Source organism: Megascapheus bottae, chromosome 3 (genome assembly GCF_031878675.1).
Source record: "Megascapheus bottae isolate mThoBot1 chromosome 3, mThoBot2.hap1, whole genome shotgun sequence".
NCBI classification, from domain to species: Eukaryota; Metazoa; Chordata; class Mammalia; order Rodentia; family Geomyidae; genus Megascapheus; species Megascapheus bottae.
Genome location: NC_143511.1, coordinates 1,946,105 through 2,075,000, shown reverse-complemented (window position 1 = coordinate 2,075,000; position 128,896 = coordinate 1,946,105). Strand labels below are relative to the sequence as shown.

The 128,896-nt window shown below is 42.2% G+C and overlaps 1 protein-coding gene across 1 annotated transcript; it reads right to left on the bottom strand.

Moving 5' to 3' along the window:
* Positions 1-7,548: 7,548 nt before the first annotated feature.
* Positions 7,549-67,899, bottom strand: Slc28a3 (solute carrier family 28 member 3). Its single transcript, XM_090329455.1, has 18 exons — positions 67,824-67,899; positions 44,467-44,559; positions 41,808-41,893; positions 39,309-39,400; positions 36,936-37,125; positions 34,110-34,254; positions 32,537-32,650; positions 31,641-31,718; positions 29,436-29,516; positions 28,151-28,231; positions 24,824-24,949; positions 23,890-24,020; positions 21,117-21,285; positions 19,754-19,951; positions 12,920-13,001; positions 12,340-12,438; positions 12,002-12,122; positions 7,549-10,247 (listed from the first exon to the last, which is right to left on the bottom strand). Exons 1-18 carry the CDS (start codon positions 67,890-67,892, stop codon positions 10,121-10,123), a joined length of 2,082 nt encoding a protein of 693 aa, XP_090185581.1. The 5' UTR covers positions 67,893-67,899; the 3' UTR covers positions 7,549-10,120.
* Positions 67,900-128,896: the final 60,997 nt, after the last annotated feature.

The following is a 128,896-nucleotide window of genomic DNA, read 5'->3' as shown; positions in this document are numbered from 1 at the left end:
ACACAGCAGAAGAGTTGCTCATCTAAGAATAAGCACTAATATTTTAAAAAATATCGAGTTATATTAAGGATTAGGAGTTTTTTAGTGATGCCATTTATAGTTAATGTAATCAACATTGCTAAATTGCTGACTTACGTTGCAGATGATCAAGAAGGCTCCTGATCTTTGTTTCCTAATTATTACGAGACAGGAAAATGGGAGGAGAAAAAGGAAGAAGAGGAAGAATAATCCAGTTATTAGGTTTGAAGATTCATTCAGCTCCCTGTGATAATTTACAGTTCACTGTATTGTCATTTATAGACAAGAATTAACAGGGGTATCGAAGTATTAACATTTTTGTGTGTGCTGGTACTGGGGCTTGTAGTCCTAAGATACAGCAGTACCTTAGCTTTTTCACTCAAGGTTGGTGCTCTAGTACTTGTGCCATAGCTTCACTTCTGGCTTTTTGCTGGTTAAATGAAGCAAAGAGTTGCATGGACTTTTCTTGCCCAGATGAACACTGATCCTCAGATCTTATGCAAATGTGCATAGCGACGATGATCAGCTGGAGCCACCATTTCCTGGCAGGAATTATTTTTATAAGCTTGGCCTTTAAAGTCAGAAAAGAAATGGGCAAGCATATACTTTCCTTATTTAAAAAATTATATTTTGGGGCCGGGAGTTTGGCCTAGTGGTAGAGTGCTTGCTTAGCATGCACAAAGACCTGCGTTCAATTTCTTGGTACCACATACATAGAAAAAGCCGGAAGTGGTGTTGTGACTCAAGTGGTGGAGCACTAGCCTTGAGGAAAAGCTCAAAGACAGTGCTCAGGCCCTGAGTTCAAGCCAGGTCTGGCAAAATTTTCTTTAAATTGTAATTTGGCCAGGCATCAGTAGCTTATGCCTGTACTCCCTAGCTACTCAAGAGGCTGAGATCTGAGGATTGCAATTTGAAGCCAGTTGGGTCAGGAAAACCCATGAGACCCTTACCTTCAATTAACCACCAAGAAACCTGGAAGTAGAGCTGTGTCTCAAGGAGTAATAGAACACTGGCTTCAAGCAAAAAAAAAAAAGCTTAGGAACAATGTCTAAGCTCTGAGTTCAAGCCCTACACCTGCACAAAAATTTTATTTTTATTACCTTTAAGTAGTTATACAAAGGGCTTTCAATTCTACATGCTAGTGTATGAATATACTACATCATCACCTCTTTCATTGTTCTCACTATAAGTGTATTGTTTTCTTGCTGGATTAGCTTAAAATGAAATCACCAGACTATAGGATACCTTTTCAGAACGATGAGGCTCATCAGCCAAAACTGTAAGGTGCACCTGAGCTAGGTTGCTCTGTGTCCTCTGTTCCTGCCCATTGAGAACCTGAGTGATTGCCTGCCTTCCCACCTCTCCAGTGCACTCGCAATGCTTTCAGTCTTTCTGGCATGCAGTCTCCTCACCAGCTCTCAATCTCTTTTAAAAAATAAAATGAAAAAGCATGCCCAGTTTTTTGAATTGTTCTGTAATGGAAACCAGCCTCACTGGGCAAGTGCTCATCATCAGCGATTCCCAATGACCTAGCAGCCTAATTAACTTTCAGAAACCCAAGAGCTATCAGGCAGGAGCATTCACAAAATGAGCATGTCTTAGAAATCAGTGCAGCCAGAGATCTAGTTCCTTACACATGATGGCTTGGCTCCATTGATTTCACAAATTGGAAAAAAAGAGACAATTCTCCATGTCTCAGGATGCCAATCTATTCTTTTTTTCACACATTTTATATTGTAACTAATAGAAGGATAACATTATATTCACCAGATGGAAGGTGCATTACTTCACAAACATTGATACCCTTTCTCATGTCTTAGTCCCCATTTACCTCTCCCCACCTCCGCCCCTCATCTTCTTTTCCCCCCTTCCCTATTTCAAATAACCAAATAAACATATATACAATATATCAGATAACAAGTTAAAATACTGTAACCATATGAGATACCCAAGGGACAGCAAAAGAGATGAGAGATAACATAGTACATTAAAGACAACAGTCACTCATTATGATGCCAATCTATTCTTGGCCTAAGGCATCATGGTGGGGAGGGGGATGGCGGGAGGAGGTGGTCAGAGAATTTGTTTGCAAATTCCTATTTGTGAAGCATAGTTTCTTGATTGGGCAGAAGAATGCCATTTCTGCCCACCTCTATGTCTCTGCAAATTAATGCAAAATCTGGAAAAGTGACACCAGTGAAGTGGTTACTCATCTTCAGTAGAATGAGTGAACTCATGTCTTGAACTATAATACTGTGTGCAAAAAAGAGCTTTGTACTGGTGAAAACAGTACCAAAGTGCAGACAGACAGAGGAACCTGAGGACCTTGAGTCTCAGGGTTGCAGAATTCTCCAAAGTAAACAGCCTGAAATAAGGTCAAGGTGTAGTAACTGAGAACAGTGTGCTGCAGCAAGCCATTAGAACCCAGGATGGGTGGGTGGTTGGAGGATGAGCTGTGAGGACAGGCAGCCTTCTGGCTTCTGTGTCTGTTGCAGACGGTGTGAAGAAATCAATTGGATACCAAAACAAAAATTCAATAGGAGGCAAAGATGTGTGTGGCTCAAGTAGTACCTGGCCTAGCAAATTCACAGGCCCTGACTTCAAACTTCAATGCCGCCATCTCCTCCTCAAAGCCCCTCGCCCTAAACTCCACCATGTTGTTTCACTGGGAGGTAGAAACAGCCAACCAGCACTTAGCCTACAAAGGTTCTGCCAGCTCACTTACCTCATCCCTAGCCTTGCTATTCTTTCTCAGTGTCTCAAGAATATTTTTCTTCTCTTAGTTCAAGGATGAACAGTAGCAACAGAGCAAAAAGTTCAAGAGACCCCCCCCAGCTTAACCAATAAAAGTGGATATAGTAGTACATACCTGCCATGCCAGCTAATGGAGAACACAAATAGAGGAAGAAGTGTCCAGGACATCCCAGGAATAAATGTGAGACCTTATCTGAAAGGAAGTCAAAAGGGCTAGGTGTGGCTCAAATGGTGGAGTACCTACCTACAAAGCTGGAGGGCTTGACTTCAAGCTTTGGCACTATGAGAAACAAAAGGTAAAAATTTAGAAAAAGCGAGGTGCTGGTAGCTCATGCCTGTAATCCTCTTTACTGAGGAGGTTGAGATTTGAGGATTGAGATTTGAAGCCAGCTTTTGCAGAAAGCCATTGAGATTTCTATCTCCAACTAACCACCAAGAAGCCAGAAGTACAGCTGTGGCTCAAGTGGTAGAGCACTTTTCTTGAACACAAAAGCTCAGGAAATTTCCGAGGTCTTGATTTCAAATCCCAGGACCGGCACAACACAAACAAGTAAATAAGCCAGTTCTCATGCCCATCATCCTAGCTATTCAGAAGGCTGTGATGTGGATATTCTGAGTTCAAGATCAGCCTGTGCAGAAAAGTTCATGAGACTCCAAAACCAAAATAACCAGCAAAAAGCTGGGCTTTTTGAGCCCAGTGGTCCATACCACCAGGAAGTAGAGGCAGATCATGAATTTGAAGCCAGTCTGGACTACACAGTGAAACACTTTTTAAAATTTTTTTTTCACTCAGCAGTATGTTTATGTTTATTTTTTTGCTTTGAGAGTAATTTTTTATTAATTTATTAACATTGATTTTTATATATTTCAAAGGACATATTTAACAAGTATTCAAGAAGGGAATTTGTATATACAATCACTGGCACTTAGATTTTAGAACATAATTAAAATTAGGCTGAGGGTTTATATGTCATAGATACATATTAATCTATGTAATAAAATATCATGTCTATAGAGTCATAGATTTTTATGTCTATGTAGTTGTGTTTATATTTCCAGTACCATGTTCATAGGAAACACTTTTTTAAAAAAGACATCTTATGCAGATATAGAGGCAGATGAATATAGTGAATTATAAATCTTACCAAAACAAGTAAAACCAGCCTGGTATCACATATTAATCCCCCCAAACAGTCTGGTATCACTTATTAATACCAAAAAATATATCCACATTTCACTGGGAATGTGAACTCTATTCAATATGGAAGTTGCTAATACTTGATAGATGGAGAAACTGAGTAACTAAAATCTTAACTTTCATTTCAAAAATTCCTTGTTTTAAAATTATTGGTCAAGTTAAACATGTTTACAATGACATGGATATGTGAACTTGCCTTGAGAGTGTTGTGAGTAAAAATGTCATGCCTTGGGCTGGGAGTTTAGCCTAGTGGTAGAGTGCTTGCCTAGCATGCACGAAGACCCGTGTTCAATTTCTCGGTACCACATATGTAGAAAAAAGCCGGAAGTGGTGCTGAGGCTCAAGTGGTAGAGCTCTAGCCTTGAGAAAGTCCAAGGACAGTGCTCAGGCCCTGAGCTCAAGCCCAGGACTGGCAAAAAAAAAAATGTCATGCCTTGGTTGAAATACGCATACCAGACTTTGAAGAGGGTAAAATATCTCCTTTGAAGTGATACTTCAGTATACTGGGTTAAATGTATTATGAAACTAATCTCATCCTTTCCTTTTGCTTTTGCTTTTTCAATGGGGTTACTAGGACATTTTAAATTCAATGTGATTTGCACCCTACTTCTTTTCAGACAGCATTGCCAGAGAAAATACACGAACACTTGATGGTTCATAAACTGTGGCTCATGCTTGTGGTTCACGCTTGTAATCCTAGCTACTCAGGAGACAGGGATCTGAGGATTGCAATTCAAAGACAGTCCAGGCACAAAAGTTCGTGAGACTCTTATCTCAATTAACCACCAGAAAATCGGAAGTGCCACTGTGGCTCAAGTGGTAGAACACTAGCCTTGAGCTAAAGAGCTCAGGGACAGTGTAAAGGCCCAGAGTTCAAGTCCCATGACAGACCAAAATAAAAATAATGGCACACAAAGAAAATGCGCACACGTTGTACAAGTGAATAAAATACCACGCCTCCCAAATTAATCAGCCTCAGATTTAAAACCTGGAAGCAAAGTGAATATATATATATTCATATATATATATTGATAGAGAAATAGCTAGAAAGACACTTCACAGGCTAGAACAAAGTTTTCTCAGTGAGACTGAAGAAATCCACATAAAGATTATTATAGAAGAAACATGAGCTTGCCTAGAAAGGTAAGTAATATCACTTCTGTATAATTTCCATCTCAGTTCTCAATAGAACACATTTGTAAAACATTCTGAAATTGAAGGACTGTATACCAGGCTATTTTACCTGGTGTTAGGTCAGTGACAATGAAGAAGAGGAAAGAAAGTTGGAAGACAAAATAATTTGCCAATCTGCTTTTTGGTAAAAAAAAAAATCTAGCAAAATAAACTTTTAAGTCAGGTAATTCACATCTGTAATTCGAGCTACTCAGGAGGCTAGATCTGAGAATGGCAGATCTAAGCCAGGTCTGGCACAAAAATCTCTGAGACACTTATCTCCAATTAACCACCAAAAAGTTCGAAGTAGAGCTGTCAGTTAAGTAGTAGAGCCCCAGCCGGGAATGACAAAGCTAAGGGACAGGGCTGAGGTCCCAAGTTTAAGTCCCAGTACTGACACAGAAACTTTTAAGGAAGGCCTGTTTTGCTTTGTTTTTATTTTTCTTACCATTTTAGCGAGTTTTGTCTGTGATCTCTGACTGCCGTTGGTCTGCGTCTGTGGTGGCACAGTGTATCATGGAGGCATGTGTGGTGGAGAAGGAACCACTACATGGAGGCTGGGAAGTGGAGAGGAAGAGGAGGGGCTGGGGTTCCAGCATCCCCTAAGAAGCCACACCCTCAATGAATTTAACTCTTAACTCCTTTTTTTCTTTTTTTCCTTCCCTCCAGTCTTGGAGCTTAAACTCAGAGCCTGAGCACTGTCCCTGAGCTGCTTTTGCTCAAGGCTAACACTTTATCAACTGAGCGACAGTGCCACTTCCCATTGTTTCTGTTTATGTGGTACTGAGGGATGGAACCCCAGGGCTTCATGCATGCTAGGCAAGCACTCTACCACTAAGCCACATTCCCAGCCCTTACCTTCTTTTGGTAGACTCTACCTTCTAAAGGTTCCACCCCTTCCAGCAGTGTCACAGGCTGGGGGCTGAGCCTTTAACAGGTCCACCTTTGGGGAACACTCAAGATCCATGCTATAGCAAATACCCAATTCCCTCTCTTCCCAGTGTGCATACGATCTCCTTTATGTAGGATTACTGCACACACGTGTGCATTTACATGGGGTTAGTGTGGAAGGGAGAAGAGAAAGCTAGAGCTACCACTAAAATAATGACTTAGAAGAATGTCCAAGGCATAATCTAGCCAAAAAGAAGGAAGTTGAAAGTAATATGTAAATGAACATTTTCCCTCTGTGTTCCAATAGCGAAGTCCCCACATTCTTATATGTTTTGCATGAGCAGGGAGGAATGGGTGTGTGAGAGCCATGAGGAAGACAATCTGGGGATGTGGTACAGCAAGCAAGCACAGTGGGAGAAAGATGTTTAGTCATTTTTGCACACGTATTCTTGCATTTTTCGATTTCACTTTAAAACAATCTCCAATTAAAATAATTTACAAATAGCTATTCCCGTTTCATTGTCTGAGTAGCAACTGTTTTCCTTGGAACAAGCAAACAAGCTGAGAGAAGACTGACAAGGATTCAAGGCAAATAAGTGATTTAAAAAAAACCCAGAAGTTAAGAATTTCTGATTTGTCAGACACAGTGTAATCCTAGCTATTCAGCAGGCTGGGTTTTTGAGAATCGTGGTTTGAAGTTAGACTAGGTAGAAAAGTATGTTAGACTTTTATCTCCAGGTAACCACCAAAAAACCAGAAGTAGAGCTGTGGTTCAAATAGAATACTAGCCTTCACCAAAAAGAAAAACTCCTCAGGGACAGTTCTCAGGCCTTGAGTTCAAGCCCAAGGGTAGTAGGCAAGCATGCAGGCACGCACACACACAGGAATAGAAACAATCAAAGATTTGAAAAGGATCACAGAGAAAAAATAGCCAGTGAGAACAAAGGAGAACCAACATATAAATAGTGGTACTCTTGACTGCTACCATAATCTGTAATAAAGTCTGAAAGAAAAAGACAGGCAAATATACTTAATGTCTAAAGACTGAAAAGGCATGCTGAAGGAATACTGGACATAAATAATAAAATCTCAGATGAGCCAGGCGATGGAAACAATGCAGATGCCCTACTGCAGATGAATGGATACAGAAAATGTGGTATATATACACAATGGAATTCTACATAGCCAACAGACAAGATAAAATAATGGCATTCACAGGGAAGTGGATGAATCTAGAGCGAATCATGTTGAGTGAGACAAGTCAAGACCTAAGGAACAAAAGGCACATGGTATCCTTAATATGCGGCTATTAAATCCAAAGAGTACAAGAGCGCGGACTCAATAACTGCATACCCAAAGCTATGGACATGGTAATGGAAATATAAACATAACTATATAGACATAAAAACCTATGACTCTATAGACATAATGTTTTATTTCTTAAATTAATATGTTTCTATGACATACAAACCCTTAGCCTAATTTTGATTAAGTTCTAAATACTAAGTCCCAGTGATTGTAAATAGAGATTCCCTCCTTGAACACTTGTTTGTTAAACTTGTCATTTAAAATATGATGTAAAAATCAACATTAATAAATTCTTAAAAAAATCTCAGATGATTGGGATGGAGAGTAGGGAGGAAAACAGGGACAAAAACATGAGAAGGGGTATCAGTGTGTGAGAAGTAATGCACCTACTACCTGACGAATGTAACTGTAATCCCTCTATACATTATCCTACAACAACAACAAAAAATACTCAGAATTTTGTTTTTCTTTATGTGATACTGGGGATTGAACCCAGGGCCTGTGTCTGCTAGAGGCATGTGTTACTGAGTCACACCTATAGTCCTTTTGTTTTGCATTTTGTTTTAGGGACAGGATCTCATAACTTTTCCTGAGCTGGTCTCGAACTTGTAAACCCCCCATCCTCTGTCATCTGAATAGCTGGGATTAAGAGAAATGTGCCACAATGTCAAGTCTGAAAATGAAACATATTTTACTTATTTCAGAGATAAATAGTTCTTTGGGTTTTAACCCCTTCCTTCACCACCAAACTTCAACCAATTAACTGAACAGCCAACAGAAAAAAACAAAGACAACTTTTTGCATATAGTTTCTTTTTCCTTGGAAAAGTAATTTGTGTATGAACAGAAGGGCAAATATAAACAAAATAAATTATTTACGATATGGAAGAACCACTTTCACATCAAGTCTCTTCTTGAATTGTGGCTTAGTTGGTAGAATGCTAGCCAATGAGTAAAAACCAGGTTCCTGGTGAATGTAACTGTAACCCCTCTATACATTACCCTGAAAATAAAAAATAATATTACGAAAAACTTCAGGTGCCAAGTTTGAGTACTAAGTTTGAATCCTGGTCTTGACAAAGAAAGAAAGAAAGAAAGAAAGAAAGAAAGAAAGAAAGAAAGAAAGAAAGAAAGAAAGAAAGAAAGAAGAAAAAAAAGAAAAAGAACCACTTTTTGATTCAGAAACATTGAGTTTTTCTTCATACAATGGCAATGAAGATTTCATTAAAGAATGAGTTCTCCACCAGGCATTCAATCTCTGGCATTTTCTTCAGAAATACTGACACCCAGAAAACAAGCTTGATACGAATGTCTTCCTGGTCAACAGAAGAATCAGTGGGCTTGGTGAGGACTTATTTTTCTTCCTCATTTGGCTCTTCCATGTGTGAGTGTGAGCGTGTGTGTGTGTGTGTGTGTGTGTGTGTGCGTGAGTGCGCCACTCCTGAGGTTTGAACTCAGGACCTGGGGGTGCTGTCCTTGGGCTGTGTAGACCGAGGATAGCACTCTACCACTTGGGTCACAGTTCCACTTCTGGCTTTTTGGTGGGTAATTGGAGACAAACAGTCTCATGGACTTTCTTGCCTGGGCTGGCTTTGAACTGTGATCCTCAGATCTCAGCCTCCTGAGTTGCTAGGATTGTGAGCCACTGTGCCTGGCTTTCAAATAATTTTTTTTTTTAAGATATTCACTACTCCTTCCTAGGAAGGGGAATTCATCTGTGGTTTTTTGTCTGACAGTTTTGTCATGGGATTGCTTTAGTTAATAGGATGTAATAGAAGTAAAAGTGTCAATATCTAAAACAATGTTTAAGAACCATTATCTTATCCCCACCTTTCCTCTCTCCCTCCCCCCACCCTTCTCTCTCCCTCTGTCCTGGAAAATCAAGACAACATTGGTCATAGCCAAAATTGACTACGCAAACATGTCATATGAGTGAAGGAGAAATTTGTAGACTGCTAAGGTTTGGGGGTTGTTACTGTAGCATAACAGCCCAAGCCGACTGATAGACCTCTCAAAGCTTAAGGGACTTGAAACTGGATTTGAATCTACAGGCTTATTCTGAAGGACTCAATTTATGCAGGACTTCTGAAGGGTAATCAGTAATTTCTGGTTAGCTTTCCGTTATGTAAGATTCAAGTACAAGTACCTTGGGTAAGCTAGGACATCCAAGTTTATCACCCTATCAGTGACCCCATGTGAGGTATGTTACAAACAAGTTATTCTGGCTGGGTATGGTGGTATATATCTCTAATTCCAGCCAAGCTGGAGACTGAGGCAGGATGAACCCAAGTTCAAGGTCAGTCTGGGCTACACAGTGAGACTCTGTTTCAAAATAAAAACAGGCCAAAAAGTAAACAAAAATAAAAGTCACTGGAATGACTTAGAGTCATTCAGCACCCTAAGAGTCTGTGGTTGGGTCACAGTCCAGTTGTTGGGACCTACAGCTGGAGGGAGCTACCTGCATTCTAGGTAGATGCCTGGAAAAATCTAAAGTCAGAAAACATGGTTTGGCCTGGAGTTGACACTTCAGTATGGGCTTCCTTCTGAGTTTTCAGAGGAGAAACAGTGGGCTGTCACTGAAGAGGAGGAAGCTGCCATAGTCATGGCAGTTTTGAAAGGTTCATTCTTGTTTTTCTTTTTTCCTTATGACTCAAGCTGATTCAACAAGGGAGATTATTCGTCTATGTACAATTGCTTCTTCTTTTTTTTTTTTTCTGGTGGTGGTGGTTCTTCCTAAGCCGAAAATGCACCTAGAATTCCACTGGAGAAATAGTTGATCTCAAAATGTGTTGGGAATCCAACTGCAGTTAAGTGTTGATGGATTCACCAATGTGCAGCAGCCCTTCAAAGACGACAGGCTGTGGTTTCCTCCCAGGGTGATCTCCGCAGGCCCTTTGGCAGTAGTGCTGGTGGGGATAGAATGGAGTCGTTAGTTGAGCCTTGCATGGAAGTAGGTGAGTAAAAGTTCCATTAAAAATAGCCCAGGCTTGGGAATGTGGCTTAGTGGCAGAGTGCTTGCCTAGCACACATGATGCCCTGAGTTTGATTCCTCAGTACCACATACACAGAAAAAGCTAAAAGTAGTACTATGACTCAAGTGGTAGAGTGCAAGCTTTAGGCAAAAAGAAGCTCAGGGACAGTGCCCAGGCCCCGAGTTCAAGCCCCAGAACTGGCAAAAACAGAACAAACAAAAAAACAGACTGGGCATCTGTGCTCACACCTGTAATCCTAGCCACTCAGGAGGCTGAGATCTGAAGATCATGGTTCCATACCAGCCTAGGCAGGAAGGTCTCTGTACACACACACACACACACACACACACACACACACACACACACACACACACACACAGGTCAAGGCTAGAAACTAATTTCCTCCTTTAAATTCTGGCTATTATATTATAGCTGGAGTAGGTTAAAAGCAGAAGCCCCACAGAAGTGATTCTGGTTCTTAAATTTGGGTGGCCTAGGAGCTCTCCTTATTTATTCCAGGATAAACCAAGAAGGGTTAGATAGACTCAACCCCTATAAAATTCTTGAATATTCAAGAGAACCTCTGGGGTGAGGACATTGTTTTCATGACTAGAAGCTGTAGAGGGTGGTGGTGGCTGACATGGGTCATTAGTGGTCTCACATTGGTGGGACAGCGTTGACCCCTTGAAAGGGAGGCAGTGGAAGGTAGTAATTAAAAGTATTGGTTTTGAGGGCAGAATTTCCTATCTTGACTGTGCTGGGACTAACTTTGCTTGAGTGGACATAGCCTTTCCAGGTTCCATTATGTATAATGCAAAAACATAAACAAAAACAGGCCCAAACCAAACCAAAACAAAAAGCCCAACTTACACAGTAACTGCATTTTTTTCTTTGGCAGTCCTGGGGCTTGAACTCTGGGCCTGGTGCTTGTTTTGCTCAAGGCTAATGCTCTACCACTTGAGCCACAGCATCACTTCTAGATTTTTTTTTCTGTGATTAATTGGAGATAAGAATATCATAGACTTTCCTCCCCAGACTGCCGTTGAACTATAGTCCTCAGATCTCAGGCTCCTGAATAGCTAGAGTTACAGCCATGAGCCACCAGCACCCAGCATGACTGCGGACTTGAAGTGAAATAATTCATGTGACTAATTCACAGCCAAATAAATACTTGAGCACATGAAATACTTGAGCAGTACTACTGAATATTTTAGTTCCCGGTTTCATTTGGAAAAGTCCAAATGAAAGGTTGTTAGAATTGCTGCGTAAGGAAGCTTGGGTGTGATGACTTGTGCCTATAATTCAAGCTACTTGAGAAGCAAAAGTTGTGGAGGATCTTGATTCCAGGCCAGCCTGGGCATTAAAGTATTGAGACTCCATTTTACTCAATGAGTTGAGTGTGGTGGTGGTGACTGTGATCCCAGCTGTGTAGAAGGTACGAGGATCTTGGTCTAAGGCTGGTCGTTGAGCAAAAATATGAGAGCCTCTCTGGAAAATAGCCTTAAAGCAATAAGGTTGGAAGTATGGCTCAAGTAGAAAAGTACCTGCCTAGAAAATGAGGCCCTAGTACTTAAACTTGAGGATGCTTAAACCACCACACACATACAAACAATAAAGTTACAAAAACATGAGTAGATGGAATCTTTAGGTCAGATTTGATAATTACTAAGAGGGTCATGGAGAAATACCTGTGCAATAAACTTTGGCAACACGATACTACATTGGTCATGTTGCTGGGGAAACTGGAGTTGAAGGCACTTTCTAGAATGTGGTAGCAGTTGATGTTCACAGGAGTGCCAGAGAGGATGCCTGGAGATGAACAGAATATCATTGATTTTCATGACTGACCAGATTTCTGAACTCTCTTATTCTTAGCTTCTCTACCCACTTGCTCTGCACCTTGCACTCTACACCACACTTAACAGGTGCTCCAGCACTCAGTTATATGAGCAGCTGTGGTGCCATGTGGGCAGGCCCTCCTGCCTCCCCAGAAGCTACCCAGAAGACCCAGGGCAGCACACAGCACCTGCGATACAAGCTGTCATGAAGCAGGCGATGGTCCCTGCGATCAGGGCTCTGACTGCTCCGGAGGCAATGTCACGCTTCCTGCAAGGAGCCATGGATGCTGGGAAATATGGAAAGAGTAGGTGAATTAGTGCTGAGGCTATTGATTGGAAATTAAATTTGTAGCCTCTGCGGATAGCTTTAGCACCAAAGACTCATGTCAGTGGACAAGAAAAAAAGCCACGTCTCTGGACGTATTGTCTAGAATAATCATTTTAAAATATAAATACATAAACTGACAAAGCAAATGCCTTGTAAGATGATGCCTGGTACAGTTGTCACCATGGCAGACATGGAGATAAATCAGAGCATTTTCCCACTGAACTTCCATTGGTCCTCAATATAAATCTATTGACACTGGTGCACAAACCAAATGCATGCATCATCTTGGGTTAGGAGAAGCACTGGTATGTCCAATATATTCTTCCTGAGGTAAGTTAAGGTGTACACTGGATCTAGATTGGAGGACTGTGTTCCCCTTGACACAAATAACACTGCAGACCAAGAGGGCGATCCCCCCAAAAGGTATGCTTTTCACTTACTGAGTCCACCGATCACTATTCCTAGGGAACCCATATTGGCAAAACCACACAGGGCATATGTGGCGATGGTCTCAGATCGAACCTGTAAGGAAGAACAGGATACTGATGGATATGTGACCTAATCCAGCCAAAGGTATTTTGCCTTCAGAATTAACAATGACAAATAAATTCATGGTAGGTAGTATCAAGTCATTGCCTGACTGTTTAGTGTCTCTCTTTGAGATGGAAAGGGGATGCATGGATCCAGGAAACACTCTACAATGAATTTGGAATGATTATTTTGGGCATCTAGAAATCCTAATTCACACTTATTGAAACTATTTATTATTCTCTATGACCTGGCCACCTACTATATGTAACATTCCAGGCACAGTAATAGTTGCAGGTGATATAAAATTGGTCCTAAAAATACATTTTTATTTTTATTTATTTATTTATTTATTTATTTATTTTTTTTTTGCCACTCCTGGGCTTGAGCTCAGGGTCTGAGCCCTGTCCTTGGGCTTTCTCAAGGCTAGAGCTCTACCATTTGAGCCTCAGCACTACTTCCGGCTTTTTTCTATGTATGTGGTTCCAAGGAATCGATCCCGGGTCTTCATGCATGCTAGGCAAGCACTTTAACCACTAGGCCAAACTCCCGGCCCCAACCTAAAAATACATTTATTGGAGACAACTGATCCAGAATATATAAGGAACTGCTGTTACTCCATAAGAAAAACAAACTCTAGAGAGAATGGATAAAAAACTTTTGAATATTTTATAAAAGATATGCAAATGGACAATCAGCACATGAAAAGATGCTCAAGATCATTAATCGCCATGGTAATGTAAGTTAAAACACACCAAGCTACCACGATTTGCTTACTAAAATGGCTAGACTTGAAAAAGGCTGACAAGACTATGTGTGGCAAGGCTGTAAAACAACAGGGACTCTTACATGTTGTTGGTAGGGACATAACACGACACAAGCTGTTTATAAAACATAATGGCAGATTAGCCCATACTGCTGTTCTAGGAGAAATAAAAACACATGCCCACGAAAAGACTGTTCATAAATATTTATGGCAGCTTTTACTTATAATAGCTTGATGCTTAAAACAACTCAAGTGTCCTTCAATAGGAAAACAGACTGGATATATACATTAAATTCTGCTCTGTAAGAAAATGGAAAGTAATTATTTACAACAATGAGGCTAAGCTGGGCGCCAGCAATTCTCACCTGGTAATCCTACTTAGTAGGTTGATGTGTGATTATGATGGTTTGAAATCAGCCTGGGAAGACAAATCTGAGAAATTCTTAACTCCAACTAATGAGCAAAAAGCTAGAAGAGGGGGCATGGTTCAAATGGTAGAATGCCCACTTTGGGTGGAAAAAGCTAAGCAAGAATCATCATCATCATCATCATCATCATCATCATCATCATCATCACACAGAGCAGACACACAGAGTGAGTCTGCTCTTGGAAAATAAGCAGAGTAACTGTATTTTGGATCTTAAATGTTCTCCAGTATCTTACATGTAAAAAGTGTAGTCCCAGGTGCAGTGGTGTGCAGAGGAGGTGATTAAATTCTGAGGCTTCTAGTCTCATGATTACATTAATCCCCACATGGATCCATAGTTTATTGGATTATATGATAGGGGCTTTGGCACAGAAGTGGGCCTTCTCTTTCACTCCCTAGCTACCTCAAATAAGCAGCTTTCCTCCACCATGTGCTACTGCCATGATGCTGAACCTTATAGAGTAAGCTATCACCTCTTTTTGTGTGTGTGCATGGGGGGGGGCATGGAGCTTGAATTTGGGCACTGGGCACTGTCCCTAAGCTCTTCAGCTCAAGGCTACCACCCTACCCTTGAGCTAAACCCCATTTCTCATTTTCTAGTGATTGATTGGAGATAAGAATCTCAGGCCCTTTTGTGCTGGGGCTGGCTTTGAACCTTGATCCTCAGATCTCAGCCTCCAGAGTAGCTAGGATTATAGGTGTGAGCCACCACCCGGGCAGCTATCACCTCTTTTAAGTATCTTAGTTCTTTTTTTTTCCTTTTTGGTCAGTTGTGGGGCTTGAACTTAGAATATGGGTGTTATCCTTGAGTTCTTGTTGCCTCTACTACTTTGGGCTACAACTCTACTTCTGGTTTTCTGGTGGTTAATTGGAGATAAGTGTTTCCTGGGGACTTCTCTGTCCAGATTGTCTTCAAACCATGATCCTCAGCTTCCTAAGTAGTTAGGATTATAGGTGTGAGTCACTGGCACTTGGCTTGATTTTTTAAATATCTGATTTCTTCAAATATCTGATTTACTTCATTATTTTGTCCCAGAGGGAAAAAGCTGACTAACAGTAATCTATAGTGGGGAAAAAATAGTTACCTGAGACTAGGTCTTTCAAAAGGCTGATGACTATGTATGTAGTGCCATACGGAAAAGTGAGAATTATTTGAATACAAAGGGAATCCCCAGATATCACAGGTGGTTCCTTACAATGTGGTCCTAGTGTGTACTTGCCTCTGTTCCTCAGCTCTGACCACTCTGGGAGTGTCCAGAGGCCTACTTGGAAGTGAGGGGATGTCCTTTCCATGGGACAGATGGGAGGTGTTTATAATCGCATGCATGTGGCCCTCTGGCTCATCCCAACAGTCAAGGGTCCTGCGGAGAACCAATCTCGATCCTAAGGCTCTCAGGTCCTGCTCAGGACTATATTTTATCAGGTTGAAGGCCTGACCAGAGGATGCTCTGAGGATTCAGCAAGCTATATTATATATTAGAGGCAGATGTAATCTGGCAAAGGCATACACTCAACTGGGACAATAATTTCTAATATCCTGAAAAGGCCTGATGTGGTTAAAAATATAACCAAATTCTATTTTCACAATTAGTGATTTTTTTTCCTCCCCTTGTGCTATCTGGAGTTTTGAAGGCCTACATTTAAAAAACAGAGTGTTTGTGGCAAGGTTTTTGTTGATGACAAGGCTCCTCTTCTCCCTTGTGGTTTCTGAGAACTCTCATGTTGAGTTCAAACTGTGTGCACACAAGCAGGAAAACATATTGAGTGTTTGTGCAGTCCACAGTTCCTGGAAAAGTTCATCTTCATCCTCTCCCCCTTTCTAGTGCTTTTCATTTAGTTCAATTGGCTTCAAAAGCAGGCATGCTTATTAAGAGACTGCAGGGAGAGAGATGAGACAAAGGGCTTTCATTTCCTCTATCTGGGCTGGGGATGCACAGATGTGGCACATGTGGTATAGGAAGAGGAAAAGGAGGCCACGGTGAATCTACTTAGCTTTTGCTCACAAACATGAAACATTATGCAATGGAAGGAGATACACTGCATTAGGAAGATAACATACCCTACGTTCTCATTGTGGATGAGCGGTGATGGTATACAAGAAAAGAACGGTGGTTACTGAGGTCCTGTTTCTAATAGAAAAAAAAATACTAGCAGTGTTTATAAGGTATGAGTTAAATAGATTTGCGATGTGCTATGCAATAGAATCTATCACAGACAAAGATATGGAAGGATATCTGAGATACTATTGAGTGAGCCGTGTGTTCTAGGAGGGAGAGCTGGGTGGCAGAGAAATGGGGAGAATGGCTTTCTTTAGCCTCTACACCTTTTTGTATTATTATTATTATTATTATTTTATTTTGCCAATCCTGGGGCTTGAAGTCAGGGCCTGAGCACTGTCCTTGGGCTTTCTCAAGGCAAGAGCTCTACCATTTGAGCCACAGCACCACTTCTGGCTTTTTTGATGTATGTGGTACCAAGGAATCGAACCGAGGTCTTCAGGCATGCTAGGCAAGAACTCTACCACTAGGCCAAACTCCTGGCCCCCTTTTTGTATTCTTTTTGAATTCAAGACCATAATACATATTATGTGTAAATTAAAAATGAGAAAGATATAGTCATTATAGTCCATGAACATTATATAAAAATTGAACTATGTAGATTTAGGGTAGGGATGGGAGGGGGAAAACGAGGGAGAATGATTAAGGGGGTAACATTAATTAAGATGCATTATACTCATAAACTGACTTATGGAAACTGTAATATCTTTGTAAACCTACATAACAACACAACAATTATAATAGATGCACTGTATTCATAACCTGACTTACAGAATTGAAACTGTACAACTAAATAATAATAATAAACACTCTAATATTATCATTTGTGTGTATGTGTGCTGTTAGAGGGACTTGAACTCAGGGCCTGGTCCTGTCCCTTAGCTTTTTTACTCAAGGCTTATGCTCTGCCATTTGAGCCGCAGCTCCATTTCTGCTTTTTTGGTGATTAAATGGACATGAGTCTCATGGACTTTCTTCCCAGATTGGCTTTAAATTGTGATCTTTGGATCTCAGCCTCTTGTGTAGCTAAGATTACAGGTATGTTAATAAAGAGTCAGTCAGGACTGGTGGCTCACACCTGTAATCCGAGCTACTTAGGAGGCAAAGATCTGAGGCTCACAGTTCAAAGCCATCCTGGGCATGAAAGTCTGTGAGACACTTATCTCTAATTAACCACCAGAAAATTAGAAGTGGCACTGTGGCTCAAAGTGGTAGAGCACTAGTCTTGAGCTGAAGAACTCAGGGCCAACATGCAGGCCCAGAGATCAAGCCTCAGGACTTACACAAAAAGAAAGAGCCAGTGGTGACATACACAGGGATTCAATGATGCAAAAAGGATGAAGCAGAAAGATGGTAAGTTCGAGACCAGCTTGAACTAGCAAGGGCACACTCTTGAGTTCAAACTTCAGTCTAGAGAGGACTGAGGAAGGGAGAAGTGGAAGGAGGGAGGGAGGGGGGAGTAATAAATTCCCTATATGCGGTACTGTGCATACATTGTGATGCAGGTCCGCAATGGAACACAGCAGCAGGGGAGTTTTGCCTCAAGGACCCACAGGGTATGTTTCAGTCTTGTGGATATTCTAGGGCAATGTTGGGACACATTCCAATACGCACTGGTAAGCAGAAATGGCTGGGACTCACTCCCATTGAGTTGAGTGGAGATCAGAAACATGAAGTCCTGAGATGCCATTCCATTTTGGCTCCACACAGCATTGGGTTTTGTGTTTCCAGGGGTGCCTGCCATTGCTGGGCTCACCCCCACACCAAATCAGATCCTCACTTCTGTGTCATCACCCTTCCCAAGGCTAATCTTTCCACAGAACTACTTGGTATGGCTAGAACTGGCAGCTTGCTTTACTCATTAGCAAAACTATTTTCTTCTGGCAACTGGCAGTTGGAGATAGAACACATTTCACTTCATTTGGCCTATTGTTTACTTTTGGCAGGGAAAGCAACTGGTTTAAGTGGCATCCACATAATAAGGATAATTGGTTATGTCTCACCATAAGCTCACTTGAAGAATAAATGTGTGACCAATGAGACCCGCTGACACTTTGTTCCTGGGAGATGGGCTGGCCAAAATATCCCACGGCCACAACATAAAAGCCAGTTCTGTTCTGCTTGTGTGATATGTAGGGGAGGACTGTATTTGCATGCTTGGTCTTTAGAACTCTGGGGTGGTGGTGAGGCTTGGGGTGAGTGGTCACGTGTCTGGGCAGCATGATTTTCCTCTCCTTCCCTTGTAAAACCCAGTACAAGCCCGCGGACATTAACATCCAGTGGATGCTTTCGGTGAGCAGTGGTGAGGGTGATTCCCTTAGAATCCATATGGGATTGTTCTGTTCCTCAGGGAGAAGAAGTTTCAGTGGCAAATATAGCCTCACCCAATGTCCTCATCCACCAGACACAGGCACATGTTGAGTATCTCTATCCAGGCTGTTGACCTGAGCCTTCCCTTGCCTCTCAGCCTCTTGGACAGTAAGTGATGGTGTTTTGCTTGCTATCTTTGTTGATTTAGGCAGTTTCTCAGAAACCCCATTGACCTGGAAGCTCCAGGCTTTTACAGTCAGTTGACTAACAGCTCCCTGATGATAGGGTCCGCTATGATTTGGAACCTGAATATTTCCCAAAGGCCTTGATCCTCAGCCTCTAGTGTTATGGGAGGTCATGGAAGGAAGTTAGGTTCTTGAGGATGGACATTGAAGGGACTATTAGGATCACCATCCCCTTATCTTCCTCTCCCTTCGCTTCCCAGATGCTATGTGCTGAAGAGGCCTCCGGCGCTCTGGGCTCCCACCTTCATATTCTGCCCTGCCACAGACCCAAGAGAATTGGCACCAATGGCCCATGGAAACCTCTGAAACAGTGAGCCAAGGCAAACATTTCTTCACTTTAAGTTGACTAGCTCCGGTACTTTGTCTCTGTAATAGAAAGCTGACTAACAGAGAGCATTATGATGTGTCCAGACCTATAGCCTCAAGACATTGTGCGTAGAAGGGATCTGATAGATATCTGTTGATTGGTTCTAGTCCTGGTTCCTGTTGGCATTATACCATGCTAGGTTATGGAGGCTTATGCCCTATAATCCTAGCTACTTAAGAGGCGGAGATCTGAGGATCATGATTAAAAGCCAGTCCAGACAGAAAAGTGCATGAGATTTACATACAATTAATAGCAAAAAGCCAGACAACTGAGTCCAGCCCCCCATACCAGCGTATACACACAAACATATCACTTAGTATGGTCTCCTCTGTCTGTCTGTATCTCTTTGTTTTCTCTCAGTGAATGTATCTGGTCACACCCCAACACACCATTAAATCAAAGTAAGAGAAAATTATCAGGTGCTATGTACATTGTAAGCTTCCAAAAGTGGGGATTTGGTGATGGTTTGGCAGTGATATACATTACTGCCTGGTTCTTAGAGGCTGCAATAACTAGATGATGAATGTGCTTCTGTGATGAGGAAGCACACTGGAAAATCAGACTGTGTACTCACCGACATGTATTGCTGTACACCATTGACAAATTGGGGTCCAGCTGCTTTCCTCAAATTGATCAATTTTGAGAGGTGCTCATAAGCCACAAATTCATTGAAAAATGTCTTATAGCCAAGCAGCTTGGCAAGCATAAAGCTGTCTTGCCAATCAACTCCCATCATGAAAGAAAAGGGCATGAAGATGTAGGAACAGATGAGCTGTGAAAACCATGAGAGTGGATACTTGGTTAGAAGAATGACTTGCTTCTAGTTCTCCTCCCTCTTCCTCAGGGACAAGATGGTTTCTGTTACCTCTTGCTCCTTTAGGAGACAGAAATGCCTTCACACACAAGCTGTCCATGTTTGTCTATCAGGAGTTGCTAAAACTCTTTCTTCACCCAAACTCAAACTGAACTTTGGTTCCCCATTGTAATGATGTGGTGAGGTCCTTGAGGTGGATAAATGACTTCCTCATGAGACCGAATGCATTTGTTGTCTCTGGACTGTATCAGTACTCAAGGGGACAGGTGGTTATAAAGTGGGCTAAGTGCTTTGTCTCCCGATATCCCCTCCTTACGTGTGCCCTCTTGCCTTTTCTGCCTTTCTCCCATGCTTCTGGCTCTCACCAGAAGTCAGGTAGATGCAGCCACCTGAGCTTGGATTTTTAAATTTAGATCTATCAGTGGAATAAACTTCTTTTTTTCCCTTTCTTTTCTTTCCCTCCCTCCCTCCCTCCCTCCCTCCCTCCCTCCCTCCCTTCCTCCCTCCCTCCCTCCCTCCCTCCCTCCCTCCCACCTTCCCTCCCTCCCTCCTTTCCTTCCTTCCTTCCTTCCTTCCTTCCTTCCTTCCTTCCTTCCTTCCTTCCTTCCTTCCCCCTCTCTCTTTCTCTCTCATGTCTTCTTTTAAAATGTAAGTTACCCAGTCAGGTATTCTATTCCAGAAGTTAAGTCTGGATTCCTTTGGAATCTGGATTCTTGGGGAAGGGGTCAGGAGAATGGCTGGGGGAAGGAAGAATTGAGAGAAGCTTCTGTACCATAGGTAGTTAGGGAAGGAGGTCTCTGAACTTTATCTATCTACCTACCTATCTATTTATTCTGTGGCCTTGAACCTCCAGGGCCTGCGTGTGGGCCCTCAGCGTTTCTGCTCAAGTCTAGCATTCTACCACTTGAGCCACAGCATCACTCCAGGCTTCGGTGCTTCATTGGAGATAAAAGAGTCTAAAGGGCTTTCCTGCAGGCACTGGTTTTGAACTGTGATCCCCAGATTTCAAGCTCCTGAATAGCTAGAATTATAGGCACCAACTCCCAGCGCCCAGCTCATAAGCATCCTTTTAAGCAAAGAAAGGCAGGAACAAAACAAAGGGCAGAAGTATGGTAGAATATACCTCGAAACTCAGCTGTGGGTAGTCAAACATGTTTCCAAACCAGGACAGGGCTGAATTCATGAAAGACAAGAGAGCCAGGAAGGCAATCAGATTGACAGCGATGTTTGCCACCAGAGAGATGGATGAGGATGCTCCTTGCGTTGCAGCTTCTAGAAGGTTCCTGGAGTCGCTTTATCAAAAAATAGCAAATCCGAAATTACTAAAAATGTTGTAGGTAGGTAGGTGGAGGCCACAGGGGTAGAAATAGCAGAAACAGAGGTCATTGGAAAAGAGGCCAACCTCAGGTCTGTACTGTGGTTCTAAGTACTCATGTGATTCATGAAAATCAGGATAGCGCTTTTTAATTGTTGAATTCATATAATGGGAATATGGGACTCAAACTGTTGGGTTTCTTTCTTTTATTGGGGAGAGGGTGGGACTGGAGGGAGATACTGGAGATTGAACCTAGAGCCTCACACACACTAAGTACTCATTCAATCACAATGCATCACCCTATCCTAAGAGCATTTTATTTTTAATTTGGGACATAGATAATCAACTTGAATACATGATTAAAAAAAACTAGTATAGAGCTGGGCATCAGTGGCTCATGCCTATATTCCTAAGTACTCAGGAGGCTGAGCTCTGATGATCATGTTTCAAAGCCATCCCAGGTGTGAAAAGTCTGTGAGACTCTTATGTCCAATTAACCACCAGAAAAAGCGAAAGTGCTATGGCAGGGTGGCTCAAGTGGTTGAATGCTAGCCTTGAGCTGAAGAGCTTAGGGACAGCACCAAGGCCCAGAGTTCAAGCCTCACAACATGTGTGTGTGTGTGTGTGTGTGTGTGTTTACATTTTTATCTATTAAAAGTAGGTTTCATGGGGCCAGGTGGATCACACCTATAATCCTAGCTACTCAGGAGGCTGAGATCTGAGGATCAAGGTTCAAAGCCAGCCCGGGTACAAAAAGACCTGAGACTCTTATCTCCAAGAAGTGGGGCTTGGCTCAAGGGTAGGGTGGTATCCTTGAGCTGAAGAGCTCAGGGACAGTGCCCAGGCTGAGTTAAAGCCCCATGACCCCCACCCCCAAAAGTAGGTTTCAAGGAGTGACATTGATCAATATACATTTGTCTTTATAAACTGATTTGTTGAATGATCACTCCTTTGTACAACCACTTAAAAATAACAATATATCATTTTTCTTTTAAAAAGTAGCTTTTAGACTTAGAAAAAAAATCATATTAAGTGAAGTAAGCCAGACCCAAAGGAATGGTTTCCCTCATTTGTCATAATCAGTAGAAACCTTGGGCTCTCCTAGCAAAGATTTACAAAAGAACAAAACCTAGCTACATAAGGCCAGATAGGATGACACTAAATGAAAGGACCTCCAGGATATAGAAACAAAAGCCATACAATGAGTGATTGTTGTCCTTAATGTACTATGTTATCTCTCATCACTTTTGCTATCCTTTCATTATCCCATATTGTTACAGTATTTCACCTTGTCATCTGATATATTGTATATATGCTTGATTGGTTATTTGAAATCGGATAGGGAAGGGGGGAAAACAAGATGAGGGGAGGGGGTGGGGGGAGGGAAATAGGGACCAAGACATGAGAAAGGGTATCAACGTATGTGAAGTAATACACCTTCTATCTGGTGAATATAATGTAACCCTTCTATTAATTACAAGAAAAATATATGAAAAAAATGGAACATCAGCTTGGAGCTGGTGGTGACACTCCTGCAATTGTAGGTACTCAGGAGGCTGAGATCCAGCTGATCATGGTTTGAAGCCAGTTGGGGCAGAAAATGTCTATGAGCTTCCATCTCCAAGATAACAAGCAAAAAGCTGATCATATCTGAGGTGTGGCTCAAGTGAAGAGCACCAGCTGAGCAAGATTATCTAGCAAGTGGGAGGCCTTGAGTTTAAACACCAGTGCCAGGAAAAAAAAAACAAACAAAGAAGAAAAAGAAAGGGAGTGCTACATCATCTTTGATCCCTACATGCTACCCCTTTTACTCTAATTTCAGAGGCGCCTGTCTCTTAAATTCTGCTTATCATTCCCATTCTTTATAGTTTTCCTGTATGGTAGTATCCCTAAATAATACACTGTATAAATCAGAATGGTCACTATTTTTATAAGTGGATCTCCCTGTTGAAGATCTCTTATCTGAAATGCTTGCGATATGTTTTCAGATTTCGGATTTTAGAGTCCTCGTACATGTTATAAAATAGGAGTTAAATTAGCTTATGTTTCATATAGACTTATATTTATTTTTTTGAAGCACTTTGGATTTTGTGAGTTCAGGATGCTCAACCTTTACTTGTATCCATGGCAACTTGCTATTTTCGTTCATGACTAATGATTCTATTTCCGTAAGAAAATAAGAGGTAACTCTCATACACATGTTGGTTGATGAATTGTTATTTAACGAATACTTCCTTTTTTCTTTCACAGGGCAAAAGAAGATAAGCAGCTTCCTTATGCTAAGAAGAACTTGCACAAAGGGTCATTCTATGACTTTCTAGCAGTCTTAATCAACCAAGTGTGGATAAACACGATGCTGTGTTTACAATGACATCTCTTCATCATCAACATGTAAGGAGTTGTGCTCATACTCATGTATTTAGACAGGCTTTCCCTCCAGCTTTGACAGAAGATTGTTTTGGTAATGTCTAATGAGTTACTGGGGAATTCAATTTACTCAAATTTCCTAATTCTCTCTGGTTATTGGTTATCCATACCTGTGATGTCACTTTTCATTAGATAACAAGTGTGTCCCGCTTACCCACTTTCCATTTTCATGGCATTCTTGAGAGTTATTTTGGGTTTCTCTGTCTCAGGCCAAAAGAGTTTGGCCACAGCTAGTGATGCGGGTGCTGACATAACTGAGGCCGTCAACAAGTGGGTGGATGACACCTGCAGTTGCAGAAGAAAAACAAGGAGTAGGCTTAGCTTCCCCCCTTCACTTAGGTCCAAAAACCTCACAGAAAACGAAGCGATAAGGAAGAAGAGTCAGGGGATATGCAGGAATATCAGACAACTGACCCCAGTCTTAGCAAACGCACCAAGCCCAAGTCTGATCCCTTCAAAAGAGAATTGACTCTATACTGAAAGACCTTTCAAATAAGAGTTTTCAGGCTCTTTTTTATTATCTTTTATTTTATTTTTATTTTTAATGATTTGTGTGTGTGTGTGTGTGTGTGTGTGTGTGTGTGTGTGTGCCTGTATTGGAGCTTGCACTGAGGGAAGTGCTCTCTCAAGGCTTTTTCACTCAAGGCTGGTGCTCTACTACTTGAGCCACACCTCTGCTTCTAACATTTTGCTAGCTAATTACGGATAAAAAGTATCTCAGACAGGGCTGGCTTTTGAACCTCAATCCTCATATATCAGTCACCTGAGTAGCTAGAATTAGAAGCATGAACCACCAGTTCCTGGCAAGGTAACTTCATTTTATGATGTGATTGAATACAATTCACATTTCAGTGACAAGAACAGGAAAGTGAACCCCCAAACTCTTTGGCCTCATTACATTCCAATGTCAGAGCAACTGTGAGCAAAATCTGTGAGCTATACTGCAAAAGAGCTATCTTATGACTTTCTTTTCTACAAGCAACGGAAAAGAAAAAAGTAACAAAAAAAGAAGACAAAAGTAAAGAATGAATAATAGTTTTAAAAAGAAAGGATGAATTTTGCATAGGGTAATTAGAAAAAAGACTTACCCCAAAAGAAATATATGCACCCAAGACACTTCCTGCAATTGTGGCAAAGCCAGCTGTCATAATGGCATGAAGTTCTGACTTGGTCACGTGTGGCAGATATGGTCGGACCAGCAGTGGAGATTCTGTCTGGGGAGCAAGAAGGTGATTAATGTGAACAGATTAATGCCATCTTTATTTACTAATTTTTGTGCTGGTCCTGTGTCTTGAACTCAAGGCCTGGGCATTGCCCTTAAGCTTTTGTGCTGAAGGCGAGGGCTCTCTTACTTGAGCTACAGCTCCACTTCTGATTTTTTGGTGGGTAACTGGAGATAAAAGTCTCAAAGACTTTCCTGCCTAAGCTGGATTTGAATTTTGAGCCTCAAATCCTTAGCTTCCTAAGTAGCTACCAGTGGCTGGGAGGATTCAATTTCAGGAGGTTATGCCAATCTACTCAACATTTCATTTTCCAAAGCAATATTTTAGAGGCAATCTCAGAATAGCTCAGAACAGATATGAGTCACTGGTATTTGGCTTACTATTATTTATATTTTGTGTGCTGGTACTGGGCTTGTAGGCAAAGCCTTACAATCTTTCTTGTTTTGATTTCCAGTTTTTTTCTTTTAAATTTTTATTGTTGGGGTAATGTATAGAGGGGTTACAGTTACATTCGCCAGATAGTAGGTGCATTACTTCTCACACATTGAAACCCCTTCTCATGTTTTTGTTCCCATTTCTCTCCCCTCACCCCTCCCAATCATCTTGTTTCCCCCCTTCCCTTTCCTATTTCAAATAAACATATATTCAATACACCATGTAATAAAGTCAGATACAATAACAATATGAGATTAACCAAAGGGAAACAAAAGAGAAGAGAAATATCATAGTACATTAAGAACAACAGTCACCCAAGATAAAGCTCTTGTTTCCATATGCTGGAGGTCCTTTCATTTAGCCTCATCCTATATGACCTTATGTATCTAGGTTTTGCTCTATTGTAAATCTCTGCTAGGAGAGCCCAAGGCTTCTACTGATTATGACAAATGAGGGAAACCATTGAGCCTATGTTCCTTTGGGTCTGGCTTACTTCACTTAATATGATTTTTTCCAAGTCTTTCCACTTCCTTACAAATGGGGCAATGTTGTTCTTTCTGACAGCAGCATAGAATTCCATTGTGTACAAATACCACATCTTGTTGATGCACTCATCAATGGAGGGGCATTTGGGTTGATTCCATATCTTTGCTATGGTAAATAGTGCTGCAATGAACATCATTGTGCTAGTGGATTTAGTATGTCCTTGTTTCTGGATGATTGGGTAAATGCCAAGTAGTGGAATTGCTGGGTCATAGGGGAGCTCTGTGTTTAGTCTTTTGAGGCACTGCCATACTGCTTTCCATAGTGGTTGAATGAGTTTGCACTCCCGCCAACAGTGTAGTAGTGATCCCTCCTGGCAACAACACTGCCAGGTTGATTTCCAGGATTTTTTTTTGCTCCACGCTAGCACTCTACCCGTGGTGTCATACTTTTACTTCCACCAGTGGGGTCATTTTAGCTTAGGTCCACATGTCTATGGTCACAGTAAATCTTCCACCTTGTGAAGCTAGCTCTATGGTGCCTCCACTCAGTCTAGCACTGGACAGCAGGAGGACATGGTGCATGTTTCTAGCACTTGTTCAGTAGATGGGCGCGGTGGCTCATGCCTGTAATGTAGCTACTCAGGAGGCTGAGATATGAAGAGCACAGTTTGAAGCCAGTTGGGGCAGTGACATCCCTGAGACTCTTTTGTCCAATTAACTACCCCCAAATGAGAAGTAGAGCTGTGGCTCAGAGTGGTAGAGTGTCAGTTAAAATAAAACGCTTTTTTTCTTCAAAGAAAAAGTTGGCCAAGTACTGTCCAGCAACTCGGCCTTGTGGAATCTCTCTGTCTTCCAACTTCATTTCGACAATCTGTTTCCTGAGGCCTTGGTGAAGTAGGGACTTGTGTGCAAGCGTGTGTGCATGTACACACCTACACAGACATACACACACAAAATATTCCAGCAATAACAAAGAGCAGGAGCCACAGGTTCATTTATAATTGAGAGTCAGAGGCCTGAGAGATCCCTCCCTCTTCAGTACTCGGGAGGGAACTCCAGTACAGAGTCGGAAGGTTGTGAATCTTATCAACCTACAGTGCAGGAATCTCCATCGATAAGAGTAGTCCTTTTACCATATTAAGTATCAAATAGAGCAAAATTGTAAAATTTACATTTTTATTCTCATTACTTTGAATTGTTCTGTAAGATTGAATAGCCATGCTTCAATTTATAGACTCAACTGGAACCTGCTATGTGAACCTCCCTACTCTATAGATAGCAGCAATCAACTCTAGAGGGCTTCCTAATTAGTCCTGAGAGGTTTCATGATTATAAGCATTATGATTTCATCTCCAAGAAAAGGAAGATCTGGGCCAGTGAGCCAGGCTCACAAGGAAGACCCAGCCTGCCTTGAATGATGGTAAGCCTGAGATCTAAGAGTCATGTGTATTTCTGGGTGGTCTGAGTTTTACCTCAAGTCCAGTTCCTTTGAGTGGTGGTACTAGCTACTCTTTCATGGGTGATCGTTGTGACCCCTTTTCCTCTGGGGCTGTGTGTCCTGAGTGATGGGTAGCTCATTATCTTTTCCCATGTATCCATCTATTAATTTGAATTGTATTTTATTGTTGGGATAATGTATAGAGAGGTTACAGTTATATTTGTCAGGTAATGGGTGCGTCCACCTTTTTAAAGATTATTTTTAGAAATGCTGCTGTTTTGAGGAACAACTCTTGGCTTGGTAGATCCTTGCTTATAGGTACAAAAATATTCATCCATGTGGTGGGTCCAAGAAATGAAAAGGTGTAGTTTCAAAGTTTATTTTTTGATGAGAAGAAAAACCTGAAGGCGTTTTTCTTCCAGGTCTGCAAAGGCAGATGGCCGATTCAGCCAGCTGAGAACGGGATGTATTTCTGCAGCCTATGACTAGTGGCGGGAAGGTTTTCTGGGTTTCTGCATTGCCATAGGCTTTACAGTAAAGAAAGGGAGACTGCAGCTCTGAGGTGAGAAAGTGGAAGTTACTAGCTGCCTTTGAGGAGCTGACCAGAGACCTCAGTCATTCAACCAACTCCAAAAAGTTCTGGCAAAAATTTGTACCTGGGAAGCCCTGTGCTTTGGTGAAATACCTCAACTCTACTTCTCCTTAGAAACCCCTCCTTCTCCCTCTCCCTGTCCCTTTTCTCCTTCCCATCCTCCTCCTCTCCCCTCTTGCATTTTAGGAGACTATCCCATTTTTAATTGATTTTGTTTGATTTTTTTTGATAGTAGAACTTACTTGTCCAACAAATATATTACCAGCAGCTACTACAGATTCGATAGGAGATGAACCCATAGTAATGAGCATTACCCATCCGACCTAAAATAAAGAAATTGATAATAACAGTGAGGAATATACTTATATATTTGTACAAAAGAAAATATCAAAGTAGGGATAAAACTCTTTAAATGGCAGGAACATATTTAGGTCTACAATACAGGTTGTTGATAATGCTAAATGTATATATAACTTATTTAGCCTATAGAGCAGGTCGATCAAATCCTATGTATGTGGTAAGTTTGAGTGACGGTGTGTGTGTGTGTGTGTGTGTGTGTGTGTGTGTGTGTGTGTGTACATGTCTGTCTGTCTGTCTGTCTGCTTCTCCTCTATTTTTTCTTCTTTTTGTTTACATATTTTGATTTACAAGGACCAAAAGAGAACTCTGATCACCAAAGCCTGTACCACTTTTCTCTTCTAATGTGCATCCATACTAGCTTAAAATCTTCCTAGTTTTCTGATCTAGCTGGGACAGCAAGATAGCAAGAATGAGATTCTGAGACTCCTCTCTCTCTCTCTCTCTCTCTCTCTCTCTCTCTCTCTCTCTCTCTCTCTCTCTCTCTCTTTCTCTCTCTCTCTCTCTCCTATCTGTAAGTCAAGGACTCACATTGCTAGGTAAGCATTCTACTATTAGAACTATCTCCTCCCTTCTCTTTAACTGTTGTTTAGTTTTTGAGATAGGACCTCATTCACTTTGCCCAAACTGGCTTTGAACTCACAATCCTTCTGCTTCCCCCTCCTGAGAAGCTAGGGTTAGAAAGGTGTGCCACAATGTCTGGCTAACTCTTCCTGTTTAAACTAGTTGTGTACTTACAAAACTCCCACCAGGATAAAAAAATATCCTCTTGCTTTGATTTCTCTAGTAATTCCAAGATCAGGAGTGTGTACTGAAGATAAACAGTGCCCATGTGCAAGGCAAGATTGGATAATCATGAGGAAGACTGACATGGCTTTCCAGTGGCAGCCAATGGACCTCAACTCCTTGGCTAACGTTGTGATGGCTATGGTTTCATGGAGCTCTCCAGTGGGTTTCAGCAAATCAAAGCTCCGTGAGAAGTCCCTGAGTTCCAATTCCTTTTATGGACACATGGAGGAAATTTTTGAGTTTGAATCTAACAACTTGAGGGATGGATCTTTGCAGGAAGAGAAAGGCAATTTCGAGATGTTTGGATAAGAGGCATTGGAGACATTGTCCCTTGGAAAAAATGGCCTCGCCTATGTCCTCAGCACTTCCCAATCCCAGTACCTTTCTGATGATCCACTGCATGAATCCCAGGTAATAGAGCATGGACATCACTGTGCTGAAGAAAACCACGATGGGGAGGATCTGCACAGAAGTGACTGAGGGTCAGAGGTGAGCCCAGTGGTATTGCAGGTACCTAGCAGAGATCCTGGTAGAGAGAGGTCTCTGCTTCCCTTTTTCTACCATGACAATACTAGAGAACCATGAATTAAATAAAACTCTATTATTTATAAATTATACAGTCTCAAATATTTTGTCATAGTAACAAAAGAGAACAGACTAAGACAAGTTTAGCTCTTAGGAACTATGAGCTTCTCTTAGAGAAAGTATGTACACAATTGCTTTTTTACTCATGGCTGGTGTTCTATCACTTGAGCCATAGATGCACTTATGGCTTTTTGGTAGTAAATTGGAGAGAAGAGCCTCAGATTTATCTGCCCAGGTTGGCTTTGAACTGGGATTCTCACATCTCAACCTCTTGAGTAGCTAGGATTCTATGCATGGGCCACCAGTGCCCCAGTTGTGCTATGGATTTTTGAATCACTAAAATGGTTTACATTTTGGAGAATAGCTTAATTTTGTCTTAATTTATATAGTACTTTCCTCAGTCCTATTTTCCTGAAGCTGTTTAGAAGCCTTTGGTACAGCCTGGGTGTCTGCAGGGAGCAATTTCCACCTGGCAGAGACCACTGAGAGCTGGGAGCTGGGTCCCTGCTCATCCTTCCCCACCATTCCCCAATGAAATGGCTAGAGACAAAAGTACAGAATGACCAAGGACAATTTGTGCAGAATCTAATTTAGAAAAGAAAATCTATTAATAATAGATATTTAAAGATATTTAAAGATACTTTGTGCTACTATTCAGAGCTCAGTTACCATGAACCTTTTATTAATGGGTAGGCAGAAGTTTCCTGAATGCAAGAAGTTCTAAGTGCTCATTCAGGAATTCTTTAGTAGAAAAGAAAAAGAAAGCCCACTGACCCAAGAGAAAGTAGGGATGGTGAATTCTGAGGTTGCTGCTGTAGTCTGGGTAGCAAGTGTCTCCTCTGCCACTTTTTTTTCCCATTTCTGAATTCAGTTCACAGTGGGAGGATGTTTCTATTTCAGTCTATAAACACTTGACCTTTTTGCTATGGCTTAGTTATCTTGGCATTGAAGCATCAAATCAGCACTTTTAGTAAAGGTTCAGATCCCAGTATGATCATTGCATGCTGAGACACGCACTAAAATGTCACACTGTACTCCAAAACCATGGAAAATTACTGTGTGTCATTAAAATAAGAAAAAAATATGTATAAGATCCATCATAAATGCCGAAGTGAAGCCAGGGTAATTTAGAGACAGATTTGGAGTCCATGAAAAAGGAAACAGCTTAGAAATGTAGGAATCATAACATCATGCATATACGTGCATGCACGCACGCACGCACGCACACACACACACACACACACACATACACACACAGAAAAAAACTCCAAATATATATTTCAGACTCTCAGACTCAGATTTGTAAGGGCTTCTTAGAGGAGAGTGAGCTTTCTCTGGGGAGTGCTGAGAGGGAACTGATTATGTCCAGACAGGAGTGAAGTGATTTCTTATCTGTAATCCCTCCTTTGATTAAGCGTATCTATGCTTCCCTAGCAAAGGCTGTCCTGAAGAAATGATGAGAAAAGTTTAGCCTAGGATGGTGCTGGAGAGCAGAGATTGGTGTGGTTGACCAGATGTCCCAGTTAGCTAGGAACTGAGTGGTATTTTGAGTTCAGAGCTCTACTGGTCCTGGGTTGTAAATCTCATGCCTCTGCATTTCCAGATACATAATGTGCTTTTCCTTGGAGTTCCAAACACTATTTCCCTATAGGGAGTTTAGATAAGTGTCTTATATGTTGCTACCTTACTCAAATATTTGGCTATTCCTGACCTCCCCTGGATGTTTCCCTTCACACTCTGCAGAAGTAACACAGTGAGATGTGTGCATCCCATTGACTCTGAATGAACAGTGAGGAAGGGTGATGATGTGTTACATATCTATAACACAGACAGCAGTAGATACATAGCTTGGGGTCAGTTGGGTTCTATCTAAATATCTACTAAGAAGAAGCTGCTCAAGAAACAGAGACTGGAATAGAAAACTCTTTGTACAGCATCATCATCATCACCATCATCATCATCATCATGCAGAGAATGAAATTCAAAAGGGTCTGGATTTACCTTGAATGCAAAGAAGTGGTCTGTGTATTTCTTGCCAAAGACAAACATAGCACCAGCATCTGTGTAGCCCAGAAAAGTCTGAGTAGAAGAAAGGAAGAGATTATTCAACCAGTGGAATAGTATCACAAGTCACAGAAACACTAGGCTTCACAGAGAATGAGGATCAGCAGCCTGCTGGATAGGCTGGGAAAGTTGAACATCTTAGCTTTGCTTCTCCAGTGAATGGCATGGTGGTGAAGCATAGCTTTGAATCATCCCTGCATACCAAATTCCTTCCATTTCTGGCATTCAGTCTGCTTCAGGATGCTAAAGAACTAAGTGTGAGTTTCCTGCAGCAAGTGATTCGTGAGTGGCACTAGTTTTCACCATACGCAAAGAAAGCCCATTTTCTATGTGTGTAATTATCTAGAAATGTGACTCCTTGAGGGGCAATGTAGAGAGGAATGATAAAGTGGAGCATACGAGGCAGCAGTAATCTTAATAAAGAAGACAAATCAACGTTTATCATAGACAGGATTTTGTTTAAATTGTATTATGGACTTAAAATTAGGGTCAGATATTACAGTATTTTAAATAACCTATTTCTTTCATGACTTATATCACCATAAGAACAAATTACTATTATCATTATGGTTATTACTATGAGTTCTGGTCCTGGGACTTGAACTTAAGGTCAGGTGTAATCTCTGAGCATTTCTGCTCAAGACTAGCTCTCTACCTCCTGAACCACAGCCCCACTTGTACATTTTTGGTGGTGAATTGGAGATGAGTCTCATGGACTTTCCTTCCCTGGTTGGCTTTGAATTGTGATCCTCGTATCTCAGCCTCCTGAGTAGCTAGGATTGTAGACATGAGTCACTAGTGTCAGGCTAAGAATAAGTTAGTTTTTGACTCACCTGAACTTGTCGGCCCAACCAATCAAAAGCAACAAATCCAGGTTTCGTTCTTAGAATTAAGAGCCCAAGAAGAAACTGTAATCCAATTCCCCAAAAAACAGGTCTCCAGTGAACCTATGCAGAGAAATAGAGATGATCATTTATTGTGCTAAGTTGAACACTAGAATGAAGTTCAAGTTATTTATTAGAAAATTAATGCTGACCACAGCATAAATATTCCAGGGGTCACTGTTTCCTAGAAGATGTTCTCAAATATAGCTGGTGATCCACCTTTTTTCTGACAGTCCTGGGGCTTGAACTCAGGGCCTGGGCACTATCCTTGAGCTTTCTCAAGGCTATCACTCTACCCCTGAGCCATAGCACCACTTCCAGCTTTTTCTGTGTATGTGATACTAAGAATCAAACCCAGGGCTCTGTGCATGCTAGGCAAGCACTCTACCACTAGGCCATACTCCTGGCCCCTGGCCTATCTTCTTTGAAGGACCCAAGCATCTATGAGCAGAAAAATTGTCTTGGGAACCATATCTTCAAAGAAGACAAGGTTATATTCTTTTATGCTAAATCTGAATGTGAGCTTTCACTCTTGGGAAAGTATGTGAACTACTAAGTCTTGATGAATAAATTAAAAACCAAGCATAATGTAAGAAGCATCATTAGAGGAAGGACTGGCTATCCAGTCACATTGTAAATATTATACATATAATTATTCCTTTCACTTGGATAATGGGAAAGGCAGAACATCTGCTGAACGCTCTTTGTCTGACAGTTTTTATGGAAATTCTGTGAAATTCTGTCTGAGTGAAGGACTCTTTTTTCTTTATAAAAGGAGTCAATAACCTTGAATGTGGACCCAGATTGGACCCCGTGAATGGACAATCATCTAACATCATTCAGCACAGACATGAATGTCCTGCAAAGAATTCTGGGATTGAAGGCACAGAGGATGGCGACAGTCACCTGAATAAGACAAATGATTTGGATCACATTAGATGAACTTAGTCTCTTTCTGATTAATGCTTTCTCCTTGGATCAATCTTTTAGCCAGTGCTAAAGTGCTTGACATTGTGATTTACAAGTAAGAGCCTTTAGGTTTCTGAGGTCTCACCTATTCTGTGGGTTATCGTATCACAGACCAATGAGAAGGGAAAAAAATCACAGCTGGAACTTTGACAAGGGCCGGATGTAGTTTACAATAAGTGGTACTGTATAGCCTGAGAAGATGGCTGACTGGGTTTCCCTCTGCAGATCAGAGGTATAGGAGCAGAAGCTGGACCTGACAGGGAAAATGATGTCCTCTGCTTGTGGAACTGGAGCTTACTGGGAACTTGAGATACAAACAGGCAGTCCTTCGGAAGTTCTAAAAGAAGGATACCCTGGATCCCTTAAATCAGCCCAGCACTGTAAGCAGTACCTGGAAAAGGTAAATTCTTTCATTATTATTATTTTGAACTGCCTTCACCGGGGTAGACAAGAAAAGCAAATAAAAACAAACACAAAACAAATAGAAAACCCATGAAAACAACAAACAACAATAACAACAGCACTCTCCCCAAATGGTTAGTTTCATACTTACTCTGGTTGGGTGCTTGGAAAACAGAAATAGCAGGATAATGTACATGATGAGACCACCGAAGGACACCAGCTGCTGTTTACCCAACTTGGCGGTGTCCAGGATGAGCCAGAAAATAACCCCTAGGACCAGTAAGCTCCAGACCACCCTGGAGAACAGAAGGGAGGCCATGGCATCACGGATTGTGCTAACTTGAACTTCTAATGAGCTTACGCTAACAGTCACAAAGATGCTAATGAAATCAACACACACGGGGTGATTCCTTCTGCCTGGAAAATATAATAATAACAGATAGATCAAAAAATAAATCGATGCATCCCTCACATTCTGCTACTCAGGCCTGTCACAAGTACTAAGTTCTATAAAAGGATTAGAGAAGAGAAAGGGTGTTTGGAATGGAAGGTCTGGTGATTTCTTTGAGTGACGTACCTTCCTCTCTCCCTTCCTCCTTCTTTCTCTCACTCTCTCCTTCCCTCCCTCTCTCATTCTAGAGAGAGGGACCCGAAATCTGAATTGAACTTGGGATTTTCCTGTCTTAGCCTTCTGAGCACTGGGATTATAAGAGAGCATCACCAGCCCAATCTATTATTTAGATTCCTTTGCTTTGTTGTTGTTCTGGGGTTTGAATTCGGGGCCTTGAGCTTTCACTTGACTTTTTTTTTTTTTGGCTAAGGCTGGCACTCTACCACTTGAGCCACAGCTCTACTTCCAGTTTTTTGCTAATTGGAGATGAGTCTCATGGACTTTTCTACTTAGAATGGCAATTCTCAGATGTCAGCTGAGCAGCTAGGCCTACAGGTATGAGCCATCAGCAGCTGGCTATGCTTCATGCTTGGTTTGGGGATGAGTGAACTATTGCCTTCTTCCCTCTATGAGAGAACTTATAAGATACTCTCAACAGTTGAGGGGCCCCAACAGATGTCAGTCTGAATTTGAGCTCTACCATGCCTGAGGAGTCAGGTAGGTCAGCAAGGCTGTGATGGCAAAACCAGAAAGCCCCTTGTGCTGGGGGAGCAGGAGCAGGGATTGTGTGTTCTGAGTAGGACCACAGAGACAGACCAAGGGACACCCATTTGGCAGACACTGAGACATGAGGATCTACAGGGGACAACCTGCTTACAACAGTTCGGCTGGAGGGTCCAGCCTCAGGCCCACAGCACACAGCCATTCCCCTGAATCAATACTGTCCTGGCCCTGATCACTCTGCTGACTTTGAGGTAGGAAGAAAAGGAGATAAGAAGGAAGAAGGGGAAGGGCAATCCGAATCTGGCAGGAAAGATGGGATGTGTAGTCCAGCTTATAGCTTTCATTCTTGTAAGGAATGGGACATTTTGCTATTAAAAATATGTCCAGATGAATGGATACAAGAAAATGTAGTACATAAATATATATATAATGGAATTCTGCATAGTCATCAGGCAAGATAAAATAATGGCATTCACTGGGAAGTGGATGAAACTAGAGAGAATCATGTTGAGTGAGATAAGTCAAGATCAAAGGAAGAAAAGGTGCCTGATCTCCTTGATATGTGGATATGAGATCCAAACAGTACAAGAGCAATGACTAAATACTCTGGTATTCCAGGTTATTGACATTTATGTCTATCTAGATATAAATATATCTAGATATAAATATATCTAGATAGAACATACAGGCCTATGATAGGATATATATTCTATAGACATATTGATATGTTATATTATATAGATTGATATGTATCTATGACATACAAAGACTCAGCTTACTTTTAGTTATGTTCTTAAATTTTTTGTAGAACATGACATTTGAAATACGATGTAAAAACTCAGTGTTAATAAAAAAAAAACTTTTAATAAAAAAAAGTCTGTAGCAGGGTGTTGGCAGTCAAGCTTCTAATCCAAGCTACTGAGGAAGCTGAGAACTGAGGCTCACAGTTCAAAGCCAGCTCAAACAGGAAATTCTGTGAAAGCATCTTATCTCCAATTAACTACTAAAAAGCCGGAAGTGGAGCTGTGGCTCAAGTGGCAGAATGCTAGCCTTGAGTACAAAGGCTCAGAGAGAGTGCCTAAGCCCTGAGTTCAAGCCCTATATAGACACTCCCCCATAAAACAACGCATAAAAACAAAAAATAACCCCAAGATTTAATATACTCTATCATCCCTAATTTGTAAAATGAAATCCCCTCTTGCAGGCATGTGAGCAAGTTTGTATTGTACTTGCAAACCAATCCTTTAACTACACACTGAGATTGGATGTTATTTGTGCTTCCCATTCCCTATCCTGTGCCAAACCACACAATACTGATTGATCGTGAGATCATTCCACTGACACTATTTTTTGGAAGAGAGAGAGGGATGCCAGTCCAAAGTCTTCACCCCAGGGCATGGGTGCTGCCCCTCTTTTTTCACTCAACACTAGCACACAATCACTTGAGTCACAGCTTCACTTTCACCTTTTTGGAGGTTCACTGATGATAAGAATCTCACAAACTTGCCTGCCCTGTCTGGCTTCAAATTGTGATCCTCAGATCTCAGCATCTTCAAAAGCTAGGATTCTTTTATAACCGTAACTGCTTCAGGACATTAAGGATACAGATATCTCTCGGATATAACACGTAGATGTTTATTAGTGGGGTTTTTGCACACCATTAGCATTTGAATTAAGGCACTTAGAACATACATCCAGTGAGTCATCATCTCATCTAGGTCTTGATTTCTTATTTGTAAAATGAAAATATGACAATGGATTGCTCCCCACATTGTTCCTAGCTTCAAAATCTCACAAAGCAACAATTTTAGAACAGTGTAAACAAAGACCTTCAATTGCAAGAAGCCAGTCAAAAGCCCTTACCACTTTATCCAGAACCAGTGGCTGTTCAGCAGCCTTCTGCCTGGAGACAGGATCTCATCAATTCGATGCTCATATCTGGCCATCAGGTGATCCCAGACAACAAAGAAGATGACAGCCACAGTGATGACAAAAAGAGGAAGGGCTCTGTGAAAGTTTAGCACACAGGCTGTGATCACCAGGGCCAGGAAACCTGTCCAGGAAATAAAGCAAACTTGTGATATGATGGAAGCCAGCTCAGCTCAATCTGGCTCAGTCATGGAAGATATGACCACGAATCCATCGGAATGCTTTGATATGGGTAATGACTGCTCTGGGTAAGGTTTGGCTTATTTTCCCTCTCTTCCTCCACTTCAATCAGGTCTCCACATTCTCAATGTAAATGCGAAAAGCTGTTGGTTTTTCCTGCAGCTCAGATTTGGCCTAAGCACCAATAGTAAACTAGACCCACAACATTCTCTATGCACTGCAGAATGGCTATGATGAATGGTGCTGCTTTTGAAGAGAGATTCTAGGCAAAGACTAAGATTTCCTGTTCTGAAAGGTCAGCACACAGGGTCTGCAACTTAAGTCGGCCTCTTCTTTGCATAGGTGGTATATGTGATAGCACCGGCCAATGTGGATTTGTACCCTATCAATAAAGTTATGTTGGAACTTAGCCATGTCTGTTGGCTTCCATGTTTCACTGTATGTGTGTGGGGGTGGGGTGTGTGTGTGTGTTGGTACTAGGCCTTAAATTTAAGGTCTGGGGCACTCTCTCTTAGCTTTTTCATTCAAGGCTGGCACTCTACCATGTGAGTCAGAGCTTTATGCTGGCTTTTGGTGGTTAAATGGAGATAAGTGTCTTACAGACTTTCCTGCTGAAGCTAACTTTGAATCTTGATCCTAACATCCCAACCTCTTTAGCAATTAGGATTACAGGTATGAGCTCCTGGAATTTGGCTTTAAAATTTTTTTTAAGTTACAATACTGCACAGTAGGCTACCCTACTTGCATGATTTTGACAGTATGCACAATATAAAAATGAGGCAAAAATACTATCTAGCCTGATACAGCTGTCTGAGAAGGAGAGAACACGAACTTGACCTTTGTGATTTAGAAGTGGGCTTAGGTGAGAGTTTCCATTTCATAGCATTTTTGTTTTTCCCACTGGGGATTCAATCCAGGGTCTTGTCCTTGCTAGGCAAGTACTTTACCATTTGGGCCACCTCTGGGTTTTTTGTTTTATTTTTGAGATAGGATCTTGCCATTTTTACCAGGGCTTGATTTGAACTCTAGATCCTTCTGTCTTTGCCTTCTAAGTAGCTGGGATTATAGGCATGCAAAACCACTCCTGGTTAAAGACAGAATGTTCTTTATAGCAGGGTGTGGAGATCATTGCTTTAGAGAGGGGAAATATCAAAGTCATTTTTGCCTCGTCTATAGTCAAGAGGAGTTAGCCAAATGGCCTACAGTGATGATCAAATATTTACTCCTTACAATTAGGGTTTTGTCTCTGTTGTCACCATGTCTTGTCAGTTACTCAAGTTTTCTGGGCTTGCATTAACCAAGATGTGCTGACAAATCCAATCAAAAGAGTATGATAGGTGCTGTGATTTGAATGTGTCTCTCAAAAATTCATGTGCTGGGACTTAATATCCAGATGATATGTTAATAGTGTTTGGTGAAGTGAGGGGCCTTAGAAATAACTGGGGTTAGATGAGGCCATGAGGGCAGAAGGGCAATAGAAAAAGAAATCCAATCTAGGCTGTGCCCAGCTCATGCTGTGATAGCTATTGCATATGTGTTGATATTAAGATAGCCCTCCTCAATGCTAGCATCTTGACCTGGACCCTCAGACTCAGAAATCATTACTATTATTAGTATCATTGCTGTTATTGTTGTTTCCTAATCATGCTAGACTCATGTTTGGCTTTTTAATTCAAAGCTGGTGTTCCACCACTGGAGCCACATTTCTACCTCTACTTTTTCCTGGGTATTTGGATATAAGAAGCTCATGAACTTATCTGTCACCAGTTGGCTTTGAACTGTGATCCTCAGATCTCTGCTTTCTGTGTAGCAAGAATTACAGGCATGTACCACCTAGTTGGAAGTTATTCTTCATAAATGATCTCTTTTGTGGCATTTAGTTCCAGCAGCAGAAATGGACTAAGGCAACGGGTGCCTCAAAAAAAGTTTTACCTGCCTGGCATCTTAAATGAGGCAGGGAAGCACTTATGTAGAGTTTCCCCTACAGAGATCACTTCATTTATTTCTTTGAAAGACTCACTGAAGTCCAGAAAGAAATGGAAGGTTTATTTTCTTTCCCCCAAGCCTAATACTTGAAAGAGTTCCCCCAAAAGATAATAGTTATTCCCACTGTCCATTGGTATTTACCAGTTAATAAAATGCCACAGATGATGTAACGAAGAATGGCTTTGTGTTTCCTACAAAAATCACAAACTGCATCGTACTTCCTTTCCAAATACCTGCAACGTAGAAGCAAAAAGGCAGAAGTAAACACTGGAAACATGACATAAACTTCCATGCCAAGCCTAGGTTAGGTCAGGGTAAAACAATGAAGCACGTGACAGACACATTCACAAAGCTATATGTTACAAAATTCATTTCATTGGGTAATAGCAGTCTTGGACTGGTTAATCATGACTAAGCCAAGAGATTAGAGAGAAGCTGGAAGTGTGCTTCTAGGAGCAGAGCTGAGGAGATGGAGAGCTGAGCAGAAGCTCCTATACATACATACATACATACATACATACATACATACATACATATATACATACATATATATACATACATACATACATACATACATACATATATACATATAAAAGCATCAGGGTGTCTCTCGTGCACACAGTGGCAGACATTACTGGCATTGTGTGGTAATGTGTTCATAACTCAAAATGCTGCTCTAGAATACTGGGTGAATACATACTTGAGTCTGTTCCAAGTCCATATGTAAACATGGACATATCACAGTGAGCCTGTTTGTGCAATTAATATATGCCAATACAAATAAAGCCAGCTTATTAGGGGGATGGAAGAAAAAAAAAAGAAAAGCAAGAGAAACTATTTATACTAGGAAAGGAGGCATAATTATCAAGAGCTTTCAAAGAATGGAAGCTAATACCACATGTTTAGCTTGTCACTAAACTGCTCACAGAACTAATTTACAGGAAGACCAAGTTTCCTGGTCTCATTTAGGAAATGTGAAGAATTCATTAGCCTTAGTTGTTACAGATATAGTGTTTTTAAAATGTAGTGCAAGCACGGTACCCATGGTTCACGCTTGTAATCCTGACTTCTTAGGAGGCTGAGATCTGAAGGTTTTGGTTTAAAGTCATTTGGGGCAGAAAAGTCCGTGAGACCCTTATCTTTAGTTAACTGCCAAAAAGCTGCAATTGGAGCTGTGGTTCAAGTGGTAGAGCACTAGTCTTGGTAGAAAAAGCTAAGGGACAGTGCCTAGGCCCTGAGTTAGAGAAAGAGAGAGAGAGAGAGAAAGAGAGAGAGAGAGAGAGAGAGAGAGAGAGAGAGAGAGAGAGAGAGAGAGAGAGAGAGAGAGAAGAAGAGAAGAGAAGAGAAGAGAAGAGAAGAGAAGAGAAGAGAAGAGAAGAGAGAGAGGAAGAAGAAAAAGAAGAAGGAGGAGGAGGAGGAAGAAAAAGAAGGAGGAGGAGGAGGAAGGAAGGAAGGAAGGAAGGAAAGAAAGAAAAGGAATTTATTAAATGGACAACTCTTTAGTGTTATGATAAAAGTACAAAGAAGGAATAAAAAGGCTGAAATTCCAAACTGGCTCAGTTTCTATCTAGCTGTCACTCCACTTCCTGGTCCAAAAATAAGGTGAATAAAAATTTTTAAAAAATCTTGCCTTTCCTTTCTTACCTTATGGAGTTGTAAGGTCTTAGATAACTTCAAGAAGCAACAAGGAGCTGGATGTGGTGGCTCACACCTGTAATCCTAGCTATTCAAAAGGCTGAATCTGAGGATTGGGGTTCAAAGCCAGCCCAGGCACAAAAGGACCTGAGACTCTTATCTCCAAGTAACCTCTAGAAAATGGGAAATGGGTTTGACTCAAGGGTAGGACAGTAGTCTTGAGGTGAAGAGCTCAGGGACAGCACCCAGGCCAAGTTCAAGCCCCATGACCCACAAAAAGAAGAAGAAGGAGGAGGAGGAGGAGGAGGAGGAGGAGGAGGAGGAGGAGGGGGAGGGGAGGGGGAGGAAGAGGAGGAGGAGGGGGAGGGGGAGGAGGAGGAGAAAGAGAAGGAGGAGAAGGAGGAGGAAGAGGAGGAGGAGAAAGAGGAGGAGAAGGAGGAGGAGGAGAAGGAGGAGAAAGAGGAGGAAGAGGAGGAGGAGGAAGAGGAGGAGAAGGAGGAGGAGGAGGAGGAGAAGGAGGAGAAAGAGGAGGAAAAGGAGAAAAAGGAGAAGAAGAGGAAGAAAGAGAAGAAGAAGAGGAAGAAGAAGAAGAAGAAGAAGAAGAAGAAGAAGAGGAAGCAGAAGCAGCAGCAGCAGCAGCAGCAGCATGTAAAAATAGCAACAGTTCAATAAAATTTAAAGTGGATTGAGTTTGAAGAAATCAATGGCTATTGATTGACATTGAGAGGATGAATTAACTACTCTTGTATAGACAGGAGCAATTAGTTGGTAATTTACACTTTTAATGAGGAGACTGTCCTGGGTAGATTTAAATCTAGACACTGAGTTCCTAGGACATCAAGCATTGACTACATTGCTTATTCTAGAACTCCATTAATTTGTCTGCCAGTGGCATTGGGAGGTGGTAATCTCTGATGAATCATAAGAAACAGTAAAAATAGATGATAGGACAAAGGGGTAACTAGATGGAAGGCAAGTGTTATTTCACTGGTAGAAAAGTTGTACCCTTTTGGAATCGAATCTTCATCCTCCTCCATGTCTTCTTTATTTCTTAGGGCGTCCTGTTCTATGGTGACCTGTTCGTCTTCACCCTGGAGACCAGACATTGGAGCAGAGACAGAATAATCAGAACACTGGATATTAGAGACTTTGCTCTTCTTTGTTCAGAATGCTTGCCCAGAAATTTCAATAGGACGTTTCATGTTATTATGCAAGAAGATGGCTCCTATTATCTATCACATATTTTCCCCCTCTCCTCACAGGAAACTCAAGATCACTCTTCTTTTTCCCCTGTCTCCCAGAGGAACTATTGGCATTTTTAAAAAAAGAGAACAGGCTATTTCTGCTTTTCTGCTCCTGTCTCTAATGTAATTATTCAACACCAGCTTTGTGTTTAGACAAATACTACACAAAGTTAATTCCAATATTGAAAGTTTAGTAAAGATTTCATAATTACTGCATAGTTTACTATTTAATAATTAAATATTACTATGTATAAATGAATATTTACTAATTTGTCTTATTTTTGTCTGTTGTAGGGCTTGAACTCTGAGCCTAGGTGCTGTCCCTGAGCGCTTCTACCACTTAAGCCACAGCACCACTTCCAGTTTTCGGTGGGTTAATTGGAGATAAGAGTTTCATGACTTTTGTGCCTGGGCTGGCTTTGAACTGTGACCCTCAGATTTCAGCCTATTGAGTAGTTAGGATTACAGGCAAGAGCCACCAGCACCCAGCACTAATATGTCTTTCACATGTCTGTAGCAGTTCTGGGGCTTAAAACTTAGGGCCTGGATGCTGTTCCTCAGCTCTCTGCTCAAGGCTAGTGCTCTACTACTTGAGTCATGGCTTTGCTTCTAGCTTTTTAGAGATAAGAGTCTCATGGACTTTCCTATCCAGGCTGGTTTTGAACTGCTATTCTCAGATCTTGGCCTCTGAGTAGCTAGCATTACAGATATGAGCCACCAGTATCTAGCCCATATCACTGATGGTTTTACTGCCTTAGGTTTGACTTTTCTAGAATGTTATATATGAGGAAGGGCACAGTATATTTCTAGTTTGGACAGGCTTCTTTTTGTTCAAGAGTATTTTTGGAAGATTTCTCTTATGATTTTCCTGGCTTGATTGTTTGCTTTTTTAGAAATTGCTCAAAAATATTGCATTGTCTGTCTATATCATCATTTATTTATTCATTGACCAACTGAAGACCACTTGGGTTGTTTCTAAGTTTTGGCCATTATACAACAAGTTAAACTGCAATCAACATCTGTGTGCCAGTTTTTAATGTGGACATAAATAGATTTTATTGATTCTTTTCTATAAATAGTACTAGGGTTTGAACATGGGGCCTGCTTGCCAGGCAGGCACAGTATTTTGAGTGATGCCTCCAGCCCTCTGTGTGTGTGTGTGTGTGTGTGTGTGTGTGTGTGTGTGTGTGTTGTGTACTGGTTCTGGAGCTTAAACTCAGGGTCTGGGTGCTGCCCTTGAGCTTCTTCTCTGGATCAAGACTAGTACTCTATACTTGAGCCACAGCACCAGGTCTGGCTTTTTCTGAATAGATTATGGAGATCAAAGTCTCACCAACTATCTTGCCTGGCTGACTGAACTGTCATCCTCAGATCACAGAGTAGCTAGGATTATATGTATCAGCCACTAAAACCTGGCACAAAAGTTCTACTTTTAAAGAGTTATTCTTTTATCACAAGAAAATACACAAAACAATAAAATGGTTAAAAGAATCAGAATTAGGTTTCTTTTTTTGTCAGTCCTGGGCTTGGGCTCAGGGCCTGAGCACTGTCCTTGAGCTTTCTCAAGGTTAGAGCTCTACCACTTGAGCCTCAGCACCACTTCTGGCTTTTTTCTGTGAATGTGGTACCAAACAATCAAATCTGGGTCTTCGTGCATGCTAAGCAAGGACTCTACCACTAGACCAAACTCTACCACTTGAGCCACAGCACCACTTCCAGCTTCTTTTTTTCCTATATATGTGGTACCAAGGAATCAAACCCAGCTCTTCATGGATGCTAGGCAAACACTCTTACCACTATGCCAGACTCCTGGCCCAAGAATAATTACTTTTGATGCAGCAGAAAGAATTCCTTAAAAGAAATCCTACCTAGACAGAATTTACTATACAAATGAAATAAAGCAGAACTCCCCAGACTAGCACCTAAGGTGCCCATAAAAGACTTTAGGGTGTGATGGCTGTATGTTTAGAACCAAGACACAGTCTATTTCTTTTTTGAATCTTTCACTAGAAAATTCAGATACTTTCTGTTCAGCCAATTGCTCCTTCCCTCCCTCTGTTTTTCCTTCCTCCCTCTCTCCCTCCCTCCTCTTGAGATAAGGGTCTCAATACATTATCTAGCCAGTTAGGCTCTCCTAAGTTCACATGGTTCTCCTGTGTAACTGGACTTATAGGTGCGAGCTTTTGTGCACGCTCTAAGCCAATGCATGTTTCCTTGAGATGGAGTTTCCCATCTGGGAATACAAAAACAAAGTCTATTTAGTTGGGCAGTATGATTTCTTCCTGATTGTTTAACACACTCGAAGCTCCATTTAACTCATCCTCTGCTTGCTGAGGTAACATCACACTTTGCTTCCACAGACAGGTGCAGTTGTCTGCCACATAGTATTACCATGGTAACCATCCACCCGTCACCCTTACCTGTTTGGTGTTTCCTTGTTTGTTGCTTGGCACGGCTCTACTTCTTATCGAATTGTTTCCTGATACATTCTGGTTTTCAAGAATGCTTTCATCCTAAGGAGAAAAAATAGGGCAGAATACACAAATGTCAAAGCCCAATCACAGATGTTCTTCAGTGAGTGATACTTAGAGGAATCTTAAAGGATGAGACAAGTCACAGAGAGGTGTTTAGATGGAGCCTTGGAGTCACAAAACTGTAGGTTCATTCTGGGCTTTTGAAAAGCACTGATGATCTTTGCTTTTGTGCCTTTATTATTTTGTTTGTGATATTTACTTTGCTTTCATAGGAAAGATAATTGTGTTCTACCTTGAAGAAAGGAAGACTAGGCCCTGTTCAAGGCCTACTAACATTCTTAAAAGCAGGGAGCAGTGATCAGGTTTCATTCACTCTCCTTTCTGTCCCATCGTGTAAGTTTGTTATTGTTTATTTTTGTGCTGGTACTAGGGCTTGAACTCAGCGTCTGGGTCCTGTCCCTTAGCTTTTGCACTCAAGGCTAGTGCTATACAACTTGAGCCATACCTCTACTTCCAACTTTTTGTTGATTAGTTGGAGACAACAAAATGGCGAGACAAAGGACAAAGGGTGAACCAATGAAACAGCAACACTCACAAGACAGCATGATGGAGATGAACTTTACAACTTGGAGGGTGGTGGTTGGGGGAGGGAACGTGGGAGAAAAACCTGGGAGTGGGTAACAGTGTATGACAAGAAATACATTCACGACCTTATGGATGTAAGTGTAACCCCTCTGTACTTCCTCTTGACAGTAAAATTAAAAAAAGATTCTGACTGGATGTTCAACAAAATTCTTTAATTCCCAATACTTATAAGCAAGTGGCTCACACCATTATTTTATTCAGCAGGTGGAGAGCTAACCTAAAAAATAATTGAATGAGGGCCGGGAGTTTGGCTTAGTGTTAGAGTGCTTGCCTAGCATGCATGAAGACCCGGGTCCAATTCCTTGGTGCCACATACATAGAAAAAAGCTGGAAATGGTGCTGTAGCTCAAGTGGTAGAGTGCTAGCCCTGAGAAAGCCCGAGGACAGTGCTCAGGCCCCAGGAATGAGTTCAAGCCCCAGGACTGGCAAAAAAAAAAAAATTATTGTATGAGTATAGGGCTAGGGATGTAGCTTTAGTGATAGAGTGCTTGCCCTGATCCCTCAGTACCACATAAACCGAAAAAAGCCAGAAGTGGTGCTGTGGCCCAAGTTGTAGCGTGCTAGCCTTGAGCAGAAAAGAAGCTAAAAGGCCCTGGGAGATGACAAAATGTTGTTAATTTTTGAAATAGACGGATGGGTACTTAGAGACTCATTTTTACAGAATGCTTAAATTCTCCTTAATATAAAATTAGAAATGAAAACAGATTGTTGAGCACTGGTGGCTCATGCCTGTAATCCTAGCTGCTCAGAAGGTTGAGATCTGAGAAGCACTTTGAGGTCAGCCTAGCCAGGGAACCCTGTTAGCCAATATCTCCAACTAACCATCAAAAACTAGGAGTGGAGCTGTGGCTCAAATGGTAGAATACCAGCCTTGAACAAGAACATGAAGGGACAGCAGCCAACCTCGAGTTCAAACCCCAGTACTGGCACACCGCCCCCTGACATGCATACACACACAAATAGTAACTAATTAACTAACTAACTAAATAAATAAATAAATAGTAAAATAACAGACAGGAACAATAATGGCTGGAAATAAGGGACACGAGTCACTGAAGAGCCAGTTCTTGGGTCCCCAGTTCCACAGGTGACAGCAGGTGATATATTTCTAAGCTTCAATCCTGGGGCACTTTCTTAGCCCTGTGTGCTTACAGACCCCGCCTCCTGGTCCCCCCTCCCCCCTCCAGCCCCCCAATCCTGTCATTTTTCTAGCTTGGTTAGAGGCTTCTGCTATTTGCTGCTGGTTGACACTGCCACCAGGTGGCAGGACTGAGATTTGCTAGTGGAACTCGGATGGGTCCTTTTTATTTATTTATTTTTTTCCCTGTTTCTTTTAAAATGAAGTCATGGGGCTATCATGAGGGTTGCTAATTCTTTCAGAGCCCACTTTTTCTTTCCACCGATTTAGTACTTGAGATGACTGAGTGCTGTCAAGCAGACATTGACACGCGGTACGTGTGGAGAAGTCGAGGAAGTGGGGTGCCCAGCTCTGTGTCATCTCTCTACTTAGCTTGTGCCACCGGGTGGTGGATGTAGACTGAGCCCCCTTTCTGTGACAAGCCGTCCTTGCTCAGTGTTCCTGGGGTTGGTTGGATCTTGCTCTTGCTGGGTTTCTAGGTGACTACAGAAGGACCTTAGACCGTATGTGTTTCCTCTCATTTGCTTTCTAAATCATGCTGTAACTTCCTGATTGCTGGGGATTACTAACCTCAATGCCCCTTCCAGTGGCAGCACCCCCTTAGCCAATACAGAGTCTAGGATCATGGGAGGCCACCCCAGTGAGACAGCTCAGGAAGTTCTGCTCTCTGTGGAATGGCTGGCAGCCTCTCCCGGTCCCTCCTGTCCACTCCCTGGGTTTTTCTGGTGAGTGGATGGTTCTGTCCAAGCTGTAAGTATCAAGGCCATCACCCTAGTGGCACCAGAATGGTAAGAGGATGGGGCTCAAAACGTTGAACCGCGTGCTAAGTCAGCTCTGAAATACCCACCTCCTGATTTGAGAAGAGATGAAACTACTTCTCCCTGCTCATATGGTATTTTATTTGCCCTTTTTTTTTTTGCCTGGATGATATAGTGTTTAATAGACATAAGACCTTATATTAAATCCTTTATAAGGCTTGGTATTAGATCCCTGGAAGAGGACTATGATATAGGTTACATCTTCATTTTACAGATAAATTAACTGAAACTTAATAATACATGATACACACCCTTTCTCTGTTTTTTTTTCCTTTTCCCTCATTCCCTTCTCTCCTTCTCTCCCTTCCTCCCTCTTTCTTTTCTTTTCCTTTCTTCCTTTCTTTCTTTCTTTCTTTCCTTCCTTCCTTTCTTTCTTTCTTTCTTTCTTTCTTTCTTTCTTTCTCTCTTTCTTTCTTTCTTTCTTTCTTTCTTTCTTTCTTTCTTTCCTCTCTATCCCTTTTCTTTTCTTTTGATACTGGGGATTGGACTCGGGGCCTGGCACAGTCCTTGAGCTTTTCAGTTCAAGGCTAATGATCTACCACTTGAGCCACAGCACCACTTCCTGTTTTTGAGTGGTTGATTGGAGATAAGAATCTCATAGACTTTCTACCTCAGGCTGGCTTTGACAGTAATCCTCAGATCTCAGCCTCCTGAGTAGCCACCAGTGCCTGGCTCTAGCTTCTGTCTTTCCTCTTATTCTTTCCATCCTCTCCTTCCTTTCCTCCCTCCTGCCTTCTTTCCTTACTTGCCTGCCTGCCTCCCTCTCTCAGTTTCTTTTTCTTTTCCTTCTTTTTATCCTATTTACAGAGTTCTGTACATTTCTGTTGAAGAAATTCTTAGATGCACTCAATGAAGCACATTCTGAGAAATAGCAGTACTTTAAATATTTCTGAGGATATAGGCCCCTGATGGCCTTATGAGAGGCCCACACAAGACAAATGGATCAAAAATATACATACACATGCACAGTGTCCATGAGCTTTCTTGAAGAAACAACTAGAGGAAGAAGTCAAATAAGAGAAACAGAGAAATGAAGGCAGAAACGAGTAATAGTAATTCAGATCTATTTAATGAGGTTTGACTTTGAACTCCAGTGATTGTGGACCTAGAATCAATTACAGATATTATGCCCTATGACAATGGAAGAAAGATGATCAGATTTCCACTTGAAGGGAAGGAAAAGAAAGAAAAAGAGAAAGGTAGCCAATCTTCCTTATCTTTTTGTTTCTTGGAGTGCAGATATATTATCAAATAGCAATGTAAGTTGAGACAGACTTAGAGGGCTGAGAAAGCTGAAAAACACAGTGGTTATGAATTTAATCCACCTAGGCTGAACTGTGGTCCAGAAGACCTATCCTGTTCCAAAGAAGCAACTATCAGATTGGGCTCTGGTATGTCATGCTTGTAATCCTAGCTACTCAGGAAACTGAGATCTGAGGACTATAGTTCAAAGCCAGCTAAGGCAGAAAAGTCTGTGAGATTCTTATTCTTTTTGTTGTTGGTGGTGGTGGTCATGGGACTTGAACTCTGGGCCTGGGCATTGTCCCTGAGCTCTTCAGCTCAAGGCTACCACCCTACCTCTTGAGTCACAGCGCCACTTCTGGTTAATTGGAGATAAGAGTCTCACAGACTTTAGTGCCTAGGGTGGCTTTGAACCACGATCCTCAGATCTCAGCCTCCTGAATAGCTGGGGTTACAGGTCTGAGCCACTGCACCCAGCTATGTGAGATTCTTATGCTTAATCACTAAAAAGCTGGAGTGGAACTGTGACTCAAGTGATAGAGCACCCAGGGACAGCACCCAGATCCTAAATCCAAGCCCCAGTGAGGGCACAGACACATGAAGAAAGGAGGAGGAGGAGGAGGAGGAGCAGGAGCAAGAGGAGGAGGAAGAAGAAGAAGAGGAGGAAAAGGAGGAAGGCATAGCTTTCTACATCATTCTGGAGGTCTCCATTATGGTTGCTGCTAACAGTGTCCACTAGGTGGCACCATGACACCAGCCTGCCAACAACTCCAAACCCCAGGCTATTTCCTGGCTCTGGAAGTGGAACATGCAAATACAACTGGTAATAACAATGGTAATAACAATGGAAGCAAGTATTAGGGCACTAAATCATAACCTCAACTTTATATATTTTAATGATTTGTATCATATATTCTCTGGGGTGATCATATCTAATAAATAAATGTAATCCTAGTCTGAAAGTTCTCAAATGCCAAGGAAAAGTAGCTGACATCTGTAATCCCAGTTACTAGGCCGTGATCAGGAGGATGCTGTTTCCAGTTCCATCCTGGCAACGGAGTTCTCAGAATTCATCTCAGTGGAAGAGCTGGCTGTAGTGTCATGTCATCTTAGCTACAGCACGAATGAACAGACAGAAAAATTGAGATGTAGGTATGGGCCTGTGCTTTAAGGAGACCCTATCTCAAAATACCCTGTACAGAAGCTGGATGTGCGTGGCTCATGCCTGTAACGCCAGCTATTCAGGAGGCTGAGATCTGAGGATCGTGTTTCATAGCCTGCCAGACAGGAAAAGTCCTTGAGACTTTTATCTCCAATTAAACTCCAGTACAAAACAAAATGGAAATGGAACTGTGGCTCCAGGAGTAAAGGACGAGCCTTGAGCAAACAAACAACAACAAAAAAAATCCAACTCAGGAACAGTACCTAAACTCTGAGTTCAAACCTGAGGGACCCTCCCCCCACCATACACACTCAAAAGCACTGTGCCATCATTGGCTAAATTTGAGACAAATTGAGATCCAAAATAAACAAATGCGTAAAGCATGACTAATGTCTGCAACTTGGCCTGAGTAAAACAACAACAAACCTATAACAACAACAGATGCTGGGTTGATAGTTGATTCGAGTGCAGCATAAATGAGAAAATAGGTGATAAATTTAGTCTAGTAAAATATTAATTACAGAATGCAGGGGATGGGTGTATGGGTGTTTATCAGGAAATCAATTTTTCTGTATTCTGAGAATTCCTATAATAAAACACTAGAAGAAACAAATGATGCTAGTAATTGATTATCAAAATATTAATTAAAAGAGAATGCTAGTCCACATTATAAACTAAAAATTACATCCCCCTAAAGTTAATGTTTTGTTGAAACTTCAGGCCCCAAAATGATTGTCTTTAGAGAAAAGGCTTTATAGGGATAAATGAAATTTAACAGGTCAAACAAATAAAAATCAATTTAAATGAGGTTAAATGAGGCCATAAGATGAATCTTTATCTATGTGATTCAGTGGTCCCATAAAAATGAATTTCTATGTTTGTCCATCTGTCTCTCTGTCTGTCAGGCCTCAGAATGAAACCTCCTTTGTTGGCACCTTGAACTTGGACTTCTTGAACACAGAAATAAATGTCTATATTTTAGGCCACTCCACCTTTAGCATTTTGTTTTAGCAAAGAAGGAATGGGAAAGTCTATAAATCTATTCCTTTCAAAAGAATCCAAGTTAGTATTGAAGAAAGAAAACCATTCTTATGTAATCCCAAACTAATAGCTAATTCAGGACAGGGTCATGGAAGGGTGCTAACACGAGAGAGAAAATTGTGCTGAGGGCCTGCATCATATAGACTGCAGTCACTGCTCAGATTCCTCATTAATCAAAGGAGAAAGCAGCACCCTTTTCCTGGAGAGATTTCCCAGTAGTGAGAGTAAACTAGCATTAGATGCTTCCTGTGATGGGGCCGTCATTAAACACACACCATCATCTATCTGCAAGATGTCTTGCCACAAATGTTGTATCTAATTCAAATCCAAAGAAAGTGAGATTTCTCAATGAGCCATCTGATGCAAGAGACCAAAGAGACACATGACACAAGGCCTTAGAAAGTGACTAAGGATCCTTTACAGCGCTAAAAGTACATTAAATGTTGTTTAGTTGTTACTTTTGTTTGGTGCTGGTATTAGAGCTCTCAGGGTCTGAGTGCGATCCTTCAGCTTTTTCTCTCAAGGCTGGCACTCTACCATTTGAGCCACAGCTTCACTTCCAGCTTTGTGATGGACTCGTGGACTTTCTGCTTGCTGGCTCTGAATCATCCTCATATCTCAGCCTTCTGAGTAGCTAAAATTACAGGTGAAAGCCATCGACAACAGCTTACATATTTTTGAATTGATGTTAATTTTCTCCATTCTGAGGGGGACATAAGCTATTTTTTTTTTGGTTGGTCATGGGGCTTGAACTCTGCCTGGGTGCTGTCCCTTTAGCTCTTCAGCTCAAGGCTACCACCCTACCCTTGAGCCAAGCCCCACTTCCCATTTTCTAGAGGTTAATTGGACATAAGAGTCGGTCCTTTTGTGCCAGGCTGGCTTTGAATCTTGATCCTCAGATCTCAGCCTCCTGAGTAGCTAGGATTACAAGTGTCAGTCACCACACCTGGCTTCTTTTTTTTTTAAGCCAAATATTTTTTTGGTCAGTCCTGGGGCTTGAACTCAGGGGCTAAACACTGTCCTTGGGCTTTCTCAAGGCTAGAACTCTATTACTTGAGCAACAGCACCATTTCCAGCTTTTTTTTCTAGGTATGTGGTACCAAGAAATTGAACCCAGATCTTCGTGCATGCTAGGCAAGCACCCTACCACTAGGCCAAACGCCCAGCCCCACCAAAATGTTCTATTCATTTTGTGTTGTCAAAAGGGTATGGCCCCCCACATTGAAATGAAACCAAGAATAACAAGAATATTTCCCGCTGAAGAAAATGGGAATAAATAGTTCTTATGTCTCTTTCATGATGCAAAGATTAAAAAGAACCTGCACAGGTAACCTATAAGAAAAGGCTGACCATCAGCTATTCTTGTGAAAGGAAACCTAAAAGAAACTCCATAGAGCTGAATTGAATTGACTAGGGTAATGTCACATAAGTTATGTGTGTGCATGCACATCAGTATGCATGTGTGCGTGTATGTGTGTGCACACGTGTGCAGTAGGATGGCCTGTACATATGTGAAAGTGGTCAATGACAATAACTTTCCTTGACCAGACTCTAGTTAGACACTTCTAAGACCTCATCTCACATTGGGCCTTTGTCTGGCCTATAAAAATGGGATTTAGTACAAGTGTCTTTCCATTTCCCTTCAAGGATAAGAAAGTTGAATGAACACTAGCATAGTTTCTAAAATCAAGTCTTTCCTGCTAGAATGACTCCAGATCTCTGTCAAATACTTGACTGAGAAAACTCAGTATGGCCTGGAGAATTTACTAAATCTTGTTCCAACTTAAGCCTTGAGAAAGGCAGACAGACAGCTGAACCCTAAGAGCTATGACTTGAGAAAGCTTACCGTTGGAAGTTGTTTCTCTGTCTGTCCCCACCCCTTTTCTTTTCTGGTCATGGGGCTTACACTCAGGGCCTGGGTGCTATCTATGAGCTCTTTCTACTAAAGGCTGCCACTCCTCTCCTTTGCGCCACACCTCCACTTCCAGTTTTCTGGTGGTTAATTGGAGGCAAGAGTCTCACAGACTTTTGTGCCCGGGCTGGCATTGAACCCAATGTGATCCTCAGATCTCAGCTTCCTGAGTAGCTAGGACAACAGAAGTGAGCCACCAGCTCCTCTGTTCCTTTGAGATGAAAGACTACTGCCACTTCTCACTATCTCAAAGACTCTTTGAAATGAAAACCTTCAAGAAGTTAACTGTTTCTTTCCCCAGTCTTCCAGAAAGGGTAGAAGCCTAACTCTCATAAGAGCCAGTTAGCAAATGCAGTGGGTTTCATGTGCGCCAGCCTCCCATCTCTTTGTGCAACTTGCACACCTCTGCTGGCCTGAACTCTTGGCCCTCTGCTTTCCTCATTCTTCCTTCAAAAGGCACATCCGGGGCACACACAGTTGGGAACAGCTTATGCTGGGTCCTCTTCCCCATGGAATAGTTTATCACTCAATAAAAGTCTGCCCACTGTGGTAACAGACAGTCATGTCTGTCTTTATACAACATCATCAACAATACCTGGCATAAGATCAAGTGGTCTCAGTTCAATTTCTTTTCACTTTTTTTCTTTTTGTGCCAGTCCTGGGGCTTGAACTCAAGTCTGGATGTTTCCCCTGAGCTGCTGCTGTTGTTGTGTTTCCCCTTCAAGGCTAGTACTTGACCATGTCGTAGCCTGTCAGGATTAGCTGTCTAATTCTATCTAATTCTGCTGCTCCATAAAGAAAGAGCTTGTGTTTGTGATTAGCATTCTGTGCTGGATAGTGTGTACTTTCAGCCTGAGACTGCGTGTGAAGAGAGGAAGAGATCTCATGAGAACATCCACAGTGAAGCATGGAAGGAGAAAGTGGAGATGCCTCAAGAGCTTGGGTAAAGTCTGGCCCTCTGTGCCCCCGACAGCCTGCAGAGTTTTCCCACAAGATATTGGTTAACTTTTCTGTTATGACTTGAATGTGGCTTTCAGAGAAACTTAATCTCCAATGCAATCGACGAGAAAGAAAAGATCTTTAGGAGGTGATTACAGATAGGGGGCTGAGATCTGCCATGATGAATGGATTCAAGTTGTTATTCAGAAAGACTTTTTTTTTTATTAATCAGAAGAATGGGCTTTGAGTTCCAGCATAAACAAAGTCATATACATATATGTATATATATATATATATATCTTAAAAGAATTCACTTCTTATAAAAGTGAGTTTAGTCCACTTGCTCTCTTTATGCTAATGACAGGAAACAAGATGGCCCTTGTCACAAGCTGGTGACAAGGCAGCAGCCTTTCCTACCCTTTACAACTGTGAAAAATATTTTTTTTTCTGGTATTTTGCTATACAGCGCAAAATGATCTCAGCCTCCTCTGTTGACTCTTTACTATTTCTATGGTTGTCATTTTTTATTTCCCTGACACCAAGAATTCATAGATAACCTTGTTTACACACTGGAGAAAACCAAATGAAGGGGCCAGGAGTTTGGCCTAGTGGTAGAGTGCTTGCCTAGCATGCACAAAGACCTGGGTTTGATTCCTTGGTACCACATCCATAGAAAAGCCAGAAGTGGTGGTGTGGCTCAAGTGGCACAGCTCAAGGACAGTGCTCAGGTCCTGAGTTCAGTCCCCATGACTGGCCAAAAAAAAAAAAAAAACCCCAAAAAGAAAAGAAAAGAAAACCAAACAAAATGAAACTGATCTCTCTGTACTTACTCCAAGTTTCTTTCCTTTATTATTATTACCCTGCCCTCAAATCCTCCCATTTCTCATTCTTGCCTTTCATATATTTCTTTTTTTTCATTTATTTATTTATTTTCCTTTCATGTACTTCAATTCATTCTGATTTGGCTTCCCCTACCACTACTGCAATGGCATTGCTCTTGCCCATGGTTTCCTTGTCCCTAAGTCTGGTTTTCATCATGTTTGCAGGCCACTTCCTCTTTAAAATACTCCCTCTTTAAAATACTCCCTCTCTAAAATACTCCCTCTTTAAAATACATCTAACAACTCAGGAGGCTGACACCTGGAAGAACACTGTTCAAAACCACGCTGACCTTGAACACTTGCCTGTTAAACATGACATTTGAAATATGATGTAAAAATCAATGCTAAAAATTTCTTTAAAACTAAAAATAATAAATAAGTTGGCTAAGAAAAACAAAAACAGAACAAAAAACCAGGCTGAGCAGAAAGGCCTATGGGTCTCTATCTTGAATTAGCCAGCAAAATGCCAGACTGGAGGCGTGGCTCAAGTGGTAGGTAGAGTGCCATCATCAGCAATAAATGCTGAATAAAAACTGAGTTCAATGCCCCGAGAGTTCAAACCTCTCTCTGTCTCTGTCTCTCTCTATCTCTCTATCTCTCTCTCTGTCTCTCTATCTCTCTCTGTCTCTCTCTCTCTGTCTCTGTCTGTCTCTCTGTCTCTGTCTCCCTCTCTCTCCTCTCCCTGTAACCCCTACTTCAGTGATATCACACATTGGTATTTCCTTCTGCCATCCAGACTGCTTCTTCTCTTGCCTATGCTTTAGAAGTCTTTTCTTTGCAACTCTGGGTGTTATGAACAGTGAATGCCTCCGTGCTCCCTCTCAGGCCTTTCCCATTCATTCCTTGAGCAAATATTTACTCTGTGCTCCCCCATGGTGTACTGGATTCTGGGTGTGGTTCACATGGGCCCTGCTGTCAGAGAGTTTGGAGGAAAAGCTGTCCAAAAATATATATAATCTATTTAGTCTCTGGGAATAGGAAATGCTCTTACCAACAAACTGTGTTCTCAAAGGTGAGAGAAAAATCAACAAGGGGTATAATCCCTTTGAATTTGTCAACCTGAAGGTTTATTCTCATTTGCTTCTGTCACTTGAATTTAACAGGCAAAGTCCTGAGTCTGTATGAGGAGACCAAAGTTCAAACTGCAAAGTAACTTCATGAAAGTACCTTCTCCCTGGACCAATGGTGAAACTCCCCTTTTTTTGCTTTAGAGTAGAAGAACTCTTGCAAGCCCAAGTTTAAGCTTACCACATGCCATTTATGACTTAACTAAAAAGCTACTAAGATATAAGTAGCATCACCTGTCCATAAAACATTTGGTCAGACAGGACACAAATGATTTATTTCTAAAACTGGTAGAGAAATATGGCTTCTGAGTTTCTAGGGTGTTTTGAGATACAGTCTTAAAAAATTCAAGCCTAGGTTGGCCTTGAGCTTGCTATCCTTGTGTTTCAGCCTCCTGAGTGCTGGGGTTACAGACGTGTACCACCATTCCCTGCTAGAGTTTCAGTTCTTAATTCTTTACTAACACCTACTGTTGGAATAAGGCAGAACCAAGAAAAGAACAAAAGAAGAGATAAAGGTGTCATTAAGAGGAATTGGTTAACACTAGTAACATCTTTATCAGGTAAGTGTGACTTCAAACATCCCTTTCTCTCAGGTCTAGAAATCTTGTTTTCCTCTGTAACTGTTGGCTTACTTAGATATCATAATTTGGAATCTTCCTGCATATGGAGATATGGGTCAACAGGAAATCTGGTATTTGGTGTGTGTGTGTGTGTGTGTGTGTGTGTGTGTGTATGCGCCCGCGTGTGCTGGTTTAGGGACTTGAACTCAGGACTTAGGCACTGTCCTTGATCTTTTTTGCCTAACTCTAATGCTCTACCACTTGAGCCACAGCCCCACTTCTTGCTTCTTTTTTTTGGGGGGGGGGTGGCTAATTAATCGGAATAAGAGTCTTACAGACTTCCCTGCCTGGGGTTGGCTTTGAACCAAGATCCTCAGATCTCAGCTTCCTGAGTCATTAGGATTACAGGCACGTGCCACCGGTGTCTGGCTATACTATAGGAAGTTTAAAAGGCTATACTATGGGAATTAAAAACAAAAAAGTTGACTTGGCTATCAAATACTTCTTCCAAAAGGATACTGATTAAATAGCTGGAAATTGGTTAGAAACACATGGAATAAGTTTACAGCATACAGACTTTTAAGAAATGCATTTTTTAGCAGGAAATGTATTTCTGTGACCCCCAAACTTGTGGAGAAAGATAAGATAGCAACAGTGGGGCCACTCGCATTCTGTCTGGTGGGTTTCCTGCCAGGACTGAAGAGTTCACAGTCTCCTGACATGATAGCAGTTCAGAGAGGCACATGGCAGCTTCCAGAGGCTTCCAGTGATTCCAATATTTCCTGGGAGAGGAGAGATTTCCTACCAGGATCTCCAATTTGACTTCGTTTATGCCAAACTAGTATCTGGCCGGATGCTAGAGAATTACACTGATTTCCCGAGAGTCCTATGATGTGAGGTGTTAGCTTACTTATTTGGGGATGAAGAAAGAAGCAGAGAGGGGATCGGAGGCCTGGCTCACTGGGTAGAGCGCCAGGCCAATGAATAAAAACATCATGTACTCAGCTCCAGTTCCTGTCTCAGACAGAAAAAAAAAAGAAAGGAAAGAAAAGAAACAGGGGGAAGTTAGAGAATTTGTGTGGATGGTAGACCTGGCAGATCCAGGCTGTCTAACTCTGAAATCTCAGCTCTACCCAAGGAATTGATGATTTGCCCACATCACAGCAAAACTGTGGCTTTTAGACTTCTCGGCTGGGACAGTGCTACCCACGCAGCTGACCCACTCCTGTTTTCTGTCAAATGGCAGATTGCTATCTGCAGTCAGGCTGTACACACACAGCACAACCAGTGCTCGGACGGGACACTGGAGCCGCCACTCCTGCTCCCACCTGGACAGTGTCAGTCTTCCTCTTCTCTGAATCAGACAGAAAGGCTTTGTGCTTTTCAGGGGAATCAGGAAGTGGAGATATGGGCCAACAGGAAGTTTGGTATTTGCTGGCTCTCAGAAATGTCTCTCTTGGCATCTCTGTCTCTCTACCCCCTCCTGGTTGGACCCAACTCACTCTGTCCCTAGACTTATGCTCCAACGCTCTATCTTTATGGGTCAGGGCCTTCCTGAAGCAACTTTCTCCTCTCGAGCGTCCTGGTGGCACCTGTGAAACCAATGATCCCTATTTCTTTGTCAATGTTCCTGATCCAATGGACTCTGGTGGATGAGAAATGCCAGGGCCTGGTAACTTTAATTAGAAGCATCAAAGTTCTTTCAAAACAGGCAACATTGTCCAGTGATAAGATAAAAGCAAGTTGTCCACGCATCAGTGGACAACTGTGCTTCACAGTACCCAAAGTCAGTAGGACTCTGAGCTGTGGGTGGCTCATCTCTGTGGTCCTAGCTATTCAGGATCTGGGAATCTCAGGTTAAGACAGCCATGACAGGAAAATGTATGAGACTCTTATCTTCAATTAACCATCCAAAAACCAGAAGTGGAGATGCAGCTCAACTGGTAGAGCACCACCTTGAGTGAACAAGCAAAGGAACAGTGCTTAGGATCTGAATTCAAGCCTCAGTGTCCCCATGAAAGAAACAGCAAAGTTCATGGGGGAGTGAGGGAACTGCCAGTCCAGGCGAGAGCAGCCTTGACAGCCTTAGCCTATAGGGTGTGAAGAGCTAGCCCTCTATCAAGGGCTGCTTTCACATTCTGCTTTGTGAAGGAATTTGTACCATTACTTTAGTTCTAACTCTTTACAATCTGGCAGGCTAATTTATATCAGAATATTCTTGAGTCCATGGAATACCCAAACTCACCCCTTTTTCTGTTTTCTTTTTTTGTGCCAGTCCTGGGGCTTGAACTTAGAACCTAGTTGCTGGCCCTGAGCTTTTTCTACTCAAGACTAGCACTGAAAACCTTAGCTGTCAGCCTCCTGAGTAACTAGGATTACAGGTGTGAGTCACTGGCGCTTACCTGGCTTCCAAATTTCAACTTTAAACCTAAACTGATCAATGATTCTGGATTCTTGGGACCAGATTTTTGTAGTCTGAAAACATCTTGTGGAACATCAGAAAAACTTATCTCAGTCTGGCACTGTGGCTCATGACTATAATCCTAGCTATTTAGGAGGCTGAGATTAGAGGATTGAGGTTCAAAGTCAGTCTGTGCACTAAAGAACGAGAGACTTTTATCTACAATTAATCACTAGAAAATGGGAAGTGGGACTGTGGTTCCAGGGATAGGGCAGGGTAGCCTTGAGCTGAAGAGCTCAGGGACAGCTCAGGGCTCAGGCAATTTACATGCTTGGGGCTCAGCTGAGTATTTCTGTCTCACATAGAGTAGTTGCTTAATATAACTTATTAAAAATGAAAGCTGGCATATTTAAAAATGAGCCCAGATTAGGTGAAGTCACCTTCTAGGCTGTTGAACAGCACTTTTCACATGCTGTGTTGTGAGGTTTTCATTGTTTGATCAGACTTAAAGCAAACAGTAGCTCTGTTTCCAGCTCCATGTAGAATAAATGCCCAGTGCAATGTCAGAGCTCAATAAATTTCCATTGGATCAGTGTGTCCTGCTTTATATTAAAATGTTTTAGCTCTCAGAAGACAAAAAAATGAAAACAAAGCTTTGAATAAATAGAATTAAAACACCATTCTTTTTCTTCTTTCCCTCTCCTCCTCCTCCTTTTCCTCCCCTTCTCCAATTCTCTTTTCCTCCCCCCCCCCTTTTTTGTGGGTTCTGGGGCTTAGTCTCTGGGGCTGTGTGCTGTCCCTGAGCTCTTTAGCTCAAGGCTACCACCCTACCCCTGGAGCCACAGTCCCGCTTCCAGTTTTCCAGTGGTTAATTGGAAATTAGAGTCTCATAGTTGTTAGTGTCTAGGCTGGCCTTGAACAGAGATCCTCAGGTCTCAGCTTGCTGAGTAGCTAGGATTAGAGGTATGAGCCACCAGCCTGACTTCTCTTTCTCTTTTTTTTAGTTTTCCCAGGACAAAAAAGAAAAGAAAATGTCTCCATGCTTCTAGGCTAATCACCTAGTCCTGTAGGGAGAAAAATTAGATGTCCTAGATGGTCCCAAATTGGCCAGGTATTTTTGGGATCTTCTGTGGCACAGAAATTTGTGAATTCATGGCCAGAATAATCTTTCCTATCTAAAATCCCAGGACATGTACTTTTATTTTGTTTGTCGTTTGATGAGTTCATTTAGCATTCAGGGCCCAGTTTCTCTATTCAACATCAATTTTAATTGAAGGGACTACTACTCTGATTTTTCAGTTAAGGGATGGGTGCCAGGTGGTAGTGGCTCATGCTTATAATCCTACCTACTCAGAATGCTGAGATCTAGGTTCAAAGCCAGCTGGAGCAAGAGAGTCCAGGAGAGAGACTTTTATCATCAATTAATCATCAGAAAGCCAGAAGTGGAGTTGTGGTTTAAGTAGTAAAGTGCTAGCCTAGAGCAAAAAAGCTCAGGGACAGCACCCAGATCCTGAGTTCAAACCTCAGGACCAGCAATAAAATAAACAAACAAACAAACAAACAAAAAAAACAAAATCATTCCATTCCCCCTCTCCTTTCCCTTCCCTTTTATCATTACTAATATCATAACTAATACTTCTTTCTCTGTTTTCAACGAATGGCATCAATGACAGCTGTGAGACACCAAACCTCAACTCTGTTCTACTCTTGACAGATGCAGCTGAGCCTAGAGATACATGAAGACCCTAGGAAAAAAAACAACCTGAAAGGTTTACAGCAATGCAGAGCATCTTTTTCAAATAAAACAAATGAATCGTGGTCAGCAAGATCTGGGGTATCTTATTTTTTTCCAGCTCTAGTTAACTCTTCCCAGATTTGGAACAGTCTTGTATAAACGATCCTGAAACTATAATGAAAGCTTAGCAGTTTAGCACCAGATAGAGGGCTAAAATTTAGGTGTTAGAGAACCCGAGTTAAGTGCCATTATCTGGTCTATCCTAAACTTGCTTACAAGGCCCTTCTTAGAACTCACCCAGTACTAGTTCCAGGGCAAGTGCCTGAGGTAGTGAGGCTAACAAGAAAAGCCAAAATGTAAGGGGGAAATCTGGGGAATAAAATGCTTGTCAGGATAGCGGGCAATAGGTGGCTCTGTAATCATAGCTATTCAGGAGGCTGAGATCTGAGGATCACATTGGGTTCAAAGTCTGTGAGACTCTTATGTGCAATTAACTTCAAGAAAACAGGAAGTGGTTTTGGGCTCAAAGTGGTAGAATGCTAGCTCAGGGAGAGTGTACGCCCTAAGTTCAAATCTCACAACCCCCACTGATGATGAAAAACACTCAGATCCCCAGGAATGTCAGTATAACATGTGGTAAAAGAATGCAGATGATGAAGCATTCATTTAGTTAGAACGACAACAACCAAAGCCACAACAAATGGCAAAAACCAAGAAGCCCCTGGGGAAGTGTGGTAATCTTTTTTGTGAGCTTGCTGTATTGTATTTCAAGAAGTTCTCAAAGGAATGAGAAGGAATGGTTCATACAAAGGAAAGGCCCCACTAGACAGAAAGTCCCTGAGAAAGCCTATATGTTGTACTTAGTAGGCGAGGCATTATATCATCTATTTTAGTTCTGTTCAAAAAGCTACAGGAAGCCATGTTCAAAGACCTAAATGAAAGTATGAGAATAATAACCCAACTAGAGAGTGTCAATAGATTTAAAGTTCCCAAGGCCTCTGAGCCACCATCAAATATAACATAGGCACAGAGAGAGTTCCAGATGGAATAAGGAGACAAAAATGGCAAACAAGTGTTTGAAGAAATAGTTGTAGAAACTCTCAGATGTGATGAAAAGCTTGAAGCTGCAGGACAGAAGTGACTCGCCACAGATCTCAGGTTCACAACTGATTTCTCCTTTGAATCTGTGGGCAGAAGACTGTGGAATTACATATTGAAGGTGCTGGAGGAAGGAGAATGATGAAGGATAAAATGTTACATTTTCTGGGTACTGTAATCTAGCTACTCAAGAGGCTTAAGAACTGAGGGTCATGTTTTCTGTTTGTTTTTGTCAGTTGTGGGGTTTGAATTCAGGGCTTGGGTACTGTCCTTGAGATTTTTCACTCACAGCGAGAGCTCTACCACTTTGAGCCACAGTGCCACTTCTGGGTTTCTGGTAGTTAATTAGAGGTAAGAGTCTCACGGACTTTCCTATCTTGGGCTGGCTTCCAACCATGATCCTCAGATCTCAGCCTCCTGAGTAGCTAGAATTACAAGTGTGAATATTTTATTCACGTTTATACATGCTATTCCCCAACATTTCTAGAATAAACTATTACCAATCTGGTTGTATTTACATACAATACAAATGATGGGTGCAGGTGCTATCTCTGAGCCTTTTTGCTCAAGGCTGAAAGTGCCCTACTACTTGAGCCACTATTCCATTTCTGGCTTTTTAGCAGTTAATTGGAGATAAGAGCCTCATAGACTTTCTTGCCTGGGCTGGCTCCTGAGTATCGGGGGTTCTAGATGTGAGCCACAGGTGCTTGGATTCTAGTAGAATTTGATCCCAGGTGGGACTCCCACAAGCTCCCCAATTGACATATGACACTTATATTTATCAAGTGGGGAAGAGATGGTCTCTTTTACAAAATGAGATCATTGGATGTGCATGTGTAAACCCGTGCACCCCCCCCATACACACAGACATATACAGAGACACAGACACAGAAATGAAAACACCTGATTGTTTCAGGGAGACTAGATACATCAATGTCAAAGCTTTTTAAAAAAATACAAGAGGGGTTACTATGATTTTTGCTTTTTTTTTTTTTTGCCAGTCCTGAGCTCAGGGCCTGAGCACTGTCCTTGGACTTTCTCAATGCTAGAGCTCTACCACTTGAGCCTCAGCACCACTTCTGGCTTTTTTCTATGTATGTGGTACTGAGGAATCGAACCTGGGTCTTTGTGCATGCCAGGCAAGCACTCTACCACTAGGCCAAACTCCGGGCCCTAGGCTTTTTTTTTTTTTTTTTTTTTGTACTAGGGTTTAAACTGTTTGAAGCCTTGCTCCTGCTAGGTAGTCCCTCTGTTACTTGAATCATGCCTCTAGATCCCAGGGCAGTGGTGTGTGTGTGTGTGTGTGTGTGTGTGTGTGTGTGTGTGTGTGTGTGTGCTGGTCCTGGGGCTTGAACCCAGGGCCTGGGTGCTGAACTTTTGTACTTAAGGCTATTGTTCAACCACTTGAGCCACTATTCCACTTCCAGCTTTTCTTCTGTTTGGTGCTTAATTGGAGATAAGACTCTCTTAATTGGAGATAAAGGAGATAAGGACTTTCCTCCCCAGGCTGGCTTTGAACTGTGATACTTAGATTTCAGCTCCCTGACTAGCTAGGATTATAGGTGTAAGCTACCAGCATCTGGATCCTGGGTAGTTTTAATTTATTTATTTATTTAGCCAGTCCTGGGCTTGGGTTCGGGCCTGAGCACTGTCCTTAGACTTTCTCAAGGCTTAGCACTCTACCACTTGAGCCTCAGCACCACTTCCGGCTTTTTTTCTATGTACGTGGTACCGAGGAATCGAACCTGGGTCTTCGTGCATGCTAGGCAAGCACTTTAACCATTAGGCCAAACTCCCGGCCCCATCCTGGGTAGTTTTTAAAATAAGACACACAGAAAAACAATTGCTGAGGCCACACTCTGGTTATTTTTTTGTCAAAACATACCCTTAAGGGTAAAAGATATAGAGTGATAGGAGACATTTGCAAATTATAACTCATAAAGTGTTTGTACTCAGGACATTTAAAGAACTCTTTGAAATCAGTAGAAAAAAAAGATAACATTAGAGAAAATGAGCAGAAACTTGAACACGTTGGCATTGAATAATCAATAACATAAAAATTGAAGTTAAACTCAATAATACATACACACTGAATAAGGACTTTTTCCTTCCTTCCTTCCTTCCTTCCTTCCTTCCTTCCTTCCTTCCTTCCTTCCTTCCTTCCTTTCTTTCTCTCTCTCTCTCTCTCTCTCTCTCTCTCTCTCTCTCTCTCTCTTTCTTTCTTTCCTTTTGTCTTTTTTTGGTGAAGCTCTCCTTATATCGCCCAGCACAAAGTGCTGAGGTTATAGGATTGAGTCACTCTACCTGGCCATAATGACATTACGGGTCAACAACACATCCTGTGTGTGACAGGGACTCCACAAGATTACAATAGCGCTGAGAAATTACTGCCATGTGGTGATGAGGTAGCTGTTGTGCTGTTGTAAGTGCTGCCCGGAGTGAAGTTGCTTGTAGACAAAGAAAGCTGAAGCAGATCCCCTCCCCCAGTCAGACCCTAGAGATACCCTTGTATTCTATTCCTCCCCAGAGCCCCCCATAGCCACTTATTGGGTTTCATTGGTGGTCAGTTTACAGGTAGGTCTTCCCTCTAGGGGCAGAAGAACTCTAGGCCAGTTCTAAGCACAGGCACTATGGAATCCTTCACAACAAGGCTTCATGCCCAGGCATTGCACCTCCTCCATAAAATGGTGAATCATGGGGTGGCAATCCTGTACACAGCAGATATCTTCCCAAACTCTGCCAGTTATCACCAGCACCTTCATTACCAGGACCTCCCCACTCCAAATCTCCCAAAGCTGGTATCTCCACTGCCATCTACCTCAGATTGTTGAGTCCTTTATCAGTGTACTTTCTTTTTGCTACATTCCTGGCTTTGCCACTTTACTTTTGGGTGTGTCTCTTCCTTCAAGCCTTTGTTAGAGATGTCAAGACCCTGGAATCTTCACTTTTGTGAAGTGTCACAAGGTGTTGTGATATCACAGGTGTTATGATGTCATAGTGTGATACATGACATTTGTGGTGATGGTGGTATATACAAATCCAGTGTAGAAAAGTATAGTGTCTAGAACTATGCATAGTATATTACACTGGATGCCCATCTTATACATTTTTATTACTATTTGAGAGTGAGCTCTTCTTCCTTATTAAAAAAAGAAAAGCTTTCTTGCAGCGGTACTCAGTCGACACTATGTTGAAAATGAACTCCACAATTTGTGAGTGGGGCCAGGAGGAAAAAATGGAGAGTGGGAAGGAAGGGATGATATTGTCCAAAAATAAATGTACTCATTGCCTGACTTATGAAACAATAACCTTTCTGCATATCACTGTATAATAACAATGTTTAAAGAATATTAAAAAAAAGTTTGTGGCAGAATTGGGCACTGGCGGCACATGCATATCGTCCTAACTCTTACGAGCCTGAGATTTAAGGATGCTGGGAGCTTAAGGTATCTCGGGCAGGATGGTCTGGGAGACTCTTTGGTTAACCGTTAAAAAAGAAGCTGAAAGTCGATGTGTGGCTCAAGTGGTAGAGCACTAGTCTTGAACACAAAAGCTCAGGGACAGTGCTCATGCCCTGAGTTCAAGCCACGAGACTGGGAAGAAAAAAATCATGTGACTCTTATCTCCAATGAACCAGCAAAAAAGCCAAAAGTGGAATTGTGGCTTAAGTGGCAGAATGCCAGCCTTGAATGAAAAAATCAAGTGAGAGTTCAAGGCCCTGAGTTCAAGCCCCATACTGAACAAACAACAACAACAACAACAACAATAATATAATAATAATGATGATGATAATTAGTTTTTGCCAATCCTGGGGCTTGAATTCAGGTCCTGGGCTCTGTCTCTGAGCTTCTTTTTGCTGAAGGCTAGCACTCAACCATTTGAGCCACAGTGCCACTTCCAGACTCTTCTGTTCGTGTGGTACTGAGGAATGGAACCCAGGGCTTCATGGATGCTAGGCAAACAGTCTACCACCAAGCTACATTCCCGGCACTAAATTATTAATAATTATTATTTGATCGTGTAAATTTTTACTGATTTTCTCTCAATACACTGGTATACACCGAGGTCACATGATTTTACTCCCTTCTTCTCTTTAGGTCCTGGGCTTGGTCACAGACTCTCTGGTCCCTTTGCCTGCCCGGGGATAGGGTGGGGACTTGTCTTAGGCTGAAGTGAAGCATGTACAACCCTGAGGTTACTGTCACAGGCTCTCCAGTTGTCACAGCTTCAACTACACATTTACATGCTGAGTGCTTTAACATGACATTATGTTGTAATTGCTTGTTTCGCCTGTTCTGCTTCTTGAGGGAACAAAACAAAACAAAACCCAGAGGTTCACTTCTGGCATTGGTATTCCTTCAAAGAGCAGTGACCCTATTTAAGGGACAGTTAATGATTCTGTTGAACAAATACAACTCTCCAGAAATTCTTGTTGAAAAGTAACTTTGGAAGAAACAGCCCAGTCACTGTGGCTGGTCAGGATGTGGTTAGTGTGGGACTTGGTCAGTTTGGAACAGCCAGCTCAGAATTCTGATGTCTAAGGGTGTTGCTTTGATAGAAGAGAGTGAGGAATAGAAAGCAGAGGCCCCGTTGTGTGTTTTCTTCCTTGTGAGCAGAGACAATTACTGGTGGCATAGACCATTTTCCTTTGCAGACATGTTTTGATTTTTTTTTCTCTGATGTTGACTATATTCCATCCCCTCCCCCTTTTAAGGCAGTATTTAATGTCTCATGATCTGGATTAGCTTTTTCCCCTCAAGGCTGGCACTCTACTACTTGAGGCACACTTCTACATTTGGTCGTTTGGTGGGTAAGTGGAGCTAAGAGTCGCTCAGATTGATCTGCTCTGGCTGGCTTTGAGCCCAGATGTTCAGACTTCAGCTTCCTGAGAAGCTAGGACTCTAGGCACAAGCCACCAGCACTTAATGCCCAGCCGCCTTCCATTCTCTTGAGCAGTAATAATTTCTACACTTAACACTACCCTTCCCCATTTAACACGTTGAGAGTCAGAATATGTCCCCTTGAATATGCACTCTTTCCTACAATATTTTGAACTAAAAGCAACTGAGATAAAGCAAACAGAAGATTTGCCTTTCCTCTGTTTTCCTGAAAGTAGGGCATAGATTTCTCATCCATAGGTAACTCTCTCATACAAGGAAAAGATAACAATCCAGTTGGTAGAGGGTGTGGAGATGACACCCGTGAGGTGTCCTCATGAGCAAGCCTTAATACATTAACTCTTAGCTTCCATTAATTCCCTATTTATTTGCTAATGCTTTCCCACCATTTATTGGCTCCAAGAGCTGCACCCCCCCTTTCTTTTGTCTAATCATTTCTGTGCAATACATTTCTCCTTGATAAAACAGTGCATTTGTTTCTAATTTACTAATTTTTTTCTTTAAAAATATTCTTTTCTGAGACCTCAATATGTATGAATTTAAAAGGCTAATAACAAACCAGGTACTGGTGGGGGCTCACACCTATAATCCTAGCTATTAGGAAGCTGAAATTAGGAAGATCCTGGTTTGAAGCCAGCCCAGGCAGACCAATTCAAGACACTTTTATCTTCAATTAACCAGCAAAGAGCTGTCAGGGGAACTGTGGCTCAAGTGGTAGAGTGCTATCTAGCTTTGAGCAGAAAAAGCTAAATGGGAAAGGGAGGAAGTCCTGAGTTCAAGCTCCAGTCCACTGAAAAGTACTAATAACATTGTATGTTCTTTTTCCTGGTAGCCTGCCCTTGGTCAGTTTCATTCTCAGGCCTTGGGAAGTGAACCTGAGAGAGTAAAGGAAATCTTTTCCTCCAGATACTCACAAACTATGAAATGGCACCCTTGTATAATTGCTGAGATGAATATAGGTAAGCTCAAATGAATATAAGTAACTTGTAGAAGCAAACATCAGGCCTCTGATCAAAGCCCCTTTACCTTTACCTTTTTCTGGTTCTGCCCATGAAGAGATCCTGAAGCCTAAATGCTGAAGGTCTGATTTCCCTCCCAAATCTCTTCCAGTGTTGAATGTCAGAAAAGGAAGTATGCTCAGAAAAGCTCTGAGAAATCCCCAGGTCTGTCACACCCCGGCACCGCCTGGCTCTAGGGCTCTAGGCCCTGGGCCCAGTAGTATTAATCATTCAGCAAGTCAGCGAGTTTGAGTCTAGGTGATGAGACTGGCTTGCATAACCCAGCCTTCCTGGGGCAGGCACCTGGGCCTACACCTGATCCGAGCTGTGTGACCTTGATTCAAGAGAAAGAAACCCTGAGCTACTATCTCCATCCAGCATCTAAATTCTCCCAATTCTTTCAGTTCATTGGATAGATGCCTACAGATTAAACAATCAAGCAAACAGCAACAAAAAAGCCAGGGAGGAGAAAATGGGAGGAAAAGGCAGATCTGTTTCACAAGGTTAAAATAAGCCCAGATTAACAGTTTGTTAAGAGACTTTTCAGGTTTGTCAACCCAGAAAGCGACAAATGCGGGGGGGGGGAAGAGAACTAAACCAAAACACACACACACACACACACACACACACACACACACACACACACACACAAGGGCTTAAAGTGTGCTATTAAAATTCTGGCTTGTGGCCCCAGAATCCTACTGCTTTAGTTAAGACCCTTGCCTTGTTTCTACATATCTGTGTCTAACAGAAGCCCCTTCTGCTCACCTGAAACGCAGTGTTGCTGTAGCCCTCAGTTCTTGGGGTCCTAGGGGTGGTTGAGCTCCTCATCTCCATGCTGTTTCTGAAGTTGGCCTGGCTCTGAGTGTGTGCCTGCGTCTCACCCAGAGTTCCTCCTACCTGGGGAAAAAAAAAAACACAACACGGTTTCTATGGCTATCAGGCCACCTGCTGCTGTGGAGACCTGGGCATTGCTTCAGTTTGGAAACTTCTACAAATAATCTCCTGAATGACTTGGGCTGAAACCAGGTCGGGGTGGGGCCGGAGGGACCAGAGGGGCGGGCAGAGACATCCCGTCTGGTCACCTGTTTATCTTTCCAGTGATGATTGGTTGCTTGTTTTCACTCCTGGGAAGGACGGGAACTTTTTGTAATGCCACAACATAAAAATGACACATGGTCCGTGGTGTTTTATGAAATGGTTCATTTCCTGTCCATCAGATTGGGGACTGAGAAGGTGCTGGGGTGGAGAAGGGAGGTAAGGAGAGGAAGTGTTGTCCTTCACCAAGCCATCATTTCCTGAATGCCAGGTACATCGTAGGTACAATGAACACAACTCTGTCCTCCGCTTGGACAGCAGGAAAAGAGTCAAAGTCAAAGCCCTAGACTATATTATGCCATATTAGAGTGTGTTGATTTAAAAAATACAACTTGGTAAAATACAGGGACATGGTAAATCAATGAAACCATTTATTCCTCTCCCTCTTAATTACAGCAAACAATGCCTTGAGAAAAATCTTGCTCATTAGTGGGTGTTGAACTCAGGACCTTGTACCTGCTAGGCAAGAGTTCTTCCATCTGAGCCAGGTCTCCCAAGCCCCAGCCCTTATTGTCTGTTTTTTATAAAAAAAAATATACCCCAAGAGCCAAGAGTGGGTTTAAGATGTGTGTGTGTGTGTGTGTGTGTGTGTGTGTGTGTGTGCACGCATGTGCATGTGCACACGCCAAACTTTTGGGGCTTGAACTCAAGCTTCTGGCTCATGCTTGGGTTTTGCTCAGGTTGGTTCTCTATCATTGAAGCCATGCCTTGACTTCTGATTTTGGCTGGTTTTGGAGATAAAAGTCTCGCTTGTAATCCTAGCTGCTCAGAAGGCTGGTTTGAAGCCAGCTGGGCAGGAAAGTCTGTGAGACTCTTATCTCCAATTAATCATTAAAAAAAAAACCAACAAAAAACAGTGGCAAAGTGGTAGAACAGTAGCCTTGAGTGAAAAAGTTCAGGGACAGGGCCCAGGCTCTGAGTTCAAGACCCAAGACCACCAACAACAAAGTTTCACGGATTTGTCTGCCCAGGCTGTCTTTGAACCATGATCCTCAGATCTCAGCCTCCTGAGTAGCTAGGATTACAAGTAAGAGCCACAGGTACCTGGGTCTTTAGCACTTCTTACTGATTAATGAGACTTGAGAATTTTCTTTAGTTTTTCCCCGAAATTGCAATATGTCTTGATTACTGGCACTGAGTCACCAAGGCAGAGAGTCCGAGGGCAGCGATCAAGAGGGTGGAGAAATAGAAAGCTGCTATGTGAGAAATGTTCATTGTGAAATTATTGTAGGAAACCGGGGGTTGCAACCTCATGTTAATTCATCTGTGAGTTTAGACTCAGTCGAATTTAAGGTCATAAATGATCCTTACTTTCTGGAAGAAAAAAAAACCTGCCTGGTGCTAGTGACTGACACATATAATTTTGTGTGGGGGGAGGGGGGGAAGGGGTCATGGGGCTTGACCTTGGCCTGGGTGCTGTCCATGAGCTCATCAGCTCAAGGCTGCCACCCTACCCTTGAGCCAAGCCCCACTTCCCATTTTTTAGAGGTTAATTGGAGATAAGACTGTTTTTTTTTTTTTTTGCCTGTCCTGGGGCTTGAACTCAGGACCTGGGCACCGACCTTGGACAATTTTTGCTCAAGGCTAGTATTCTGCCTCTGGAGCCACAGTGCCATTTCCAGCTTTTGTTGTGTATGTGGTACATAGAAATTGAACCCAGGGCTTCGTGCATGCTAGGCAAGCACCGCTACCAACTAGGCTACACTCTTGGCCCTCGAGAGACTCTTATATTCAATTCACCACCAAAAGTGGAATCTGTGGCTCAAATGCTAGAGCACTAGCTTTGAGCAAAAATGCTTAGGGGGAGTGCCTGGGCCCTGAGTTCAAGCCTGAGCATCAAAACACATTCAAAAACTTCATTCTGCATTTATGATTATAGTTGCAGAAACTCAAATGGCTGACCTACTTGTAGCAGTCAGTATATCACTGGCCTCGTAGGTGTAAAGTTCTGTGTTTGAGTCCCCAAATCACAAATCAACCACATGACCACCCCCAAAAAGCTCCTACATGAACAGCCCCAAAATAATCATCAACCTATTATGTTTTGTGTCTATTAACTATAGACAAAAATTGCAGGTGCTGGTGGTTCATGCCTGTAATCCTAACTACTTAAGAAGATTGTGGTTTGAGCCAGCCAGGGGAAGGAAAGTCGGAGAGACTCTATTCTCTAATCAGAAAAAAAGCTGGAAGTGCAGGTGCAGCTCCAGCAATAGAGTGTCAGCCTTGAGCAAAAAAGATAAAGGCCCTGAATCCAGGCCCTGAGTTCAAGTCCTAGTACACACACACACACACACACACACACACACACACACACACATTGTAAGTATACTTGGGAGCATATTGTTGTGCAAAGAAAACGGAACAAAGTTGAGTAAAAGACTTCTTCTTCCCCTTTTCCAACTCCAGTGGGCAAAAGGGACAATTGAAACCTTAGCAGAGGAAATTGCATAGACAACCATGATCCTTCAATATCCAAGCAAAGGCAGTGTTCAGATAAAATATAAAATAGTATGAATGTGAAGCTTGACTTTAAGGGGCTCACAGAACTAATGAACATTATGACCTGTAATACCACACTCATTTAAATGATAGGTTTCTCCATTAAACTAGTTGTATTGTTGGTTTGGGCAGGGAGATTAGGCAGGAATTCCACAGGAATGAAGAAATGCCCTGAGCTACCAGATTCCATTCTAAAACTCAAGATGCCCACCTGGTAGGCCAAAGAGAAAGATAATGGCCCTGTATCCATATGGAGCCCACTCCCCACATCAAGACTAAACCAGGGAAGATCAATTGCTGAGCTGTAAGCATTTCTACACCTGCACAGCCTGAAATCATTAGGGGATGGATCGTGAGCCAAGGAACCCTACTTCCATTGGGTAAAACCCAAACTCTGCTTTCAGGCACTCATTGTTATCCAGAGCTTCCAATCTCACTTATCCTCTCTCTCTTCCCTCCCTCCTTCTTTCCTTCCTTCCTTCCTTCCTTCCTTCCTTCCTTCCTTCCTTCCTTCCTTCCTACCTTCCTTCCTTCCTTCTTTCCTTCCTTCTTCCCCCCTGACCCCCGTCTCTGCTAGTACCAGGGTTTGAACTCAGTGCTTGATTCTCTCCCTTAACTTTTTTGATCAAGGCTGGCCCTCTACCATTTGAACCTTCCATTTGTTACTTTCCATTTTGGGTGTTTGCTGGTTAACTGGAGATAGAAATCTTTCAGCTTTGTCTACCTGGACTGACTTTAAACTAGGATCCTCAAACCTTAGCCTCCTGAGTAGCTAGGATTACATATGTGTGCCATTTGCACCAGGCTCCCATCTTACTTTTTGAGGAATACATTTACTTTGCTAATAATTTTTTTTTACTAGCTTTATACTTTTTCTTTTCTTTTTTTATTAAAGAATTTGTTAACATTGATTTTTTACATCATATTTCAAATGATGTGTTTAACAAACAAGTATTCAAGAAGGGAATCTCTATATATAATCACTGGCACTTAGATTTCAGAACATAATTAAAATCAAGCTGAGGGCTTGTATGTCATAGATACATATTAATCTATGTAATATAACATGTCTATAGAGTTATAAATTTTTATGTCTATGTAGTTATATTTATATTTCCAATACCATGTCCATAACTTTGGGTACGCAAATATACTTTTTCTCATCTTTATAGCTTTTCTTTCGCAAGGCCCTGGAGCAGTGTCTAGTCTTAGGTACTGTACCTAAGAGCCCAAGTTCATCTCAAACACTGTATCTACAGTAACATTCCTCTTCACCCATGGCTCATGCCTGTAATCCTAGCTACCCAGGAGGCAGATTCAAAATCTGCAGGACAGAAAAATCCATGACTCTTATTTCCAAATTACCATCTAAAAGCCAGAAATGGAACTATAACTCAAGTTGTAAAACGCTAGATTTGATTTAAAAAAAAATTCTCAGTGGGGCTGGGAGTTTGGCCTAGAGGTAGAGTGCTTGTCTAGCATGCACAAAGACCTAGGTTCAATTCCTTGGTATCACATACACAGAAAAAGCTGGAAGAGGTGCTGTGGTTCAAGTGGTGGAATGCTAGCTTTGAGAAAACTCAAGGATAGAGCTCTGGCCTTGAGTTACAATTCCAAGACTGGCAAAAAAAATATTCAGGGACAATGCCCAGGACCAGCATAAATAAATAATCAATAGATAGATAGATAGATAGATAGATAGATAGGTAGATAGATAGATAGATAGATAGATAAATGGTGCCAGGCCTCATGATAGCAGACACCTGTAATCTCAGTACCCCAGAAGCTAATGAAGGAAGATTGTAAATTCCAGGCCAACTTGAGCTACACACACACACACACACACACACACACACTCAGCTAATCTGTGGCTTGTTTTAGATGAACATAATGAATGATCCAATGACTTAACAAGTTTCAGGTTGCTCTCTGGTGGTTCAAGCCTGTAATCCTAGCTACTCAAGAGGTGGAGAAATGAGAATCTTGGATTGAAGTCAACAAAGTCCTTGAGACTCTTCTCTCCAATTAACATATTTTTACATATCTGCCAGGAGAATTAAATGAGGGTCTAGCAGGAAAGTAGCACTGTATGGTAAACATACTTAGGAATGCAGGACAATAAGGCAATACAGCAAAACAAAATAGGACACCAGCGCCAATCTGCCAGCAGTACCTTTTAGTTGTCCTCCTTCCCCTCGTCTCCCCTCCCCTCCCTTCCTTTCCCCTCTCCTTTTCCTTTCCCCTCCCCTGTCTCTCCAAATTTAAGACTTCTACCACTTTAAGCCTCAGCTCCACTTCTGGACTTTTGGAGATAAGAGTCTCATAGACTTTCCTGGCCAGGATTATCGATGTGAGTCACCAGTGCCAGCAAAGTCTCACATTTTTGTCTTGGGCTAGCCTTACACCATCTTCTTCCTATCTATTCCTCCCACATAGCTGGGATGATAGATACATCCCTTCATACTGAACTTTATTAGTTGAGATGGACTCTAAGGTGTTTGGTTTGTTTGTTTTTGCCTGGGGTAGACCACAATTCTCCTAATTTCTGTTTCCTGCATAGCTGTGCCTGGCCCTTTAGGAAACTTCTTGACACCAAAGCTGACTTACTAGGACTTAACCTACTTTGGTAGGCAGGTTAATATGAAATCCACTGAAGTGAAGAAGACTAACAAAGGCATGGAGAACAAACATTGGGTTGGCTTGGCAACACTTGTGGGTCTACAAAACCCTTCCAGGAAATCCATTGTGAAAAAATAAGATTCCCAGAGATTTTTTTTCATGTTTAATAGAATTATTATTGTCTGCCAGCAGATTCTTTTTTATATTTTTTATTGTAATTAATAAAAGGGTTACATGATATTTGCCAGATAGAAGGTGCATTAATTCACATACATTGATACCCTTTCACATGTCTTGGTACCCATTACCCTCCCCCCCAGACCCCCCACCCGTCTTGGTTTTCCCCCCTTCCCTATCAAATTTCAGATAACCAAATACAAATAAATTCAATATATCAGATAAAAAAGTAAGATACTGTAACAATATGAGATACCCAAGGGACAGCAAAAGAGATGAGAGACAACATAGTACATTAAGGACAACAATCATTCGTTATATGGCTTTTGTTTCAATATCCTAGAGGTCCTTTCAATTAGCTTCATACTATATGGCCTTATGTATCAAGATTTTGCTCTATTGCAGATTTCTGCTAGTAGAGCCCAAGGTTTCTACTGATTATGACAAATGAGGGAAACCATTGAGCCTAAGTTCCTTTGAGTCTGGCTTACTTCACTTAATATGATTTTTTCTAAGTCTTTCCATTTCCTAACAAATGGGTCAATGTCGTTTTTTTCTGACAGCAGCATAGAATTCCATTGTGTACAAATACCACAACTTGTTGATCCACTCATCAACTGAGGGACACCTGGGTTGGTTCCATTATCTTTGCTATGGTGAATAGTGCTGCAATGAACATTGTTGTGCTAGTGGATTTAGTATGCCCTAGATTCTGGATGGTTGGGTAAATGCCAAGTAGTGGAATTGCTGGGTCATAGGGGAGTTCTATGTTTAGCCTTTTGAGGCACTGCCACACTGCTTTCCATAGTGGTTGAACGAGTTTGCACTCCCATCAACAGTGTAGTAGTGATCCCTCCTGGCCACATCCCCTCCAGCATCTGTTATTATTCGTTTTCCTGATCCTGGCCATTCTAACTGGAGTGAGGTGGAATCTTAGAGTTGTTTTGATTTGCATTTCTTTTATGACCAGAGATGTGGAGCATTTCTTCATGTGTCTATAGGCCATTTTTGTTTCTTCTTCAGAGAAGACTCTCTGTAAGTCTTTGTCCCATTTTTTAACGGGATGGTTGTTACTTTGGAGATTAGTTTTGGAGTGATTCAATTTTTTGAGTTGTTGATATATTTTAGATATGAGGCCTTTGTCTGTTGCTTGGTTGGTGAAGATCTTTTCCCACTCTGTAGGCTTCCTAATTAATTTACTAGCTATGTCCTTTGCCATACAAAAGCTCTGCAGTTTAATGCAGTCCCACTTATCCAGCCTTTCTCTGATTTGTTGTGATTCTTGGTCCTTATTAAGAAAGTTTCGACCTGTGCCAAGGAGGCCTAGGGTATCTCCTATTCTTTCTTGTAAAATTTTCAGTGTGTCAGCTTTTACCTCCAGGTCTTTGATCCATTTGGAGTTAATTCTAGTGCAGGGTGACAAAGAAGGATCCAACTTTAGTTTTCTGCAGGTGCTTAATCAGTTCTGCCAGCACAACTTGTTACAGAGGCTGTCTTTCTTCCATTCTATTTTTTTGGCTCCCTTGTCAAAGATTAGGTGGCCATAGATTTGTGGTTTAGTATCTGGGTCCTCAGTTCTATTCCATTGGTCTTCAGGCCTGTTCTTGTACCAGTACTAAGCTGTTTTGAGAATTATAGCTCTGTAATAGAGTCTAAAGTTTGGAATTGAAATTCCTCCAGCGCTGTTCTTTCTGCTAAGAAGTGTTTTTGCTATATGGGGTCTTTTATTATTCCATATGAAATTTTGGATTGCCTCTTCTATTTCTTTAAAGAATGCCATTGGGATATTGATGGGTATTGCGTTGAATTTGTAGATAGCCCTTGGCAAGATTGTCATTTTCACAATGTTGATTCTTCCAATCTAGGAGCATGGGAGGTTTTCCCATTTCCTCAGTTCTGCTTTAATTTCCTTTTTCAAGGTTTTAAAGTTTTCATCAAAAGGTCCTTTACATTCTTAGTTAAGCTAATTCCTAGGTACTTTATTTTTTTGAGGCTATTGTGAAAGGAGTTGCTTTCCTGATTATTGCCTCATTCCTCTCACTGTTGCCAGCAGATTCTTATTAGCAGATATTATGATAATGCATGTCAGAGAAAACACAATAGGTACAGCTCTGCACAGAGTAGTCTATATATACATTTCCCCCAAGTCTACAAAAAGGAGTGACAGTAGTGCCAGCTTTGTTGCTATGGGGTAATTGGACATATTACTCTTGTGTCAGGTTTGAATGCAAGATCAGAAAACTGTAAACTTTGTTTCTTTGGCATCACAGTGCTGATTATTTTATTGTGATAAACACTCATTTCTTTTCCAAGTGATTTCAGATGGTCAGCTCTATAAGCTGCTACTGAATAAAAGTGTTGGTGTTTTTTGGAAAAGATAATTCTGGGATACTGGCTTTTTTTAAATCCTTTTATGTGACCACCTAGAAAAAGTTAGGAATGGTAGCAACTGAAAGAGTTGAAGACAATGCCATTTGCATAGATACTAAATGTCTTTCCCACAAATGTACTATTCATCAAAGAAATGGAATAATAAACTCTCCAATGGAGAGACCCAGTACCACCTTAACTAAATGGTCAAAAGTAGGACCAAATAAGATTACATGATTCCTGATAGGATGCACTAAAAAGGATACATCTCTTCATTATCCCTTCTAAAAGGGTCTACCCCCAAGTATACTTATAAAGAAATATTGGATCCATCTTGGAGGGAGGGGTATTTGAAAGGCAGAAAGACTTCTAGCTTACAGGACTTTAAAGAGGAAAGCTGAAAAATCACAATGCATCCCCCTGTAGAAAAAGATCCTGAGTCGAAGGCAATATGTCTTATGGAGGAAAATGTAGACTCTTGGTTCTCAGGTCTTTAAACGGGGGTATAAATGCCTGACTCTCAGGTTCTCAGATCTTCAGATACACAACCTTCTTTTCTTAGACTTTGTGAAGGAGAGGGAGAGAGGGAGGTAGAAAAGGAGATAGGGAAAAGGAGAAAGGGAGAGGGAGAAGGAGAATAAGAGGGAGAGAATATCTATGTATCTACCTACCTACCTAACCTACCACACCTGGCCCGGGGTGGGGGTGCGGGGAAGTTGGTTTACAGCCTACACATTGGGTATAATCATTCGTGTCCATGTCAAAGCTGTTGAAAACTTGGGGGAGGCTGTTGAAAACTTGAGTGAGAATGGATAGTGTGTGAAGACTGGGACTTCCTCATACCTGCACCTTTCCCTTGGCTTGTATCACTTACAGGAAGTGAATAGGAATCAGGATGACCAGCCTCACCCTCTTTCTGTTGGCTCGTCACTAACAAGTGAATCGAGAATAAGAACCTCAGGACCTCTGGAGCAGGGTAGGAAATGTGTGGGGTGGTGACTGCTAAGCGCCGTCTTGGCTAGACAGAGCAAGCCCTAGACCTTACTGCTGTTTCCATTAGTGGAAATCTATTTAATGAACAGACAGACAGTTAAGTATTGTGCCTTCCACCTGTCTTCCTAGCTACTTAGGAGACTGATGTGAGGGTCTCTGTTCAAAGCCAGCCCTGGCAGAAAAAAAAAATTTTGGGGCGACTCCAATCTCCAATTTACCATTAAAAAGCTGGAAGTGGAGGTGTGGCTTAAGGGGTAGAGTGCCAGCCTTGAGTGCAAAAGCGAAGGAGAGAGCTAGATATAATTTTAAATTCATCAGTGAAAGATCATATAATAAGACTATAGGATTACATAGTACAATTCTAATCTTAAGGTTTTATAATGCAGAGAAGTCTTACAGGCTCAATCGAAGAAATCTATAAGGCCTGACTTCCTCCAAGGAGTGTGTGTGTGTGTGTGTGTGTGTGTGTGTGTGTGTGTGTGTGTGTGATGCTAGTGAAGAGATTCAGGAGAAGAGGAAATGCTGAAGTCCCAGGACATTTGCTTGAGGCCCTTCCGGGGCAGAGAGAAAGGGGGCCTTTCCTTGTGGCTTCAGGAAGCATTAGTAGTTTCTATCCTGTAATTGTAAGAAAAAAAATACAAGATAATTTTCACACCTCTTTTTATTGCTATTCTTTCCTTGTGCTGCCCCCCCACAACCCGAACCCCCATGTCAGGGCTTGAAATCAAACCCTCACACTTTTCTGTGGCTTTTTTGTTCAAGTTGGTAGGCTATCACTTGAGCCACCACTCCAGTTCTGCCTTAAAGTTTTTAATTGTTATTATGAAGGTGATATACAGAGGGGTTATGTTTTATAAACCGGGTAAAGAGTACATTTCTTTTTGAATAATATCATCCCTTTCCCTTGCTTTTTTCCAGGTTTCCCCTCCTGACCCCACCCACACATTGTAGAGTTCATTTTCACCGTCCTGTCTAAAGAGTACCCTTGCTGCATTTGTTCACCCTTTCAGTCCTGGATTTTTACTGGTAAACTGGAGATAAGATCTCAAGCCTTTCTTGCCTGCTGGTTTTGAACCACAATCCTCAGATCTCAGCCTCCTGAGTAGCTAAGCTCACAGATGTGAGCCACTAGCCCTCAGACTTCAGAATCTAATCTTTAAAGGAAAAGCAAAAGTCAAATTTCTAGGCAGGTCCTCAATATCTATTCTTTCTCTGTGTCTCTGGCCTTTCTTCTCTATTCCCCTCTTGGACTTCCTCAACTCTCTCTCCAAGGCATTTGAATCTGACCTTCATTTCTAGAATGAACTCTGGTTACTGGTCACTTGTAAGTGATGGAGGGAGCATTGGGAGGAGCGGCTCAGATTTGGTCAAACACATTCTGTTAAGGGGCAGCACAATTCATCACCTGAGAGTCTCTCCTCAGCTCTGTCCCCTGGTGACTCTGAGGACCTGTTCCCTTAAATGTCCCTGGAACTTGCAGCTATAGGTCTATGAATGCTTGGCTGGCTTCCCGAGCCTTGACACACTCTTGGTCACAACCTTTCCTATTTCCCAACATATGGTTCCTCTGGTTTCACCACCTTTGTGCATGAAATCCCAGGATGTCTTCCTGCTCTACCAGGGTTTGTGATTAAGAGTTGATCAGGTGGGGCTGGAAGTGTGGCCTAGTGATAAAGTGCTGGCCTAGCATGCACAAAGCCCTGGGTTCGATTCCTTGGTACCACATAAACAGAAAAAGCTGGAAGGAGTGCTGTGATTCAAGTAGTAGAGTGCTAACCTTGAGAAAGCTCAAGGACAGTGCTCAGACTCTAAGTTCAAGCCTCAGGACTGGCCAAAAAAAAAAATAATGAGGTAGGACCATGAATAAAATCCTCTGAAATAATTCAATGTTTTGCATTGATTGGTTGATTGATTGATTTGGTCAGTTGTGGGGCTTGACCTCTGGGCCTGGGCGCTGTCCTTGAGATCTTCAACTCAAAGCTGCTGCCCTACCCCTTGAGCCACAGCACCACTTCCGGTTTCCTGGTGGTTAATTGGAGAGGAGTTTCACGGACTTTAGTGCCCTGGCTGGCTTTGAATCGTGATCCTACGATCTCAGCCTCCTGAGTAGCTAGGATTACAGGTGTGAGCCACCGCACCCGGCTGTTTTGCATTTTTTTAAATAGCTGAGTTTTCAAGATTGCCCTTCGTTCCCATATCAAGGCTCGACCTCAGGGGCAGAGGTGTAGTGAAGCTGAGGCTGAAATGGTTAAGGACCATTAATAAGCATGAAGCCCTGAGCTCAAATCCAGCTATTATCTCTTTTGTGTGTGTGTGCCATTATTAGAGCTCGAACACAGAACCTGGAACCATGTCACTTCTCTTTTTCACTCAAGGCTGGCACTCGAGTACTTGAGCCATAGCTCCACTTTGGGCTTTCTGGTAGTTAACTGGAGATAAGAATCTCACAGGTTTTTTTGTCTGTCCAGGCTGACTTTAAACAGGGATCTTCAGACTCAGTCTCTTGAGTAGCTAGAATGACAGGCATGTGCCATCAGCACGAGGCATCGTTCTTGAACTTGTGCTTTGTTTTTCTGAGCAAAGAAGCTCAGAGACAGATCCAGTCCCTGAGTATAGGCCCCAGGACCCCCCCCCCACGACCCCAGAAAGATCAGGGGTGAAAAGATGGGAAGAAATGAGGCAAGGATGTAAATAATGCTGAAGCTTGCAGAAGCAGATTTGGCACACCCAACTGCAAGTCGCTCACTGGACAAATCCACCTGGCCGTCCTGCAGGCACTTCCTAGTCAGTGTGGTTAAAGCTGAAATCAGAGGCTCTCCAGCAGTTCCCATTCCTGTTTTCTCTTGGCTAGTTCTCCAGCTTCCTGGACTGGAACCCAGGGGAGAGCGGTCCTTGTGACTTCAGGCTCACCTCCTAAACTCCACCAGTTCCAGCAGCAGTTTCTTCCTCTCTATCCTGGCCCCCTCTCTACCCCTTGACTGCTTTCCTAGTTACCACACTCACTTCTCATCTAAATTATTGCCTCAGTTTCCTCGCATTTGCTTGCCTCTAGTTCTCCTACATCCTTCTCTTGTGGGAAAAGTCCCACTACATTATTTTCATCACCTAACATGATCAGAAACCCAGAATTCCCCGGGGCTTCTAGATCTTGCTAGAGTTTTCCACAGCATGATGTCCATGCTGTTTCTGTGCGTGGAACATGGGCCTCCCAACGCTTTTCTTGCCATTCATTCTCTATCTGCAACCCATCAAACAAATCATCTCTACCTTCAAGTCTCCAGGGCTGCCTCCTCCAGGAGGCCCTTTCTGGTTTTTGGGGGGGACAAAGGCAAGACTCCTGGTTTCTTCCCACTTCCTTGGAGCAACATGGGGGAGCTCTTGTCATGCTGTATGTTTACTGTCGGCTGGATGAAGCTGTAAATCACAATTTAACACAAGGCAGCATATTTTCCTGTGTACAATGAGTCATGCCTAGATCAATGGGAGGAACAAAATAAACACTGTAGCACATCAAGTCTGACCATCCAAATGTTTTCAAGGGAAAAGTGGGTGAAGCAGAGGAAGGAGAAATTTAAAATTTGCACAGGGAGTTCATTCCATTTGGTTTCCTCTGTATCTTCCACTGTCTCATGCTACATGTTACTGTCAACCCGCTCAGCTATTTGTGACTGTGAGAACTAAACAAGAAAGTAGTACTATAGCTAGGTAGAAATACAGTTGATGGCAATTATCAACTTTCCTTTTTGCCTCTGACAGTCTATAATGTCCTCAAAAACTAAGAGCTTAGTGCTATGCATAAAACTGTGTGGGTTTTGCCTTTCATGGCTGGGTATGGTAGATTGGGCCTGTAATCCCAGTTACTTAAGAGGACAAGGTCAAAAGAGCATGGTTCACGACCAGATTGGTCAAAAGAAAAAAACTACATAAAGATTAAAAAGAAATTGTAAGACCTCTTGTAAACCAACCAATAAAAAGCACAACATAGTGGTATATGTCTGTCATCTAAGTTATGTGAGAAATGTATAAATAAAAAGATTTGGACTTTATTTTTTAAAGTGTTTGGAAAGATTCATTCTATGTCTTATGAGATATATCCTCAGGAAACATTGGATGGGATAGATACTGATGCCGATATTTATTTATAATCATTCAGCTAGTACTTAATAGGAGTTTATTATACAGCAGGTACAAATGTACAGTTGTCAGTATAGTAAGTACTGTGAAGAAGACCAATAAGTTTTAGAGGCATACAACAGGTACATCCAAATCTGGCTATAGAAATAGAGGCCAATGGTTTGTCCTAGGTAGAAGGAAATAGTCTACTGTTTACTTAGTATAATAGTAAATAGTTACAATGCTGCTCAGTAGGTGAAATTCCATATACCATGCTTTAAAAAGCTGAAAATTAATGTTTGGAAAGATTCCCAGATTTACCTGGGACATGTGTGTCCAACATATATAAATAAGGTAGTGCACGTGCTTAACATGCCCAAAGCCCTGGGTTTGTTCCCAGCGGAGGGGAGAAGGGAGCAAACAAAAACCCTTGCCTATTTGAAAAGGTAACCATTAGTTTTTAATGTGATTATTCAAAACTGGGTAATAAAATATGATTTCTAATGTTCTTGAACATTGCAAAAGTTAAAACTGCCAAGACTTGTTGCAAGTTTACTGTGATAAGTTACCAATGCCACCACCTTATTATGATTTAGTGTAATTTTAACAATCACAGTGCGTCTGTTAACTTTTTTCCAAAAATCATGTAGTGCCTCTTATTTTTAGTGGGACTTGGGTTAAAATGTTTTCTGATTTAGAATATATATATATATATATACATATTTTTTTTGCCAGTCCTGGGCTTCAGCTCAGGGCCTCAGCACTGTCCTTGGACTTTCTCAAGGCTAGAGCTCTACCACTTGAGCCTCAGCACCACTTCTGGCTTTTTTTCTATGTATGTGGTACCGAGGAATTGAACCCGGGTCTTTGTGCATGCAAGGCAAGCACTCTACCACTAGGGCAAACTCCCGGCGCCTAGCAGATATATTTTTTTATTTTGCAGTTTGCATTGTTTTCCTTAAATGTCAAGAATAAACTTGCTTTTAAAATGAAAAAAAGATTTGGGGCAAAAAAAAAAAGTGAGACTCAGTCAGGTAAACCAGTGGTTCATACCCATAATCCCAGCAATTCAGGAGGCTGTTATCTGCAGATCATAGTCTAAAGCTAGCTATTGTAAGAAAGTCCATGAGACTCTTACCTCCAGTTAACCACCAAAAAAAGGGCAGAAATGGAACTGTGACTTAAGTGGGAGTGTATTAGTGGCCTTGAGCAAAAAGTCCAGAGATGAAGACTGAAATTATGGCTTGGTGATAGAACGCTTATCTGGCAAACATACAGTCCTGTCTTCAACCCCAGTACCACCACCCCTCTCCCCAATAAGCTTTTTGTACCAAATAATGAACTAGAAGAAAGACATTTCTAATCAATCCTATGGAAACAATGCATTCTACACTAGTGTCTAGCATAGAGTCTGTAGAGTCTGCCTTGAAGTAGACTAGTGCCAAGTGCACACTGAGGCCTGGAAGGCATAGTCCATGAAGCAAACACTTCTGTGATGTGGTTGGCAATTGATATGCCAAGTCCTCTCAAGTCCTCACAAAAGCATTCATTACTGCCTCTTACTCCAGTTCACAGCTGAGCAGATGGGTACATGTGGATGCATCTGTTAGTTTTCCTCGCGGCCCAACTCAGATCCATGCAGACAAGGCAGAGTTTGTGCTGTTGGCCTCTCCAGCCAAGTCCGTGGGCATGAGACTTTCTCATAGACATAGGTATATGTATATCTATACATCACATATACAATATGAGATATATAGCACATTTACATAGATATATGCATACCATATACAATACATAAAATACACATAATATATATACCATATATAATATATAAACAGAATATATACACACCACACATATATATGTACCATATATGATATATGTACAACATATATAATGCACATCACATTATATATATGGTATATGGTATATATATGGTGTATATGTGTACACACACACACACACACACACACACACACGGTCATCTAAGGTTTGAATTTGGAGCTCTGTGCTCCAAATTCTGAGCCATACTCCCAGCCCTGATTTTTACAAGTCAGTTTTAGGATAGGATCTGGCTTCCTCTGGGTACCTAAGCCCTGATCTGTCTACCCTGGGTTTCTAGTTATTGCTGGAATCACAGATGGTTGCTGCCTCATGTAGCTTTTGTCTAAGAAAATGCAGTCTCCTGGACTTTCCTGTCTGAGCTGACTTGGAGCCAGAATTCTCCCAGTCGTCATCTCCTACCTAACTAGGGACGGCAGGCTACTGAGCAACCTGGCCTCAAGTGGAGGTCCTCGCATTCTCAGCCTCCCAAGTGACTGGGACAACAGGTGTGAGCCTGGACAGTCAGCCCAAGCTTCTCATTTTTGAAGAGAATTTTCTGCTCAGTCTCAGCATCTGTACCCCCACCCACCTCATCATCACAATAGCTGCTAGGCAGATGCCATTACTGTTCCCCCTTTCAGACAGGGAAACTGAGCTAGAGAAATGTCAAATACTTGGGCTCATGGTGCTTGGTAGAATCAGACTGACAAGTTCAAATTCTAACCTCTCCTGACATACTGCTTTTCTCTTGACTTGCCCACTCAAGCAAAAGTAGCCAATTTGTGGTAGGCTTACAACCTAGTAAATCCATTGCTAACTGAAAATACTATCAGCCATGAATGCATTTATCACACCTAACCTGCCAAGCAGCCTAGCTTACAAACACAGCACACTGAGGAGAGTGGACTCCTTCCCCTGGAATCAGGTGGAGAACCCGGGTCTGAGGCCTCCTGCCACTGCTCAGCATTCACTGGGCTGGAGGCAGATCCCAAATCAAAGTTCAGTCCATTTTCTACTGAATGTGGATTACTTAATCACCAAGTATAAACTAAAATCAAAAGAGCAAAGACTAAATCAAAAGTCAACCTGTGGTAAGAGAGGGATGTCCCATGCAAGCAGAAACACGGGTATGTTGAGTTAGCCATCAGTGAACAGATAAATGGCTTTTGCATCCTGCTGAGAGGTCTCCCTAGCTCTGGAGTTTAGGCCTGGAACGGTGTAACTGGGCTGTGACATGGTAAAGGTTGGAGGACTTCCACAAGCCCTTCACAGACAGGGCTCAGATCCTTTGGACAAATTTAGGGGAGATTCTTGGCTCCTCTGGGTTGGGAGAGAGATAGGAGCCCTGAACAGGATGCAGATTGCAACTCTCGTAAGCTGTAGTTTGCAGGACTCCTCAGGCCCACTGAGCATCAGTGGTGGTTTTGAGATTGAAAGTATTTTGTTGTTGTTGTTGTTATTGGTCATGGGGCTTGAACTGGGCCTGGGCACTGTCCCTGAGCTCTTCAGCTTGAGGCTACTTCCCTACCCTGGAGCCAATCCCCGCTTACCATTTTCTAGAGGTTAATTGGAGATAAGAGTCTCAGGTCCTTTTGTGCCTGGGCTGGCTTTGAACCTTGATCCTCAGATCTCAGCCTCCTGAGCAGTTAGGATTACAGGCGTGAGCCACCACACTCAGCTGAGAGTGTTTTATGAGAGAACAACCAACCAGTGGTAGTTGCTTTCAGGTTGAAAATCTGACCCACCACCAGGCATCATAATCCTAGCTACATATGAGGTTGAAATCTGAGGATCACAGTTCAAAACTACCCTGGGCCTATAAAATCTGAGAGATTCTTATTTCCAATTAACTACCCCAAAGCCAGAAGTGGAGCTGTGGTTCAAGTGGTTCAGGTGGGAGAGTGTCCACAGGACGGGAGGAAGGAAATTAGTTCATCAAGTGTTAAATTGTAAAGCAGTTAAATGCTCATCTCACAGTAAACCTACATGGGATAGAGGACTGGAAGTATAGCTCAGCGGTGGAGCCTTTACCTAGTATACACAAAGTCCTGGGTTCAGCTCATAGCTAACACCTTAAAACAAAATCTGAAACAAAAACTTTTATGGACCTGAATGCTGATGGCTCACTCCTACAATTCTAGCTGCTCAAGAGGCTCAGATCTGAGGGTCTCAGTTCGAAGCTAGCATCAGAAATGAAAGTCCTGGAGGTTCTTATCTCCAATTAATGACCAAAAAATCAGAAGAGGAGCTAGCCTTGAGCAAAAAAAGCTCCGGGACAGTGCCCAGGCCCTGAGTTCAAGCCCTAGGATCAGCACAAAAACAAAACAGAACAATGATAAAGCCTCTATGGGTTTGGAGACTGATCTGGGAGGGAACCTGGAACATGCAAGGCCAGGTGGGAAGACCACAAAATATAGTTATCCCTCAAATCTGTAGGGTATTGTTTCTAGAGCACCCACCCCCAACTGAAGGTGCCCAAATCACTGGCTGCTCAAATCCCTTATATAAAATAGTACCATCCTGTGGTGGGAAGTACGGCTCAAGTGTTTGCCTAGCAAGTGCAAGATGTAGACAGGTGCTCTACCACTTGAACCTTGCTCATGCCCCCAGAGCTTTTTGGTTTTAATGAGTTTCCAAGTAGAGTTTCACTTTATACCTGGGCCAACCTGGACCATTAGCCTCCTAAGTATTAGTTCTAAATAGGTAGGGTACATGCCACTAGGCTCAGTTAAAAAATTATTTTCTGCATCTATCTTTTAATAATTGAGCTGTGATCGTACAAATATTTTGCCCATGATGGTTTTGAACTGTGTCTACTGAACAGGCAGTGTTACTGGTGTGAGCTGGGCCAATAGGTACAACTAAAAAAAAAATATATATATATATACATATATATATACATGTATATAAAGAGAGAGAGTGAAAGAGAGAGACAGATAGATATAGATATATGGTTATTCCTCCTTCCTCCTAGTTGGGGTTGAATCTTTGGATACCAAACTGTCAAATCTGGAGTACTGACTCTTGGAGGTATCACCTTAAGGCACCCACGTTTTATTTTAAGAACTATGGGAAAAGCTAGGCACTGGTGGCTTACCCTTTTAATCTTAGCTACCCAGGAGGTTGAGATCTGAGGATCACGGTTCAAATCCAGCCTAAGCAGAAAAGTTTGACATTCTTATGTCAAATTACCACCAAAAGCTGCAGTTGGAGTTGTTGGTCAGAAGAAAGAGTGCCAGCTTTGAGTAAAGAAGCTAAGCATCAGTGCCCAGGCCTTGATTTCAAGCCCATTAGAATCAACACCAAACCAAACCAAACCACCACCACCACCACAACAACAACAAAACAAACAGTGGAAGAGAAGTGATGTTGGTAGTTCATGCTTGTAATCTTAGCTACTCAGGTAGCTAAGATCTGAAGATCCCATTTTAAACTTAGTTTGGGGACTGATAATCATTGAGATTCTTATTTCCAATTAACCACTAAAAAGCTCCCCCCCCCCTCTCTTCCCTAAATCCCTCCTCCTTATATTGGGTGAGAGAGCCTATCAGTATATAAGATGGACAGGACAAAGAGATCCACGTATTTTATCCCTACTACAAGCCTCAGCAGAAAGTTATTAGACATGGTGTTACTTGGCCCCCAACACACACAAACACACACACGCACACACACATAGGGCTAAAGCAGATTGATGGAGCCACTGACAACAATATGGCTGTCATCCCTCACTCTGCCACCCCAGTAGATCTGTCCCACTCTATGGTAAAACTTGAAAAGACTGGCCATATGTATGTCTGAATTTTCTGCTTCAGGAAAAAAAAAAAATCCCTATGACTACTAAGAGATTCCTGGCTTAGAAACTTACTGAAAAGTCACATCCTAAATTCCAGGCCTATTGTGCTACTTTCTGGTCATTTGACGAATCCTTGTCAACTGGAGTAAGCCTGTATGTCCGTTATAGCTACTCAGGAGGCTGACATCTGAGAATTGCAGTTCAAAGCCAACCCAGGCAGGAAAGACCATGAGACTTATCTCCAATTAACCACCAAAAGAAGACAAAAATGGAGGAGGTGTGGCTCAGGCAGCTTCCTAGCCTAGAGAAAAGAAGCTCAGGGGCCACACCTAGGCTTTGATTTCAAGCACACAGACAAAACCAAAGAACCAGTTCACATTTTCTCGGGAAGACTTGGTTTGCAGTACTCTCCCGTGTTAATGAATCTTCTTGAATGCGGTGGGAATTCCAGGAGCGGCTGTGAAGGTGAGTGGAAGCAGGCATTAAGGGTGGGGTTTCAGCAAGCTGGTACTGAGAGGAGATGAGAGGAGCATGGCTGGAGGGAGAGGCTTTTGGGGGGGGGGTGGTTTTATACTGCTAATAGTGAGATGTTGTTGCCACCCAGATGGAGATACCAAATGTCTTCCACTTAAACCAAGAATTTACTTTTTCATTCTGTGGACTCCCTTTGGCCACTGGGGGAAGCCTATATAGCTTTCTTCTCAGAAAAATGCTTTTAAATACACTACACAGCTTAAACTACATATGATTACAAAGCAAGTTAGGTGCTGGTGGCTCATGCCTATGATCCTAGCTACTCAGGATCTACTAGCTACTCATGGTCTAAGGATTGTGGTTGGAAGCCAGCACAAGCAAAGAAAATCTAGGAGACTTTTATCTCCAATTAACAGCAAAACCCAGGGTGGAACTGTGGCTCAAATGGCAAAGTGCCTGCCTTGAGAATGCGATGCAAAGCCCTGAGGTCAAGCCTCAGTATTAGCATACACATATACTAAAAAAGATGACAGAATAAAGGAGTATTAAAATGTAATTTAGTTTTTAAAAATCATGGTAATGTACTATAATATGCTCACTTGTTGATACATTGAATAGCAGATTAGTCTGGTTTATAATTACTGTAATTTCACAGTAGTAAAACAGTATTTCTAGATATCTAAAACAACTGTAATTGAATATAAAAAATGTGATTTTCAGTTGGTGACAAAGCTACAGACATTGAAATATTACTTTATTCGTGAACAAAAGGAATATTCAATTTCAGTTAGAGATTACTAAAGGTAGAATTTTGTTCTCCATCCAAGTTCTTGGATCCTCTGAAAGGTACTTCAACTTACAGAATATAATGAAATCAGCCTGTCTATTCACCAAGAACAAACTCTCCTGGGACTCAACCATGGAACACTGACATTCAGCAAAGACGGAGGAGGTCTAAAGAGATGGAGAGCATTCTGGCTGTGAGATGAAAGCCCAGAAGAGAGAAGCATCAAGAAGCCAAGTCAATAAAGACCTAAACATCTATACAGTTGATCCTCTCTCCAGAGATTTCTTGTGTACAGCATCTCTCTGCTGGCCGATATTCTTATTGTTTTTCTGTCCTTCCATCTTTTTATCCATTTATCCATCCACCCATATGTTCATTCACCACCTAACCATGTATCTATCTGTCCATCCATCTACCCAGCATCCCTCTCATCCATCCATCCATCCATCCATCCACCCACCCACCATCCATCCATTCACCCCCATCTTTCCCTCCTTCCCTCTCTGCACTCATCCATTTACTTGCCATTCACCTATTTATCCATTTACCCACCATCCATCTATTCATCTATGCATCCATTCAATATTTTTCAAACCCCAATAATATACTAAGCAAAGCAATCAGAGGGCAGGAAATAAAATAATGTCCACTTATTCTGTGGCAGACAGTGTTTTCTAATCCTCATGAACATGCCATCAGTATTAATTACTCCTACTAGATGAAACTGAGGCATCTGAAGTTAATTTATGCAAAGAAAGGAATGGAGCCTGGATTTTGTTCTGTTTTGTTCTCCAATATCTTATTCATTTGCTATGACCAGGACAGTAACTTTTTTCTGATCTGCTTTCTGATCTATATGCCTGAGTATCAGCTCACCAGGCTCTCCTGGAGTAGCCAGTTATTTAAAGAATAATAGTAAGAGCAAAATCTCAGATTTTCCTTACCATGTCTCTATCTCAGCGTTATCAGTCAGCTCCATTTTACAGCTTCGCATCTCCTCCTCCATTCCCTCTCAATTTCTTCTTCTTCCTGGGCTGATCCTTCTGCCCCCTCTCCTTGTCAAAGTCCTTGACCCTTCCAGTGGCCAAGTTTTGAGACAGAATTATCAATAAGTTACCCAGGTTGACCTTGAACTTGTGATCCTCCTACCTCAGTCTTCCTGGGGCTGAAATTCCAAGTGTAAGTAAATAATAAGCTTCACTCTCACTTTTTTTTTCTTCTGGTCTTGGGGCTTGAACTCAAGGCCTGAGCACTGTCCTTGGGCTTTCTCAAACTCTTCCACCTGAGCCACAGCACCACTTCTGGCTTTTTCTGTGTATTACCGAGGAATCAAACCCAGAGTTTTGTGCATGCTAGGCAAGCACTCTTTGACTAGGCCACACTCCTGGCCTCACTCTCACACTTATAATGAATAGTTGAGAAACCCATGTCTTACTGTGTTTTGTTATGCTATTAAGATTTTATTTTATTAATTTAATTTTAATTTCATGCTGATACGGGAGCTTAACTTCAAGACCTCATATTCTCACTTGTTTTTTTCTACTCAAAGTTGGCTTTCTACCACTTGAGTCACACCTCACCTTCCTGCTTCTTGCTGGTTAATCGGAGGGAAGAGTCACTCACATTTATCTACCCAAGATAGCTTTGTCCTAAGAATCTCAGCCTTACAGGTAGGTAGGATTACAGGCACGAGTCATTGGCATTCAGTTTCAGATTGCTTTGGAACTACACTGGTAGCACTGCTTTTTGTTGCTTAATTTGACCTAAAGCCTCTTGGACTTTTCTGCCTGGGCTGGTTAAAACCTCTGTCCTCTAGATCTCACCCTCCTGAGTAACTAGAATTACAGGCACCAACCTATAATCAAAATAAAAAATATTTTTAAAACAAGCCCTTGGGGGCCGAGAGTTTGGCCTAGTGGTCAAAGTGCTTGCCTAGCATGCATGAAGACCCGGGTTCGATTCCTCGGTACCACATACATACAAAAAAGCCGGAAGTGGTGCTGAGGCTCAAGTGGTAGAGTTCTAGCCTTGAGAAAGTCCAAGGACAGTGCTCAGACCCTGAGCTCAAGCCCAGGATTGGCAAAAAAAAAAAAGAAAAAATTAAAAAAATTAAAATCTATTTATTTATGGGCTAAAGGGGCATGGCTTAAGCGGTAGAGTGCTTGCCTTGCAAGCACAAAGCCCTGAGTTCAAACCCTACACAAACCCTAAACCAGCATCATTCCCCACCACTCCAGTCTTAATTTTTTATTATTACTTTTGTTGGTCACGGGACTTGAACTCTGGGCCTGGGTGCTGTCCCCGAGCTCTTGAGCTCAAGGCTAGCGTTCTATCATTTGAGCCATAGTGCCACTTTCAGTTCTTTTGCCTGTCTCCTGTCCATGTCCATATTTGAATTTTTTGCTTCAGCAGAGTAGCTGTGATTTCTGAAAGCCTAACCCGAAGGCTATTTTTTATGGCTATCTCTCCAAGTGACACTGAATACTCACTGGTAAACTTAGAAAAACTTTAAATTATTTTTGATATTTTTAAAAAAGAAACAAACTGAGTGTCAGTGGCAGCTGTGTGTAATTTAAGCTACAAAAGTAGCTGAGATCTGAGGATCATGGTTCAAAGCCAGCCAGGTCAGGAAAGTCTATGAGACTCATCTCCAGTTAACTAGCAAAAAGTCAGAATTAGAGGTGTGGCTGAAGTGGTAGAATACCAACCTTGAAGGGAAAACAAAAACACAACAAAAACAAATGAGAATGAGTTCAAGCTTTAGTACCAGCAAAACCCGAAACTCTCTATAGCAAGAGCTATAGGAGAAACTACAGAGAGACTAGGATGGATAGACTAGAGAGAAGGGAATTGGGAATCTGGACAAAGACAGAGGGTATGCTGTGATCTCTTGTTTGTTTTATATAATTCTGTCTATGATGAGAATGGAACTCTGTGCCAGGCCCAGGGCTCCATCATGGAGCCACACTCTCAGAGCCTGTTGAGCATCTGAAAAGCCTGGCTCAGCTGATGTGTTGAAGGGGAGTAAAGTTGTCCATTCCTTCTCAGCATCAGCTATGGGCATTTTCTGCTTCAGATTAGCTTAAACAAATCTAATCAGTTCTCACTGCTCTTGCTGTCTGGCCTGGTTAGAAGTGATGTCAGATCTTTATTTTCCTCCAGTAGGCTTCATTTATCTTTATTTTCTGCCCCTGTCACCCTCAACTTTAAGCTTAGCCTTCCTGGTAGGCTCCTGTTAGGACTTGTCATTTTCAGAAAACTTTTTAATTAAGAGTAGCTATACAATACATCTGTTTCTTATGTAAGATGAATTTTATTGGTTTCTCAATCTTTAAAAATATAGTTTCTCTTTCCCATGCTCATTTTCTTCCACCCCCTACAGGCCTGATCAATGTTATAGAGAATCTGTATTTTGACAACATAATTAAGGCATATTTTTATTATTATTTTTTAAACTCTGCCACTCAAAGAGGAAGCAAAATAAAATGTAGGAGGTTGGAGGAAACAGGTGGTATTTATTAGGTCAGGAGGATATTAATATTTATTGAACTAAAATGTAAATATATGAAATGGTCTTCTAATTAGAACCTGTTCAGTATCATGTGCCTGAGAAAGTGAGGCAGAGAGTGGTTGAGCCCCAGGCTGAGCCCTGGAGAGGGTTCTTATTTCAAATGCAGGGGATAGTGTCAGGCGGAAAGGAAAAGTCTCAGCTCTACTCAGACGGGATGGTGGCAAACTCTGTAGCTAGATCTATGGAATAGAATAATACTTGAATTTCTAATCACATCCTTTATGGTAGGCAGAAAACCAAACCCTCATGTATAGGGTATTGGCTAGCTGGGCACCAGTGGCTCACACCTGTAATTCTAGCTGCTTAGGAAGTGGAGGTCTGAGAATCACAGTTCAATGTCAGCCTGGGCAGAAAAGTCTACGAGACTCATCTCCAGCTAAGCACCAGAAAAACCAGAAGTGGAGCTGTGGCTCAAGTGGTAGAGCATTAATAGTCCTAAGCAAAAAAAGATCAGGGATAATATCCAGGCCCTGGGTTTGAACCCCAGGACCTGTGTGTGTGTGTGTGTGTGTGTGTGTGTGTGTGTGTGTGTGTGTGTGTGTTAAGATTACAGGCCTGAGACACTGGTACCTGGAGAAAGCTTATAAGAGTGCACTTTTTTTTTTTTTTGCCAGTCGTGGGCTTGAGCTCAGGGCCTGAGCACTGTCCTTGGGCTTTCTCAAGGCTAGAGCTCTACCATTTGAGCCTCAGCACCACTTCCGGCATTCTTCTATGTATGTAGTACCAAGGAATCAAACCCAGGTCTTCATGCATGCTAGGCAAGCACTTTAACCACTAGGCCAAACTCCCGGCCAAGAGTGCACTTTTGATTTCAGATACTAAAGAGGAGGCAGGTGGAGTTCAAACCCATCTTGAGTTACATATTGACACCCTATCTTGAGAGAGAGAGAGAGAGAGAGAGAGAGAGAGAGAGAGAGAGAGAGAGAGAGAGAGAGAGAGAGAGAGGAGGGAGGGAGGGAGGGAGGGAGGGAGGGAGGGAGGGAGGGAGGGAGGGAGGGAGAGAGAGAGAGAGAGAGAAGAGGATTGTATCACCAAATACCTAGAATAATGTGTGAGAAAATAGCTGGACTCCCTGTGGCCCAGTCAAGTTGGTATGTAAAGTTAACCGCTATAATATGGAATATACCATAATGTATAATACGTAGTATGGAACTGCGGTTTAATGTGTGGGAATGACAAGACAATCACAGGAGTAAGCCAGGGCTCTGGCTGCTCCCATAATGATGTGAGAGTTCTCCTGGACCCAGAGCCTCCTGGCTTCCTCCAAGATCAGGCCTTTGTCCCAGTGGATCAGCCTCCAAGTCTTTGCTTCCAAACGTCTCTTCACTCTTTTCCTTCCTTCTTCCCACCCCTTGCCACACTGCGGCTCTAGCCAGTGCTCTGAATCACATTTCTGTAGCACCTCAGGTTTTAGACTTTCTGTCACATCTTCTAGCTCTCCTGGTTCTCTTCTTCCCTACTTGTCCCTGTGACCAGAGGAGTCACAGCTATTTCCCCTGAGAGTCCATCCATTGTCTTTGCACTGTTCATCACTGAGATGTCCTTCCCCTCAGAGTCGATGTGTCCTTCAAAGTCTAAGATCACCCCTCAAGGTCACACAAAGCTTTCTTGCCTCTCAGACTTTGAAAGAATCCCTCCCTCTCTCCTTCCTCCCTCCCTCCCTCCCTCCCTCCCTCCCTCCCTCCCTCCCTCCCTCCCTTCCTTCCTTCCTTCCTTCCTTCCTTCCTTCCTTCCTTCCTTCCTTCCTTCCTTCCTTCCTTCCTTCCTCCTTTTACTTTGTGCTATTACTCGGTCTTGAATTCAGGGCCTCATGTTCTTGTTTGGCTTTTCCCCTCAAGGTTGATGATTTGTGACTTGAGTCACAGCTACCCTTCTGGCCTCTTGGTGGTTACTTGGAGGTAAGAGTCTCATGCACCTTTTTGCCCCTGCTGGCTTTGGATCAAGTCCTTAGATCTCTCAGCCTGAGTTGCTAGGATTTCAGGTGTGAGCCACCAGCTCCTGGCTCTGATTGTTCTTTATATTTGAATGTGGGGGCTTGTGGGCAGATTTGCACACCTGGTCCAGTAGCTGCAGAAAGCCCTGCTGCTAGCTACCACCCCAGGCTGGGAAGAGAGCCTTGGCTTAGGCCCAGCCATAGTTGAACTTGTATCCTCGTTGCAGGCTGATGGGTAAGAATGACAGAGGGCGGTGAATTGGCAAGGCCTGTGAGGAAGCAGCCACAGTGCCAGACCTGGGACTGGTTCCTGCCTCCGGATGCCTCTGCAAGTCTATGGCTGCTGGTGGGTGGCCATGAAGACATGTGAACATGGGGGAAGAGCTCTGGGAAACTGGAGTACTACAGATAGATCCTTAGCTAACCTCTTCATTCTGCCAGCGAGCTTCAAGGTGACAGGGAGAATGTTGAGACATGGGGCTCTCAGCCAATGTCCCCAGGAAAAATGAATAAGGAACCACTGACAAGTTCCTCAGCTGACGGGGCTTCAGTTTCCACAGCTTATATGAAAGGAGTCGCGCTGGGCTTTCAACTCTCCAACACTGATTCTAACCCAGCAGGAGTTTGGGCTTATTCTGTACCCATCCTGCAGGACTGACTTCAAACTGTGATCCTCAGACCTCAGCCTCCTGAGTTAGTTAGGATGGCAGGTGTGAGCCACCAGTGCCCAGCCAACATCTCCAATGTCTTACCACACCAACAGAATTTATTACAAGTTATGCCTAAGCATACAACAACTCGAGGATGGTACACAGACTAATGTGTTCAAACAAATCCACCAGATAGCTCCACCAGCCTCCTGGAGGAACCAACAGCCGCACTGTGAAACCTCAGGTGGGTGCTGAAACCAGGGCCTCTCTCAGCTTCCAGGTGAGAGTTGCTCAGTGGATTTCTGGCAACGCAGCCTGGATTCAACAGCGCTGTTTCTTCATCCCACCGCCCCAGACACTTTATTGCCTACTTTTTCGGGAGCATCCATCTCCCATGTAGTAGAGTTAGGAGCTTTCTGCTTGCTTCAGGGCATTTTATTTCACTCCAATCCAAAGTCTTAGCCAGATTCTCTGAGCACAGCTGGTGCTGTGGCCCAATGAAGAGCCCCAGATGCCTAGGAAAAGAAAGATGGCCCCCAAACAGTTTTGTGCTCATCTTCCAAGGCATTAGAGGGCCATCCTTCCCAGGGGCATCCTTCTCATCACCTAATTCAATCACAAAGATCTCTGGAGGAAATTCATCGTTTTTTGGGGCCTGGCCTTTCAAGGCTGTAACCATTTTTGCCCATTTTTGGAGTCTCTCCAGATTACATTTCTCACTCGGTGGGGACTTCTGGACACTTCTGGAAGGTGTAAGACTCATTTCATGACATCTCTCCCCAGGGGTGGTGCTCAGGACTCTGCTGGGAAGTGTGTACTTAAAAGACCTAGCTGACCTAGCTTTCTACATCCTAAGGAACCACCAGGGGCCATTTTGGATCTCACAAATGTTGTACCTGTGTATCTATTTCTAGAAAAATCCACAAGGTAGTGTGTGTGTGTGTGTGTGTGTGTGTGTGTGTGTGTGTGTGTGTGCGCTCATCTGCTTTGTTATGCAGTTAGGTAGGCCATGGCTGTAGGAATGAAGCCTGTAATGGCTCGGAGTGACCACTTGGGGGCAGTGCTACACTTTGCTTGGCCCAAGGCAAGCCTTTCCATTTTAAGGAATTCTTGTGGATTTCTGGGCCCTTCCCTCCTTGTCAGTACACCCTCCTCTAGTGCAGATGCAAAACAGAATCCTGACTGGAGTGGAAAATCAGGACGGTAACAGACTTCTTCAGGCTTCTAGTCTCCTTCCCCACTCAGAACAGCTTCCTGTGAAGAGCTGCTTAGTGCCTGGCAGGGGGTCAGGATTGTTATGCAGAATCAGAGAAAAGCTGCAGCTGACTACTTACCCTGCTGAGCCTAACACCACAGGCAAGGAGTCCGGGACCCCTGGGAACACTGAGGGAGACCTGGGATCTCTTTCAAAACCATCATGGAGAGGGGGCCCAGAGTGTGGCCTAATGGTAGCGGGCTTGCCTAGCATGTACAAAGCCCTGGGTTTGTTTCCTGGGTACCGCGTACGTAGAAAAGGCCTAAAGTGGTGCTGTGGATCAAGGGCAGAGTGCTACCTTTGAGAAAGCTCAAGGACAGTGCCAGGCCCTGAGTTCAAGCTCCAGGACTGGCAAAAAAACAAATAAATACCATCCAGGTAGCTAGCCCCTGGTGGCTTATGCCTGTAATTCTAGAAACTCAGGAGGCTGAGATCTGTGGATCATGGTTCTGGGCCAGCTCAGGCAAAGCCAGAGATTCTTATCTCGCTTTATCTGGCAAAAGGCCAGAAGTGGAGCTGTGGCTCAAGTGGTGGAGTACTAGGCTTGAATATGAAAGTCACAAGAGAGTGTGAGAGGCTCTGAGTTCAAGCCCAGTATCAGCACAAGACCCAACCAAACCAAACAAACAACTATAAGAGGCAGACAATTACCTAGGACCCCATCTGGCCAGATCCTTTTGAAACCTGTTCCAGGGCTGACTGGGCCACCTTGGGCAGGTTGAAGGCGTGTTTTGGATGACATCTCTCTTCTGTGAGGTTGGCAGTCCTCCCCTCACTCCACTTTACAGCTTCCTGAGCTCCCAGTTCAGGGCAGCTGCACAATCAGCAGAGAAATAACCAGAGTGCTCAGATTCCAGAGCGGAGTCGCCCATCTCTCTAGGGGTGAAACCCTGAGCCTGCATGCTCATTTGCTCCCAGAGGCCCTGCCAGGCTCTGGATGCAGTGGAGAGAAGCTGCTGCCTTAGTCTCCTTGCATGGAGAAACTGTGTTACCATGGAGGTGGAATTCCATGTGGAGCGCACAGCCTGGAGTGCACACAGTCTGCAGACTTCTCACTTTTCTGCTACAAATAGTCTGTTCTGCACCCGGAGGCCTGTCCAGTCCCAGCCAGATTATACTAGCGAGGGAGGGGCCGGGGGGGCTCAGGGTTGCTGGTCCATCCTTGCTTCATAACCAGGAGATGCCTCAGACTTAAACTTTGAATTATTTTTATTTATATTATTATTATTATTATATTATCATTTTGGTGCCCAGTCTTGGGGCTTGAATTCAGGGCTCACACTTTTGAATATCCTTATAGTTTTATTTTATTTTATTTTGCTGGTCTTGGGGCTTGAATGCAGGGTCTGTATAGCAGCCCTGAGCCTCTCGATGCTCAAGGCTAGCATTCTACTACTTGAGCCATAGCAACACTTCCAGCCTTTTGTGTGTATGTGGTACTGAGGAATTGAACTTAGGGCTTCATGCGTGCCAAGCAAGTACTCTACCACTAGGTCACACTCACTCTTGGCTATTCTTAGACTTTTATATATACTTTTAGCTTCTTTGCTCAGAAATGGGACTCAGCCACTCAGCTCATTAGAGCTGCAGATTTACTTCTGGCTTTTTGTTGGTTAATTGGAGATAGGAGTCTCAGGGGCTTTCCTGCCGGGGCTGGCTTAGAATTGTGACCTTCAGATCTCAGCCTCCTGAGTAGCTAGGATCATAGGCATGAGCCACCAGTACCTAAATTCTTTTCAGTATGAAAAATTAGGAGGAAAAGCTCAGATCATAATATTGTAGTCCTTCGTTTACATGTTACCTGGATTCAACAATTGTTAAAAATTTTTGTTTCAATTAGTCATATCTCCTCCTTCCTTTTGTTTTGGTAGTAACCATTTGCATGGCTCCAAACAGGCATGAGCAGCCAGTGGCCAGCTCTGCTGGTGAAATCAAGCAGCCCCCAAACTACCTCCCAGCTTCGTATTTTCTACTCATTTTTCCAGTAGGCTTTGAGGCCTTTCTTCAATCTCTTGTAAAATACAGTCACAAGTTACTTCGTAATGAGACACATTCTCAGGTGTGCCACTAGGCCCTTTTGTTGTCTATTAGAAGAGTATACTTGCACACACCGGATGGTCACAATGTCACTCTGTACAATTCTCTGTGACCCCTGTTGTAGCTATAGTTTGCCATATGACCCTGTACTGAGAGATTTTGCTGCCTTCTTCCATTCACTTAACATTTAAGTGAACAATTATCTATTCGGTTCTACATGTCAAGTGTTATTCTAAATGCCTGTAATTCAGAAGTGGGAAAACCAAAATTCCATATTTATGAAGCTTCCATGTGAATAGGTATCATTTTGGCTCCATTGTATATACTTTGGCCATAATTAATTCAGCTCATGTTTATTCACAAGGATGATGGAATACTTGTCACTTGCAGAGCCCTGTTATGGGTCTTCATGTGTGGCACATGAATGAACCGCAAGTGTCCACCTAGCAGATTAGTGAAGACCTATCATCATACTCTAGGGGCCAGTCCACTCTCTTTTATTAAAGATTATCAGTGAAATTTTCAAACATTCACAATCTAAAAGTAAATATCTCCAAACTTGGCATTTGCAAGTGGAAAGGAAAATCTTAGTGTTGGTCTGCGGCTCTGCAGTTGTTGTTTCTTGCCACTTGGGGGCGCTGCTGAATACAGATTGTCATGCATTTGACTGACCTCTGCCCAAGAGTTAAGTCCAGGCAGTCTGGAGATCTTCAGAGGAAAGCGATCCACCTTCTTCCGTGACCTACTCAGTCTGAAGTTCTCCAGGAGGAGTTCTTTGGGACCACCATGGTCTCCAGGAGTGGCTCAAGGGCTCTCCCCTCGGAGGACCTGTGCCTCATTGGTTCTGAGGGTAGATCAAGATTGAAACCAAGACTAAGATGGGTTTCCCTTTGCATTCCCCCAAATTCAGAAGCTTGGTTGGGCACTGGTGGCTCACACCTTATAATCCTAGTTACTCAGAAGCCTGTGATCTAAGGCTTGAGGTTTGAAGTCAGCCTGGGCAGGAAAGTCCATGAGACTCTTCCACTTAACCAGCAAAAAGCTTCAAGTGGAATTGTGGCTCAATTGGGAGAGCAGCAGCCTTGAGGAAAGAAGTAGAAGAACAGTGCCCAGGTTCTGAGTTCAACGCTCAGGACTGGCACCAAAAGTCAATCAAACACACAAAACTCTAAAAGTTTTACTTCCACTCTCTTTTTGAAATGACATCATGATCAAAGTTTTCTGGTTTCTTTTTGGTAGGGATAGCATAGAGAGGAAGACATTTCAAACCTAAATGTATTGATTGTCATTTATTAAAAAATAATTCATTGTTAATATAAAGGGGATATGCAGAGAGGCTGCAGTCATATAAGTCAGGTAATGAGTACATTTCTCTTCGGATACTGTCACCTCTTCTCTTTCTCTCTCCCAGTTTTCCCCTCCCATCTTTAAGTATCAGTGGGGGGGAAGTCTGTACGTTCCCCTGCCCCCATACACATCAACTAAGCTTGTAGGGCAGCCTCACTCCAGCCAGATGAGGAAACAGCTGGGAAATGACAATCCCTCAGTGCAAGTGAGCCTGGAAATCAGATGCACTGTGCCGAGTCTACTTCACCACAATTGCACTGTGGGAACTGATGCATGTTGACATGCCAGAGCTGAAAGAGACCACGGTGATCCTGTGGCGTTGCTTGTTGATTTACAAATAGAGGTCGGGGAGCTGGCATAGTGGGGCAAAAAAGCTGCCGGTGTGACCTCTTTCCTTCTAGCCCAGGACTGATTCCAAATGGGTGGAGATGGCTTTTGTTTCGAGGTAGCAGCCTTCAGAAATGAGGCCTAGCTGGAAAACTATCCATGCCATTTCCTAAGCAGTGGCCTCCCCACCCTGCTTCCTGGCTGCCATGAGGTGAGCAGTTTCAGGCTCATCCTTCCACCACCACACTGTTCTGCCTGGACTTGAACCCAAAGCCATGGCGCCAGCAGACCTCGACGAAAGCTTCTGACAGTGAACCAGAACAAATTGTTCCTCCTCTTAAACCCTATGTCACGGGACAGAAAGTCCGACTCACCTAAACCTTTCATTATATGTGCATGTCAGCCAGTTCCAGGACTTGAACTCCTGGCTTCCAGTCTCACTTGGTTTGTGGCACAAGTGAGTGGTACTCTATCACTCAAACCATGCTTCCAGACCAGATGTTTGCTGATTAATTTGGAGATGGAGTCTTTCAGACTTTTCTGCCCAGGCTACCTTTGAACTACAATCCTCTGAGCCCAGTCTCCTGAGTATCAAGAATTACAGACATGAGCCACCAGCATCTGGCCTGACTAAGACATACCTTCTTGAATTGATTTTTAAGAGTGCTGTGTATTTGATGGGTGCTGGTGGCTTACCCCCAATAATCCTTGCTGCTCAAGAAGCTGAGATCTGAGGACTGAGGTTCAAAGCCAGTCCAAGTAGGAAAGCTCATGAGACACTTATTTCCAGTTAACCACCCAAAAAGCCAGAAATGGCAGTATTGCTCAAGAGGTAGAGCTCCAGACTTGAGCAGAAAAGGCCCAATGAGAGCACAAGATCTGAAATTCAAGTCCCAGGACTGTAAACCAACAACAACAACAACAACAACAACAAAATCCAACTGATTTTCAAGCCTTCTGATGGTGTAAGAATCCGGATGAGGTGTAAGCCAAATTGTTAGTACTCCTCTGTTTTTAGACAGAGCAAGTGGATCAGTCAGCATTTTTAGGCAAAGCAGACCTCATTATGGATTTTTGTTTCCTTTCTGTAAAAATTGCAGTTGCTTTCTAATCAGAGAGGAAGCAGAAGATTTTGACTGGAAGTCTCTTTTCTCCTGATCACTATTGGATTTGGGGAGATTTACTGTTCTTGGAAAAAGCACATTGATTCAGTGAAGGGGGAAAATCAACATTATTAATTATTTTAAGGCAGAAAACATTTGAACCATGAAAAATCTTTAATTCCTGGGTCTTCATCTTCCTCCTTTTTCTGATGGCAAAATAGCACGTTCTGGAGCATTAGGCTTCTGTGTCCTTGGAATGTCTGTAATTAATGAATAATTGATGCTGGGTGAAGAGAAATGCAGAGGAAAGGCAGGCGTTCTTGTACTGAGCTCTTCTTGTACTGAGCTCTCTGTGGCTGCTCATCTACTCAGAAGGCTGAATAATGAGGGCCCAGAGCTGGAGGACAGAGGATTATGTGATCTATCTTTCTTTCTTTCTTTCTTCTTTCTTTCTTTCTTTCTTCTTTCTTTCTTTCTTTCTTTCTTTCTTTCTTTTTTCCTTCCTTCCTTCCTTCCTTCCTTCCTTCCTTCCTTCCTTCCTTCCTTCCTTCCTTTCTCTCTCTCTCTCTCTCTCTCTCTCTCTCTCTCTCTCTCTCTCTCTCTCTCTCTCTCTCTCTCTCTCTCTCTCTTATTTCGTTGGTGGTGGGCTTTAACTTAGGGTCTGGGTGATGTCTCTGAACTCCTTTTCCCTATGGCTAGCTCTCTACCACATTGAGCCACAACTCCACCTCTGATTTTTTGGTGATTAATTGGAGATAGGAGTCTCATGGACTTTCCTGCCCCAACTGGCTTTAAATTAGCCTCCAGAGTAGTTAGGATTACAGGCAGGAGTTGAGATGGGGGGGTGGGAGGAGGAAGAGGAGGAGGAGGAGGAAGAGAAGGAGAGAGAGAGAGAGAGAAGAGAGAGAGAGAGAGAAGAGAGAGAGAGAGAGAGAGAGAGAGGGAAAGAGAGAGAGAGAGAGAGAGAGAGGGAGGGAGAGAGAGATCTTTATTTGGGCCTAGAAAAATTGGCATGCAATTGAGAAGTAGATTTCCAACACAGTCCCTAGGTTTTTCTTCTGATACTTGGGACACATTTATCTTAGTTTCAATAAATGAGGATTAAAAAAAATGAGTTACATGATAGCTGCTGAAGGTTGTACTTTTGGCAGACGCTAAATAGAAAAACTATTCTTTCCCCCCCCCCCCTTTTTCTCTTGCCTTCCCACATCCATTATTTTATTATTTGGACAAAATTCTCAAATTGTTTGCCAAAGACAGAGGCATGAGTTTCTTCAGATACCTGGTAAAGACATTCTAATTCTCAGGAGAGGGTGGGTGGCTCACACCTGTAATCAGAGTTGGGCTAAGATCCAGAGGATCACAGTACAAAGCCAGCCCAGGCTGAAAAGGCTTGAAATTCACCATCTTCAAGTAACCAGCAAAAAGCAGGGTTGGAGGTATGGCTCAAGTAGTAGAGCTCCTGCCATGTGCCAGCAAGCTGAGTGAGTTTGAGGCCCCGAATTCAAACCCTGGTACTACCAAAAAATTATTTTTGACAGCTGTGGAGATTGAACTCTGTTGTTCCTGAGCTCTTCAGCTCAAGGCTAGTGCTCTACCACTTTGAGCCACAGTGCTTTTTTTCTGGCGGCTAACTAGAGATAAAAGTCTCGGGGACTTCCATGACCAGGCTGGGTTTGAACTGCAATCCTTAGATTTCAGCCTCCTGAGTAGCTAGGATTACAGGTGTGAGTCACGAGTGTCTGGGTTATCAGTTTTTAAAGATCCTTACTAAAAATGTTATGTAAGCACAAATAACAAGAAAGAAAATGTCCCCCCCTGAAAAAAAAGTCTCCCCATCTACATGTCCTCCCCATCTACATGTCATCCCCATCTACATGTCAGCAAGCCTTTGTTGGAAATGTATACAGTAATATTTTAGCCTCTGCAAAGCCAGATGCTTTGTGTCATGGTGACTGAACTTCATGGATGCAGCGTGAAATCAGCTATGAGCAGCAGGTAAACACACAGACACAACCATGTTTCAATAAAACTTTATTTGGTCCACAGGCTGCAGTTTGCCAGCCCTTGTGCTCAATTCACCTTCAGGATATGAGGTGCACATTTCCAAAACTTAAAAAAAATTTCCTCCTTACATCTTTGTAGATACTTTCATAGAAAGGGGAAAATATTTTATATAAATGGAGGCACTTCTCTAAAATTAAAACTATATTTAGAAATACTTTAAATTCAGTTTCACTTGAGTTGAACAGAAGAAAATGAGCGGAAAGGAGAAGGGGAAAATGGTGAGGGTTGGCCTGGATTTTTCTGCCTGCAGGAGCATAGCTCCTCAAATGCCTCTTGGAGATAAAAGTGATAAAGATGGTGGAGGGTTTGGGATGGCTTTTGCTTTTGTAAACTCCAGGGTTCAGTTCTGGCTGGGGCAGTTGACTTCTTGCTGTGACAAAGAAGGGAATATGCACTTTTCCATTTCATTTCTCCTTTCTCTAAATCTTCAAATTGTCAAGGCTGAGTGTCTAGATGTGTGTAGACACAGAATATGTGTATAGGTGCATGAATGCACATACCTATCCACACACATGTAGATGTAATACACATATATAATATATGCATCGTTTAGACGTATGTATTTGTCAGTATTGGCGTGTGAACTCAGGCACTTATACTTCCTTACATTTCTTACTCAGCATTTAACTCAAGTGCTCCACCACTTGAGCCATGCCTCCAGCCCAGCTTTTTGCTGCTTAATTGAAATAGAGTCTGAAAAAGACTGGCTTTGAACTGTGAATGTCTGGATTTCAGCCTCTTCAGTAGCTAAGATTGCCAGCAGGAGCCAGTAGTGTCAGCCACAAATTTAAATTCTCTCCTCCAGCCACAATTACTTGATCGCTCTTTTGATCTTGGCTGCTTAAGTACATGAACTGATGCTAATCTCAAATTCATTTTATTAAGGCTTCTCCACTCTATATTCTTGGAATTCAGCTATATTTTAGTGCTTAGGTCCCCTCTGTCCACTCTTGGGTGCAGGTGATCAAACCTATGATTTACACATAAAGGACAAGCATGCAACTACTGAGCTACATGTTCAGTAACTTTTTGCCCATGGCTGTTTTATTCTTTTTTTTTTTTCTGCCAGTCCTAAGCTCTACCACTTGAGCCACAACAACATTTCTGGCTTTTTTTTTCTATGTATGTGGTACTGAGGAATCGAACCCCGGTCTTTGTGCATGCTAGGCAAGCACTCTACCAGTAGGCCAAACTCCCAGCCCATGTTTTATTCTTTGAGTTTTCTCTTAACTTCCTTCATGACATAGCTGTCTAGTCATAAAACTCCTGGGTCATACTTCCTGGCAAGGCTGTCACTTCAAAACTACAGCGTCCCCACGGATCTGTTAATTCACTGTATCTGTGATCAAGAACTCACTCGTCTCATCGCCGCGTTCATGTTGGCTGTGAGTATCTGCAGTAGAGACAGCCCTCCTGAAAAGGCATTCCCTGGTTGCACCCCATTGTCGGCTATCCCTGGACATAACACAGCTTCATTTCCATAATTTCCCATCATGCACTGGTGGCTCATGTTGACAATACCAAATGTAGTACAGTGGCACTTTAAATAGTATACTGTTTTGTGGAAGGAATAATAGCAATTAAGCAAAGAATGCTCATGTAAGGGCGGTAGGTCTAACTACTTAGCCTATAAACTAGAGTTTGTTGTTGAATATCAGGATGAGTTCAAGCCCTAGGACACACACACACACACACACACACACACACACACACACACACACACACACTTTTTCTTCTATTTTGACTTTATTATCTTATTCCACATCTTAATTTTTTTATAAAGAAAAGAAGTATTTTCCCTTTGCTCCTGTAGAACTCGTTCAGTTGTTTTTGGTTTTCCTTTACTACGACAAACTGAAGACTGTATTTATTTTATTTTATTTTTGTTGTTAGCATTTTGATTTTGGTTCTTTGCTCCTTCATCATCAGGCTTCAATATTTCTGTAATGATCATGTTTTCTTTCCTATTTTGATTCTGCAATCTTTCCTGAGTTTCTACTCTATTATGTATTCGTTTTGACATGGGAGTACAATTTTATATTAAATTCATATCTTCCTTTCCCTCCCTCCCTCCTTCCCTCCCTTCCTTCCTTTTTTCCTTCCTTCCTTCCTTCCTTTTTTCCTTCCTTCCTTTCTTCCTTCCTTCCTTCCTCCCTTCCTCCGTCCCTCTCTTCTCCTCTCTCTCTCTCTCTCTCTCTCTCTCTCTCTCTCTCTCTCTCTCTCTCTCTCTCTCTCTCTCTCTCTCTCTCTCTCTCTCCCCCGCTCCCTCCTTTCCCCTCTCTTTCTTTTCTTTCTTGTTTTCTTTTTTTTTTTTTGCCAGTCCTGGGCTTGAGCTCAGAGCTCAGGGCCTGAGCAATGTCCTTGGACTTTCTTAAGGCTAGGGCTCTGCCACTTGAGCCACAGCCCCACTTCTGGCTTTTTCTGTGTATGTGGTACCAAAGAATCAAACCTGGGTCTTCATGCATGCTGGGCAATCACTCCACCAGTAGGCCCTCCCCCCTCTCTCTTTCTCTCCCTTTCTTTCCTTCTTTCTCTCTTCCTCTCTTTCTTTTCCTTCCTTCCTTCTTCCTTCCTTCCTTCCTTCCTTCCTTCCTTCCTTCCTTCCTTCCTTCCTTCCTTCCTTATTTCTTCTTTCTTTTTTATCTGAGATCAGAACTCAAACTCAGTATCCAATGTTTTTGTTCACTGTCTGAGACTCCACCACCTAAACCATGCATCTAAACCTTAGGGTTTTCTTAAATTCTTTTGTAACAAGAAGCACTCACAAAGAATTAGCCTTCTATTCTTTAGATGATAGTTTCTTCTCAATTGGGTTATTTTCCTTTGCTTCTATCTTCTTCCCCTTTCCCTTATCTTCCACCTTCCTCCCTCCCTCCTTCCCTTCTTCTCTCTCCCTCTTCCCTCTCTCTCTCTCCCTCTTTCTCCCTCCCTCCTTCTTCCCCTCCCTTCTTTCCTTCCCTCCCTCCCTCTCTACCCTCTCTCTTTCTCTGTGCAGTAGCATTGGCTTAACTGCATGTCATTTCTTTTTATTTCATCAAGCTAGGTATGGACAACTCCTCCCAAAGATGCAAGATGTTGATGCTCTAGAGTAACTGGATGAAGGAAGGTTCTAGGCTCTAGTAGCTCCATCTTTAGACTCAGACAACTTTCCCATTAGACCCATAATATTCTGAGGGTTGGGTTTTCAGGCTCTCTCTGTGATATGTATTTTTTTTTCATTTCATTTCTTATCCTTTTAAAACTTATTCTTAAGTAGTTGTAGAAAGCACTTTAATTCAACATGTTGATTTATGAGTATAGTGCCAGAACTGGGGCTTGAACTCAGGGCCTTGCACCCTCACTTGGCTTTTCCAATGAACTGGCATTGTATTACTTGACTCATATTACCACTTCCGGATCCTTATTGGTTAACTGGAGATAGGAGTCTCACAGACTTTTCTGCCCAGGCTGGCTTTTAACAGTGATTCTCAGGGTTCATTCTCCCAAGGTTAAGTACCTGACAGCATGGGACAGGGTGTCAGTCTGCTTTCCAATGTGATAACACAATTCCTGAGAAAAAATCAAGTTAGAGGAGGAAATCTTTATATTGGCCCAAGCTTTCAACACTTATGTAGCTGCACTGGGGACAGCCTTTCAGTAAATAAGCTTTTTTTGGGGGGGGACATTTACCATCCAGCCATTACAAAGAGTTCTGCTTAAGTCTAAATGTGTGTGCTGTCTCAAATGCTCATGTTGAAACTCTGTCCTCCAATATTCCAATATTAGCCAATTAGGAGACACGGGGGAGGTGGTTAGGTAAGTGCACTGTCCCGTACAAATGAACTGAATTCTCATCCTTACAAAAGCCACGTCTAGCCGGGAACTGATGACTCACAACTAGAATCCTTGCTACTGTGGAGGCTGAGATCTGAGAATGGTGGGTGAAGCCAGGAGTAAGAAAGTTCTGAGACTTAAAAAATATATATTATTTTATTGTCAAGGTGATGTATAGAAGGGTTATAGTTACATTTGTAAGGTAATATGTACTTCTGGAATGTTGTTACCCCTTCCCATGTTTTTCTTCCACTTTCCCTGGCCCCACTCCCTCTGAGACACTTATCTTCAATTAACCATCAAGAAAGCAGCTGGGGGGCTGGAAGCTTGGCCTAGTGGTAGAGTGCTTGCCTAGCATGCACAAAGAGTAGGGTTCGATTCCTCACTATTACGTACATACAAAAAGCCAGAAGTGGGGCTATGGTTCAAGTGGTATAGAGCTCTAGCCCAAGGACAGTGCTCAGGCCCTGAGTTCAAGGTCCAGGAGTAGCAAAAGAAGCAGCTGGAAGTAAAAGTGTGGTTCAGGTGGAAAAGTGCCAGTCTCAAGCAAAAAAACCTAAGAGAATTTAAGATCCAGGACCAGAGCACAGAGAGAGCGGGGGAGGGGCAGACAGACAGAGATATACAGAGAGAGAGAGAGAGAGAGACAGACAGACAGACAGACAGAGACACAGAGACAGAGAGAGACAGAGACAGAGACAGAGAGAGACAGGGACAGAGACAGAGAATGATACAGAGAGAAAGAGAGATGGGGAGAGGGAAGAAAGTCCAAGAGAGCCAACCCGTCCTTTCTATCAAGCTGTGAGCAAGGAGGAGAAGACTCTTAGACTCCTTAGAGAAGAGTGTGACCTGCTGGACCCTCAGGCTGGGAATTCACTCTATGATAATTAGCTGTGGCCATCTCAGAAGTATCTCAAACAGGTGCTTAAATCTGCCTGGAAGAGCCAGAAAAACCTCGGAGGAAGAAAGCCTTTGAATGAAGCCCTAAGAGGACATGAGAGGCAGAGAGGGCTGCAGGGGTTGTGGGCAGGCTGGAGAGGAAGCAGCACCCCGATTCATTTGACTGGCTCTATGCGGGAGAGCCAAAGTCATTTCTTTGCTTTGCAATCCCACTGTCACTTTAAAGTGGACGATTTTTTTTTTGCCATTTTTAATGTGTGAAATCCAAATGTTGCCAAATCCTCCAGATTTTAATATCCAAACACAGCCCTCCCAACTGCAATTTCTAAGATTTACATATCCCAGAGCTGAGCGACCCTGCCTTCTTGTCTGCTCTAAACAGCTTTTCCTTTTCCTGTGCCCAAGCGCTCACTAGAGGATAACAGTGGGTGACAGACTTTATGCAGGTTTGAGGCATAAACACCTCTTTTCTGAGGTGTTTGCCCACTGCCATGTTTCTGGAGCTCCGTCTTCTGCATAGCTTCTTAATCTCTCTCTCTTTCTCTCTCCTTTCCTTTCTCTCTTCCCTTCCTCCCTCCCTCCTTTCCCCCTTATTCTTCTCCCTTCTTTCTTCCTGTCCTTTCCCTGTTTCCTCCCCTCCTCTTCTTTCCCTTCTTCTCCATTTCCTCTTCTGTTCCTTTTTCCCCTTCCACACTCCTTCCCTTCTCTATTTTTCCCTCCCTTTCCTCTCCCCTCCCCCTTTCCCTTTTCCTTCCTTCCCCTCCCCCCTATTCTTCTCTGGAGGAAAAGTCTATGTAGTCCACCCTGGCCTGAATCTTCTAATGCTTCCACTTCAACCTTGTGACTAGCTGGGCATTACAGATGGCAATTTTTAATGTAATTTCTCCTCATTTCTTTTGTTCTGTGAGTAGACTTAAACTTCCCTCCATTTGAGTGTCTAGGGGAAAGGAACCAAATTAAATTTCAGTTTTCCTTTTGGAAATTAATTTTTTTCCCTCTGAGGATTTCCACAGGATTGTTTTCATCAATTAAGCAAATTTTGCCTTCTGTTTCCAGTCTGTGGAGTAGCTCATCTCCACCAGGTTTCACCCCTGAGATTGAGGAGCTGTCTTAATAATGTTTATATAACGAAGTGCAATATTTCACTCATAGGAATGACTCAGATAAGTCATTCGATGTGTATTGCTGTGTATTTGCAAACGTTTGGCAGCATTTAGTCTCTGCATGCTGTCTTTTCAGCCTCAGGAAAGTTAGATTTCCTTCTATTTGTTTGTTCATTTATGTGTTTATCATTTGAGCCAAGTTCTCACCAAGTAGTTCACGCTGTCATGAGACTCATTGTGTAGGCACCCTGGTCTCAAATTCGGAATCCTCCTGCCTCATCCACCTACCTGAGTGGTAGGATTAGAGGGGTTGTGTGTGTCTATAGTCAGTGTTGCTTTGATTCCTTATTTGCCAGTCCTGGGGCTTCAACTCAAGGCATTGTCTTGAGCTTCTTTTGTCCAAGGCTAGCACTCTACCACTGGAACCACAGTGCCATTTCTGGCTTTTTCTATATATATATGCAGAACTGAGGAATTGAACCCAGGGCTTCCTACATGCTATACAAGCACTCTAATACTAAGCCATATTCCCAGCCCTGATTTGATTCTTGAGTTGCCCCTAGTGACAAATGAGGTGCGGTGAATGCTGCATGGGAGACACCACTTTGCTTGTTGGACATTGAAGTTCTTTTATTGAGCAGAGTCTACCAGCAGCACAAAAGGACCTCTGCTAGTCACCTAATTAGAGTGGGTCTGAGAAGGGCAAACATACTCCCTTGTGAAGGATCTCCACAAAGCAAAAGAGGGTCTCCAAAGCTGTGGACTCTCCTTTCTGTGGGCAACTGAAAGGTTATAGGATGTTTGTTCCTGCCTATCTCTCTGTCTATCTATCTATCTATCTATCTATCTATCTATCTATCTATCTATCTATCTATCTATCCATCCATCTATCTTTGTCTATGTGCTAATACATCCTTGAGCAGAAAAGCTAAAGGACAATACTTAGGCCCTGAGTTCATGCTCCAATACCAGAAAAAAAAGAGAGAGAATACAGATGAGTGATACAGAGGCCATTATCATTCATTTACGATGTATAAAAATGTTCATGTTGACCACAATATTGCTATTTGGCTGGCCGTTATCTATTACCAAATTTAAAAAATTATTATAGGTCTATGCATGACTTTATTCTCTCAACTTGCTTCTTCCAACATATCTTACTAATCTAGAGCTGGGAATTCTACTGGGAAGAATGTTCAGAACCCCAGTCATCTAGGTTTGGGCAGGATTCCACTGGTAGTTCATATGTGTACAAGCAGAGCATTCTGTTATTGTATATGTGATAGAACATGTCTAATGGAATATAGAAAGATTTATAGTTCAATTATTAATGTTAGCATTACAGATATATTTAACAAAACTCATTTCCTTTCAGTAAAAGAGAATCGTTAGCCTTTTCTAAAGTAAACACATCAACTTTGGGAGTTTAAGTAGATTTATTCAGTAGTCATACAATATTGATTCTCATAATATCTCCTCACTTATTTTCCTCTCCAAAACTGTTTTTTTTCTTTTTTGTTTTCTAGTCTAATAAAAGGAGGAAAATAGAATGTTTTTTCTTTTGTGCCAGTACTAGGGCTTGAACTTAGGAGCTGGGACTGTCCTTAACATTTTTTGCTCTACCACTTAAGCCACAAAAGGACTTTTCTGCCTAGATTGGCTTCAAACTGTAATCCTTACACCTCAGCTTCCTCACTAGCCAGAATTAGTCCAAGGCTGAGCTACTGGAACTTAGCAGAATAGTTCTCTTGATGTTGAATATATTTTGAAAATAGCTGTTATGACAGCTAGTATCTCATATTGGCTGAAGATTATCACCAAGGCTTTCATTTCATTGGAATGGGTAGGCTTTAAACACAGGTGTAGTCTAATAAAATCTGTGAGTCATCTTGTAAACTGTCTGGATTTCTGTTTGGCTACAAGGTCTTATTGTTTCAAAAGTCTGAGTACTTTCTGTAAATTTTTACTTCAGTTAAAATTTTTAAAAGATCACTACTTGTAATGCCTTTAGCATTAACTTAGGTCATAGTAATTCTATAAAACAATCAAGATGCTATCGAAAGGACATGAGTAGACCCTTTTGCAGAAGACCCTCTCAGGGGTGGGATGTCTAGGGTCTGGCTCTGATGGGCACTTAAATATTATTTGGGAATCAGGAAATTTGGACCCTCTTTTGATTAGGAGTAAAGCCCATCGGATATTTTCTGGGCGACTGAGCATAATGCAATAATATACCTAAGAAATCATTGTGGGCTCTTTTGTTTACATGAGATATTTATGAGGGGGTGCAAGTTTTATGAGTTTGTTTTATTGGTAAAAGTCAAAGGCACTAATAGTCCAAGCCATGTAAGGAATGATGTGAAATGTAGTGAAATAAATGTAGTGAAAATAAATAAATGTAGTGAAATATTTATGGAGGAAAAATAACCCCCTATTTGAATCTACGTCTTGTTATGTTATTTAGGAGCTTTACAACGGTACACAAATTACCTAAATTGTCTATTAGCTCCTCCTTTTATAAAATGGGATTCATAGTAGCTTCTGTGTGGTCCCTGGTCTCTGTGGGTATATGATTTCACGGCTATGGCCACAGAGGAAGCTATGCTTGCTCAGAAGGTAGAGTTCACATTGGACTGCTGGTGCTTGAATCTTCTTGGTTTTGTTTATGTTTTTTTTGGTTTTGGTTTTTTCTTCTCATCTTGCTGTTCAGTTTCTGCCAAAGACAGACTACCTTGCAACAAATTTCAATATGTAACTTTATCATTAAATATGTTCACTTTTATGTTGCTTTTTTGGGAGGGCAACATTTGCTTTCTGGGAGGAAGCCTTTTGCAAAATTAAGGCCCGGGATGCATTTGGATGTGTGACTCAGGTGACAGAGCATCAGTCAGTGAGTAAAGGTATAAGGTTAAGGGTTTGAATCCTGGTCTTGAACACACACAAAAAAACAACAACAAAAAGGCAACTAAATAAGCAAAGTCTGTGTAGTTTCTTACATCTCAATGACATGAATTGCGGAGAACAGTGGGAAAACTCGGTTTATTTTGTGGCTACATGACAGGTTATCTTCACAAGTTGTCTAGTGACAGGGTACTTTCTGAGGAATTGATATGATTTCATTGTCTCACTAAGCAATATCACTAAGCAATATAAGCTTTTTATTCCCTCTGCTATTGGGGATTGAACCCAGGGCTTTGTAAATGCCAGCTAAATGATCTATCACTTGGGCGACCTCCTTCCCCCCCCCCCCCGCCCTTTTTGTGATGATCCAGGGGCTTGAACTCAGTGCCTGGGCATTGTTCTTGAAGTTTTATGTCCAAGGCTAACACTCTGTCACTTGAGCTACATCTTTACTTTTAGCTTTTTTCTAGTTCATTGGAGATAAGGTCCTCATAAAGGTCCTCATAGACTTTTTTGCCCTGGCTGATTTTTTTTTTGTCTATTATGGGGCTTGAACTCAGGTCTGGGTGCTGTCCCTGAGCTCTTCAGCTCAAGACTAGTGCTCTACCACTTTGAGTCATAGCACCACTTCTGGTTTTCTGGTGGTTACTTGGAGATAGGAGTCTCACAGACTCTCATTCCTGGGCTGGCTTTGAACCACGATCCTCAGATTTCAGACTCCTGAGTAGCTAGAGTTGCAGATATGAGCCACTGGTACCCAGCTCCTGGCTTGTTTTGAATCATTATCTTCAGCTCTCAGCCTCCTGAGTAACTATGATTACAGGCATGAGCCACTGGCTTCCAGCAAACTTTTGATCTTCCTGCTTCCACCTCACCACACACTATACTCTTTAGAGAACCATTGTCATATATACAATATAGTATTGGTTCACACATTGTTAGTTGGTGCTTGATTATGCTTAGTTGCTGGATTAAAAGAATACACATTTATTGTATCAAAGCTTTTGTCCAGATGGCTGACAGGAGTCTCAGAAAGCTATATGCAGATGACGATTGGGGTTGCATATTCATTTGAGACTTGGGTTTCTCTTTGAAGCAATCCTGGTTGCACTCGGAATTCAATTCCTTGTGGTAGTGGGACTGAGGCACGTACAGGTTCCTGACACACAGCCTTCTCTGTGAGTTACTCTCAAATTACGCACCTTTCTATTTTAAGTCCCCTCTTCCCCACCACCTCCCCTCCCCATCCTCTGCCTACCTCTGGCCCATACAAGATTATTATTCTTTCCTTTTTCTTTTTTCACTTCTATATTTAGATAGGATCTTGATGTCTATCCCAGGTTGGCTTCCAACTCAAACATGTCACTACCTATGTGTTAGGATTACAGGTATGTACCATGATGTCCAATTTTTGGTTAAAAGAAAAGAAAAATCACTGATTGGGGTCTTAGTTATGCCTGAAAAAGCCATTTACTCTGTGTTCTATTGGCAAGAGGTCGGAGGTTCCTTACATGCTGAAGCACAACGACTTTACAAAGATGAGAATAATAACCAGAATGCTACCCTATGACTCACTACCCAAAAGCTTTGGTAGTTTCCAGGTGCTGTGGCTCACACCTGTAATCCTAGCTACTCTGGAGGCTGAGATATGAGGATTATGGTTCAAAGCCAGCCCGGGCACTAAAGAATGAGAAACTCTTATCTCCAATTAATCACTAGAAAATGGGAAGTTGGGCTGTGGCTCCAGGGTAGGGTGGTAGCTTTGAGCTGAAGAGCTCAGGGACGGTGCCCAGGCCCACCCAGAGTCCAAGCCCCCTGACTCACCAAAAAAATAAAAATAAATAAAGCTTTGGTAGTAATGTCTTAGTCATTGTGAGCCTAGCTGTAACTAGTGAATTGTCATTTTTATTATAACTAGAAGACCATTCTGCCAGGGCAGAAAGAGCCACAGGCATCATGTAAGTGAATGGGTACATGTGTCATTAAAATCACAAGATGGTCCTTCAGTTCTCTAGGAGGTTCTGGGAATTGAACTCAGGGACTTCACTTGATAGGCAGGTTTTATTTGTTTATGGGTTTGTTGCTATTATTATTATTATTTACTAGTTTAAGCTATGCCTCCAGTATCACTTGTTATTTTCAAGGTAGGATCTTACTTATATGCCAGGATTGGCTTAGACTGTGTTTCTCTGTCACTTGGGAATGACAGTCGTGAACCACTATGCCCAACCACTAGTTGAGATGGAATCTCAAGCAGTTCCTTTTTGTCTTGCTGGCCTTGAAACTCAGTTGCTTGATTTCTACCTTTAAAGTAGCTAAGACTTATAAGCTTAAGCTGCCATACCTCGCCAAATTCACATTTTCATACTAATGTCTAATAATACTTATTTTTAGGGTTGGAGTGTATTTAGTGAGCTTTAGAATAGAAAGTAGTGACTGCCTGGGTCTTTGCAACCTAAGGAATTTTTAAAAAATAAAATATTATAGGCAGAATCAATATTAATCTCCTCTCTTCACTTTTCGCGTGTACATTATACTTACGGGCATTAAGAATAGAGCCCCTGGTTGGGCTGCTAATAGCTTAATGGGGCAAAGCCATTTGGAGTTTGGGAACAAACGATGCTTGCTGACCTAAGAGACCTACATTTTTAGCTGGGGCCCCTAGGAAAGTTGAACTCATCTGACTTTTAAAGAGGCCAGGGCAGCTATTGCTCAGAGAACATGAATTCACAGTAGGAAGAAGTGTCTAATGGGATCTATCCTAGAGAAAACGCCAATGTTCAGGAAAGCAAGAGATAGTAAAACCCAAGAAGCAGATTGAGATCTAAAAGAATCTTACTTTTATGGATTGAAATTTCAGGTTATGTTATCATCTGGATAAATAGAGTTCATCAAGATGAACCCCTTCCCAGATCAGTAAAACTAAAGATAAACTAGAATTAAATATTTATATACACTAGATATAAGATCCATTTGTCCTGACCTCATCCCATTTTCTGGGAGGCAATCTGAAATTATAGGTGTGAACTGTTTTCTTTCTTCCTTTTTTTTTGTTGGTTGTGGAGCTTGAACTCTGGGCCTGGGTGCTCTCCCTGAGTTCTTCAGTTCAGGTCTAGTACTCTACCATGTTGAGTCACAGTGCTGGCTTTGAATTGCAACCCTCAGATCTCAGCCTCCTGAGTAGCTAGGATTACAGGCATGAGCCACCAGTGCCCAGAAACTGCTTTCCATTATAATAAAGCAGTAGGTTCACAAATTGTGTGCCTGTGTGTGTGTGTGTGTGTGTGTGTGTGTGTGTGTGTGTGTGTGATGGTAATGTGGCTTGAATTCATGTCGTCACATTTTTGCTTGGCTTTTTCACTCAGGGCTAGTGTTCTACCGTTCGAGCACCACATCTACTTTTCAATTTTTTGCTACTTAATGGGTGATAAGAGTTTCTCAGATTTGTATGCCCAGGTGGACTTCAAACTGAAATTTCGATCGCAACTTCCTAAATGTCTGTTTTCAGGCAAGAGTCATCATCACTTTGCTAGAGATTTTAGAGATGTGCTAAATCGAACTAACTAGGTTTCTGTCACCGCTTCTTATGGTTAAGAGAAAATAGTCATGTAGAATCTCCACCTGACAAAAGTAATCATATGACATGCTTGAGGAGAGGAAGAGGGTGATAAGCCAAATATCACCAATCCATATTACAGAGACGCATGAAGAGAGCTTTGTAAAAGGAGCAGGAGAAACAGGAGGGGAGCTAAGAAAGAGTATGCAGGGGATACTCAGAGCAAAGTACATTCTATGCATTTATTTAAATAACATAATGAAACATCTTTGCAAATTAATTTATACTGATGAAGTGCAAACAAAAAGGCAAAAAGAATACGCTTAGCTATTTTGAATACTTCAGGCATTGCCTTTGAGCAAACTCATGGAATTCTTATTGGAAAAAGTCTCTCCTAGTGTCATTAATTTCATCCCCTTAGAGTGATGAACATTATAAGTATCTGTTGAAATCGCCAGCTATAAGGAACACTCGCTTCTCCAACAAAACAATCAGAACCCATTTTTACTAAGATTTACTTTTCTGGGTGCTGGGACTTGAATGCAGGGCTTTATCCTTTTATATGGCTTTTTGGCTCAAGGCTGCTGCTCTACCACTCAAACCATACCTTTACTTTCAGCATTTTATTGGTTAATTAGAGAAAAGAGTTTCACAGTTTTTAACCATGATCCTCCGATTAAAGCCTCTGAGTATCTAGGATTATAGATATGGGCCTACAGAGCCCAGCTCCCTATTTGATTTTTGCTCCCGATCACATCTCTGGGTTTGTTGGTGAATTGCTGGCTTGGTCAACCTCCCTTTGGTTAAGATAACAGACTCACAATAAGAACAAGTCACTGGAAGGAGTCCTAGTCGTTAGTTGTGGATTCCAGTTCCAGATTCCTGAGGCAGAAAGTTGACTAATCCAGCCTGGGGCCATCTGTCCCCCTTGAGTCTAGTGGCTGTGGCTGTGTGGCAGTCATGGCTCCTAGCATAGTTGTGTGGTCTCCATGTGAGAAGGTTGTTGAAAGAGCAGAGACAGGCAAGGGTGGTGAAGCACTGCCAAAGCTGTGCACTTTAACACTCAAGTGTTTGCTCATGGCAGCAATTCACTCTCCCTTTTCACAGCAAGCATCAAGCTGTTAAGTATCTATTGACTTTATTGTGTCTTTCTTTCTTTCTTTTTTCTTTCTTTCTTTCCTTTTCTCCTCCTCCTCCTCCTCCTCCTCCTCCTCCTCCTCCTCCTCCTCCTCCTCCTCCTCCTCCTCCTCTTCTTCTTCTTCTTCTTCTTCTTCTTCTTCTTCTTCTTCTTCTTCTTCTTCTCTCTTCCTATTCCTCCTCCCTCCTCCTTTTTGGTGTGTGTGTGCATGCGCACACACACACACACACACACACACACACACACACACACACACACACATGTGTTCTGGGGCTGATACTCAGAGACTTGGGTACTGATTGGCTTTTTGAAAAATTTCTGTTCAAGGTTGATGCTCTACCATTTGGGCCACACATCCACTTTCAGCTTTTTGTGGGTTAATTGGAGACCAGAGCCTCTCAGATTTGTCTGTCTGATCTGGCTTCAAACTGCAATCCTCAGTTTCCTGAGTAGCTAGGGCTACAGGTGTGAGCCACCACAGCTGGGCTGCTTTACTGCTTCTAGTTTATTTTGTTTTATTATCAGGGTAATATACAGAGCAGTGAGTTACATTCATCAGGTAGCGGGTGCATAACTTCTCACACATTGATACCCCTTCTCATGTTTATTGTCCCAGTTCCCCTCCCAATCATCTTGCTTTCACCCCTTCCCTTCCCTATTTCAAATAAACATATATACAATATACCAGGTAGCAAAGTCAGATATGGTAACAATATGAGATTAACCATTAGAGGAAAAAAGAGAAGAGAAAAAATATTGTACAGTATAAGAACAACAATCACAAAGATAAAGCTCTTGTTTCCATATCCTAGAGTTCATTTCCTTTAGTCTGATCCTATATGACCATATGTACATAGCTTTTGACCTATTGTGATCCTTTGCCAGGAGGGTTCTGGATGTGTGAAAGCAGGCTGGCGATGGATCAGAGAGTACTGGGACCTCCAGCTTTCTTATATGTTTCTTCATTGCAGAAATTTTAAGCTCAATGCCTAGGAAAGTGCCTGGAGTGCATGCTAATTCCTGGCTGAAACCCCTTTTTGATTTGGGAAACCATTTTTTAAAAAAACTATGTGCCTGTCATTGTCTGAAAATAATTTTCTGTCTTTAATTTTAAGCTTTGACATGGAATGGTGTGATTTGCACTTACATATGAATTGAATATCTATGAACTCAAAATGTAAAAATGTTTTAAAGGTTGTCTTTCCATTTCCTTACAAATAGGGCAATGTCTTTCTTTCTGACAGCAGCATAGAATTTCCATTGTGTATAAATACCACATCTTGTTGACCCACTCATCAACTGAGGTGCAATAAAGATGCATTTCCTAAAATTCTAGAGGCTGGGAAGTCCACAGTCAAAGTACCAGCAGATCTGGGGTCTGGTGGCAGGGGAGTAGCACTCTCTGTTTCCCAGATATTTCCTTTTGGTTGTATGTTGACTGCTGGAAAATGTGTCTGTATCCAGGATTTCTTTTATAGAAGCACTAATTTTACTCATGATGGTTTCAGTCATGACCTAATCAGATCCCAATCATCTTGCGGATCCAGATTTCAACACATGATTTTTTGGGGGGTCAGTCATGGGGCTTGAACTCAGGATCTGCCCCTGAGCTCTTTTGCTCAGGGCTAGTGTTCTACCACTATGAGCCATAGTTCTACTTCTGGTTTTTGAGTAGTTACTTGGGAACTTTTCTGCCTGGGCTGGCTTTGAAATGAGATCCTCAGATCTCTGCCTCCTGAGTAGCCAGGATTACAAGTGTGAACCATCGGTGATTGGCTAACATATGAAGTTTCGAGACATAATGAGATGTAGGTGTATAACTGTCCTCTGCTATGAGAAATTCTACAAAGCAGAGGAGTGAGGCCCAGGTACTGACACAAGGTCCATTTGGCAGAACAGGCCTGAGCACATTCGACGCCATCTCTTCTGGTGTCCTTTTCAACTCCCATAATCCTTAGCTGTGGTTCCCAACCTCCCTTCTTCATCTCCTGGTGGTATAGACTGTAAGGTGTAGAAATTGTCCTCTAGGGTTTGGTGCTGAGGCCTTCCTCAGAGGAAAACCCCTCAGGACAGAGGAGGGGTGGCTTCGCTGTCCGTGGTACTGACAGGAATGCATAAGACCCAAGCTCCCACTGCATTTCTCAACAACCTTGAATTTGACTTTGTATACAGGTGAGGCAAATTCTTTAAGCTCAGTTCACTTGGAGTCAACCGAGTAGACAAAGGAAAACAAAATTATTCACAACATAACACAACACCTCCTCTAAACTTAGAGCAAGTCTGTCACGTGCTTGTCAGAGATGTGATGAATCCCTAATAGTATAGTTCTGTGTCTGATCTTTCCTTGTTCAAAGATCACTGAGCCAATTCTAGTCAGGAAAGCAGAAGTTCAAGTTCATCAGGGGCACTATCTACTTTTGTGGGGGCAAAACTATGGGGTAAAAATGAAAGCAGGGTGGGTTTCTGCTAGTTCTGAGCCAATCCTATAATGAATCTGTCTAAACACCAAGTCATTTTTTTGTATTCAGGGAAAAACAAACAGCAGCATTGATGACAGGAGAATGTCAAAGGCAATGTATAATCAGGTAGTTGGAAATTTTCCTGGGTATTTCTCATCCTTAGCTGAGACTTAGGGAAGGAAGGCTAATCTAAATGGTTATATTTAGACCAAATCCAAAGTTCATTCCCCTTTGGTCTTTGATACTGATTATGCATATGCAGTCCAGAGAGAATTTCTAGCCTCCCTAGCTTTAGTTTCTTATTCTACTTTTTTCTTTTTTTTTCTTTTTTTTGCCAGTTCTAGGCTTAAGCTCAGGGCCCAAGCACTATCCTTGGATTTTTCTCAAGGCTAGAACTCTACTACTTGAACCTCAGCACCACTTCCAGCTTTTTTCTATGTATGTGGTTCTGAGGAATCGAACCCGGGTCTTCATCCATGCTAGGCAAGCACTCTACCACTAGGCCAAACTCTCGGCTTTCCCTGGCTTTAGTTTCTTATCATGAAATGGGCGCAATAACCTGGAATGAATAAAGATAATATAGGAGAAGTCCTGGACACAGAACAGAATGGATGTTCAAATGAAAATTTTTAGCTGCCGGGTGGCAGTGGCTCATTCCAATAATCCTAGCTCCTCAGGAGGCTGAGTTGTGAGGATTGTGGTTTGAAGTCAGTCCAGGTAGGAAAGTCCTTGAGACTATCTCTCCAATTAATCATGACAAAAATAAAAGCTGGAAATGGAGCTGTGATTCCATATGGAGAGCACCAGTCTGGAGCAAAACTGCTCAGGGACAGCACCCAGATCTTGAGTTCAAGGCCCAGGACCCCCGCCCCACTCCCCAGCAAATGCTGACAGTTGTCTGACTCTGCACTATCCCTATGCATGGTCCACAGACCCTGTGGCTCGTGGTCATACCGGAGACAGAGAGAAATATTTGAAAGTTTTTCCAGTAACTTTATGTCTACTGGATCTAGTGAGAAAATAGTTGGGTTTTGTGTTTCATTTGTAGTTGTGCCTTTTGTGTGTATGTGTGTGTGTGAGAGAGAGAGAGAGACACACAGAGACACAGAGACACACAGAGAGAGACAGAGACAGAGAGAGACAGGGAGAGAGGGATGGAAGGAAGGAGGGAGGGAGAAAGAGAGAGAACTAGGACTTTAACTCACGACCTGGACAAAATCAATTTATTTTTCTTTCTTTGTTGTTTTATGTTTTTTCTTCAAGGCTGGCACACTACTACTTGAGCCAGACTTGTACATCTTTACTTCCAACATTTTGCTGGTGAATTAAAAATATGAGTCTCAGTTCAGGGACTTTTCTGCCTGGTCTATCTTCAAATTGTGTTCGTCAGACCTCAGCTTCCTCTCCTCCTCTGTAGCTAAGATTACAGGCAGGAACCACCAGTCCCTGGCATGGTTGTGCCTTTAAATTTGTGTGTATATGTGTGTATGTGTGTGTGTGTGTGTGTGTGTGTGTGTGTGTGTGTGTATGGTGGCCCTAGGGCTTTAACTGAGGGCCTGAGCACTGTACCCGAGCTTCTTTTTTTCTTTTCTGAAGGATAGCACTCTATTACTGGAGTCACAGCTCCATTTCCAGCTTTTCAGTGATGAACTAGAGATAAGAGCCTCACAGTTTCCTGAACAGGTTAGCACTGAACAGTGATTCTCAGTTCTCAGTCTCCTGAAGAGCTATGGTTTCAGGCATGAGCCACCAATGTTCAGCTAAAGTTTCTTTTTTGATATCATTTCTTTTGCCAATCAAGGGCTTGAACTCAGGGCCTGGGCACTGTCCTTGAGCTTTCTCAAGACTAACGCTCTACCACTTTAGCCACAGCACCATGTCTAGCTGTTGCTTTGTACATGGTACTGAGGAATGGAACCCAGGTCTTCATGCATACTGGGCAGGCACTTTACCAAACTCCCAGGCCTAAGGTCATTTTTTGGTGGTATTATAAAACTCTGAGTATTCAACTATTTGGAAATGGATAAAAAAAAGTCCTTCCCCACAGGTGGTTTGAGAAGCACTAATGTAGCTCATTCATTCTCTAGAAATGAAATCACTGAACCCCACTCCAAATGCAACTGTATCATATAGGATTCAAATGGGGGGCATCTCACATATTCAACAAGTGCCCCTCTTGGCCAAACCATGTCCCTCCCTCCACTGTGCTATCATTCTTCCTCCTGGTCAGAGCACACTTGCTGTTGTGCCTTGACCTCTTTCTCTGTCCACTGTAGCAGCTCTCCTGTGCTTCCCCGACTGCTGTCAGGCTGAAGGTCATCTCAGCCTTAGGGCTCCGTGATACGATTTTTCTTTACATGACTGCATGATACTTCCCATGATGTAGCTCTCAGGAGTGTCATTCGTGAATTCATGATAGCCACCATCCACTTGGGAAACGTGATAGGTTTCCTATGCTTTAGACCAGATCTGTGTACAACTCAAAGCATCCTCTTTGCTCTCTTCCCAATTTGACCATCCTGGATTTCCTCCTTCAGGGTACAGTTTCCCTCCTTATTTAGACCATTGCTTGCTAGATTGAGTTTTGATCATGTCACCTCAACTTCTAGGATAAGACATCTTGTTTCCAGACTCCAGTTTACCAGCTTTGGCATGACAGGATCTCTTCAATAATCTCAAGCCAATGGTGTTATATCTAAACACGTACGGGCTGGGCCCGGTTTTGTTGCTGGCCAGTTGAGTAGCTTTACACAGATCGGAGTCTACATGAATGGACTAGGAGGATTAATGTGGAGTAATTAAGGGGTTTTCTAAGCGTGGAACCATGTGTTGCTCATCTCTAGGGTACTAGATTAATTATATACACAGATTCAGTTTTTCACACCTCTCTGCACACAGTCCTTTGGCAGTAGGCTGACAAAGTCTACCCAGGGCTTGGTGATGAGAGTTTAGCTTATGGGACAAAGCAAACTTGGCACAAATAGAGGCTTAGAGAGGCTTTTGGAGGACTGAAGAGTATGCAAGAGCGTGTGGTGGGAGCCCAAGCTCTGAGTTCAATCTCAATACCATAAAACAAACAAAACAGCAGCAACAAGATCAGACGAGAAGTATTGTTTTATTTTTCTCTTCTGAGGCCTTCCTATGCCGTGAAGAATGGCCTGGGCTAGGTTATGGTAGGGGATATGAGTGACACATGGAGAGAGAGGTATGCCACTCTGGCACAAACTATCCTGAACCATCCATGCTTGTCTTGCCAACCCACATACAGCCACCCAGGCCAAGATCCAGCTCACCATTAGCCTGGGAAATAACCAGTGATGTTGTTTTAAGTAACTGAGTTTCAGGGCCAGTGCGTTGAGTCAGTAGGCTATTGTAGTATTTTACATAGTAATAGATAGCTGGCTTTTCCTTTTTCTTTTCTTTTTCTTTGTGTGTGTGTGTGTGTGTGTGTGTGTGTGTGTGTGTGTGTGTGTGTGTGTGTACTCAAGCCACATCCCCACTTGCAGCTTTTTCTTTTCGTTTTTCTTTTTTTGGCTAGGTAATTAGAGAAAAAAGTCTTGGAGATTTTTTTTTTCTGTCCGAGATGGCTTCAAACTGTGATCCTCAGATCTTAGCCTGTTGAGTAGCTAGAATTATAGGTGTGAGCCACTAGCGCCCAACAGCTATTTGAACTTAGGTGGAATTGAAGTAAGGAGACTGGATCTAAGCAACATTGCCTTGTCCTTGTAGCCACCTTGGTGTCTTGCTGGGTGGAGGGTGCTTTCCACCTCAGCTCTGATAGGCCTAGAGGCGAGTGAGGGCATTCATTGAATTGCAGGTGTCATGTAGAATAGCCTTAGGAGAGCGCTTGCAACAGAGAATTCTGGCCTTTGGTTTCCCCTAAATGGTTTGATTCACTCACCTCTGAGTAGCCTCTATGTATATCCCTGTATGGAAAGTCTAAGCTGACGCCCAAGCTTCTTCCCTAGATGGAGAGTTCTGTTGGTACCTGGGCTGTTTTCTAATATGATCTGCTTTGGTTGGGCTTGGGTTCTCCACCCAAACATGTAGTTTTTGTCTTTGGTTAAATATCTGCTCTGGGCCGCTGGTCTTTGAGACAGGAGTCCGCCTGCAGATGCTTGCTGTCCGATCAAGATTCCAGGTCTGCCTCTCAAAATGGGGCTTCTGTGTTTCTCTCCAATTAAGTTACTTTACAGCAGAATTAAATCAGAGCAATCATTTATTTAGAAAATCTACTTTTGTACAACCACTTAAGGAAAATAATAATAACAAAGACAATTCAAAGTTTCTGGGTATGCTAGTATATGCTATAATCCCAATATTCTAGTACATGCTTATAATCCCAGCACTTGGGAGGCTGATGTAGGAAGATTACAAATTCCATATCAGTTTACATAAAGAGGCCTGTTTAATTTTTGAAAAATTCAAAAGGAAGTTAAACAGCATGTTAGTGGATTATGCCTGTAATCTCAGCTATTCATGTGATTGAGATTTGAGGATCGTAGTTCAAAGCCAGCCCGGGCAGGAATGAACCTGAGACTCCATCTCCAATTAACCACCAAAAAATCCAGAAGTAGAGCTATGGTTCAAGTGATAGAGTGTTAGCCTTGAACAAAAAAAATGCTCAGGGACAATGTCCCTGAGTTTAAGCTCCAGGTCCAGCATCCAAAAATAAAATATAAAGTAATAGAATAAAAGTAAAGGAGGCTGAGCTGTGGATTGTGAGAAGTGGAACAACAGCTTTTCACTTGGAGTAGATTTTTCTCTTGAAGGTCTCAATATTATAAATAGATTATATACCTTGGGTACTTGAAATAAGCTTCTCCTTTGGGTTTTTCCCCAATATCTCTGAGAGCTGGGGGCCTGGAAAGATGGGTAAATATCCCTTTATAAGGTAGACCAATTGTGAAATGCTGGGGCAAGGTTTTGTTGTGTGGAACACAACATAAAAACAGCAAATTTCTTAAAACAGTGAATTGTAGCCATTAAAAATGTTGTTTTCCTGAGGGATCTGTGCTGTAGCTGACATGCTTAGGATTTTTTTCATTAGTTGAAGGCCTTGCCCCTCCATGAAGGGAGTCACCCTGTAATTCAAAGGACCTTCCCTTCATTCTTTTCCCAGTAGCCAAGTGTTATCTGCTCAGGAAGGGAATTGAATGGTCACTGGTCACACAAAAATGGATTTGCTTGAAGCTTGCTAGGCTCTTTCCTTCTCCCTCAAAAGAATGCTAGATAAAGCAACAATGTAGCTGGGAGGAAAAATTGAACTTCTTAGGAGAATCCTGAGAGTATCAAATGAAGATGGAAACTCATTTGAAAGACTCTAGAAACTAAATAACAAAGTATGAACACCAAAACAGCTGAGATTCACCATGATTATTATATAACTAAGACATGCCAGGCTATCTGTACCTGGAGGAGTCTAATAAACAGATTAAACTCAACTTAATATTGATTGTGTTACATTCATTTCAATGCCCTTTTTTATTTCAGATCCTGAATAGCAAAGTCCTATTTTCCCTTTATTTCCCATTGTTCTCTTTAATCCTATCCAAAGCATGTTTTCTCCCTAACTCGATAGGAACAAATGTGGCAGTATTGTGTGTGTGTGTGTGTGTGTGTGTGTGTGTGTGTGTGTGTGTGTGTGTGAACTCTGGGCCTTGTACTTTCACTTTGCTTTTGAACTCAAGTTCGGCACTCTACTCCATAACAATTTTTTCAGTTTTGTTGTTGTTAATCAATTGTAAATAAGAATTTCATAAACTTTTCTGACTGGGCTGGCTTTGAAGCACGATCCTCAGATTTTAGCTTCCTGAGTATCTGGGATTACAGACAGTCAAGGTGAGTCACCTTCCAACAGACTTCCTTGAATGTGTGGATTTCTATTAGGTAATGAAGAACCAGGTAATTGAAGAGATTAAAGATGACCACGAATGGCATCTAACTCTTATATTCCTTATTCAAAGTAAGAAGTAGAAAAGGCACCAGTGGCTCATGTTATAATCCCAGCCACTCAGGAGACTAAAATCTCAGCATCATGGTTTGAAGTGAACCTGGGCTGGAAACTGTGAGGCTCGTATTGCCAACGATCCATAAAAGCCAGAAGTGGAGCTGTGGCTCAAGTGGTAGAGTACTAGCCTTGAGCTTTAAAAAACCTCAGGAACAGTGCCTAGGATCTGAGTTCAAGCCCTAGGACCTGCACATACATAAATACAATGTACTTACAAATGTGCTCTTTTCTACATTCACTGATTAAATCTACCCAAGTAAACAGTTGATTCTAATATTTATTGTATAATTTTTGTCAGCACTTTGACAGTTTTCATAACATGATTTATTTGTTTTGGCTTTAGTGAGTTTCATTCTTTAAAAATATCATTTAAATGATAAATATTGAATAATCCTTTTGGGTGAGTCTGTTGTTAAACTCTGTATGAGCTATTACTTTTCTATTCAACAGTTTAACAAACATGAAATGCAGGGCACCGTGCCAGATTCTGCATGGGGACTGAAAGGCAGACATCATTTTATGGGTATGCCTGAGTATGAATAATTTATTTCTTATTCTTGTTTTGGATATTTCAAGTTATTGCTTTTTAAATGTGTTGTTGGGAATAAGCATTACCTGTACATGGCACAAAATTCAAAAGGCAAAGAAAGGTAAAAGTAGAGGTGGAGCAAATCTGATCTTTTTATGGCCAAAAGTTCAACAAATGGAGGGCTCTAATCCTTTTAATGTAATTCTTGTATTAAAGATTTTTGTGTATATGTGATTATCTTTGAATAGATAGTACTGTATAGGTTTTTGTTTTTGTGCTGGTCTTGGGGCTTGAACTCAGGGCCTGGACACTGTCCCTGAGCTTTTGACTCAAGGCTAGTGTTCTGCCACTTGGGCCACAGCTCCACTTCCAACTTTTTGACTAATTGGACTTCCTTGCTGAGGCTGGCTTTGTATTGTGATTCTTAGATTTCAGCCTCTTGACTAGCTAGGATTTTAGCCTTGAGCCTCTGGTGTCCAGCAAATTATATGTTATGTCTTGTTAACTTTTTAAACACTAAATACCTTTGAGATTTTTGCATAGGTGAACATGTAGAATATATCTTGATTTTTTTAGTTATTACAAACTATTTTGGGGTGTGAATGTGTTACATTTGTTGAAAAATCAGGTTATTACAATGCTTTTGCATCCATTTTTTTACTTTATTTACAATATAATATAAAAGTATACCTAAACTTGCCCTGATTTCCCAAAAATAAAGAAAATAGTTTGCTAGGTGCTGGTGGCTTATGCCTATAATCCTAGCTACTCAAGAGGCCAAGATTTGAGGGTGGAGGTTTGAAGCCAGCTTTGAGAAGTAAAGTCTGTGAGACTCTTACTTCTAATTAACCAGAAAAAAGCTGAAAGCAGAGGTATGGCTCAAGTGGTAGAGTGCCAGTCTTGAGTGAAAAAGCTAAGCAAGTCTTAGTACTCACATATACACAAAACAAGAACAGCAACAACCAAGTGAATAAATAAAAAGAAAATACTCGAATAACGCATAATCTATTTTCACTCTTCCGGTTTTAAATGTTTTATCTTGTCCATTTTTCTGGAAGTAAATACTTCACTAAATTTTTCCTTTTGTAAATTTTTGTAGGAAAACACTATTTTATCAGGGAAGATGTCTTTCTGTGCATGGGCAAAGTGCACTGAAGAAATAGCAAATTTTGCTTCCAATGCGTACTTCATTCTCTAAAAATTATATACTATTGAGTAAGCCACTATGGTCAATTATATAGCCATGAAAATGATTATCAATATCTCTTCTGTCTTTTAAACAAACTTCAAACACATGGTTGGTCATGGAAAATTATATTGTTTTAATTGAAAGCAAACTGCTGGGGGCTGGGTATGTGGCTTAGAGGTAGAGTGCTTGCATGAAACCCTGGATTTGATTCCTCAGTATCACATAAACAGAAAAAAGCCAGAGGTAGTACTGTGGCTCAATTGTTAGTGTGCTAGCAAAGGAGCTCAGGGACAGTGCCCAAGCCCAGAGTTCAAGCCTCAGGACTGGCAAAAAAAAAAAGGTGAAATTCTAATCACTAGGGATGTTAACAGTAATTTAATGAAAAGTCCCATACTGGGACTTAAACTCAGAGCCTGTTTGATCTTCATTAGCTGTTTCTTTCAAGGCTGACGCTAGACCTCTTAGAGTAGTCCTCTAGAAGTGGACCTCTACTTCTGGTTTTCTTGCTGGATAATTGGAAATAAGAGTCTCATAGACTTTTCTGTTTGGCTGGCTTTGAACTGAGATCTTCAGGTCTCCGCCTTCTGAGTAGCTAGGATTATAGGCATGAGTCACTGCTGCCTATCTACCAACCTATCTACCTATCTACCTCTTATCTCTTTCTCTCTCCAAGTATGCTAATAACATTAGATAAACTCCAGTATTTGAGAAAAATAGGTAAGGTGTGTGTATGTGTGTATGTGTGTTTGCCTGTATGTGTGTGTGTGTGATAATTATTTGTTAAAGAATATGCATATATAAGAGAGAAAAATTCTCTTTCATATGACTCCATGAATACAAGAAATAAAGAAAGTGAATTCTAGGAGTAAAAATTTGGAATGGAGTCTTGAAGTCAGAGACTACTGCACTTGCTTAACTTTTTTCACTCAAGGCTGGCATCCTACAACCTGAACCGGATTTCTACTTCTGGCTTTCTGCTGGTTCATTGGAAAGAAGAGTCTTTTGAGTTTGTGTTCCTGGGGTGGTTTTGAATTGGGATCCTCAGAGCTCAGCCTCCTGAATAGCTAGGCTTACAGATGTGAGCCACAGCACCTGGTTTAAAAACCACCTTCTAATTCAGCCAGCAATCTGGATGCAGAAAGGTGTGACAAATGACAGCTACCCAATGGCTTTCTTATGGTTGGGCCTTGGGACTAGGTTCAGGCTATTGCTCTATTGAAAGCTGTGTTAGTTACTTTGGGATAGTTTTGACCCAAGTTCCCAGAAGGAACTACCTAAAGAAGAAAAGCCTTATCCTGGTTCAGTTTCAGATGGCGGGAGCCTGTGGTGGAGAACCTTCTGCATCTCATGGGAGACTTGAAACAGAGAGGACAGTAAGGGACCAGGATAAGATATAGCCTGGGCATTTCCACAGTGACCTACTTCCTTCCAGTAAGCCCTAGAATTTCTACCATTGCTCAAAATAATGCTGTCGGGTGCTGGTAGCTCTGAAATCTGAGGATCTTAATCTTAGTTCAACTTCTATGGTCCTCTGAAAAGTACTAACTGATCATAGTCTATGTCTTTGTTCCTGCCATGCAATTCTCACTCCCCATCATAAGGAGTTGTACCTACCCATTTTTGTGGCATTGTATTGTAGCTCAAAGCAAACTTGCCTATCAATTACACTGTCCTGGCTTACAGTGTTAGTTCTTGACTCTAGGTTCCTCATATGAAAGCAGAGCTGCTTATGTTAGAACTCTAGAAGGCAGAATGCTGCCCCTTTCTCCTTGTTATAATCCTTTGTACCCATGACTATGACATCCTACATGGGAAAGAGGCCTTTGTTGATGTGATTGCATTGGGTTTGGGGTTTTGTAATGAGGAGATTATTTTGTTTTGTCTAGGTGGTCTAGAGGAGTCCTTTTGAAGACTGGAGGGTCAGAGTCAGAAGTAAGATGCAATGACAGAGGTTGAAATGATGTACTCTGAAGAGAATGGGGACATGAGCCAAGAAATGCAGGTAGTACCTCAGAGCTGGAAGCAAGCAAGGCAACAGATGCTGTCCTGGAGCTTTCAGAAGAAAGGCAACTCTGCTGACAGCTTAGTGCTTAGGAACCATTTCAGATCTCTACCTTTCAGGACTAGCACCTAACAGCTTTGTATAATCTTAACATATTGTGTGAGTCAAAATGTATCCCAACAGTAATGGGAAGCTATAAAGGCCGTAAGTTCTCTCCTAGAAGTGAATAGAACAGCACCTTTTTTAAAAAAAAAAATGCCAGTCCTGAAGGATCACCTGGGCCCTATCCCTGAGCTCAAGCCTAGTGCTGTACCACTTGAGCCACAGTTCTACTCCCAGATTTTTGCTGATTAACTGGCAAGAAGAAGTTTATAGAGTTTCCTGCCCAGGATGGCTTTAGATCTTGATCCTCGGATCCCAGCCTCTTGAGTGGCTAGGACTGCAGGTGTGAACCACTACAACCTGGCTAGTACCTGGCTTAGTTCTAGTTTTCTTTTCTTTCTTTCTTTTTTTGTTGGTTGTGGGACTTGAACTCTGGTCCTAGATGTTGTCCCTGATCTCTTCAGCACAAGGCTGCTGCCCTACCCCTTGAGCCACAGTGCCATTTCTTTCTTTCTTTTTGTCCTGGGGCTTGAACTCTGAGCCTGGGTATTGTCCCTGAACTCTTCAGCTTAAAGCTAGTGCTCTAGCACTTTGAGCCACAGTGCTACTTGCAGTTTTCTGGTGGTTAATTGAAGATAATTGTCTCACAGACTTCCATGCCCAGGTTGGCTTTGAATTGAGGATCCTCTGCCTCCTGAATAGCTAGGCTTATAGGCGTGTGTCACAGGCGCCCAGCTTATGTCATGGCTCTCAAAAGAATGAACAACTTAGAAAGCAGAAACTATGGAATGGAATGTATCCTCTGAGACTCTAGCACATACAGGTTTTCTTCTTCTTTCTCTTTTATTTTGCATCTAGAGAAAGCAGAAAAGCCATGTCAGAATCTACATGAACTGTGGAAAGAATTACATTACTGGTGAAGCACCTGCATCTGTCTTTCCGGTGTCATCCAGGGTATCATGCTTAGTGATTCTGCTCAGTGAGACCTTTTATTTTCCCTCTGGGGCTGGAGGAGGTACTGGCCCCGTGTGAAGTATCAGTTTCTGGAGTCTTCCTGGCTCTGACATTTACTGGACATTTACCTCCATGATATTTGGTC

Excerpts from the sequence above, each read along its gene's own strand:
- Slc28a3 (XM_090329455.1), bottom strand. The coding sequence starts at position 67,892 with ATGGAGATGAGGAGCTCAACCACCCCTAGGACCCCAAGAACTGAGGGC. Across the intron at positions 29,517-31,640 it reads ACCACTTCTTTGCATTCAAG|ATCCTCCCCATCGTGGTTTT; the intron begins GTAAATCCAGAC and ends ACTTCTGTGCAG. Across the intron at positions 10,248-12,001 it reads TGCCAAAGTTTATTGCACAG|CACTACTGCCAAAGGGCCTG; the intron begins GTATTTCTCCAT and ends TATCCCCACCAG.